General features: G+C 38.5%; 1 protein-coding gene across 5 annotated transcripts; it reads left to right on the forward strand.

Annotated features, from left to right (window-relative positions):
• Positions 1-60354: 60354 nt before the first annotated feature.
• Positions 60355-98009, forward strand: MAP9 (microtubule associated protein 9). 5 transcript variants are annotated; one of them, XM_043566862.1, is made up of 14 exons: positions 60355-60573; positions 61442-61597; positions 62346-62430; positions 63571-63891; positions 70029-70258; positions 78422-78515; positions 80294-80538; positions 82395-82465; positions 83484-83652; positions 84709-84798; positions 86679-86840; positions 86971-87116; positions 87296-87428; positions 93909-98009. In XM_043566862.1, exons 2-14 carry the CDS (start codon positions 61523-61525, stop codon positions 94029-94031), a joined length of 1944 nt encoding a protein of 647 aa, XP_043422797.1. In that variant the 5' UTR covers positions 60355-60573; positions 61442-61522; the 3' UTR covers positions 94032-98009. The 5 variants fall into 5 exon arrangements, with proteins under 5 accessions (XP_043422797.1, XP_043422813.1, XP_043422788.1 ...); XM_043566878.1 differs by having other exon boundaries at positions 80369-80538; XM_043566853.1 differs by having other exon boundaries at positions 60441-61076.
• Positions 98010-144179: the final 46170 nt, after the last annotated feature.

Genomic DNA, 144179 nt, shown 5'->3' on the forward strand with positions numbered 1-144179 from the left:
AATCGCTCTTACTTTCCTAGTATAATTATGATAAAGGTTTCTCAGTTCAAAACAAAAATTTCATCTCTCTCATGACTCAACATCCCTGTGTAGTCATTGTCTTATCATCTGCTGTTGGAGCAGTGGTATCCTTTTCCATCCAACCATTGCTCAGTCCATTGCCATCAGGCTACTGTCACCACCATTTCTTTCCAACTGCTCTTTGTAAAGTCAACAATGGCATCCTTGATGTGTTATCTAATGAATTCTTTTCAGTCCTTATCTTAATTTTTTTGTGGATGTTTGAACTTTTAAATTCTCTCTTTCTTCAGCCTTGGTGATTCCTCCCGTACTCTTTTGCTTTTCCCCTCCATCTCTCTGGCCACTCTTTCTTCTATTCATCTCCAAATCATATTTCCCATCACTAGCCTGAGGGCCTGTGACATCTCCACACCCAGTTCTTATTGCTTCACACAAAAAGACAATGCAAAGTTGTCAACAGCCCTGACCTCTTGCCTGAATTCCAAATCGACTTATCTTGTAGATACGTCTTCCTCAGTTCCCCAGAGGTTTACAGCCTAATCAAAGTCAACGTGCTTAATATTGAACTTATTGACTGTTCCTCTTAATTACATTCCTTCTCTAAGTTCCCCACACAGCATCTAACCACTTACTTAAGCCACGTACTTGTGGGTCATTCTAGAGTTCTTTGTGTTGTTCATCCCTCTCACCTAATCAATCACCAGCTCTTACAAATTTACCTTCTAAAGGTCTTGGGTTTGTGAATTTCCCATTTATCTTAACTGCCATTGCTTTTTTATTTGACATATATATATCACCATACCTCCCAGATTTAAAAAGACGAGAAAGAAGAAAGGACAGAAGGGGGTAAGGGAGGGAGGAAGAAAGACACTTTCCTTTACCAATTACAATCATCTATGTTCCTTAGTCCAGATCCTTATCAAATGTTATTACATCCTTATTGCTGCCAAAGATAGTTATATAAAATATAAACATGATTATAATACAACCCAGATTAAAATATTTCAGTGTATTCCCATTTGATTAGGGTTGCCCAAACTACTTTAACAACTAGGCCAAGTGGTAATGACCCAAACACTGGAAATGTACTAGTTTAGATTGAGTGGTAACCTGGCAGTGACCAGGTTGATCGAGCCTCTGGCACCTTCAGCATGTGGCATCCAAGGTTATCCAGAATCTCATCATCCCAGTGGGCTGGAAAGAGAAAAGAGAATGGGGGCATCCATAGGGGAAGCACCTATGGCTGCTCACTTTTTACTCACTGCAGCTTGGTCATATTGGTTACACCCTGTTCTGAGAGAGGCTGAAATATAGTCAAGCTATGACTCAGGAAGAAAAAAGAGATTTGGGTTGAGAACTATGTCTTTGCCTTATTTTCCCATGGATCCAAAATAAATTCAAATTCCTTTGCTTACCATACTGAATCTCTCTACTTTCTATGTCACCTGGCACTAACTTCTTCTCTACGTTGATCCATCAATCTATGCTTTTGCCATAACCAACTTACTTTCCTCAAACTTTTGCTCAACTAGACCTTCATGGAATCCATGGTGATGTTTCCCTCTGTCTCCGTCACCAGTTTCTCCACGCCTCCTTTTCCTTTAGCTAAACTCTCATCTTTATTACCGTTTCAGACCACTTTTCATGACACTAATTGGATGTGTGTAACCTCTGGCCGTGTTCCCATAGCACCCTGTACAGAGCACTGAACGAAATGATATAAGGGGCAACTGGGTGGCTCTGTCGGTTAAGCGTTCGACTTAGGCTCAGGTCATGATCTCGCAGTTCGTGAATTCAAGCCCCATGTCAGGCTCTGTGCTGACAGCTCAGCGCCTGGAGCCTGCTTCAGATTCCGCATCACTCTCTTTGCCCCTCTCCCACTTGCACTCTCTCTCTCTGAAAAATGAACATTAAAAAATAATTTTTAAAAAATGATATAAGACTTAGTTCACTTGTCCGTTTTCCCCACTGACTATAAACCCTGATGGCGCCTATTCATGGCAATGATTATTTAAGATAATGTTTCTTTTAATACATTCAAAATTATCCCTCTGCTTCTTCTAAAACTAACTAAATTAGACTCATTTTTTATTCCAAAATATTTCAATATTAAAAACAAATTTGATATTACAAAATTTTTAGATTTTTGCATCTGTCAGTTAAGTGTTTCAGAAATTATCCTCTGGCAGTGTCTGTGAAAATGCATTTCTTGAGCTCACTTATAACCAGTTTTATAAAAATTAACAACTCAGAGCCCGTGTGCTATTGTCTAAGTAAGTATATCATAGGAATCAGAAATATCCACATATATGCACACAACCACACCTGCAGGTGTGTATATACTTGAGTAGGAGTATTTTATATTCACACCTGCATAAACAAGACAAATCACAGATTGTTTTGGAGAATCTGCTATTTGATAGACCTCATACGTTATTGTGCAAAGAAAACTTTGATTAGAATGCAAATAAAACCGATTTTAAAACAGTTTTTCCTTGATTCTATGTAAGTCAAGAAATAGGTAAATTTTTTAACACCTGTCTATATTAAGAGATGATAATATTTTAATTGGAAAGTAATTTACTAAGTGTATGAAAATTTACTCAAATACAATTTTATTGTAATCATAATAAAGTATTGGATTGAGAAGAGCTGAATTACATGTCTGTTCTATTAACTAGTTTATGGACTATATGATATTGGGCAATTAGCAACCATAATTTTTGATATTCTCATCTGTTAGTTGGATATTTACCGCACTTACAGAGTTAAGCGATCAACCCTAGAGAGAGACTCTGTGAAAAAAGAAAGTATTATTTTCAAAAAGTTATCTTTTCAAAAGCTTACCCAATGACATAATAATCAGAATTTGTGGCCAACTAGCCTTGAGTCCTAGACCAGGTTATACTTGAACTTCAGAAGACCATTTTACCAATTTACGAATGAATAAACTTCTCAAAGGAAGATCTCCATGTATGTGGAGTTTGTATGTGAGTGTGTGTGTAACTTTTTGTGTACATACACATACATATGCATACTGTGGTGTGGGGAAGTCAGTGGAGGGACGGGTTCTCTCTGGTAGGAAAGAACATGAACATTACTGATAATGTTTATAATTGCCAGCACAGAGTGATAAATGCCAGTGTGACTTTTATTGATGTTATTAGTTTTAATTCTGTAATGACAACATGTCCCTAAATAGCCTGCATCCGGGGTGAACAGATCTCACTGCGCCCACTATTTGTTACACATAATACATGTGTATTTATTCACCAATAAGCAGTATCATCGACAGACAGCGTTCTCACATCAGAACACTGCTATCAAAGAGATACCTATGCCATTAACTTTCAGTGAGGCAGGGCAACTGTTTATGTCAAGCTATCTAAAACTCTGAAATATATATCTAATATGCCTTCTACTGCGGATTAAAGAAAGCTGTCTGCTGGATAAGGGCTCATATCTTATCCCCAATAAGCTATTTTTTTAAAGCTACAAAAAATTCACAAACTACTGCATTCCCGCGTCCTCCTTCCCTACAAATAGATGCCTGTTTGCCTTAACATCATTCTTCCTCTCCATAATAATTGTAGAAACAGCTACATGAGAAATGCCTGGTGACTTCTCATTCCTTTTAGGAACTATGTTTGCTATCTGAATGGCAACAAATGCCCGTTCTGTTTTCATCCCTTGCTGTTCTGTTCCGTGACGGGAGTGGAGTGCGCCCATCATCACAAACAGGATTTCTCCAGGCTCTGCTCATCCAACTTTCACTGTAAGAAGCTAAGTGTTAAGGCTTGGCTTTTTTTTTTTTTTTTTTTTTTTTTTTTGCCTGTTTGCACATATGCTTCTCTCTCTCTCCTGTGGAGAGGTTAAGCCCCTTGATCTCTATCCTTCCTCAGCAGGATCACTTTTTATCTGCTCTGCTCCCCCATGAGGATAGTGGCTGCCTTTTCTGTTATTGATAAATTAATTAGCAACCTTGGAAGCCTAGACGGTTTGGATGGATTCTAAAATCCTCTCTCTTGATGACTTTCACTAAGTAGAATATGTTTATCCATTTCACAGGACCTATATTTTTAGATCAATGACCTTTGGGTGTGTGATTCATTCTGATTTCATTTTTTCCCAGCGGGTGCAGTTTCACATATGTCTATTTAAAAATAATAAAGCAAGCAATGTTTTAAATGGAATATAATCTATTCTACACCTGTTTCCTTAGACTATTTTGATAGAAGTGAATGGTTTCTATGATAAATTGTACGTTTATAAACAATATACAGCTAAAAGATTTATATATTTCTCATTAAAGTATCATATGAATATTTTAATTTTAAAACCAGTTAATTGAATACAATCTTTTGCAAAACAGCCATATACTCAAAACAAGGTATTTTTAGTTGAAATGACAGAAATATTTTCTAAGTATAATTTATTTGGGCAAGGATTATTTTGTAGAGCTTTATCTAGTTTTCTTGTTTCTTATGTAATGAGAAATACACCCAGATAGAAATAACTCTTTCACATAAAAATTGTGCAACACAATCTGCTTACATGATTTTGTCCATTTTGGTCACCAGAATCTTGGTTGTATATAGATCTTGATATCTCTATGTAACAATAAAAAAAAAGGTAACATTTACCTGGAGACAAGGTCAAAACTATAAAAGACAATCTCTTGGACATGACTCATTTAGAACCCAGAAATATACTTATAAAATTTACTATAAATATTTTCATACAGTATACAGTGAACACATTTCCTCTTTGTTCTCAATTTCCTATTAGATTGACTTTGCATAGAAGAAGCAAGCCACTTCCCCTTTGTACCTGAAAGATCCACTTGTTCTTCCCATCTGTAGATGAAATTTCCAACCAAGGTACCTAATACTTTTGGGTCACTATTAGATTGGGATACTATATAAGTTATCATTCAAACCATGTCACTGATGAAAGAGAAAAGGATGGTTATTATCTACATAAAAGCATAAGGTAAAAATCAGGGCTGTCCTATGCAAATCAGGATGTAGAGTCACATGACTTTTTCCATTCACCATTATAGAAAATCTCAATTTTTGCCCAATTACTTTTCTCCCCTCCACCAACTCAAACCTGCTTCAGGAAATCTACAGAGGAAAGAGCGTGGGTTCTTTTTTTTTTTTTTTTTTTTTTTCCTTTTCTACCTTATCCCCTACTTATGCAATGCTGTTTTGGTACATTCTAAGATGAGGTATAGAAAAAAGACAGGAAAGATAAGGGGGAAAATGTCTTACCTGATTAGTACGGTTGTGATATGGTGTTGATACTCTTTAGATAAAGCAGAGGCCCAAAGCAGACTTTGTTGATTTCATACTGGGGACTTAAGACTGTAGTTCTAGAGTGGCAGGTCTAAAGTGTTTCCTCCATCATGGCATTTTTGACTCTCCACCCAGCACTTGAGCTTCTGGTATTTCTTCCCTTTGTGGGATCCATCATACCTTTAGATGGTCCTCTTAGGCAGGGTAACTTCCAAACAGTCCCAGCCTACAAAGACCACAGTTGATCCATAGCAAAGATATATTTTCACATTGTGATGGATAGAATTTAGCCTGCTCTTCATACAATATCTTTTTGTACTTCCAGCTCTGGAAAGCCTCTTATGTTGAATTTCTTTTAGCAAAAACAGCCCAGCCTGCATCTCTCTGGCCTCAAGGAATGCATCCCCAAACCTCTAAAAGGTAGTCTTGAAACTTCTTTCTGTCATTTGGCACATGTGAGAGTGAAGCATTCTACCATTTTTCTCTATCGGGAGTCATGGTGGTGGGCAGGGCAAGTCCATAGCACATCAGCAACTCTCTCCAAAATAATCTTCGCTGACATCACTGGCCTCTTTATCTCTGTTATATAGGCTGGGGGTGAGGATTAGCTGATATCAGCAGGGTTGGTTTCACTATTTCATAGTCCGTCTGGTATAAGTGATCCAGCCCTTTGCTTTGGGTTGTGGAAGTGTGTGCCATTAACTGTTTACTTGTTGTTCTCAGCTTTTAGGTTCACCCAGTCTATAATATTTTGATAGAGCAGCTTGAGCAGACCAATATAGCATTACTATATCTTACGGCCTGAGTCCCAGAAACACATATCAACGACCTACAGAAAACACTCAAATAGCAAGAAACTTACAGGACATATTTTTACTTATGAAAATGACATGTCTTAAATTTATGTACATATAGTGTCTAGTTCATTAACTGCCATATAGTAGGTGCCCAGCAAATGATAAAAGCCAGGAATGCAATGTAATTGCAATGTGATTGATCTGATCATCTCTCATCTAACTTTCTAGGACTGAAATGGCCCTATTCTCATCCCCATTGCTTATATGTAATTACTTCCTGCTTAGGAGTTCTTCCTGTGAGCTTTAAGAAGTTGTATATGTTTTGTACAAAGGGCAGCTTCGGCGCAATTTTTCTTAATGCAAACATGTCTGTCTAAATCATATTCCGAAGGTATCTGCTTGGGTGATATTGTAACACTCTTGGTCTATACTAAATCTTTTGTTTTATATCTGTGTTCTTCATTAACAGTGTTTTATCAGCAACAGCGGTTTTCAACATTTTGGAGTCAGAGGATCCCACGAGACGTTAATTAAAGCTGTAAACTTATTCAATAGAAGATGCGCATTTACACAACACAGTATTTTGGCTATCGTTTCAAAAAGTTCTGACGCCCAATAGTTGGAGATCCCAGGTTACAAACTCCCCAGGTCCCTAAGAACAGGGTTTCTGCATGGGGTAGAATATGAGGATGGGGGTGTTTAGGATTATTTCACAGTCCTTCAGAGGGATGAGAAATTTTTTGCTTGGAATTTAAACGAAAAACGGATTCCCCCTGGGAAAAACGTGTGCTCTTCGTGAAACTTTTCTTTTTTATTTTTTTTTAATTTTTTTTCAACGTTTATTTATTTTTGGGACAGAGAGAGACAGAGCATGAACGGGGGAGGGGCAGAGAGAGAGGGAGACACAGAATCAGAAACAGGCTCCAGGCTCCGAGCCATCAGCCCAGAGCCCGACGCGGGGCTCGAACTCACGGACCGTGAGATCGTGACCTGGCTGAAGTCGGACGCTTAACCGAATGCGCCACCCAGGCGCCCCAAAACTTTTCTTTTTTAAACATTGCCTGATCCCTCCTCTTTCCCATTGTCTTAGCCCCCCGCCCCCCCCCCCCCCCCACCATTATTATCCTCTTCATTTTAAACAAGCACTAGAAGCTCAATAAGGGTCTTGGTGTTTATTTGCTTTTTGACAAGATTGCAGCATATGTACATGCTGAATTTCCCCTCAGAAATCTACTGTTCACTTTGCGATCATCAATGTCTACCCGAACAGAGGTATTACCACATCCACAGCCCTTTGCCCTTTTCTGATCAGAAAGAGCTGTAAACACTAACATGGAGAGCTTCAGAGTAGCTCATGTTACCTAAACGACTGCATTAAAAATGGCTGAGAGCCACAGGGGAAGGGAAGTGCACCCGAGGGCTCGTGGCAGGACTATCTTCTGTGAATAGTATTCACACATCTCTGCTTAGTAATCTCTGCCAAGTACTTGAGACCTTGCTCCCCTACTTTTGGGGCCTGTTTGGGACTAATGAAACAGCTTTCAAACACTCAACAGAATGTCAAGCATCAGAGAACTTCCAACTTTCTTCAGAGCAGTTAACATTATTCTCATGTCAAAGACCTTTAATAGGTGTGTTGTTTTGCTTTCCTGAAGGGAGTGGTTTTGGCCCTGGAATTATATCCTCTCATAATTGTGTCCTAAGCAGTGTATATATTTATGACAACCATTAAAAAAAAAAAGATATTTCTATTCTCTGGCTTTTGGTTTCTTCTGACCAGCTTTAGGCCAAAGATGACGGAGAACATTTTCTAGAACATTCTAGGTCTTGGTAAAATTGAAAGGTAAACGTACTCTATTTAGTCCTCATTACTCTTCTTTCAAGCTACTTCTTCTAATTATGCCATGGCACATTCCAAACATGATTCCCAGTAACATAAACCTAGAAGCTGTCTGACAAGCTGATTCTCTAGCCATTGTGGTCTCTGGATTTCATTAGACTGTAAGCCTCTTGAGGGAAGACACCATATCTTTTTTTAAGTCTATATTTGATCTCCATTGTCTAAAGAGTAATTATCCCAAAGTAAGTGGGCAGTAAATATTTAAATGAATGAATAAAAGAAGATAAACATTTTACAGTTCATTTTAATGTTTTTCTTCAAGTTCATTAAAATACTTGAGAATTCTGTAAACCCTAAACAATACTATTATTGACTGGAATAACAGTCTTGAACATAGCATCATCATATTCCCATTCTTGCAGAAATTAACACACCTTCACTAATATTAATTATAGACATGCATAATTATTGGCAATACTGTTGAGGTATTCAGGTAACTAAACTTGAAAAGAACCTGTAGTCAGAGTAGGTTTTTCTATTTATCATCTTCGTCCTTGACAACAAAGCAAGTGTGTTCACCAAGATCCTCATAGCTTTAAAATTCCGATTTTAAAAGGCAGAAATAAACACGTTAATAACTTGCACTCAAAGCCTCTCTATAACTCTGTCTTTAGCAAGAACTCTGTAGGAGGAAATTGTCTCATAAAAAGTCTTATTTGTCATTTGGATAATTGATCCCTCCACAATGGGGTCCAAATACACTGACTTTATTGAACTCCACTTTGGGGAAAAAGTGTTACTGCTCTATTCCAATGTATGAAGAGTCCGTCAGAGATCACGGAGCTCTGAAGATAGAATTCTTGTAGGGAACAGAATGAGCCTGCCGGTCACTAAAAATAGCCAAGAATATTTATTAAAAAATAAATAAATAAGTGTTGGCCATGTAAGTAATACAAATAATCTTAGACAAAATGTGTTGGTTTTTATCCTACGATAATATTGAGTTTCTATGGGTATTTGTGTGTTGGCAAGGGAAGGTAGGAGGAGCAGAACTACAGTTATTTTTATATAGTTATGCCCACAATAGTTCCAAGTGATTTATCAGATGCAATATAAGAGGATCATTTAACTATCTGAAGGTTCCAGAATTCTTTTTTCAGCCTTTCAAAACAACTGAGTTTTGAGGACATATGATAAAGTGCTGGTGAATTTTTAGGATACACACCACATATACCACCTCCCCTCACCATCGTGCACAGACACACACACACACACACACACACACACCCCATACAGGATTTTTAATTTTCAAAGTAAATCTATTCTTTTTTTTAAATTTTTTGATGTTTATTTATTTTTGAGAGAGAGACAGTGTGTGAGCAGGGGAGGGGCAGAGAGAGAGAGAGGGAGACAGAATCCGAAGCAGGCGCCAGGCTCTGAGCTGTCAGCACAGAGCCCCATGAAGGGCTTGTACTCACGAGCCTTGAGATCATGATCTGAGCCGAAGTCGGATGCTTAACCGACTGAGTCACCCGGGCGCCCCAAAGTAAATCTGTACTCTGAATTAAATTATTGTATAGCCAACATTAATAAAATTTAAAAAATGATTGCCAAAGATACACATTGTGCCACGTTACCCACTCATTTCCCTGATGGTCACGTTCAGTGGCGTGTGTGGAAGAGTCGCTGCATGGCCGCAGAAATACCGGGAGAGCCATTTCTGAAGTTTATTTTCCCATTTGTGGCATTACAGGTATTCCATTGTGTTCACTCTTTCCTATGATCAATTACATGCCTCTGAGAATTCCTTCTAGGGTAAGCATCCAATATATGACCAGAAGACAGCAAAAATAAGAGCGATTCATATAGAAAGGAAACTTAAACTGTAGAGATTGGCCTTATTTTCATGAAATGAGCTTCTTTCCTAGCACACTAAATATTCTTAGTGATAAAGACTGCATAACTTTGAATTAGTAAGATGCTTTACGTGACACACATAGGTTCTGCGGAGAACATACACCTTAGTCTCAACCATGTCATGGAAAGAAAATATGGAAAGAAATGAAAAAGTTAAGAGTCAGACCAAAAGCTGCATGAGTTAGCCATTGATGGGAACTCACAGTGACTTTCCACAGCCGGTGAAGTTCACCGGTGGCAACAGACCTACACACACGTAGATATGCATCAATCCATTGAGCGATTTGTCACTCTTCACAATCGAGGGGGCCTCTTCTGTTTCTATATTTGATCAGCAAAGGTCATCCTGCACTTACTCATCCTTTCAAGTTAACAATAGCTCTGGAACTTACGCTGTGCTACCAGTAATTGTGTATAATTCTACCCACAAGAAATCGTGTGAAAGATGAAGTCATTAAACGGAGATGAGATGAGATGAAGGTCAACCCCATCATAATGTTAAACAGCAAAATGACGATTTTAAAACAGAAGTTCTGTTCAAGCTATACAGAACAATAGGAATAAACAAGGGTCAGGGAAATTGAGTTCTAGCTTGAGATGTGCCAACTTGTCACAGGACTTTAAAGGAGTCACACAGCATTTCCGGGTCTTAGTTTCCTTACTGACATAGCCAGTGAGTGGGATTGCGTATCCTAATCTCTTTCCATATGTAGCATTCCTTTTTTGTAAATATAAGTCCAGTTCTAGCTTTTATGTCATCTCGTTCTGGAAGCTACAAAGAAGGACAGGTAAATCCTGCTAGTCCTGTACCCACCTGAGGCTTACCTCAGGGAGGTGGAGTTTTCTGCTGCAAAGAATCATTTTATGCTTCTGGAGAAAAGAGATGTTTCAGAGAGGCATTAAAATGTTCCTTAATGGAAACAACTTCCCTCATGTTCCCAGTGATAATATTGGAAAGACCACTAAAATTCTCTCCTCTGGGTTAAAAAAGTGAGGAAGGCAGTAAAGTGCAAATATTATGTGGGAGAATAAATATGTTAGAGCAAATTCTTTTTATGATTTTTTATCTCAGCGTTGTTATACTCTAAAATATGTTTGAGGACCGCAAAGATTAAAAAAAAAATTTTTTTACTGTTTATTTTTGAGAGAGAGAAAGAGAGAGAGAGAGAGAGAGAGTGAGAGCGTGAGCAGGGGAGGGGAAGGAAGAGAGGGAGACACAGAATCCAAAGCAGGCTCCAGGCTCTGAGTTGTCAGCACAGAGCCTGATGCGGGGTTCAAACCCACGAACAGTGAAATCATGACCTGAGCCGAAGTCAGATGCTCAACCGACTGAGCCACCCAGGTCCCTCAAGACATTTTTAAGCGCAGGATATAAACATAGAGCATTAGAAATGAAAACAGAGAAAATGTAAACATATTTATTAATGTGTTTTAAAATGATAACAAACCTGTTAGATATTAACACGAGTTGCATATTTTATGAAAAGGTAACTGTATTTTTCCAAATAAAAATTTTGTGAGAAAGGTGTCACTTTACATTTTGTAACTGTCTCGTGTCTGCTGAATAGATTGCAGCTGTTTTCGCTGATTTACTGTTTACTTTTGATCTGTTTTAATGTGTTGTTTTGATGGAAGTATTTGAGGAAAACTGAACTCTCAGGTAGAGTTGGAAAAGGGAGGAGTATTTTAGTAGTCCTTTCAAATAATTGCGGATATGCTTTTTGATATGACACCAAAACTTCACAACTTGTTGGTTTTTTTTTTTTAATTTTTATTTTAGAGAGAGAGAAAGCATGAGTGGGGGCAGAGGGAGGGATAGAGAGAATCTTAAGCAGACCCCACGCTCAGTGATGAGTCCAATGTGGGGGCTCGATCCCACCACCCTGGGATCATGACCTGAGACGAAATCAAGAGTCGGATGCACAACCAACTGAGCCACCCAGGCGTCCCAACAACTTTTTTTTTTTTGATGATTAGCTGCAACACAGAATCTGAAGCCATACTAATCACGTTTTGCATTGTGATACATTGCAATCCATTGTTCTATCTTGCATTTTGAACAGGTCTTCTCCCATGTTTTATTTTGTAACACCATATACTGATCATTTGACAAATACTGGTTTGCTAAGTTGTAAAAATCTTCCAAATTGAATACACAAGACCAGAACACCATATTTGCTAATATCACCGTCAGTCTCATCAGGAAAGTCTTAAGTATTAGGAAGCCAGCAGGCTTGCAGTGCTGAGACAAGTTTTCACAAACTCCAATCTTTGCTTGACAGCTTGAATTTTATCATTTACAACAATAACTATTTGGCTCACTCTGTTCATTTTCACAAAAATATTCCAAGTGTGAATCACCATAGTTTGTCAGATATTTGTTCAAGCAAAAATGTGGTTCTAATAAAAAATCAACTCGTTGAGCTCACAGCTTAATCACACAAGAGCTTGCACTAAAGACAACCATTCTTTGGAATGCAGCCGCAGTTCTCTATGCAAACGTCTCATTTTGTCTCACAGGATGTTAAAAGAGTTGCCCTCAAGGATTGAAATTTAATGAAATAAATACTTATTGCTTCATCAAAGGCATTCTTAGGTGAAAGTGACTTTAAGAAAAACAGCCAGTTTGTGGCAGTGAAATGTACAGAGACCTAGTAGTTTTCATGTCACTGCTTTGATTTAGACAAAGATGTCAACAGCTTTGCCTATCATGGCTTTTACATCATTACTGCAGATGAAACAATGAAAGGTAAAACAATAAAATGAAATAAAATGAAATGGAATAAAGCAAAATAAAATAAAATAAAATAATAAGATAAAACGAGTTTTAACCTTACAGATCTCTTAAAATGATCTCACAGACCTATGATCCTAGATTTCTGTGGTCAAAGTTTGAGAACTACTCCACAAGATTAATACTCTCAGATTACCCTGAGCACAAGAGGTCCTTCCTGGTTGGACCTCCTGGAGCCCTTAGCAGAAAATATTTGACAGATGGAGGCCAAGAAATTAGCAAAAGGGAGAAGCTGTTGCAGAAAAGGGCAGTGGACAGTCTTAAAAGAAAAGCGTTTCATATTTAACGTCTTCCATAGCTGAGTTTGGGCATGTCCCACTCTCCAGATCTTAAAGATTATGCTTAAAGTAAATTTTGTCATTTGACATATCGATGCTTCATACATACCTCCTGTTGCTTAAAAGAACGTGTTTATGGTAAAATCATTCCAACGATCCGTTCTGTTTCTGTTACTGCTCCAGTAATTGAGCTAAATATGGTTTGTGTTTTAATCAATATTTCCATTCTGCTGGTCTTTGAGTTCTACAGAGAAGGAAACCTCAACCGAGGGAAGATTGAGCTCTTTTTGGTAAAGGACAGTAGTGTCTTGGATAATCAGTCAACTATCGACTGTTGACTGTCACTAATCAGTCAACTATTCTTATGAAATAAAATGATATCAATGGAATAGATATTTCAATACTTATGATGAGTTGGTTTTCCAACGAATGGCTGATAACTTGATTTTTGTCTCCTATTTGGCCTTCTTCCTTCAGGTTCTTACTTCCAATCCATTCTGATGTTGCAACTTCTTGAAAACCAGAAAAACCACCTAATTAGCTCCGCATTTATTTCAATTAAAATTTTAATTTCGAGGTAATTTTAGATTCACATGCAATTTTAAGAAATAATACACTCCTGTTCTTCTTCTTTTTTTCTCCCCTGCAGCCACTTCCAACAAAAGCTGGCGAATCTTCTCACCCACAAAGCATTGAAACCTCACTCCGTAGCCACGATGTCATGAAATTGACAGCAATGGGATTTGAATCCACGTGTGCAGGGCATGACAGATTAAGCGATCCATCAGCTTAACCATGCCGCCACCTCATCACCTATAAGAAATAACACAGAGAGATCCTGTGTATTCTGTATCCAATGTCCGCCAATGAGAAAACTATGACAATGCAAAAATATAACACAATGCAATATCACGAACAGCATACTGGTATTGATAATCAAGATACTGAAGGGTTTCATCACCACAAGCATGTCTCATGTTGCATTTAATAGCCACATACACTTTTTTTTTTAAGGATTTTATTTTCAAGTAATGGGTACACCCCATGTGGGGCTCAAACAACCCCGAGATCAAGAGTTGCATGCTCTACCGACTGAGCCAGCCAGGCACCCCACCACATACACTTCCCTTTACTCCCACCCTCTCCTTAACACTTGGTAACTGCTTGGTAACAGACGTACCAGTTTGTTTAACCATTCACCAGTTGAAGGACATCCGGATTGTTTCTCGTGATTAGTGACTTCAAATAAAGCTACTAGTCTGTGTAAAGATTTTTTGGTAAATATAAGTTTTCATTTCTCTGGAATAAATGCTCAAGAATCCAGGTTTCTCACTCAGTTCCTGTTGACTCCCAAGTTTGGAGAGGGGGTGGGAGTTGGTCCTTAACTGCTGGTTAGGGGTGGGAGTTCCGGTTCCCCACTGGGATTCCACTGGTAATTCTCTGCCTGGGACTGATAAGAAAGCCTTGTTAACGTTCCCTGTGCAGCCTCTACTACTAACTATGCTAACACCACTAACTACCAACGCTACTAACATTATGTAGACTCATTACCACTCAGTAGGATGAAAGCCCAAGGTCTCTACTTACCCTACAAGGGAGATTGGGTGCGTTGTCACAATCTGGCGAGGGTGGAAGTCTAGGCTCCCCACCTGGCCATTGCTGGCATGGATGGGGTTAGAGCCACAGTTTTTTCCTGTGTGATTGGTTGAAGTAGTTATTTGTTATTGTCTAAAGGTTTTCTGTCTTGCTTAGCTTATCCTCTTGTGGTCGGTCCTTTGGCTAGAGAGAGAGCAGGTTATCGTCAGAGGTGTTTGGTTTGGTTTTCTTCTGTGCCTCTTAGAGTTTCTGGATTGCTGGCTTCTTAAGTCTGGGATATATGAGGCAAAAATAAAACTGAAGTAACTCATCACCATGTTGGTCCTTTGATCCTTAGGTTTCTAGCTGGTCTGCCTTCCTCTCTCCACCTTTCAGCGTCTTCTTACATTTCCTGTATATGTACATGTACACATTTTGCTTAATGGGAAAAATCAAAAATAAAAATATGTCTACTCCATTTTTCTGGGAGCAGAAGACCACCTCCATTATTTCAAGGGATACAGCTCACCGCACACCTCCCCCCCACCCCGTCACCATTCTGTCTGGCATTTAAGCATGGCTCAAGTACACCTATTCATCTTCTCATTGTTCTGCTGGAGAATTTTGCATTATTCATAGAAATAATTAATAATTCTGAGGTGCCTGGGTGGCTCAGTGGGTTAAGTGTCCAACTCCTGGTTTCGGCTCAAGTCATGATCTCATGATTCATGAGTTCGAGCACCCCATCGGGCTCCGTGCTGATACTGAGGAGCCTGCTTGGGATTCTCCGTCTCCCTCTCTCTGCCCTTCCCCCACTTGCACTGTCTCTGACTCTCTCGAAATTAATTAATTAATTAAAAGGAAAATAATTCCTATTTTGATTTTTTCTTTGCTTTTTTGAGCCTCATATGTGAAATCCTTTTGCTGCTCCTTATGTCTGTATTGAAGCACACTTTCTCAGCATGTACTTCACCTCCTTTAAGAAGTCACCCCAGCTATACCACCCCACCTTGACTTCCCACTATTCTTATAATAGTTGTTATCTGGGAGTGCCTGCGTGGCTCAGTCGGTTAAGTCGGTACTGACAGCTCAGAGCCTGGAGCCTGCTTCGGATTCTGTGTCTCCCTCTCTCTCTGTGCATCCCAAACTTGTGCTCTACGTCTCTCTCTCTCAAAAATAAATAAACATTTAAAAAGTAATAAAAAATATAGTTGTTATCTGTACTATTAATTTTGTTCCTTATTACTTATCTTGTTATCCAGTGGCCTTGTGCTATTTGGTGACTTCTGTTATTTAATTACTTTCCCCCCACCTTCTTGACCTCAAATATAGAGATTCTGTTTTAAGGTCTTTTGGGTTATTTTTTTACTGAAAATACTCTTAAAACTTCCTGTTTGCTTTCAAATGGTGTAGTAGTTTCTGAACTACTGTAAATATTCTTTTGCATATAAAAAAGCTTCTTAAAAATAAACCTGAAATTTTCAGGACAGGATTAGCATAGGGCACAGAACTTCCCAATACATTTGAACACACACAAAAAATCTAGTAATCACTGTCTTTTAGTTAATGCTTGCATTGGATAGATGAGAATCAGAAGCTTTGGACAGAATCAACTAGAAAGGAAAAGGATTAGGCATTATCACGAGCTATAAGTTACAGTCCCCATATGTTATACCTTAACCAAACCAATAACTAGTGATTGAAATGTATAATCAAGGCTCTTATTGGAGCATATTATTAGCTTCTCTCTATATAAAATTCCTGGCAACGGCTTTGCAATTATTAAGCTGCTTCTTATATTTGCTGCTTATATTTACTGATGATTTATTATTTATTATTTAAAACTTCATGTTCTTGCCCATCTTTTATAATTTTCAACATTCTTCCAGGTTGTAGTAATAAGACCATGTAAGGATTACTTACTTTTATCTAGCAGAAAATTTGCACCAATGAAGACGGAAACCAGACTGATTTATAAAGCTGAATCTCCAACTTTGATGAGAATTTTTGAAGGGGAAAGAAAAAAATGGCTTGAGGAACAAAAAGTATTTTGCATCTCAAGAGCAAATACAGCTTTCAGGCTCAATTTGCTCTACTCTTAAGTATTAGCTGCCTTTCCGGAAAGTCATGTGCAAAGCAAATATATATCAAAACATATTTTCCACTGAAGAATTATAAGTTTTAGAGTTTTAATACTGAAAAAAAATCTGAAGTTATAAAACTGTTTTCAAACAAATATAGTTTTGGACATCTACTACATACTGTTTAGGTTGGGAGGAGATCCTAATGAAAATTTTAGAATAGTCCTCAAAAACAGCAATTAAGAATCCTTTGCATTTCTGTAGTGCTTTATAATTAATAAGGATCATCTATATACATTACTTCATCAATGTGATTCTCCAAAAAATTCTATATATTGAGCAACGCAGTTCTCATTTTAGGGGCCTCTGCCTTTACTTTGCAAATCACTTTCTTTGCTAACCAGTGGATTTTCTATGCATTCTAAATCCTCATTCCGTGTGCGGTGACTTCATCATGTGTACCATCGATCCTTGTGATATTTGCACATTCATTTTAAGCAAACACACTAAAAGGTATCACACAATTAATTTCCACCCCATCGGGCATTTTTCCCTAGTTCGACAGTGAGTTGGTGATTGAGAAATGCCCTGCCGCTGTTGTTCCGGGTCCTCACCTGACCTCAATTACCGAATGAAGGCAGGAGGCCTCTAATCTTCTCGTTTTCTGATGCCACGTGGTGAGCAGTCTCTTTAAATTCTAAAGTCTAGAGCATACAACTCCTGCTTAGAAGACTCAGTTACTCGTCTGCGTCGGAATGTAAATAAGCATTAAGTGTATGTGTGTTTCATTAAACAATTGCAGGGTAAATATAGCTCCTGACTGAGATTCTAAATCTCTTTCCATATATTTTTTAGAAGTCCTCTTCATGCTTCAGCGAAATGGTTATATACGAAAAGGTACATCTGTATAATCTGTGTACCTAGATCATCAAAAACATTCAACGGATTTGCTTGTTGCAGACTTAACCCAAATCGGGCTTCTCCTCTCCTTCCTGAGCACCCCGCTGGATGACATTTCCCTGCCTCGCTTCAATGTAGTTATGGAATACGACTGACCGAACAGAATGTGAACAAAAGTGAAAAGCATCACTGCCCAAGCTAGCCCCCAGAATCCTCCCCTGCACCAGTGCCCCCCTCCCCCGCCAACTGTCTGGAATATTGATGACCCCACAATTACCTTAGAAGCCATACCGAGGATGGCAGAATATCCTTTACCCTACATCCCTGAAAGACTATGGAGGAGGGCTCCCCACCAACCTGTTCACCTATTCTGTAGCATTATATGAGCAAAACACATTTGCATTGTGTTTGAATTTTATGCATTTTGCATCCACTTATTACAGTTGGGGGCGAAGCCAGGTTTTGTCAAACTTACGCACACACAATCTGAGAGGTTGTCTTCAAGAAAATAATACAAGTTACAAATACAAAATTCACCCAAGTAAACATTTAAATGAGACTTTTAAAATCCTGATAAATGATAGAAACCTTACAAATTTAGGTCCCTTTTTTTCTGAGACATGCTTAGGCAATTGCCGGGATTTCTTACGCAAAAATGCTTCCCGGTTACAGCTTGGATTATCCTTCATACCTAGAACACCTGAAACTCCCAGAAACCCTCAGCACCCACAGAGGTTTGGGCAAGGGAGGGGCTCCAGAGTTGAAGTTTCATTAGCTCTACAGTGAACCTGCCTTTGGTGACATCAGTTAGCCTCTCCTGATACCAGAATACAAGCCTTCTTCAGGTCCTACAGGGAGGCACAATGACTAGAGAGCACAAAGCCCAGTGGTGATACAAGTAATACCCTCTTGAGAAAGAGGGACAAAATTGTTCCACTGATTTGCTCTAGGCCTCAGAGATGAAGCAATTTTGCAAAGCTTCCTCAAGTTTTTAGTAACTGGTATTTCTTGAAAATACAATTTACTTCGAAGGTATTGTTTCTGCTCCTCTTATCTATTGACAAGATATGGCTATATCACACATACGTTAGTTTGCCTACAAAACCCTTTGACAGTTTGACTTTTTTCAGTAAGTGCCAATATAACCTTTAGTTAAATGAACTGATGGCATGAAAATTGCTATGTTATAGAGTCGTGTTATCTTTAATTGCCCAGACCTTAAGGCTATTCATTTCTAAAAGTTATTTTAAGATCTAAAAGATTTTTTGTAATGTTTATTTTTTGAGAGAGAGAGAAGGAGAGAGAGACTGGGGGAGGTGCAGAGACAGAGGGAGACACAGAATCCGAAGCAGGCTCCAGGCTCCAAGCTGTCAGCACAGAGCCTGACGCGGAGCTTGAACTCACAAACCATGAGATCATGACCTGAGCCGAAATCAGACATTTAACTGACTGAGAACCCAGGTGCCCCTATTTTAAGATTTTAAAAAATAACATAATATCAATGAAAATCACGTGATCTACAATGTCCATATTATAATAATAATCCAACAATGCCTCACAGCATTTACACAGAAAGTATCCTGAGGGGTTAGATGGGTCTTGGCAGTGAACCTAGTCTGGTTCTCCTCTCTATCCTCATCCCTCTACCCCTCTCAGTCCTCTGGCTGAGTCCCTCTTCCTCAGGGTCAGCTCACTAATGCAGCACAGCAAATAGTCACACACCTAAGAATCTTTCTCAGTCATGGAATGCTCTTGACCCATTCTAAAATCTAGGAGAAGGAAGCTAACCATGGCCTCAATCAATATCAGGAAGATTGGGGCGCCTGGGTGGCGCAGTCGGTTAAGCGTCCGACTTCAGCCAGGTCACGATCTCGCGGTCCGTGAGTTCGAGCCCCGCGTCGGGCTCTGGGCTGATGGCTCAGAGCCTGGAGCCTGTTTCCAGTTCTGTGTCTCCCTCTCTCTCTGCCCCTCCCCCGTTCATGCTCTGTCTCTCTCTGTCCCAAAAATAAATAAACGTTGAAAAAAAAAATTAAAAAAAAAAATATCAGGAAGACTCCCAAATCTTCCCCCTCTTGCCTCCACAGTGAGACTTGACAAGAAAATAAATCACCCAGTCAAGGCATTTCCTCCGAATCCAGCACCCTCTCCTCTGCCATTAGTCCTAAATGCTACTCTCCTTCTATTCTCAAACTAACTAGAACTCTGTGTCCTGAGAGCCGTCTTTCTTTCCATTTATCATATGCTAGAAACAGGAGAGGAACAAGGAATGATAAAGTAACACAATCTGCTTTCTCTTCAGTGACTTTTTCCCTAGAAACGGTTCATTAGTCAGAGAAACAACTTACAAATATCATACTGAGGTTTTGCATGCGTAACAATCTCGAGAGCTGCAGCATTGAGCCATATCACCCCCTAGAGATTGTTTGTGGGCACTGAGCACACTCGCTGTGTTACTGAAATAGAAGGTTCTCTGTGTTTCAGACACATTGAAACATTTGCTGAGGCACATCTCTTGAATTGGAAGATCCCATGTCTTGTTTTCAAATCTTGTTGGGATGACAAAAGGGGAAAGAATGGGAATTCCTGCTACTTACTTGTTGGGAGGGTGACAGGTTTCCTCTTAAAATTTGCAAATATGCAAATATGTTTAGATGCAAATGCGTTTAGATTGTGGTAATAAGTTTAGGAAGTATTTCACATAATACCTGGCCACATCGGTGCTTAGAATATATTGAAAGGAAGGAAGGAAAGAAGAAAGAGAGCGAGGGAGGAAGGAGGGGAAGAAGGAAAGGTGAGAGAGAGGACAGAGGGAAGAGGGAGGGAGGGAGGAAAGAAGGAAGAAGAGGGGAAATTACAGTATGAATGGTCAGTCCGAGATGCAAGACATGGATATTGCGGGGGCAGGCAGAGAAGGGGACTTATTCCAGGTACGGAGTTAGACTCCACCTTGCCAACACCCTACTCGGTCTGCTTCCTCGGTAGCCCTGTGTCACTTCAGCATCTCTCCAGGTTTGCAGGTTCTGGGAAAGAGATGACTCTATCATAAAGGAAAGAACTGTGTCTAAGAGCTGGTGGAAGAAGAGCAGGAGTTCCTCTGTAAGACACAGAGAGAGAAACCCCTAGAGGGCTTATCAAAAGGGCAGGCAGTCGGTGGGAGGTGGGGTCAGCCCCACAAGGACGGCTAAGCTGTGGATACCACAGCAGAGGAAGTAAAAAGCTTCAGACAGACTCTCACATTTATATTTATGGGCGGGCGAGTCCTCTCCCCAGTAACTGCAGACAGAATAAGTACTAAGGAATGGAGAAGATTCCAGAAAAAGAGAGACTAGGTTTTCTGCATCCCAAGTACGTAGTGGCTCAGAGTACCTCTAGATCCGGAGTTCCACTATAAATACTACATATTTACTCTCAGTAGCAAGTGAAGCAAGAGGAATTTGAATTCACAAGTAGTGCTTCGTATGTTATTTTCTTTCTAACTTTCTGTGCATTTTAGTATAATAAAAAAAAGTCTTGGGGCGCCTGGGTGGCTTGGGCGGTTAAGTGTCCGTCTTCGGCTCAGGTCATGATCTCACGGTCCGTGGGTTCGAGCCCCGCCTCGGGCTCTGTGCCGACAGCTCAGAGCCTGGAGCCCGTTTCCGATTCTGTGTCTCCCTCTCTCTCTGCCCCTCCCTGCTCATGCTCTGTCACTCTCTGTCTCAAAAATAAATAAACGTTAAAAAAAAAAATTTTTTTTTAAAAGTCTTGCTCTCCTTTAATGCTATTTAAACTTTCAGAAAAATCTCAACACAAAGCAATGATTATAAAAGGAAACTATTGTTTTAATATTAAAGAAATCTTTTCTTTTCACTTCAATCAAGATAACAGCTGAGTCACAAATGTGAGTCCGTTGTTTATTATAATATTTTCAACGTTTTTTTTTTTTTATTTAGTTTTGGGACAGAGAGAGACAGAGCATGAACAGGGGAGGGGCAGAGAGAGAGGGAGACACAGAATCGGAAACAGGCTCCAGGCTCTGAGCCATCAGCCCAGAGCCCGACGCGGGGCTCGAACTCACGGAGCGCGAGATCGTGACCTGGCTGAAGTCGGACGCTTAACCGACTGCGCCACCCAGGCGCCCTATTATAATATTTTCAATTCTAAATAAATTTGAAGATAGGACACACTTTTACCATCTAGCTTGTTGCACTGTTATATTTTCACAGCCAAAAGTGCAGAGAAACAAGATTTACAAACGAGTGTTGGTAACAGTGGGAAAATTTAGTGTGAAACATGCTCACATATTTTAGAAAAAAACTGAGATAGATTTTACTCCAAAATTTTCTAAAATGTTTCCTGAAAATTACGTTGATTATCAAAAATTTTATTAAATTATAAGCACTTCTTTTAAAGGTCTTCCCACAAAAAAAGTGAGTGCTTAAAAAGGAGGTTCATAAGCCTCTAATTGGTATTTTTTATTTATAAAATAGCTTAATTTAAGTTTAATAACCTTAAATAGCTTCAATTCACATGTAATTATTTCCTTAGAAATTATTTTCTTTGTTTTTTTTTTTAATGTTTATTTACTTTTGAGAGAGAGACAGACAGCGAGGAGCCCAATGTGGGGCTTGAACTCAGGAACCATGAACCATGAACTGTGAGATCATGACCTGAGCTGAATCAAAAGTCAGGAGCTTAACTGACTGAGCCACCCAGGTACCCCTGCCACTGATCTTGTTAACTGCATAGCTCTCCCCAAATATTTTCCTACCTTATCAGCTGCATATTTTCACTACCTAAACTGTTGTCAAGATAGTTTTTTTGTAGCTCATAATTTTAAAAATAGGCAGTTCCTTTTTCATTCAGTGTATGAGAATGTAATGTTGCATATGGCTTTTTAAACAACGTATGTTTCCTCTAATGCCAACAATTCTGCCTTTACAATTCTGATGAGGTCTTATAACATGCCTCCTGGGAGATAATCACTAGACTAATAGCCACCAAACGGTGAAGTTACCCAATAGTGTGTCACGTATTAAATCCCCCCAATAACCACACAGATCCGCATTCAAGATAGTTGTCCTTTGCCTTTCTTACTTCCAAGTCTTGGTTAGTCTAGTAAACTATATATTAAAAACTCATTGTGAATCGGATGTAACTTATACCCACATTATCCAAGTTCTTATACAATAAAGTTTCTCTTTGGAAATCCTTGCCAAAATCAGGAAAACTCTCTTCTTTTCACCAGTCTTTAGTAATCAATAGCCTCTTTTCAAAAGCAAAAAAAAATAATCAGAGCTCAAAGAGATCGAAATCAGTCATAGTGTGATTTTTAAAATTTCTACTAAATTCTACAGTTCATGTGGTAATGACGTGTCACCCACACTAACCTCTTGACCAGCTTCTGGTGAGACTTCTTCATTTAATGTATAAATTCTGAGCAAATGAGGTACTCTTATCTTAGAGAAAGTGGAAGAAAAGAAAGGCATGTCTATGGCCAAGTTCCACTGATAGCACGTGGTGACACTTCCTCAAAGTGAAGCAGAAACTTGAGCCCTTGCCCCTCATTATAACCTCCCAGGATGGCATCTGATTATAACCCGTCTTATATTCTTGGGGGCATTTAATGACAATTTTCTTCTATTAAAAATGTTAATAAGTAATTATCATGCATTTTTTTTTACAGGGAAGAAAAGTATTAAAAATTCTCAGTTCATTTCAAACTTCTATGTCCTTCCCTTATAAATTGGACATATTTCCTCAATGGAATATAACCTGAATGCCTTGTATGCCATTCTTGAGAAACAGTAGTAATCCATCCCTCCCAGATGGGACAAGTGTTGTCACATGGCAAACATTCAACAGTCTGATTCTGTAAAACATATTTATTCAAAGAGCTCCTGGATCAGTGAGCTAAATCTCTCCCAAATCCACCCACATTCATACCTTTAGTATTTCACAATTTCTACCAAATGGTCATTCTCTCCTCCTATCAAACTTAAGCTTAGTTGGAAAATCTTACAGAATGGCTTTACTTCCCACGTTAAAACATTCCTATGTCTAAGATAGGCTTTATCTTCATCATTTTTATATGCAGCAAAGGAAAATGAAATTCCATACAACTTTAATTCACATAAAATAGAATCTTGCTCGATGATGTGATATAGACTTTAAGAGTTGCCTTTTTTTTTTTTTTTTACTTAATTTGCACTGGCTCTTTTACTCAGGAAAATATTGGATTTGCAAACTTCATCAGACACTCAAAACCAATTTTATATCTGAGTGGAATGGATAAGTATGGTCATAGTCTACACACAGAATCACATTAGCCCTGGGAAGAGAGAGTGACAGAGAAGGAACCCAAAGTTGAGAGAGATATAATGAATCTGATCACTACATTTCCTACCATTTATCCCATTTGCACAAATTCAAAACCTTTACCATATAATTTAATCCCTATGCAACTGAGTAATATGATCTTTGAACCATAATAAGATAATCCAAAAGGAACCAATTTGTATGTCCAAGAACTGAAAACACCTCTTCATATCTTTTTAAAAACAAAAGATATCTGTCTTTCATTTATTCTGTGCATACTTACTCAGAGATTATTATGTCCTAGGTAGTGTTCTAGCCCTTGGGATACATTAAGGAGAATAAAAGAAGAAAAGGATTTCTGTCTTTGTTGGAGGGAGACAGAAACTTAGCAAATATCTAATAAATACATAAATTATATAGTATATACGAAGATGAAATTCTTACGGAAAAAAGGCAGAACACTGTTAGAGGAATGAGATCTGCCAATGGGTAGGTGTCTATCAGCAATTTGAAATGAGATAACCAGGGCAAACTTTGTTGGGTAGATGACAATTGTTTGACAACATGAAAGCAGTGAAGCAAACCACGTGGCTGTGAAGGAGGGTCATTTCAAAGAGAATAAATAGCAAGGGCCAGGACCCCATGGAAGCAAGATGGCTTGACACACTCAGGAAATACAAGGAGGTCAGCATGTCGGAGAAGGGTGAAGGGGAAGGTCAATTAGAAGGCAGATGCAAAGATCCCAGCGAGATATGATGGTTGCTTGGACTGCGGTGGAAGCAGTGGAAAAGGTGAAACATCTCCAGATTCTGAAAGTACGTTGAAAGCGGAGTCGATAGAATTTCTCAACAAAAATCATTTCAGTGTTCACCATCAATATGTCAGTATTTATCATCAACACGTTCAAAGGAAAGGAAAGAGAAAGAGAATGTGCGATTTACTGAATGCCTATGATAAGCCAGGTGCTGTGCTGAGTTCTGTCCCAGATACCCCAGCAGCAAGCTAGAAGAAAAATGTCACCAGCACATGTCTCTGTGAACTAACACTGAGTTTCTGAGTCCTCTCTTGAATATTCTGCTATTTTACATTCCTTTTCTAAATGACTAAAAGGTAAAAGATCCTAAATGGATGAATGCTAAACGGATTATGTTGTTGTTTTGAACAGGCTTCTAAAAGCTTAGTTGTCAGAGAATCCTCAAATCAGTGAAAAAAACCAATCTATACAATAAGAAACACTTATCTGAAACCAAAACAAAACAAAACATTTCCCAAAAGACACTTAGAAGTGAACAAGAGGCCAGGAAGAAAACCTCAAAATAGAAAATTCCTGGGAAGGCAAAGCTGCCCAACAAAATCCTTGTTTGTAACAAAGAAGGGGGAGCAGTGAAATGTTACTTATAATTGCAAGTCAGAGTTACATGGAAAGTCCTCCCATCTCTTATTCACATAACCTGTTAGCCCAGACCTGAAATCATGGTTCTGTGTCCCCTACTGAGCCCAGAAATCTGGAAGCCCTAGAATATTTAGTACTTAGCTTTCCCGAGGGTGGTGAGGTTTATTTAGAACAAATATTTTGCTGATATTAGATAGTGCGTACGCACTATGTACCAGGCAACTGTTAGCTTGTGCAATCATCACAACAAGCATATGAGGTGATTATCTTCAGTCTCCATACTTTATAATGAAGAAACTCAAGTCAGAGGGCTTAGGTCATGTGTCTGATGCTGCGTAGCCAGCAGTGGAGGGCCCTGAGTTCCAACACAGAAGAGAAAGAGGGGTTTGGATCACCTCTCTGAGAAATGATGGTTTTTGTGTAATAGTGAGATCACTGTATGCAAGGCTTCTAAGATAATACTATATTTTAGGCAGAAAACCTATCAGCTGTTCCTTAATATTTTCCTCCATTGCGATGAGGAATTAAGCTCCAAATAATCTGACTACTCCCTAAAGCATTTTCTTTTTGCCGACTGGACTTCCCCCATGCCTACATCTTGCCCATAGGCGTTGACTCCGACCCCAAATGCCATTCCCTCACTCCCTGGCTATTTGAAACTCATACACCTTGTGAGCATTCTGGTTCATACCACCCTTTCCTAAGGAGCTCATCTTTCCACTCCATCTTTCCAGTCCTTTGTTTTCAGACTGCCGATTCTGGGTCAGTCATACTACTTGTATTGCTATTGAGGTATTCATTGTAAGTGTAGCTGGGATAATGGTTACAGGTAAAAATGGGGTATAGAAAGATGCACGGGTAATTCCCTGTAGCTGAATGCTGCACTGTTGATGGTTTTCCATTTGCTCTCAATAGCAAAACAAAACAAAAATCACTTAATCTTGCAAATTTAAAAGCCTGTCAATTCCATGTTTAAAAAAAAAACACTTTTTTTTTTTTCTGTAACTTTTCAGTGGTCAGTGAAGAATTCCTTCCCTTCACTTCCACCCTCTTCCCTTCTGTCTGGGTAACTTCAGCTTTAGTGGGGGCTCAGGTAGCATCACAGAAATCAAGGTGCGGGGGGAGGGGGGGCGGGGTGCCTGGGTGGCTCATTGGTTAAGTGGCTAATTCTTGATCTTGGCTCAGGCTCAGGTCACGATCTCGAGGTTTGTGAGATCGAGCCCCACATCAGGCTCTGTGCTGACAGCACGGAGTCGGCTTGGGATTTTCTCTCTCCCTCTCACTCTGCTCGCGCCCCCCCCCCCCCCCCAGCTCATGTGCATGTTCCCTCTCCTTCTCTCTTTCTCTTCTAAAATAAATAAACATTTTTAAAAAGGTAAAAGAAATCAAGGTAGGGAAGGGATGCAGAAGAGAGGGGCTCTTTAGGTCTGTGACCCTCCTCTGTTCTCCCAGGTTTCTGCAGTGATGTGATGGGTCAGCCAGTTCTTACCATTGGCCTTTCCCAAGACAACATGGGTAGCTGACATCCAGAGACCTTTGTTTTCAGTGGACATATCCAGGTCCTCCTCATTCAAGTGGCAAAGACTTGTTCACTTTTCTGTCACTCTCTCTCTCTCTCTCTCATTTCTAGGCTCTTTTTGAAAACTCTCGCCAAATTCCAAAATTCGCTGGCTTTGGGAGAGTAGGAAGCCTCCTCAGTCTCCTTTTATACCTAATCTCCTCCCTTGCTCCTTTTCTTAACTCCCTTGCTGATCCATACTCTGGCTCCATGCTGAGCTTCTCTGTAAGGGATCCAGCGCCCTTAGACCACAGCCTGAGAAAAAAAGACACAAATCCTCTATGCCCTGGGATCCCCCTTAAAAAATGTCTGCTGCCCTATCATTTCCCTCCAAGGCATGGAATGCAGCCTGAAAAGAAGCAGTGGGAGGAATTCCTCATTAATCTCTAATTACTTTTTCTCCTTCCTCTTAACCAAGCTCCCTTCCTGCCTCCTAGGTCTTTTCTGTTAATGTGTCTAGAATCAAAATGTCTTCCTTTGTCCTCTGTTCTTTTCTACTGTGTAGTTACTGACTAAACCCACTCTCCAAATCCTTCAGACTTTGCTCTTAATAATCAATACTAAGATTTTCAAGTTCAAAATTGTTCTTTTGTTCTTTATACATGAAGTAGCAAACCTACACCTCAAGGCAGTACATACAAAAAGCCATTAATGAAGCCTGAAAGATAAGGGAAGGGGAGGTAGGGAAAGGCACTGAAAACCTCATGATTTAAAATCAAAATTTTACTCCACTACGGTCTTTATTTACTAACTAAATAGAAGTTCCCCATGAGCATTGATTGATGCATCTTACATATTTCCAGAGTCAGGCACTTAATAGTACTGCTGACTTGGTGAATGGAGAAACAAAGCCAAAGTAAGAAAAATAAGTATCCAAAAATATGTAAAACTGTTTTACATACGTTGGACAAAGGAAAATTAATAATGGTGATAAAAATAACAGCTAGGGCTATGAACCAGGCGCTATTCTAGTGCTTTGCATATATTTATTTATTTAATCTTGGAAACTCCTCTATGAGTTAGGTACCATGGTGAGGCACACAAAGGTGAAGCGATTTGCCCAAAGTCAAATAGCAGAAATCAGGGAAGCTGAATCCCAATTCAGGTAACCTGGTTCCATCATCTGAACTGTTAGCAACTCTGCCAGTGCCACCTCTCAGTACGATTCCTTTTATGGATATGCCAGTTGAAGCTTGCAAATTTATGTCAAACCATTCGATGTGTGCTACACAATCTCCTCTCTGCCTTCAACCACTTTGAATATGAAACAATATTCTCATGTTTTCCTTGAAAATCTACCCCTGAAGATATGAGATGTTAAGATACTGTTTCTTCCTGGGGCTCCTGGGTGGCTCAGGCAGTTAAGTGTCCGACTTCGGCTCAGGTCAGGATCCTACCATTAATGGGTTCAAGACCCACATCGGGCTCTGTGCTGACAGCTTAGAGCCTGGAGCCTGCTTCAGATTCTGTGTCTCCCTCTCTCTCTGCCCCTCCCCTGCTTGCCCTCTGTCTCTGTCTCTCTCTGTCTCTCTCTCTCAAATGCATAAATATTTTTTAAAATACTGTTTCTTGGGGCGCCTGGGTGGCACAGTCGGTTAAGCGTCCGACTTCAGCCAGGTCACGATCTCACGGTCCGGGAGTTCGAGCCCCGCGTGGGGCTCAGGGCTGATGGCTCAGAGCCTGGAGCCTGTTTCCGATTCTGTGTCTCCCTCTCTCTCTGCCCCTCCCCCGTTCATGCTCTGTCTCTCTGTCCCCAAAATAAATAAATAAACGTTGAAAAAAAAAATTAAAAAAAAATACTGTTTCTTCCTATTTTTGCATATAGTTTCCTCTTTTAAAGAAAGAAATCCACATAGTGGACTTTCAGTATTTTTTTTTTTAATAAATATGTTGTTTATTCTCATTTCTTAGATGCTGGCTTAGGGAACTTTCTAACTCATACCTTCATGCCAATTATCCTAACTGTGCTTTTTCATTCAGGTTTATTTCCTTCTCTTGGGGCACTTTATGGGATAATTTTCCAGGCTGCCATCAACCATGGCAAAGCCTCCTTTTACTTTACTAATGATCTGTAGAGATGTGTTGCTTGAGTCAAGTTGATGTTATTGTTAGCTGAATGGATTTTTCTCTTTTATGCTTCCAAAATTTCATCTAACTACCCTTACAACATCTGAAATAGCTTAAAAAATTTCTTCTATCTCTGCTAAAACCCTAACTTCCCACGTGTCAAAACTATTGTATGAACATTTCTGTGACAGGCAAGAATATGGCAAAGCTTCACCAACAAACTCAGTATCCCTGCCCCCCACCATATGCTATGTAGTTATTCTGATGCTGTGTAATACATTTCCTTAATGTGGGTCAAAAGCTATCCAATGACAGGAACCAGGACTGCTCAAACTTAAGCCAATATTATAAATTACGTGGATGCTCAGTAAACACTAATTAAAGACAATGATGTTGATAGCACATTGGTTCCAATTGGCTTTAAATTAACTTATAAATGGAAGGTTATTTCCTCCTCTGATTACACTAAATCAAGGAAATCATGGCTGTAAACAAACACAAGAATATATATTCTGTTTTTGATAACACAAAATTTTGAACAGCAGTGTAATTTTTACTAATCCTCATCATTTTCAATTGTGTTTACTTCTCTGATTATTTAGAAAGAAACTCTCAATTGCATATTCATAGTCATAAACATTACTTGCTAATTTTTGATTTATGAAACAAAACATGTTAGTTTTAATATTAAAATCTCGATAAGTTTCCAAATGTGAGTGATAGAGTTATATTACCATATCAATTTTGAGATGAAATTCTTCAACAGAAGTAGTGAGAAAATAATCTCACTTTGCTTTACTTCTTCTAGCTCAAAATGGAGAAAGCAACCAACGAAATTTGTCTACGATACCTATAAATTAGAAATTAAACAAACCTGGAGCGCCTGGGTCACTCAGTCGGTTAAACGTCTGACTTCGGCTCAGATCATCTCATGGTTCACAGATTCGAGCCCTGCGTCTGGCTCTGTGCTGACAACTCAGAGCCTGGATCCTGCTTTGGATTCTGTGTCTCCCTCTCTCTCTGCCCCTCCCTGACTTGTACTCTCTCTCTCTCTCTTTCAAACATAAATTAAAAAAAAACCACAACATTTAAAAATAAACAAATAAACATAAAAAAAGAATTAAATTAAACAAATCTATTGTCTGGTACTTTTAAGTAAAATGTAATTGCAAAAATCTATAGTTATATTAATTGTTTCTCCTACAAATAATTAATAATAAATATACATTGATTTGAAATAAATACACAAATAAGGCACAAGCACACAAACACATAAAAGATTAGCAGCTATCTTTCCAGGTAAATTACTACAGCATTTTATTGTCAGTGGTAGGTTTACCAAATTAAATTGCTTGCAAACTACCTAAAACACTGCAGATAAACTCTAGCAGTCAGCAAGCTCCATCTATGCCCACAGAATTTCCAATTAGCTTTTTAGAGATTTACTTTCTGAATGGAGAAGACCACTATTCTAAACCTTTGGAGAATTATCCAATCTGAAAAAAAATAAATACAAAAACAGAGAAAAGAGGCATGCCTAGGTGACTCCATCAATTAAGCATCCGACTTCGGCTCAGGTCATGATATGGCAGTTCATGAGATTGAGCCCTGTGTAGGGCTCTGTGCTGACAGCTCAGATTCTGTATCTCCCTCTCTCTCTGCCCTTCCCCCATTCTGGCTCTGTCTTTCTCTCTCAAAAATAAATAAACATTAATTTAAAAAAAAATTGAGAAAAGAGCAATAGACCCATAAACAAATTAAAAAGAAACACATAAAATGCTAATTAATGTGATATGAAAAGCTGTATCAGTCAAAAAACAAGGGCAATACAAGTAAGCAGAAATAAACATAAAGATTGACTGGCAGAGAGAGAGATATTAGGCAATCTTTTAAAAATAAGATAGAGGGGCACCTGAGTGGCTCAGTCGGTTAAGCGTCCGACTTCAGCCAGGTCACGATCTCGCGGTCCGTGAGTTCGAGCCCCGCGTCAGGCTCTGGGCTGATGGCTCAGAGCCTGGAGCCTGTTTCTGATTCTGTGTCTCCCTCTCTCTCTGCCCCTCCCCCGTTCATGCTCTGTCTCTCTCTGTCCCAAAAATAAATAAACGTTGAAAAAAAAAAAATTTAAGAATACACAATGGAGAAAGGATAGCCTCTTCAACAAATGGTGGTGGGAAAAGTGGATAGCCACATCCAAAGAACACAACTGAATCTTTATTTATACCATACATAACAATCACCTCTAAATGGATTAAAGACTTAAATATAAGACCTGAAGCTGTAAAACTTCTAGAAGAAAACATAGGAAAAAATCTTTATGACATTAGTCTTGGCAATGATTCCATGGACATGACACCAAAAACTGACAAAATCCAAATCCAAACGTGACAACTTTATATGTGTGGCAGGATGCCAGTGAGGTAAACTGTATCTGTTTTACCAGGAAGTACACAAATAGATGTTTAAAATTATAAATCAAGTACAGTAGTTGAATTATATTTTTTAGAGATGACTTTTATGGGAAATCATTACAAATCAACCCTCAGTTAAACATTGTGGACTTTAGAAAGGCTGAGGGCCAGGAGTGGTAGGTTGGAAGAATGAGGGAATCATTTCATTTTAGTAGAAGCTTTTCAGTACTATTTTATTTTTATAGTATATATTAGTTACTTTGATTTAAAAATTGAGGTCAAAGAAAAGAGTGGGGGCATGGGCTTTTTCTTGGAAAATACTGTCTAAAGGCACACTGTTTCCTACTTTAAATTTTCTATTGTCCTCAGAGGCGCCTGCGTGGCTCAGTCGGTTAAGCGTCCAACTCCAGCTCAGGTCATGATCTCACACTCCGTGAGTTCAAGCCCCACATTGGGCTCCGTGCTGACAGCTCAGAGCGTGGGGGATGCTTCAGATTCTGTGTCTCCCTCTCTCTCTGCCCCTCCCCTGCTCACGCTCTGTCTCTCTGTGTCTCAAAAATAAATAAAACATCTAAAAATAAATAAATAATAAATTTTCTATTGTCCAAGTTATACTTCAAAGAGCAGAAGTTCTGTTGTTTCCAGCTGAAAATTACCAGGACGTTTACAGAGAAGAGTAAATGTCTGAGCAATTATTAAGTAAAATGAAGAGAATGTTTCTGACAATATGAAGAGCTGCCTACAGAAGAACATGAAGAGCTATTCAGGAACCAGATTAATGTCCAAAAAAAGGCATAAGAGTATAAAAAAAATCTCCTAAGAGTACCTCTAATACCCATACTAAAGGCCTGAGTATAATCCAGTATTAAAAGAATAGACACTGTAAGAGTTGCTCCTGTAAGTATGCAGTTTTGGAATAGATGCAAAATCCTGAGAGATGTTTAAATCTTCAGACTCTCACCATCTTCCAGGAAAAAAGAAATGGGTTTAGAATCAAAGGTAAAATCTTCTGAATTAGGTAAATTTTCTGAGTATAGCTAGAAAACATCTAAAAATATATGTCATTTTTAATCTTTAAAGAAGCCAGAGAGAGCAATGGGAAAAATTAAATTGAAAGCATGGGGTTCAAACCTGGAAACGCAAGTTGGGCATACTTGAGTGACTCTAAGTATAACAAGCTAATTTGGTGTTCCTTATATAAATAACTTCAAGCAAATTGCAGAGCTTGAAAAGGAAATCAAGCTTCAGAGCTGCAAAATCTCACATCAAAACCACAAATGTTTTAAGTAGATTTGTCTAAGAGCATGCATGTAGATAAAATAATGTTTATGTATTCATAAGCTGTACACTGTAAGGAACTGCTTAAAGTGAAGTTATAAAATATATATTAATGAATGAAATGCAATTTTTAGAAAATGTTGCCACTTCTACATTCTTCTTATTGTATTTTCTTTTATAGAATAATTAGATGACGTTTTTCAAATCTTTTACCGTATGCCACTACTTTTTGCCTTGGCCTTTTAGCTTGTATCTATTGTGATTACTTTTACATAAAAAATTTCTCTTAGGTAGCACTTTAAAAGACTCCTAGGGTTGCCTAGGTGGTTCAATCAGTTAAGTACCCGACTCTTCATTTTGGCTCAGATCATGATCTCATGGTTCATGAGATGGAGCCCTGCATCGGGCTCTGTGCTGACAGCATGGAGCCTACTTGGGATTCTCTCTCTCTCCCTCTCTCTCTGCCCCTCCCCCATGCTCGCTCGCTCCCTCCCTCTCACATTTCTCAAAATAAATAAATAAACTTAAAAAAAGACTCCTAAATTCAAAAGATACTTAGCATTTAATGAAATAATATTAAAATAATAATAAAAATAATAAAGAGGTTTGGGTGGCTTACTTCCATAGAAGGTATTTTATGACCAAGAGTCATAAAGTTAATAATATGTAAAAGTTGACAAATACGTTACGAGTCTTTTGGTATCTAAATTCTTCCCAACATGATCATGCTAACTTACCGGACCAATCAGGTCAGGGTTGTCTTCATAGAAGTGAAAATTTGGGCCTTGGAGATACACATTAGTAAAAGCAAGAATAAGAGCCAAAAGGTCAGAAAAACCAGCTGGGTCATAATAACATAAGCCATTAGAGTATAGATTGGCCAACTCCATTTAAGAAAGTGTCTTTTGTCACTTTTTCTAGAAGCAGTCTCCAAAACAACTCTGTGTACAAGTCCTTGCGAAGGAATTACTCAGAGTAGAAACTAAGTGAGACATGCAGGAAGCTGGGCAGAAGAAAGGACCAGAAGCAAGAATGTGAACTCAGACAAAGTCCCAAGTAGGCTTGCCCAGGACCAAAGGCAGTTTCTAGACACAGGGTTTTCAGTGCTAACATTGAAAACATCAGCAAACTGGGATGAATTGGTCCCCCTGCCTCAGACTGCTCTTGCAGGGGAACTCAGGAGTATAGATTAGACCTCAGACTCATCTGATGTTAGTCAAGGGAGGTATGGCTCTCCTAATCACAGGCCAGTCGGTCACTTTTTAAGGGATAACTTGAAAGAACGTGTATTTCTGGGGACTTTGGGCTTCTAGCATCTGACCATAGAAGGAGCCAGTTGCTCAAAATAGTCACCTGAGAAATAATTGCAAATTCTGGCTGTTAGATGTGAAAAATCTTCCAGACGAGGTGAAGGTGACACACAAAACAATGGAGTCTAGGTGGATCAATTCCCTAAGAGACAAGCAGAAAATCTACCCCCAGAGTTATTTGACCTAAAAGAGTTTTCTAGTTACAAAAATAGATTCCAGTAATAGATTCAAGTAAGATCTCACTGTTCCTAGATTCCCAAGAGACTGTGTTCCAAACATGCTTCCCTTCTTTATTTTCATATGTATTTTTCTCTTAACACAACAGAAGAAATGGTGAGATCTATCTATCTATCTATCTATCTGTCTAACCTGATGGAATATTATTTAGCCACAACAAAGAACAAAATATTGCCATTTGCAACAACATAAATAGACCTCAAGAGCATTATGTTAAGTGAAATAAGTCAGAGAAAGATAAATACCATATGATCGTTTTTATATGTGGAATCTAAATAAATAAATAAATAATTAATTAATTAAATAAATAAATAACCACGCTTATAGATACAGAGAACAAGTGGGTGGTTGTCAGAGGTGGTGGGTGGGAGAAATGGGTAACTTTTTTGGTTTAAATAAATTCAGTCATATCTCTCTACCTATCTATCTATCTATACATATGATTGAAAGATATGGATATACAATTCACAGAAAGAAAAGCCAAAAGGCTCATATCCTTTCGAAAATATGGTCTGAAGAATGCCCAAAATCACTATTAATCAGAAAGACACACATTAAAATTCAAAAGAGTGTTAAAATTTCAAAAGTTAGATAATAATTATTAGAAAAATTGTGAGGTTTTAAGATTCTCATTCTTTGCCACTGCAAATGTAAACTGGCATGGTCATTTTGGAAAACAATCTGGTAGGATTTAGTTGCCATATATATTCTTACACCCAATGACTTCCAATGTGTGCAATTAAGTTAAGCATACCTCAACACAGAAAGTATGTATTTACACATATGTCAAGTTAAATTATACTGTAGGTGGGATCAGTTGCCCTGATTAGGAATGCAGACTGTAAGTGAGATTCTAATTTTAATTGGTAATGTTAGTGGTCAGTTAGAATTCTAATCAGGAAGCCATGCTCTAGAGTCAGCTACTACAAAAACTTCAAAGATTTTTACCTTCCATTAACACTAGAGGATTTACTAAGATTAATACATGTTGGGAGTGGATTTTCATTAGTAAAATTAATAGTATTCAGGAGGCTTTTAATTCTTGCATAAATAGGATTAAGAGTTTATTTAGTCAAGGAGACTGTATGCTAAGAGTTGGTGCCCTAAAATGTCCTGTATCCTGCCACTGTTCTCAGAGGATTCCTAGTTTCTTTTTACAAGAAGTGTTTTTTTGTTTTTTTGTTTTTTAATGCTTATTTACTTTTAGAAAGAGAGAGAGAGAGAGCATGTACAAGAGAGAGCCAGAGAGGAGCAGAGAGCAAAAGGGAAACAGAATCTGAAGCAGACTTCAGGTTCCAAGCTGGCAGCACAGAGCCTGATGTGGGGCTTGAACTTATGAACTGCAAGATCATGACCTGAACCAAAGTCAGATGCTTAACCACTGAGCCACCCAGGCACCCCAAGGATTTCTAGTTTCTTGAGTTCAATGGATGATAGGCCATATCCTGTCATTGGAATATTGTCTTATTTTTCTGAAGTAAAGTTTTCATACAAGGCATTTTTGAAGCACCAAAGAAATACAGAAAGCTAAGAATTCATTGAGCTTACAGAAAAGATTATATTATTGTTTTGTTCTTGCTTATTGATAAACGTTCATTGGTCACAGAATGTGCTATAAGACTTAATTATAACTTCATGACAAGATTATAGGAAAGTAGGTGACTGTAATCCACATTTAAGTATGGGTGGGTTCTGAGTCCTATTACAAATAAGCTAACAGTCATATGAACCAAGTTGAATTAGGTCAATTTAGTGGTCTTTAAACATTTTGCTCATAATCTCCTAAATGAATACTTATAAATTATGTTTCACAAATACTTTTAAGTTGACATTCAAAAATTTGATTAATTTCAATGAGATACAATTTCCAGATTTTTGTAAATATTGATATCATGAAATTATTAAAGTATCTATCCAATGCATCCAATAGAATCTAAGTATATTACAATTATGCACTTGACAGAATTAGAACAGTATCAAATCAGCATCTGAGAAAAAGGTCTTATCCTAATTACATTATACTCATTTTCTAAAGTTCAAGGACAATTTGTCATAGATAAGATTTTGGTAACATTTTGCCCAAAACCCTTATAGATATTCTGCTTTGGAAGAGTATAATATAATGGTCTTTATTGAAATAAATATCAGAAAAAAGAAATGATATTAGTCTACTGTTAATTTTTAAGGTTACCAAATGTATACTGATAATTTTAGTAAGTGCACTGCTGACAGTAGATTTCCAAATTTGTTTGCATTTTGTAAATCTAAATTAACCATTATATGGTGTTACATCTGTTAACAGCCCCAATGGTCAAAACAAGTTATATCCAAAATTAAGAAAAAAATAAATAAACTCTGGTTTTTTTTTTTAAGTTTATTTACTCATTTTGGCAGGCATCAGGGTGTGTGTGTGGGAGAGACAGACAGAGACAGAGAGAGAGAGAGAGAGAGAGAGAGAGAGTCCCAAGCAGGTTTGGCACTATTGCAGGGCTTGAACTCATGAACCGCAAGATCATGATCTGAGCTGAAGTTGGACACGTAACTGACTGAGTCACCCGGAGGCCCCAAATAAACTTGGCCTTTACTGAAAGAAATAAAGAAGTCATCTAGCAAAGGGCATGAATATAAGGAAGGATGAAGAATTGGGGTCATTTCTGCAGTTACATAAATAATAGGGCAGCAATAGCCATGAAGTTTGCTTTTCTTCGCTCATCTTTCCTGTTCTACCCTACCTCTGTCGTCCAGATCAGCAAAACATACCAGGGACATTAAGTCATTCTGATAGAAGTGAAAGAGGGGCAGTGAAGTAATTGTCATATTTTTTAAACAGACGATTCCAAATAAATGTCTTTTAAAATATATATCTGAGAAAGTGCAATCTAAAAATATTTTTTAATGTTTATTTATTTTTGAGAGAGAGATAGACAAGAGTGTGAGTGGGGGAGGCACAGAGAGAGAAGGAGACACAGAATTTGAAGCAGTCTCCAGGCTCTGAGCCATCAGCACAGAGCCCAACACAGGGCTTCAACTCATGAACCATGAGATCATGACCTGAGCCAAATTTGGATGCTTAACTGACTGAGCCACCTAGGCGCTCCAAAAGTGCAATTAAAAAATATCTATCTATATCTATATCTATATCTATATCTATATCTGTATCTATATCATCTATATCTATATCTGTATCTATATCATCTCTATCTATCTATATATATGTATGTGTGTATCTATCTATCTATATATGTGTGTGTATATAGATATAGATATAGATATAGATATAGATACAGATATATAGATATATAGATATATATCCGGAAATTTGGGTTCTATCTCTGTGTCTATCAGCCAATTGCTCCTGGACAGCCCAAGAGTCTGTCTCTGAACTTTGGTCTACTCTTTCTTAATGCCTTCATTATAAGAGTGTGCAACAGAGGTGCAGGTGGAGTTGGTCAGACTATGGGCTAGAGAGAAAGAGAAGAAAGACAAGGTGATAAGTAGACAAAGAGAAGATGAAAAAGAGAAACCCGTGGCAAGTCTAGAAAGAAACATGCATGTAGGCATTGCTCTTCCATGATTTTATCATTTCAATTCCTAAGATTATTGAATGATACCACCCTGACATTTTTAATGAGAATCCATTATAGCTAGATAAGAAAGAGGGAGTCTATGGAGACAAAGTCGGCCAAATGGAGCCTGACCAATCCATTCATCGTTCACTGCAGTCACTGTTTGACCCCAGCCTTCTAAAAATGAAAGATCCACATAGGCTAGTTAATCCCACTCAAGAAATGAAATCTGTGGGCCAACGGTGTCCGTGTCAACGAGGAGCCTGTTAGAAATTCAGAAGCTCAGATTCCACACCCATACCTGCTGAATCAGAATCTACATTTTAACCAGCGGCTGAAGGGATTTGCAAGTGGAGAGCCTCTGGTCAAATGCACAGGGAACCCCCTTACATATGTACTCCCAGAAGCTAACAGGCTGTGGTGCAGAGATTAAGAGAGTCCTTGCCTCAACTGCAGCTTACTAAGGCTCACTAGGCTCATGTGTATTTGCTTAAGGCCAGCATAGGCCTTTTATAAATCCCACAATGTCCCCTCGCCAAAGCCTAAGGTCTAAAGCTATATATCCTGGTGCCATAAGGCCTCCATGTGTTATTTTGTTTCATAAAATTTACCTAGTTTGTTTCTCAAGGTTCACATTTAACTGAACCACGTGCAGGATTTTCTTTTTCTTTAAATAACATAAAATTAAACATTTTAAGGGGGCCCTGGGTGGCTCAGTCGGTTAAGCCTCCAATTTCAGCTCAGGTCATGATCTCACGGTCCATGAGTTCAAGCCCTGCAGCGGGCTCTGTGCTGACAGCTCGAAGCCTGAAGCCTGTCTCGGATCCTGTGCCTTTCTCTCTCTGCCCCTCCCCTGTTCACACTCTGTCTCTCTCTCTCAAAAATAAATAAACATTAAAACATTTTTTAATTAAATATTTTAAAATGTACAATTCAGTGGCATTTAGTATGTTCACAATTCTGTGCAACCATCACCTCTATCCAATCCCGAAACACTTTCATCGCCACAAGAAGCAACTTCATACATGCTTGAACAGTCGCTCCTCTTTCCCCTTTGTCCAGGCCACGGCAACTGTGATTGGCTTTCTTTCTCTGTTGATTTACATACTCTGGACATTTCGCATGGATGAAATCATACAGTTCATACTCCTTTGTACCTGGTTCCTTTCACTTTGCAGAGTGTTTTTGAGCTTCATCCATATTGTAGCATATATCGATACGAGATTTCATTCTTTTTATGGCTCAGTGACCTTCTGTTGTGTGGATATACCACTTTGTTTATGCATTCATCAGTTGCTGGGCATTTAGGTTGTTTCCAATTTGAGCTATTGTAAATGTTTCTAAGAAATTCATGTATAAGTTTTTGATTAAATACCTATTTCTAGTTCGCTTGGGTATATACCAAGAAGTGGGATTACTTGGTATCTTGTGGTTTCGGTTTGCATTTTCCTAATGACTAATGATGTTGGGCATCTTTTCATGTGCTTATTCCTCACTCGATTGTCTTCTTTGAAAATGTATCTTAACAAATCTTTGGCCCATTTTTGTTAACGGAAATATAACTGACATTAAACGTTATATTAATTGCAAGTGTACAATATAATGATTCAGTATGTGTATATATTACAAAAATGATCATCACAGTAAGTCTAGTTAACATCCATCGCCACGCATAGTTACACATTATATTTTTGTGATGAGAACTTTTAAGATCTCTCTTAGCAACTTTCAAATATATAACACAATATTATTAACTATAGTCACCATGTTGTACATTACACTCCCCCATTTTTTAAATGTTCATTTATTTATTTTACTTTTGCGAGAGAGAGAAAGCGTAAGTGGGGGAGGGGTAGAGAGAGAGAGACAGAGAGAGAGAGAGAGAGACAGAATCCAAAGCAGGTTCCAGGCTCTAAGCTGTCAGGGCAGAACCCCAGGCAGGGCTTAAACCCACAAATCAGGAGATCATGACCTGAGCTGAAGTCTGAAGCTTAACTGACTGAACCACCCAGGCGCCCCTCCCCCATTTTTAAAAACTGGGCATTTTGTCTTTTTGCTGTTGAGTTCATTTGCACACTCATTCCAAATCTGATTTCAGAACCACCTGGGAGATAGATGTTGGAGGAAGTCAGATCTGCCTTATTATTGATGAAGCCGTAACAGAGGCAACAGCTGAAATGGGAGAGTTAAGTAGAGTGATTCTGCCTCCTTCTCCAGTCCAGATCCTGCACTAGCTCACCCAACACAGGATTGTTGCCTCCAGGATTTTATCCAGGATTGCTGCCTCATGTTGTGGTGGTTGTTTTTAAATGTTTATTTACTTTTGAGAGAAAGAGAGCCAGCCAGGAAGTGCAGAGGGGCGGGGGGGGGGGGGGGGCGCGGGGGGGGGGGGGGGGGGAGGGGATCAGAAGCCGCCTTCCCACTGACAGCAGAGAGCCCAATGAGGGGCTCGAACACTTGAGCCGTGAAATCATGACCTCAGCCAAAGTTGGACCCTCAACCTTTGGAGCCACCCAGGCGTCCCTGCCTCACATTGTTTTGAATGGAGTGAGGCGAAAGAGATATCTTACTTTCAGCTTTTAAAATGGTTAGCTCTAACCACATGAAAAATATGGATCAATGGCTGTGATGAAGTAACTCATCCCACTTCCATGGAGATGAGTAAAGCATGGGTTAAGAGGCCACAATTCCTTAATAAGGAAAATTCTTCCTCCTAGGAACCAGAAAGTGGGGAAAAATCATCTCCCTATTTGAACCACCAGAACAAAAGTATTTTAATTTTAAAATCACTTGCTTATTTTAACAATGTAAACTTGACATTTACTAAATATCGAGGTGACTTTTTTCCACAGTCCTTCTCAGTTTGGGTTTTAGATTGCATTCCTAAAATGAGTATGACATCGACTATCGGATTAAATGTTTATAAGAGTATTGTGACAGTTAAGGGACTAAAAATAAAAACAGACCACAATAGAAAATGTTTACATTGCATTTGGTTTTGTGTTCTTGAATTCTTTTTTATTTTTAGTTTTCTTGTTTACTTTGTCAGTCAAAATAAATTATGTGTTTGTTTCTGGAAGCGTACAATAGTCTTGATTACCCCATTAAAGGGAGTCAAGCAGACACATTTCATGGTTGAAGTAATTCCTTTGGAGCATATTATTTGAAGTCCCAGACAGTACGTGGAAAGGAACACTGCCTGCCTGACATGCTTTTGGGAACCTCCAGTGAATCAGCCATTATCAGGCTGTGGGCAGCACAGAGCTTTCGTAGTTGTTCCTGGTGATTCTCACACTACTTGATTTCCTTAACATTTATGGTAGCTTCCCTGCTCTTCTGGAACAAAGGTCTTTCTGTAGTTTTTAACCCCCTAATGGTCTCTATTCCATCCCTTCTGGCTTTAAATACGTGGAACGGTTTCTACTCCTCTTACTGCACTCTGTCTGATGCAATTTTTGCTGCCAGATATCGTTCTGGGCGCATCAGGGAGCTTCCATGACTACCCAAGAATATCTTCTGCCTCCTAGACCCCAGGCCACGATCTGACTAAAGCAAATCTAAATTTTATCCTTCTACTTATAAAGACAGCTCAAACTGAATTATAGTGCTACTTGAATTCATAGTCTGAGCAGGTCTTCTTTATAAAAGTCAGGACATGGTTGAGAAAGTGTGAGTCTTAAAGGCTGGACTTGAGAAATATGGGGAGATTCGGAAAAATCTAGTGATGTTTCTCCTTTAAATTCTACTGGGACTGTTCAGGAGCAAGCGCTTCATTTTCTTAGTCTCAGGGCATTAGATATCCTTTCTTGGAAATCCTTTATTGCCTTTATTTGAGGTATTTTTCTTATTCCTCAAAATGTGTTCTCCATACTTCTTAATAGCTTTAGATCCATAACTAGAGTTGAGTCCTACGTGCTCTATGTGAACAAATAAAAAGTATGGAAAAGGGAAAGGGAGCATGAAGACCAAAATAATCACAATATCTTTCAATGTATTTCAGCACAAACCTGGAGAATATTTATTAAAATAGATTCTATAGGTGTTAAACCAGGGAGGGACTAGACTAATAACACAGATGTAATTTTTTGATTGCATATTTATCAGAGGGTCTTTATTTAATGTGCTGGCTCAAACCCTAGGAGTAGCTTTAATTGTTGGTTGTCTAATGGAAATCTAGACTCGGTGGTATTTTATATTTAATGAACTTGAGATTCCAGAACTTTTTTTGTGTAATCCCAAGAAGAAATCTAAAGAATAAGAAGATAGAAATGTTGGAGTAGCTTTATTATGTGTAGCTGATTCAACCAGTCTCTACCAGATGCCTTGAAGAACCCTGAAGGACACTCCTCTGAAGCATTGACATATGTCAGTGAGGGGACCTCCAGCATCCTTGAAGAGCTCTAATGCAGTTCTTTGTGGGCCAGAGTTAATGGTAGATATTATACCATGAAACATATTCCTTAATTTTACTGGGGAGGAAGTAAGATCTGAGAATGCTAGAGGCCAAGTAACAGCACTTAATTTCTAGTAATGAGGTGGGACTGATTCTGTAATAAGTAGGAATGCTGGAGCAGTAATGAGAATGAAGTAACCTGTAGAGATCTTTAGAGGCAGCTAATTGATGATGCCAATTAGACAGTTGGGCAGCCTACAGAAGTCTCACTTGATCTCTACAATTACAAAAAAAAACGTAAACATGCAGACCTCCAGGTTTTCGAAGATATGTCGTACCACAATATCCCCTAAATCAATTCCCAGACCTGACTCAGTTCACGGATTCAAATTCACTTGAGGGGAAGATGAATATCATTGTGGATCAGGCAAAAGGGTCACAAGTATGAGCTCTAAATTTCCCTTTAATTTTAAGGGATCTATAGCCATTTTATGAGGCACTGGGGGAAGATAAACACAGAACACTGGCTCTGAGGTAAAGTTAAAATCTGGGGATCCAAAATGTCATGGTGTTCCATCAGTAAGAGAGGTTTGCTCTGTGAATATTTGTCAGCCTTTCTTTAGCTACCCCAGTGTATACTCAAAGCGGCATCTACAGCAAGGATGGAGGTTATACATGAGCTCAAAATAAATGAATGTTTTACCCAGGTCATTTTTCCTTTGGTCCATTTGGCTTGAGAATCAACCCTCCGCTAATTTGTGAATTGGCAATTGACATAGGCATTCCCTGCAACTTTTAGAAGCCACCTTGGCTCACTGAAACCAGCTTGTGGGTGATTGTGGTAGGAAGGGTTAAGAGGTAACCCTGGAACAGATCTTCCTTTTCAAATAATAAAGTTTAAAAAAAAGTACCGCCTATCTGAGGTGATTATAAATATCATGGCATCCACCCAAGACTAGAAGGGTACAGGAGTAGTGAGTCCTGTTGAGTCTTCAGTTAACTCACCTATTAAGTCTGTGTGGAAGACAGATTTATCTCAAAATAATAATAATAATAATAACAACAACAACAACAGTGGTCTATTATAGCTATATCAAGTGGTGACTCCAACTGCAGCTTCTGTTTCAGATGTGATCTCATTACAGACAGAAGTCCATAGAGCTCATGAGGCATTGTTTGAAGCTACTGAGTATTAAGAACCTTTTTTTAAAGATTTTTTTTAAATGTTTATTTATTTTTGAGGGAGAGAGAAATGGAGCGCTAGCAAAGGAAGGGGCAGAGAGAAAGAGAGACAAAATATGAAGCAGGCTCCCGGCTCCAGCTGACAGCACAGAGCCTGATGATGCAGGGCTCAAATGCACAAACTGAGAGATCATGACCTGAGCCAAACATGACCAGACCCTTAACCAACTGACCCACCCAGATGCCCCTAGAACCCTTTTTTGTTTTTGAAAGGGAAAGAGAAAAATAAAGTGCATGTGTGAGTGGGGAGGAGAAGGTGGGGGGAGAGAATCCTAAGCAGAATCCATGCTCAGCAGAATCCACCATGGGGCTCTATCCCACGACCCCAGCATCATGACTTGAGCCGAAATCAAGGGTCAGTCTCTCAACCGACTGAGTTACCCATCTGCCCCACATTAAGAACCTTTTTAAAAATACATATTGTTTAGCAAAAACCACTGGGAAACACTAATTTGCACATGGTAGAGAGCACACCATGCCTTCTCTGTTTCAACTTAAGGATATATGATCTATTTCTGTCGTAATCTTGTCCTCAAAATAATTGATAAGCTTCCCTTCTTACAAATTATCCACTATTGTCCACCATATTGGTAAATCCATGCTGTTTGTACCTTGTGAACAGGAAGGGGCAAATATCCTAGATATCTTGGTAAGACTTGTGCATACGAGAGGATAAGTGGTAGGTCTCCAGGAATACCACTCTATCTCCATATATACTAGACATATTGAGATGTTACCTTCAAGCATAAAGATATGTTGCTGGATCCTGTAACCCTTACCACCAAAAAAAAAAAAAAAGGTATTGTTTGGTGGGTCTATGTGTATTTTTGGAAGCAACGTGTGAAACAAGTGAGTTTGCTGCTCCAATCTGAGGCAAATAGATAGGTTATATGGAGCTTCTGGCAAGTCTTGATAAAGAACCCATGGCAAAGACCCCATAACCATGCTTACTTCTGCAAATAATTAATCTCTTTGAGAAAGAGCCCCTGACCTGGCTGCTGATCAAAACTTACCATCTTAGAAAACATGAATTGTTGTCAAAACTGCCAAGCTATGAAGTCGAAGCTACATAACAACACTCAATTATCAAGCGGAAGCAGTTCGTGCAAGATTGGGCCTCACGCAAGCCCTGAAGGCAGAAGTAAATTTACATAAGCTGCATATTTTTGTGGCATCTACTCCAACTGCATTTAACCTCGTCCTCAACCTAAACAAAAACCACTTGGGGAATTCCCTACAACCAGTTACTGAGAGAAAATAACCAGGCAATACGCCGATGTTGGTCAGCAGTAGACCTGCAGTATTACAGTTCCTGAAGGAGAGTGAGAGGAAAAAACCCTCCAGTGGCCAGAACTTGGGCAGTCAATCCGCTTATTCACTTTTGGTGCAATAAAGGGGGGACGGCAATTCCTCTACAAGGAGCTAATGAAATGCCTGATGATTTCTTGGAAATAAAAAAAAATAGAGAATTGATGACAAGAAGGTTTGTGGATAGACCATTGGAGTGGGACCCAATTTTTAGTATATTGTTGTTCTAACAGAATGCTACATATAAAGCCAGGAGGACTATATTAACAACCAGGTGGACAAGAATAGCTGATGTCCTGTGAATGTTAGTCAGCTTTCTTCAGCTATCCCAGGGCTCACTCAAAGTGGCATCCACACAATGATGGAGGTTATACGTGAGCTCATCGAATTAAATTTATCCTCACCCAAGCTGATTTGACTACTGTTAATGTTGAATGCCTAACCTTCCAACAGGTGACACCAACTCAAGCCCCTGCTAGGGCACCATAGGCAGAGAGGACCAACCAGCCATTTTTATACAGTTTGATTCTATTAGACTGTACCTATCATGGAGGAGGTTGAGATCTGTGATCACTAAAATATACATAGTTACTCTGTATTTGGCTTTGTTTTCTCTGTTTAGCTTGCCCTGCCAGAGACACCACCCAGAGGTTTATGGAATGCCGTATTTACCATCATAGTATCCATCAGAGCACTACATATGACTGAAGAACACTTTTTACAGAAGACAGATATGATGTGCTAGGCTGATCCCATGGGACCACTGATTGTATCATGTCCCCCCCCCCCCCCTTACTCAAAAGCGACTGGCCTCATATTATAGTTGAAAGGATTATTGAAGCCTCAGTTATTGTACTGGTCAGAATAGGATACTCTCCCACATGATGCAGTACATGAATTAAACTGATATAGATACTATAACTGGCTCTCCCATAGGTACCCAGTTTCAAGAACCAAGAGAGGAAGTAGAAAAGCCTTGTCTTAGTATTATTCCTAATGAATTACCTGAAGACTCTGTGTTTCTCATCCCTGAAATGGTAGGTTCTTTTCGTTGTGAAGGTGTTGTTTCCCAAAAGATGAATGCTTCCATCAGGAGATAAAACAATGGTCTCATTTAGAAGTTGAGACTGTGGCCTGGTCATTTGTGGCTTCTTTTGCCACCATGCCAACATGAGAGTAATTGATCTTGATTATTAAGGGGCAGTTGGGTTGTGACTATAAAATAGGGACAGGAGGAGTTTATATGGAACATATAGCATGTATTATACAATACTTAATATGTGATGGAATATGTAATATAAAACATGGAAGGTTTATCACATACAAACATATATTCACAGCTCTGTTATTGACTTTTTACCATGTGCTAACATTAGGATAAAAGTATTACATGTTTATCTTTATTAAATATCTTTATTAATCTTCTCAATAGCAGTCAGAGATAGGTATTTCCATTTTTTTTTCTCTGTTTGCAGAGGACACTGAGACTTAGAAACGTTGAGTAATTTACCCAAAGTCACAAAGTTATTAAATGGAAGAGGCAAGATTTTAACACAGAGTTATGATTCCGAAGCCCAAACTTAATTGACACATTAAAACAAGCAAAATGCCACTATGCAAGACACATGAATGTAGTGCCCACTTGCAACATCTACTTTCAACATTTCCACTGAAATTGAAGATGTAAAGGAAAGTAAAAGCATGAAACAAATGTTTAACTAAAAAATCATAAAAAGAGAAAACAAAGAATACAGATTCAAATTTAATAAGCAAATGGAGGAAATTAATGAATAACGACACAAAAATGGCAATAAATCTAAGAGGTACTCATATGAATGACTAAAACGTGATAGGTTTATATCTAGTGTTAACAGGCATGGAGAATATTTATAAGATTGATAAATTGATATACCCATTGATAAATTGACTGCCCATTGATAGACAAGAGTTGAGGAGCACAGTCACAGGTGCAAGTGTGGTTCTGTACAGCATTATTCTTGTTAATTAATCAACATTCTTGCCCCACTGAATTGATTTTCAACCTTGCCTATTACCTTGTTTCCGATCTTTTCCTGTCTAAAATATATTTTGATTCCTTTTTTCAAAGATTTATTTTCCTCTATTTACCTGCCATTTATACATATCCAATAACAAGAATATTCTAAACTTAAAGGAAACATCAGCAATTAACCCCATCCCTGAATCATAAATGTTCAATTTAGTCTTGTAAAACCTCTTGGCCTACTGAAAGAGTAATATTCCACCATAAATCAATAAGAAAAAGCCAGGTATAAGAAATAAGCAGAGGTGAGTTCACAGATTTATTCTAACACACACGTAAGCAATTGTTGAAACAGTCCTCTTTACTGTTTTTGAATATAATTTTTGCATGCACTTTTAATATATTACAAAGTTGTCTACGTTTGCAGTATTTGAGGAGCATATTATGGCAGCTGATTCACGAAACAATATTTTCTTCAGGACAAAATTAGCATCATTACTATCATTACCAGAATCCAAAAGTAGATAAGCTGTTATGTTTATTGCACTCTCCTTTCAAAAGACTGTTAAGCAAATTTCATCCCTCTCCACTAAAAAATACAAAAATGGAAATTCATGCAACCTTTACCTGATGTAATATTTAACTAAAAAAAAACCCTTATAATTATATAAGATCCATATCATATCTACACACACACAGCACACAATATCCCTAACTTTGCATGTCTGTAAGTTACATACAAGAATCATTTTTACTTTATTCTGTAACTGCCCACATATAACAGAGATTAAATGATGGAATCTCTCTATTTTAACATCTGGCCAGCGAGGAATAAAGGTGAATCCACAGGGAGAAATGATCACATTGCATTTGCTTAATTATGAAAGTTTTTGTGGAGGATGTAAATGTGGGAAAGAGTTTTGAATGATGGTACGCGGGAGGATCAGAAGAAAGGACATTTCTATTTAAAAGGTGGTTTCAAAACACAGTGTGTGTGTAACAATAAAACATAGGTTTGCCTGAATAGAGTGAGAAGGCAGGCTTGGAGGCAGGTGTACATTCATGGCATTCTGTATTTCTCCAACTTTTGTTCACATTTTTGTTGCTATTCATTGTATCGACCCCTGCAAGATTATTTAGAGTGCTTAGTCCATTTTAGTCCATTTCCAATTGTAAAGCTGTCATACAAATTGGAGCTGTCTTCCAGTAATGGTGGATAAATTAAGTATTATGGTTTGGGAAACTGGTTTTCAGGTTGCACAAGAACTAGGAGATTCTTATCTTTCTCCTCCCTTCTCTTTCTTAAAATAGAAGTCTATATTCAGCACTTCAGTGGCTGTCAGAAATTTTTGCCACTACCTACTCTAAAAAAGATATTTTATTCTATAATCTCAACATATGTGTGTTTACAATATAAATATATTTATATCTTATGTAATATATTACACATATGTGTGATGTATTTCCCATATATAATTACTCATTATGTATATGGGAACACAGACTTTCTGAAATAGCACATACTTTTTCAGTTTGTAATGTCTGTGTATTTTTGTACCATTCTAGTCTAGTTTATGTCAGGAATTTCTTTGTAATCTTGATCACAGTCAAATTAATGCGATGACTCATTAAGTGGGTCACACTCACAGTTTGGAAAATGCGGCCCCTCCTCGCACACACTCAGGGATATAGCTTGAAGCAGTTCCTGCCCCGGGCACACCACCCACTCCTTCGTCCCGTCCTGTGCAGCGTTCCCTGGTGTTCATGTTCTTTCACTCCACATATATTCCTAGCACCTCCATTTTAGAAATGGACACAAATACGGTATCTGATTTGCAACTCCTTTGTTGAACCGGGGAGCTAAGTATCCGTTCCTGTGTATTGTTCCCTGCGTGGGCTCTCACCGCCCTGCGGGTTCCACCAGTTCTCTGTGAACTTCCGGAGAGCTGTGGCGGCAACAGCCCTGGAGTCCTCCTTGCACGCCCCTCGACTCTATGCACACTGAAGATGGTAACATCATCATCATCATCATCATCATTAAAGCACCACTACAGTCCCTCTTTTTCAAGATTTAACCTTATACTGACATGGATACAGGAAGTAGGATTGAAATTTCATAGAAATAACTAAGATGAGAGTGGTGTGATAGAAATAGGGCAAAATGTCGCTTGGGTAGCTCAGTGGGTTGAGCGTCTGGCGGGGCTCAAGTCATGATCTCATCGGTCTTGAGTTTGAACCCCGAGTTGGGCTGTGTGCTGACAGCTCAGAGCCTGGGAGCCTGCTTGGGATTCTGTGTCTTCCTCTCTCTCTGCCCCTCCCCCTCTCATGCTCTGTCTCTCTCGAAAGAAAGAAAGAAAGAAAGAAAGAAAGAAAGAAAGAAAGAAGAAAGAAAGAGAAGAAAGAAAGAAAGAAAGAGAAAAAGGAAGGAAGGAAGGAAGGAAGAAGGCAAAATCTACCTCCAAAACATAAAAACAATGCCGAAAGTGACAAAAGACCTTATTCAACAATCATTTGAATCCTATTCCAAAACTATGAAAGCCTGAATGTTTTTACGTGTGTATGCAACAAAAGTCTAACCATAAAATCAAGCAGAAATAGTCTCATCAATAATTCAATGTCTGAAATTAAAAATAAAATAAAATAAATGGAAGTATGTCTATTAATGTTTCCTGTAATAGAAATGTAGCTTATCCTAGGATTTTGGGTACTTCATATGTAATACTCAAAAAAAAAAAAATAAAAGAAGAAATTCTTCCATTTTTTAAATTCAGTCAGCCTAGTCTATCAAAGTCTCCTAATTAAGACTATTTCTCTTGTCACTGACTTTATGCTTGAATTCTTTATTTGCTAAAATAAAAAGAAAATTATTAATATCTCTTTTGGGTTTTTTTAATGTTTATTTATTTATTTTGAGAGAGAGAGCACAAGCAGGGGAGGTGCAGAGAGAGGGGGAGAGAGAGAGAATCCCAAGCAGCTCTGGGCTGTCAGTGCAGATCCTAACATGGGGCTGGAACTCAGGACCCACGAGGTCATGACCTGAGCTAAAATGAAAAGTCAAATGCTTAATCACCTGAGCCACTCAGGTGCCCCATAATATCTCTTTTAATATTTCAATACTTGAAGTGTCTGATAATAGTAATTTTTATAGTGTAATTCTGCCCCCAAAACCATCTTAAGTTCAATATAATTTAATTATGCATAATTAAATTAATTAAGTATTGATTATTAATTACTTATATATTTATATAAAATGTATAATTATATAACTATTATTATTTATTAAATATATTAAATATAATAGTGTTGAGGAGGTTTTTTTCCTTCAAGCTTTTATTTATATTCCAGTTAGTTAACATAAGCATAATATTTGTTTCAGGTATACAGTATAGTGATTCAACACTTCCATACAATATCCAGTGCTCATCCCAACAAATGCCCTCCTTAGTTCCAATCAGCCATTTAACCCATGTCCCAGCCTACCTCTCCTCCAGCAACCCTCAGTTTGTTCTCTATAGTTGAGAGTCCGTTTTATGGTTTGCCTTTCTCTCCCTCGTTTTGTTTCCTCCATGTTATCTGTTTTGTTTCTTAAATTCCACATATAAGTGAAATCACATGTGTTTGTCTTTCTCTGACTGACTTATTTTGCTTAGATAATACTCCCTACCTCAATCCATGTCATTGCAAATAGCAAGATTTCATTTCTTTTTTGATGGCTGAGTAATATTCCATTGTATATATGTATATACCACATCTTCTTTATCCATTCATCAGTTGATGGACGTTTGGACTCTTTCCATATTTTGGCTATTGTTTGTAAGACTGCTATAAATATTGGGGTGCATGTGCCCCTTCGAACCAGTACTTTTGTATCCTTTGGGTGGTAATTGCTAGATCTGAGGTTACTTCTATTTTTAACTTTTTGAGGAACCTCCATACTGTTTTCCACAGTGGCTTCACCAGTTTGCATTCCCACCAACAGTGCAAGAGGGACTCCCTTTTTCGGCATCCTTGCCAACAATGGTTTCCTGTGTTGTTAATTTTAGCCATTCTGACAAGTATGAGGTGATATCTCACTTTGGTTTTGATTTGTATTTCCTTGAAGATTAATGATGTTAAGCATCTTTTTCATACGTCTGTTTGCCATCTGTATGTCTTCTTTGGAAAAATATCTATTCATGTCTTCTGCCCCCTTTTGAACTGGATTATTTGGTTTTTTAGTGTTGACTTTGATAAGTTCTTTATAGATTTTGGATACTAACCCTTTATCAGCTATGTCACTGACAAACATCTTCTCCCATTCTGAAGTTTGCCTTTTAGTTTTGTTGATTGTTTCCTTCGCTGTGCAGAAGCTTTGTATCTTGAGAAAGTCCCGATAGTTTATTTTTGCTTTCGTTTCCCTTGTCTCAGGAGACAAAGCAAAAAAGAACATCCAATGGAAAAAAGGCGACCGCCAACAAATAGTGTTGGGAAAACTGGACAGCAACATCCAAAAGAATGAAAGTGAACCACAAATTTGGAATGTATGAAAAATCTAAATGTGAGACAGAAAACCATCAAAATCCTGGAGGACAACACAGGCAGTAACCTCTTTGACATCAGCCATAGCAACTTCTTACTAGATAGTGTTGAGGAGTTTTTAGAAAGGAAAAGCAATTCTCAAGAAATCACGACACAAAGAAATAATAAACTACATGTTATAGTAAATACATGGGGCATTAATTTCTACTGGGGCTTCATTCAGTTAAACATTTATTGGACATTTATGATTTTCTATATAATGTTTTAGGTTTCAATCACATTGCTTGACTACTGAACCTATTAACAGACTATCACATAAATACTATAATGCTACTGAAGGACAAGAGAACCAAACGTAAGAGAGCCCTGATGTTGCTATTGCTGCCTTGGGAATGAGAAAGAAGACTGTGGCTCAGAAGTAGATTCCGTTTCTCTAAACCACTGCCAAATGGGAAACAGCAAAATCAACTTGCATTAGCCCTGATTAAAAAGACATCCATGAATATGGATAAATTAAATGTTCCAATGATATTTTTAATAATGACTTGTATGGACACGTGACATGTACATATCCTTATTAAATTGAAAGATAATACAGAAGTGAAAACTTGTATGCTGGGTGACAAAATAAGATATAGATTGAACGATTGAAAAAATATGCCCCAAACCAGACAATGTTATTTAACACATTAAAATATCAAATCCCACATTTAGGTTCAAAGAATCTTTTGAATCATATGGTATCTAGAAAACCACAGCATCTGGTTGAATACAAGTCTATAACATGTACCAATGTGGAACCCTGGAAAGATGTTAACGTAAGCTCAGACTGTTATGCAATGTTCAGACCTTAAAAAGGAATCATTTCTTTGCATAGGTTAAGCCACATCTATGTTATTCTGTTTATCTTTAGACACAACTCTTTTTTTTTTTTTCAACGTTCATTTATTTTTGGGACAGAGAGAGACAGAGCATGAACGGGGGAGGGGCAGAGAGAGAGGGAGACACAGAATCGGAAGCAGGCTCCAGGCTCCGAGCCATCAGCCCAGAGCCTGATGCGGGGCTCGAACTCACGGACCGCGAGATCGTGACCTGGCTGAAGTCGGACGCTTAACTGACTGCGCCACCCAGGCGCCCCTAGACACAACTGTTTTTTAAAAAAGAATTAATTTTTTAAAATTATTTTTGAGAGAGAGAGAGAGCACACTAGCAGGGGAGTGGCAGACAGAGAGAGAGAGACAGACTCTGAAGCATGCTCCAGGCTCTGAGCTGTTGGCAAAAAGCCCAACGTGGCACTTGAACTCATGAACCATGAGATTATGACCCGAGCCAAAGTCGGACACTTAACCGGCTAAGCCACCCAGGAGCACCTGGACACAAGTCTTAATGGACAAAATTGAATTATATTGCCCAGAAAAGAACAACCAGGATGGTAATGGGTTTTTGCAACTACGGGAAATAGCAGTAAAGGGAAATGGAGAAGGGGGTGGGGGGGAGTAGGCTAAATCTTTCCAACATGGAAGTTTTATCATATGAATGAAGGATTGTATTTATTCTCTGAAACTCTGCAGAATAGGACTAGAATCAATGTAAAGAAAGTGGGGAAGCACATTTTGATTAAGTATGAAGAATAAAATTGTGACAAAGCTGCCCAACAATGGAAAACATGTATCATATGTTGATGTATTTCACCTATGTCATTGGGAGTATTCCAGCAGCTGTTTTCCCTTAATATTGTCAAAGGCATTCATATAGCAAAATTATTTTATTATTTCTATGGCATTCTAGGATTCAAGTTCCATTCTTGCGGGATAGCACAGCTTCATTTAGAGACGAGAGCTCTCTAAGTGAGACATAATGTTCTTGAATTGCTTTGTCTAAAAGAATCTCAAACATACTCAAATATAAACTTTAAAACTGATGTTCATATAACCATATGCAAAATCATGTCTGATTACTTCATTGTCTCACTCCATCTAAAACAGCAAGATTTCCTTTTTAAAAAGGTGAGTCCAAATTTGCCAAAGATTTAGATTTTGCAACATAAGCACTCAAACAAGAAGAAAGAAAGAAAGAAAGAAAGAAAGAAAGAAAGAAAGAAAGAAGAAAAGAAAAAGAAAAAGAACGGGAAAAAAAGAATCCAAAGTCTGTACTATCTGTAACTTTTCAGACATCACAAAATTTTACCAACCCCAAGCACACAACACTTGAAAATGCAAAACAATGGGGTGCCTGGATGGCTCAGTCAGTTAAGCTTCAGGTCATGAGCTCACAGTTTAGGAGTTTGAGCCCTGCATCAGGCTCTGTGCTGACAGCTCAGAGCCTGGAGCCTGCTTTGGATTCTGTGTCTCCCTCTCTCTCTGCCCCTCCCCAACTCATGCTCTGTCTCTCTCTGCCTCTCAAAAATGAATACAAATTTTTAAAAAATGTAAAAACAAACACAATAAAAACAGAAAGAAAAAAAAACAGATTCACTGACAAGCTAATACAGAAAATTTGTCTTATTAACAAGTATAGTACTGGCTTTTCTAAAGGGAAAATTTTGTGGGCCTTAATTATAGAAAGAAAAGCGACATTGTAATATATAATGCAGAAAAAAAAAAAGTCTGGGGGCACCCAGACTTTAAGCACACTTAAAATAAGAAAATGCCCCAGGGGTGCCTGGGTGGCTCATTTGGTTAAGCATCTGACTCTTGGTTTCCACTCAGGTCATGATCTCATGGTTCATGAGATCGAGCCTGGCATCAGGCTCCATGCTGACAGTGTGGAGCCTGCTTGGGATTCTCTCTCTCCCTCTCTCTGTGCCTCCCTTGCTTGCTTGCTCTCTCTGTTATTAAATAAATAAACATTTTATAAAAAAGAAGCCTGCACCGTATTTTTATAGAGTACATTCTTTATTCTTTCTCCATAATAGAAAAAAAAATCAGTTGATTATGGGTTGCATGGACATGCTGTTTAAAACAAAAAGTTGACATCTGGATCCAGCCCAAGGAATAAAAGCATCACCTTATATATTTACTCAGGAGTCACAAAAGTTCATTTTAAGGTTAAGAAACTTGCACAGTAGAAAGTTTTTATGAAAGTTTATTCTAAGTTTGGCTACAGCATATGTATATAAAATGCCTAAAACTGAATCCTTGATTGGGCAAATATAGTGCCTTTGAAGTTACATAAACTATTTAGTAATACCTTAGCATTCATCATTGCCTTTTTTAAACATGAAGAGCTTTAATTTATGTTATTTTTAGTGCCTGTGACCTAATGGATTTCCTGAAGGGCACTATATTAAATAGTGCCTTCCTAATGCTAGGAATAATAGTTATAGAATTAAGGAAATTTGAAATGTTTTACTTTGACTCACATAAGAATATTTTTCCTTTTACATTTTAAAACAATTTCTCCTTTCTTTAACCCTTAATGTTTCTTTTTAAACACTGAAGAAAATATTTTATGTTCATGTTTTTACTTGATATGCAGTTTTTAAGTTTCTGCCAATATCTGAAATTTATTAAAAAAAAAGATACATGGATAAAGAAATTGTGGTTTATATACACAATGGAGTACTACATGGCAATGAGAAAGAACGAAATATGGCCCTTTGTAGCAACATGGATGGAACTGGAGAGTGTTATGCTAGGTGAAATAAGCCATACAGAGAAAGACAGATACCATATGTTTTCACTCTTAGGTGGATCCTGAGAAACTTAACAGAAACCCATGGGGGAGGAGAAGGAAAAAAAAAGAGGTTAGAGTGGGAGAGAGCCAAAGCATAAGAGACTCTTAAAAACTGAGAACAAACTGAGGGTTGATGGGGGGTGGGAGGGAGGGGAGGGTGCATAATGAGTATTGAGGAGGGCACCTTTTGGGATGAGCACTGGGTGTTGTATGGAAACCAATTTGACAATAAATTTCATATATTGAAAAAAAAAAAGATACAATAAAGTTGCACCGAATAAAATGAGAAGCAAAATTTAGCAAGCCAAATCGCATCTTATAAAGGAGCAATAAGGGTACCCAACTAATGAATAAATCTAGGTGAAAACTGTTCTTATGCCTTTATGTTTTTATACATATGCTGTAAAAACTTTTCTGGAAGGCATTTTGGCAATAACTACAAAGCCAGTTAAGGTACAAATACTTTGAACCAGTGATTCCACCCCTAGGAGTTTACCGAAAGTAAATAACTAAGGGGGCGCCTAGGTGACTCAGTTGGCTGAGCGGCCAACTCTCGATTTCAGCTCAGTTCATGCTCCTAAGGTAGGGGGATGGAGCCCTGTGTCAGGCTCTGTGCTGAGTGTGGGGTCTGCTTAAGACTCTTTCTGTCTCTCTCTGCCCCTCTCTCCCGCTCGTGCTCTCGCTCTCTCTCTAACATAAATAAATAAATAAATAAATAAGACCCAATGTTTATTCAAAGTTGCTCATAAAAATTGGGAACAGTCTAAAGGACTATCAGTAATAATTTTAGAATATACATAATTGTATAACTATAAAGTAATGCACAATTCAAATTGTAATTAACATGAAAGGATTTTCAAGTGAAAAGATCAGGTTCTAGAAGCATACATGTAACCTGGACATTTTCATGTGAATAGAAAAAACAGTATGGAAAAGAAGGCTAACTATTAACAATGACCATGGCTGAGTCTGGGAGAGTCAGGAATAGTTTGGGGTATGAGCAGTTATGCAAAGTCTTTTAAAAATATTTATTAAGATTATATTTTCTTGTCACATTAAACCACTACATTTCTAACATTCTAATATAAGGAAAAAGCTGATCATTCAATAAGCTTCATGAAAATTATTTTAAAAATGGTTTATTTTTCAATGTAATTTTTAATCACTCTAAGCAAAATAAAATAGCTCCAAAATATTAACGGTTATGTTCCTGTTGTATTCCCTGGTGCTAAATCCTTTGCTGCCATCTTTTGGAAGTAGGTTTCTAATGCATGCCATGGGATTTCTCTTCCCTTCTGGAAAAGACTTCCCAAAGGAGAAAAACAAAGAAAAATTACATTCTTGCAGGAGTGCAACGCTAAAGCAAAATTAGCTTTTCTGTATAGTGTGAAGTATTTGTCTTACATTATCCCCAGCTGGATTCTGGCCTCTCTTTGAAAATCCTGAAAGGGGTGATCTTTTACAAGGAGACTCTGACTGAGCAATGCCTGGGCTTTCCTCAATGCCGCGTCTTAATTCTACAAAAACTCACAAAATTTTTGTGCAAAACTTTTTTTTGTCTTTTCTACCCCTAAACCAGATTTGTCTTAGAGAGAAGGTGCACAAAGCAGGAAGGTTTTGAGCAGTTCCGAAAACGTAGATGAAAAGGGAGCTACAGTTGGAAGATGACATGTAAAACTACCTTACACCTTGTGGGCTAACAGATCAGGAAAGAAAGAACATACTAGCTCAACTTCAGAAGTAGGAATAATTGAGTTCTGTCTTTGAAACGTTACCAAAACTGAAGATTTCTTAAAACTTCAGGAACATCGTAAGATGTATAAGTAACATCGTAAGCATGTATAATGCTGGTATATTTGACTAAAAATGGCCAGCTTCCCTCACTCATCAGAAGCTGATAAGCACTTTTAATCAATTTTAATCACTTAAAATCACTTTTAATCAGCGTAAAAGTCTTGGCTGGTCATGGTTGTCTTTCATCAAGATTCGAATACTTCCCTTCTGTTAAGTTCTCACCCCACAAGCTGCATTTTGAGAAATGCACTTGTATCTGGGTGCTTCCTCTCATTCCTTTCTGCCCTGCGCACTCAGTGTTTAATGTAAATATAGTCTTTTATCAATTGACATGGAAGGGGATTTGCTTTTTGTAGCGCGCTTCTCAGAATGCCAGACAGGTGCTTCATTTATTCACCCAGGGCCAGCTGTGAGTATACAAGATCCTTTGTCTCTTTCTAACTTGTGCTGCCAGTCCCAAGACAATAAATAATTTGCCTGCTGAGGAGAGGGCAGGGAACTTTTGAAAAAAGAGTCACTCCTCAGATGCTTCTTGATTGAAAATAGATCTCATTCTCTTTGTCACCCAAAAGGGGGCACACTATCACTTTGTTCAAACGCTAGAATCTACAATGAGATAGACTCCATATTCAATGACCATTTCTTCTGCTTAAAATATACTTCTGATCCTTCCTTTTCTCCTAAACTCATTAATCAACTCACGCTTAATTTCTCTTTGAAAACTTTGTGTCTCCAGGAAGAATTCTTTGCTCTTTCCGGACAGCATCTCTCTTGGTACTTCTACAGAGAAATTAGCATGATGTAAAATCACCACTGTTTGCCCAACCTTCCAGCTATCTCTGGTCTGTAAGATCCCTAGGCAGAGCTCTAGTCTGGTTTACATTTGAACTTCCAAAATCTGACCAAGAATGTTATTGACATGGGTGTACCTACTGAATACATGAATGGATGAGTGAAGGCAAGGCTGAGCAATGAAAAGGGCATAAACTCAAAAAATATTTGCAAAGCAAATACGTCTGAGATCAAATGTATTTTGGAAAATGAAAAAAAAAATTGTTACATGAGCTACGGAAGTTTTGTGTGTTGCAGTGTTGTATTTATTTTTTTTTTAATTGAATATATGTGATCTTGTTTTGGAATGCTTCAAAAATTATTTTTCAGTTTAAAATGCTATGTGTTTATTCATGAGTTCATTAAACAATTGTGTATTTATTGCAAACTGTGTTAGATAAAAATAATAGTATTAATTCAGGTGTCATATGTTGTTATTAACATATACTGAAGCTACCTGAAAATATTGATAAAGTACATAATATTCTGCAGCTTAAGGTAATAGAAAAATACTGTGCTTTACGTCTTGTGTACAAAAAGTTCAGGTTAACTGTCTTTGTTTGCTGTAGCTTTGTAAAGGATAGCTTAATATTGTTTATTAATTATTTTGTACTAAGTTGAAAATAAAAATCTAGTGGGTACTGTGGAAAGGACAGGATCTTTTCTTTTTTTAAAAATGTTTTAAACATTTATTTATTTTTTGAGAGACAGAGGAGACAGTGTTAGCGGGTGAGGGGCAGAGAAAGAGGGACTCACAGATTCTGAAACACGTTCCAGGCTCTGAGCTGTCAGCACAGAGCCCGATGCAGGGCTCGAGCTCACGAACTGCAAGATCATGACCCGAGCCAAAGCCAAATGCATAACTGACTGAGCCACCCAGTAGCCCCAATGATCTTTTCTTAAAGGTTATTTTCACTAATATTTTTCATGAATTTTCTTTTCTTTTTCTTTTTTTAAGTTTATTTATTTATTTTTGAGGGGAGGGGAAGGGACAGAGAGAGAGGGAGAGAGAGAATCCCAGGCAGACTCTGTGCACAGAGCCTGATGCAGGGCTCCGATCCCACAAACAGTGAGATCATGATCTGAGCAGAAATCAAGAGTCAGATACTTAACCGACTGAGCCACCCAGGTTCCACATGAATTTTGTTTTCTTAAATTACATCTAAGTGAAAACTACATATTAGCTCAATGCATAAAAAATGAGCAGAGTTTTTTTGAATGAACATAAATATATAACATGAAAAATTAGGACTTCGCATAGTAGGACAGTGTGGACGCTGTCTTCCAACTGTGGGCACGGGTACCATGATGGAATCATATTTGTTTATCCATAACTTCTATGAAATAGAAAGTTAATAGTAACTGGTAAGAATGGATAATATTTCTCTTATGCAAAGACACAAAAATGTTTGAAAACATCAAACTTAAAGAAATATTGATCAAACTGAGTTTTCCACACAAGTAGACTATGAACAGAGCACAATATTTTTAAAGTTGCATTGTAAATATTGTTAAAAGTATAGTTTTTAAACTAAATTTCCTAGTTCTTGTGATGTACATTTAGCTTTCAATACATTAATTTATTAAATACATATCTGGGGGCACCTGGGTGGTTCTGTCGGTTCAGCACCTGACTCTTGATTTCGGCTCACGTCATGGTCCCAAGGTCATGGGATCAACCCCTGCCACCCCTGTCATGGTCTGTACTGAGTGTAGAGCCTGCTTGGGATTTTCTCTCTCTTTCTCCCTCTGCTCTTCTCCCCCACTCTATCTAAAATAAATAAATAAATAAATAAATAAATAAATAAATAAATAAAATCTCAATGTGATTTATTTGTAAATAATTGTTGCATAAGTAAAAAATTAATAAATCTTAGAGATATGGGGAAAAATACCAGGAACGAGTTTAATTTCTAGTCAGGGAATTCACTTGGACAATTTAGCAAGGACTAAGTCTTTTTTAAGTTAAAAATAGTAGAGGGACACCTAGGTCACTCAGTCACTTAAGTGGCTGACTTTGGCTCAGGTCATGATCTCAATGGAAGAGTTGGAGGCCCAAGTCAGGCTCTTTGCTGCTGCTTCAGATTCTGTGTCTCCCTCACTCTCTGTCCCTACCCCCACTCACATTCTGTCTCTCTCAAAAATAAATAAACACTAAAACTTTTTTAAAAAATAAAAAAATAGTAGAAATCATGTTATTTCGAAGTCTTTAAAGAATTGCTTCTGTCTTTCGTTTGTTTAAGGATTCGCTGTACTAAGTAAGTGATGTCTATATTGGTTACTTCAGCAGAATGTGGTCCCCCAGTCTATGAGACTATTTTGTTCATTGCCTGCCTTGATTTTAACCAGATTATCCATCCACTTCGTATACAAAGGAGGGGGGGTGGGGACTTTCCATGAAAGAAACACTTGGAATGGGTTTTCAGCTGTGTGAACAAGGGACTTTGTGACTGTTGCATAAAAAGCGTATCTAATATTGACTGAAGGCCATCTCAGGCCTCTTGCGGGTGTTCCACCTACATTATTTCATTCAATACTCACAGCAACCCTCTAAAGTGGCTTTTTTTTTTTTCAGAAGAGGAAACGGGGTGGGGGGGGGGCGGCAAAATTTGCATGACATCTCACGGGTATAGAGAAGGAGTGCCAGGATTCAATGGGGGCAGTTGGTCTCAGTCTGCAAATGTCTCTCTGTAGCTATTCTGTCCCATCTGTCAGTACACTACTCCGATTCGCAAAACTTCAAATCCTAACTCTGACAAAACGGTGACTGTGCTTTGACTTAAACAGGTGGAGGTAAGGGCTCTCAGTCCTCTAGCAAGCGCAAGGCTTGGTCCCGGGTGGGAACCTGGGGGTCCTGTCTCCTAGGCAACTGCAGTAGCACTGTAGGCTTTAATGCACCCTTTCCCCAGGACCCAAAGGGGTGACGTCATTTCCTCCGTCTGGGCGGTTGCCCCAGCGACGCGTCAGGCGGAAGAGCGGTGTCGGGTACCCGAGAGACCTGGCGGTGAGGAAGTCACTTCCTCCCAGAGACGCTGTTTCCTAGCAACCTCCTCCCATCTCCGCTTTTAGTCCCTCCTCTTTGCTCAGACCTGTGACAGTCTCCTAGAGCCGGCAGGCCCAGGCCGTGGCGAGAGGCTCTTGCCCAAGGCCAGGCGCTCAGTCCCTGATGTAGCGGGGAGCTCACCGCAGGATCGGCTGGGTGGGTACAGAACACGGGTCCCGGGATCTCGGAGGAAGGGGACTGGGACAGCGCTCGGAGTGCACGGGCCGGTCAAGTGCTGGGACCTGGGCTGTCTGTCGGCGCGGTGCAGTGCGGAGCCGGCGGGGACCCGGGTGCCACCTGGCCTGGCAAGAGCGGTCCCCGGCCGCGCGCTGCAGTGGATGGCGGGGTGACGGAGGCCCGAACCTCCACTCCTAGCACGAGAAAGGTTCACGGGCCCACTTGTGCAGTGATTTTAATGCTGCCTATCACGGAGGCTTCGTTTTGTTTTTAGCTCGCCCTATTAGCACTTTTATGGGAAGGAAGAGCGACTGGAAAAAAATATCGCTATTGCAGTTTAGCATTATGATCTTTGTCTTTCACTAGAACTGTACGCAAGGTTTTTTTGTTTTTGTTTTTGTTTTGTTTTGCTTTGCTTTTTTGGTAGCGCTCTTGGGTGTATCTTTTATGCTGCCAGTCTCCTTGGTAGTTTTCTAAATAAGGTATGGCTCTTTCTTGGACAATGTTATACTTTGGGGATGGAAGAGAGGTGAATAAGATATTGTATTTTAATTGGCAACATTTTATCATATTAACCTGTTGCAGTCATTTATTTGATCATCCTTAAAATAATTGCAAAACAATTTTAGGATAACTTCAATTTGACTTTTCTTTGAAAACAAACTGGTGAGAATTTTATATTTCTTTAAAAGAACTCTACATATTTAAGTGATTATTAGCTTAATGTTCATATGAGATGCTTTTCTCAATTGTTTTTTGTTGGCTCTTTTTTTCTCTTTGCACTAAAGGGTAGTAATAGAAATTCTCAAATGTGCAAAAAAGTCTGATTTCTTTTTGTACATTTCAGGCACCACCAGAATTTGAATTATTTCCCTTGCCTATTAGCCATTTTATAAAGATTTAAAAAAGAAAAAAAGAAAGAAACACTATGTCTGATGAAGTTTTTAGCACAACTTTGGCTTATACAAAGAGTCCAAAAGTCACGAAAAGGACTACTTTCCAGGTAAAGTATTTCAAAACATTTTTATTTTGAGTGACTTGACAAGGTTAACTCTGTATTTGTAACGATGGACTCAAAATGATTCTAGGAATGACCCTGTAAAATGCAGGAGTAAATCCTACCTTCCTTTGGAGATTTTGCATTTCCTTTGGAGACCATATGTGGGCTCCAGTGTTACCAACTCTTCTGTGTGGCTTTCAGACTAGTACCCTAGCTTTCGAAATTTTAAATCAGCTTTTAAAAGTTAAGTTATATAGCAACTTTAAATTTGCATGTAATGTTTTTTTTCTGTTGTGACATAATACCATTTCAGTTTTCTCTGTCTAGTCACTACAATTTTGAACTCAGCTTCTAAGTTTGCCGTATGGATTACCTGTATTACCACAATATGCTAAAACAAAAGATCACAAAAAGGACCAGTTTCTTCCAAAATGCCAGTGTGTAATAAATCCTGTATAAGTTGAGTCCTGCCTTGTTTATTATTCTCCCACCCTGATTACAGCCTGTAATTCATTTATTTGATATTGCCTGTTTCCTCCAATTTAACTGTAAGCTCCATGAGGAGAGGGATCTTGTCGGTGGTTTTACAATGGAGTCTGAGGGTTTGGGTGCATGGCATAAGGATTATGTGTTATATGAGTGAAACCTGGGTTTGAAAGCAGTTAATCAAGCATTATTTGTTTAAAGAACTAATTCTAAATATGAGACCTCTCTGTTTGGGTGGAAATTAATCTTAATTGTCTCATTTCAGGATGAGCTAATAAAAGCAATTACAGCCCGCTCAGCCAGGCAAAGAAGTTCTGAATACTCTGATGACTTTGACAGCGATGAGATTGGTATGTGTGAATATGGAAAAGTAAACCACTTGTCCTTTTTTTTCTTCTTTAGGTGCATTTAGCCCATCCCTACAAAAACAATCACTTACGTTAAAATAATACCTACAAATACACTGGTTTTAAATTTCCAACTTTTTAATGAGTGAAAAGCCATTCATAACTTTTAAGAAGTTGTATGATTGTCTTTGTTTATTTCTGAGCGTGTATACTGAAAATGTAAATTAATTGATAGGTTTGCAGTGAAAGGATGTCTGTCAGTTGTAAACCATGTTGGACACAGGTGTCGACCCTATGAGACCCTCCAGCGAATTGAAAACTAGGGCCTGTGGAACTAAACTTTGGTGCACATCAGAATCACTTTTGTAATGCTTTTTATAAGTCAGATTTTTTGGCTATAATAGGGGCTCCGTTTTAAAAGCCTAGCATATCGGCACTGGTATTTTAATTTGGTTCTTTGATCATATAAAAATATTAGCATTTTAGGTTTCAAGTGTAAAGACACATAATTCCAACCTCGCAAGTCAGTGTATTATACTTTAATATTCGGTGAATAGCTCTTGATATTGTCTTTAAAAATAATCAGAACAATAGTTAAATCATTGCTATATAGTTAAGTTAGCATTCTTTATCAACCTTCTCATAGTAAAAGCTAATACTCTGGTATGCATGAAATTATAGTTCTGAAATTTTTATGGAAAAAAAAATATATAATTAGCAAATAACCAGTAAAATTCTTCCACTTATCAATGTTCTCGATTTTATATAATGAAGTCATTTGCAGATAAAAGCTTTACAGTTCAAAACCCAGCTTAAATATCCCATGTCATTGTTATTTTGCGGGACCTTTGGATGATTCTCAGAGCAAGTGTAGGGCTTGGCACACTCTTCATACTCAGTAAGTATGTTTTGAATAAATTAATGAAATGGAAATTTTTATTTCATAAATACCGACAAAAACTCCCTAAGTTAGCTGTGTCTTAGAACTGCAGAGCTGTTGGTAAAACAGACTTGCATCCATTCTAGTTGTAAGTTCATTTTACAACCTTAAAGATCAGTTTTTAAGGTTGTCTTTTTGATTAATGTAAACTTCACAACTTTAAAAAAGACTGTGGAAAACATTTTTTCTCTCCCATTTTTCAGTTTCCTTGGGTGATTTTTCTGACACCTCAGTAGATGAAAATTCAGATAAGAAAAAAATGAATGATTTCCATTTATCAGATGATGAAGAAAAGAATTCCCCAAAACTATCTTTTTTGAAAACCAAGAAATCAAACATTGACATGACAAAAGATGAGCCAGCTTTCTCTGCCAAAAATGATGAGGACATGGCACCTGATGGTTGTGGAGACGTGGTTGGAGCTCCCTTATCTGAATCTCAAAGTGAAGACCAGGAAATCGAAAAAGACAAAATTAAAATGAAACCTAAACCCAGGATTCTCCCAGTCAAAAGCACATCTTCAGGTAATTTGTTAGGTTGGTGTAATCGCAGTTCTTATAAACTTATTTTCAGATAATCACAAAATATTTTTATATGGTAGCTAGTAAATATTTAAGAAATAGACTTACCTTTGTAATTTCAATTTTTTTTTTAACTTTCATTCAGTCTTGAGAGACAGAGAGACAGAGTATGAGCGGGGGAGGGACAGAGAGAGAGGGAGACACAGAATCCAAAACAGGCTCCAGGCTCTGAGCTGTCAGCGAGGAGCCCAACGCAGGCCTGGAACTCACGAACGGTGGGATCATGACCTGAGCCGAAGTCAGTTGCATAACTGGCTGAGCCACCCAGGCTCTCCTGTAATTTTAGACTTATAAATCAAAGTAATGGATTTATAAAACACATAGTTCTGGCATCCAGTTGTATGTCAGTCTTGCATCTATGCTGGTGCCTTTTAGAAGGTCAGACAGAGTACCTTGTCATTCACAACTGTGGCTCCCAAAGCTTCTCGAGCCTTGCGAGGCCTTTGGGCTTCAGTTTTGTTTTCAGGGGTGGACTGCAATGCGGTCCTTTCTAATCCATTTTACACTCCAGAAATTAGTGTTACAGCAGCATTAGAACTAATCCTTCGAACAATCATTTCCATGCCATCATTTACCAGAAGATTTTCTGACATTTGAGTATTTGAAGGGAGAGGGTTTTGTTGTTGGTGTTGTTATTTAAGCCTCCAAGTTTCCTTCAGAAAAAAGAATCTCTATTTAGTTTCTCTGTTCCCTGGGAAAATCCACTGAAACTCAGTTTCTTGAAGGGAAGTTCCTGGTGCCATTGGGAATATAGTAGTTTCTCCACAATTCTACTGAGCTCTAGGCACAGTGAAGTGAAGATGATGTGAAGCAAGAGCCAGACTCTCTGAGGCCCCCTGAGCCACCACACAAAAATATGGGCGTAGAAGATTAAGGGTTTGGTGTCTGTTATTTAGCCCTTTTTTCCTGTTTTATAGAAAAAAATATTCGTTGATACTTAGCTTCATAAAAGTCTATTTCCTTTATATCATTAAATACTGTACTGGTAAATATTTCCTACTTCACCTGTTAGGTATCACTGGTAACATCAGGCAGAACTTTATTTCAGACATATCCCATTAACCTTCAAATAAGAAGATATGAACAGAGCAGGAAAAAAGCCACCGTGTGTTAATTACAGGTGACCTTGGCAAATAGGGTAAGCCTTATTGTCTTTATGAGGAGGAGGATGAAACCTGTTCTTCTTGTTCTACAGAATCATTTTGAGACTCTATGGAAGTGTGTCTGAGAAACTATATAAGTCTACAAAAATATAAGCACAAGGCCTAATGAAACAGAATTAAAGTGCTGAAATGTACCTTCCCAGTGTACTGAAAAGCATCAAAAATGAAGAGAAAGGGAACATAAGGGAACTTGGCAAATATCCAGTAGTTCACCATTTCCCAAAACACAGTCTACAGTTTGTTCATTTGTATCATTGGAAAAACACAGAAATATGGAAGTTTTAAAGTAATTTCTTTATGAGAGAACTTGTTGGAGCCATTCAGAAAGAAATATGCATGAGAGATCTTTAAGAAGGATAGAGTAGACAGTGTTTCCTAGTCCTAGTGAATTTGGAAGTCTATTTTTATGGATTATATTTATCCTATTTGTCTTGATTCTGCAAAGCTTTTCATTAGGTAAATAAGAAAGTATAAACACGCAGAAGCTAAAATTTGGTCTGATGTAGATAGAAGCATATAATTGGAACTTTATGGTAGATAATCATCAATAATCCACCTATTTAATACCTTTTTTTAAAAAACCTGTGACAAGCTAAAATGAATAAAGAAATACTTCTCTTAAACCACAAGATGGCACCAGGATTCTAAACACTATACACAAATGTGCAATACCTTGTTTTTAAAGTCAGCCATTTGCAATTCACTATATGTAATGTAAAACTAGTTACCAAAAACAGGTAATCATTTACATTTAATTATAAAAGAAAGCATTTTGAAAACGTATAGAAGTATTTTTTTCTTTCTGAATTGACAATACTTCTAGAAGTGGAATTGTGGTATAAAGTATATTAAAGTCATTATTCCTAGCCTCTTCAGATTGAAGAAAAAAATTGAGGCTAGTGGTCAGTGCCTGGCATATACAATTCAGTGAATATTTTAATGTATAAATGAATAAATGAATGACTCATTCCTGAAAGAAAGAATGTGGTCCACGGGTTAAGCTTTATCCCTCTCTAAATTTTTAGACTCTTTTTCTTACAAATTTGGAACTTAATATTTAAAAAAATTTTTTTTAACATTTCATTTTTGAGAAACAGAAAGAGACAGAGTGTGAGTGGGGGAGGGACAGAGAGAGAGAGGGAGACACAGAATCCAGAGGAGGCTCCAGGCTCTGAGCTGTCAGCACAGAGCCCGATTCGGGGCTTGAACTCACGGACCACGAGATCATGACCTGAGCTGAAGTTGGACACTTAACCGACTGAGCCACCCAAGCACCCCTAGAGCTTAATATTTTTAATGTGGTGAGACATTGCTAAGTAGCAATTAATGCTTTATAAAAATATTAGAATCTGAAAGCTTCCTTTGCTCTTGCTTGGCTTTTGGAAAAAGTAGACTCTCATTTCTTCAAGCAAATGTCACATGGGCAGTGATTGTAGAAAGTAGTTTTTACAGGGTATGTTGTTTTTATTTTAACATGAAAATGACTACAGGCATGAACTTCAGAGTCAGGGTGCTCTTGCTTTAATCCCACAAGCTAGAGTTTATGATCATGGGTGTACAACCTCTTTGTTCCTCATTTATTTGTCTGTGAATTGGGCAGAATAGTTGAACCTGTGCTAGAGGTTGGAGACAATTAAGTGGGTTTATATATTTGAAGTGTTTAGAACAATCTGGTGGAAATTCAGCACTTTTCTAAGTGCTTTTATTATTTATTTTATTATTTAGCATTTGCTCTTAAGCAGATCAATTTATTTCTCCACACATATTTATTGTGAATATAGTTTTATTTCCATAATGTTACAAGTGCTGTGATGATAACTGAGAATACGACATTATAAAGACCTAATACCAATCCTCCAAGACTGTCATAGTCCGTTTGGACCACTGTATCAAAGCACCATAGACAGGATGGGTTTTAAACGACAGAAACCTATTTCTCACAGTTCTGGAAGCTAGCAGTCTGAGATCACAGTACCAGCATGGTCAGATGAGACAGAGCCCTCTTCTGGGTCTCAGACTTCTGATTGTATCTCTGTGTGGTAGAAGGGGTGAGGGAGCTCTCTGGAGCCTCTTTTATAAGGGCACTAATCCCATTCATGAAAGTTCCACTCTCATGGTCTGATCACCTCCCAAAGGCCCCACCTCCTAATGCCATCAACTCTGTGGTTAGGATTTCAACCTAAGAATTTGAGGGGAGGATGGAGACACAAACATTTAAGCCATAGCAAAGACTTTACAATTCAATGGCAAAGTATATAAAAGGTACCTAAGGAAAGTAAGCACCTAAGTTTACCTGAGGGCATCAGGGAAGTCTTCTTGGAAATGGCAATAATAGTAATAACTGACAAATAATAGTACCCATAGTCAGAAGTCTTGGTTGCAAATGACTCAGTTCAGACTTCAGTGGAAAGAGGAATTTATCACTTAATTGAGCATGGATGTCAGAAGACCTCTCTTTAGGTGTGATTAACTTTAGAGAGAGTCCTTTTATGTCATCTGGATTCTCTCCACTTCTGTCTTTCCTCCCTAACTCTGAGACCTTCTCACTCTCTCCTCCCACCCCTGTCACTGGCCCAGTTACTCCATCCCTTGGTCCAGTTGTTTTTTGTTTGTCTGTTTGTTTGTTTTTTAATCATTTGGTCTCTTTGTCTCAGCCATCCCTTCACTTGGCAGGAAAGAATGCCACTAGCAGTCTCCAAATCGTATCCTCACAGATGCATGTGATCTTAAAGGTATATTCTCCAACTCTAAATAGAAAAGTACTGACCTCCTGACCGCCTGCTGTGGACGGGGGAGATGAAGTTTCTGTGATATGCTGGGAGGGTGGGGTGCATTGCGGACCCCCCCCCTCACTGAGGTACAGAGGAGGTATTTGTTAATCCACTAGAATCACAAGGATGGAGGAGAGACTACCCCAAAGAAAACAGGAGTGATGGACACACCAAAACCAAAACCAAAAAAACAAACAAAGAAAGAAAAAGGAAGGGAATAGTTTACCAGAGTTATCAATGTTCACTGAGTACCATACACTTTATATGTATTTTCTTACTCAGGTCCCACAGGTGCCTTAGGAATTCTTAACTCATGTTACCGACGGGAAAACTGAGGTATGTGGAGGTTATATGATTGTGTAAGAGTATGGTGCCGATGACTGTCAGAGCCAAGGTTCAAACATGAAATATCTTGAATAGACAAACTCATCCAGAGAGCAGGTAGAATGGTGGTGGCCACAGCCTTTGGGGAGAGGAAAAGGGCATTTGCTATTCAACAGGTGTAAAGTTTCCCTCAGGCAAGATGAAACGTTCTAGAGGGCTGCTGTACGACACGGATCCTTTAGTTGACAATACTGTATTAGGCACTTAAAATTTGCTAAGAGGGTAAGATCCCTTGTTAAGTGTTCTTATCACAGTAAAAAAAAACTGACTCAGCCCCTTCTTTCAGGCATTATACAATATTCCGCTTACACTGAGGCTCGAATGGCATGCAAGCGTTTGTCAGGAGAAGAAGCAGCAGGCGGACATTCTAGGCAGAGGGATCAGCTTGGGTAAAGGTATGGTAGCAGGAGGGTCTGTGGCGCAGCCCCAAGAGAGCAGTGAGCCGAGTATTTCAGGAACACAGACTACAAAGTGGGTGTACCAGGAGACAAGGCAGCGCTGGTAGCCAGGCAGAAGACCATGAGACCTTTTATACCGTTCAGAGGCAATGAAGCTTTTATTCGGTAGGATTGGATGCTGGGGAGCCATTGGGGAATTTTGTGGGGAAGAGTGATGTGATCTGATTTGCATTTTGTAAATATCTCTGAGGCGGTAATCTAGGAGAGAGCAAATGAGTTGCTGATGGCGGGGATGTGGAAAGTGGGGTAAAAGAGAGATTTAGCAAGAAGACTCAACAGGGGGTCCTGATGCTTCGGACATAAGGGGAACATGAGGAGGAATCCAGGATGGCTTGAACATTTGGCCCGAGTTGAGAACATAGCTAAAATTGGCAATAAAACATTTATAGTGGTGCCAGCTTGGTATGGTGACGGAATCTTCTAGCAGCATTCATAAGCCCATTTATAGCTAACGAGGAGGAAGGTGTTGATTACTTCAGTTTTGAAGTTTGTCAGAAGAAAGCCCTGGTAGAACAATGGAGAAACGAATATGTATAACAGGTAACATTTAAGCAAGAAGTTTACGTAAAACGCTTTCTTACCTTTGAGGGCTGGAAGTATATCAGCATTACATTGTTGTTTTAAACTTGGAAGTAAAGGAAATAGTAACTCAGACGCTTTAATAACTGTGGAGAAGTTTTATGGACTCAAGAACACAGTTTACAAATGTAGTTCTTCGTTCCTCTCTGCAATGAGAGTAGCGCTCCTGTCCCCGGTACCCACATCATCTTCACGCTTGTGACGCAACTTACCTTGCTCTTACAATTTCTTTTGTTTAGAATCATCTCCCCTCCAAATGTGTAAATCCTTGGACAGGGTCATTGTCACTGTCTTGATTATGAAGTCCAGCAATGTGAGTAATGTGTTCAGGGCCTGACAGCAGACATACAATCAAGGTTTATTCATGAACCCCCTCATGTTATAGAGGCAGAAACTGAGGCACCGTTGGTGTTTTGTTTTTTAGTTGTTATTTTTTTGACTATGAGAGTTCATAAACTTGAAGAGTCAACTTCTCACAAAACTAAACTAGTTCCTTCCAGGATGGTAGCTACTTTGAAAAAAAAAAAAAATCGACCTTGAACTATGGCTCATTTGTGCTTCCTGGAGCTCTGTGTAGAGAAGGATTGTGGGCTTCTGAACTGTCCAGGGAAGAGAGCCAAGGTGCATGGACACAGGAGGGAAGTATGGCGGCACCTTAGGGTGTAATTGAAGTCATGGTCATTTTTTTGGTATGCTCACCTTAAAACACTTTATTTTTTTGGCAGAAAACAACAGCAGCCTTGAAGCAGACAACCACTTCAGGCCTTCACCTCGGCCACGGAGCATGTTGAAAACACACAGCCACAAGGAGGAGAAAGATGGGCCAGGAGAAGATAAAACAACTGCTCTCCGTGAAGAATTAGAGCCACATTCTGCACCTTCCCCCCTCCCAGCGCTAAATGACGGACAACTAGAAGCTGAGAAAAAAGCATTCTCGGAAAACCTAGATCCTGAGGTTAGTGCTACTGTGCAACTGCTGAATTTGTTCTTGAACTCAGGTCTTTGCATCTGATGATGAAGAAGAGAATGTGTGTGTGTGTGTGTGTGTGTGTGTGTGTGTGTGTGTGTTACATGTTCTTTTCAGCACTTGATAGAGAAATTACTTATTTTGATTTATTTTGACAAGGAAATAATTTAAAGATGTTTTTAATATACAGTATTCCATTGAATCTAAAGCTCCAACTGTAAGATATAACACAGATGTGTGTAACATTATTTTATGTACTACGAAGAAAGAAGAAAACTCTGACAATGAATCTGTAATCCACCAGTAATTATAAGATGCATCATCCAATTTCAGGGAAAGTAAATGTGAAAAAAAGAAGTTGCCCTTTTGAGTCTATGCAATAATGTCTGTCTTTAATTGTTCAGAATTTATAGTTTTAGGGGTGCCTGGGGTGGCTCAGTCGGTTAAGTGTCCGACTTCAACTCAGGTCATGCTCTCATGGTTTCTGGGCTCGAGCCCCATGTTGGGCTTATGCTGACAGCTCAGAGCCTGGAGCCTGCTTCAGATTCTGTCTCCCTCTGTCTCTGTCTCTCCCCTGCTTGCACTCTGTCTCTCTCTTGCAAAAATAAGTAAACATTAATTTTTTTTTTAATTTATAGTTTTAGTCACATATCTTTGAATTTTATAACTTATGGCTAAGAAGAGTATAGCCAGTGTCATTTTATTCATTTGGTTTTATTCACTCAACAAATATGTGTGTGTGTGTGTATTTTAAATGTTTATTTGTTTATTTTGAGAGAGAAAGAATGTGGTGGAGAGGCAGAGGGAGAGAGAGAGTGAATCAGAAGCAGGCTGTGCACTGACAATGCCCCCAATGCAAAGCTTGATCTCACGAACTGTGAGAATACTACCTGAGCCGAGATCAAGAGTCAGGCACTTAACCGACTGTGCCACCCAGGCACCCCTCAGCAAGTGTATATTGAATGATCATGGCAATGTCCCATATTTGGGGGGGATACAGTAAATGTGATCCTTCAGGATTTCATCAGAGAGTACACTAGGTATTGTTATTAGGGGAGAACACTTGGGCCCCTCTCTTCACCTTTCACTATGGTTAGTGAACTTACACAAAACAGTTCAGAAGGAGTAAGTATGGGAAGAATGTTTGCTCTCCATAATCTGCTTTAGCAGATCAGGGAAAAGAACTAAATGGTACCTGGTTGAGCTTCTTTCTTTTTCTCCTCACTCCTCTGTGGTGGTGTGCGTGTAAGGATCCGGTCCCTTCGAGGCGGCACAAAGGGAGCTGGAGCACCTCCTTCATGTTAGGACTAAACAGATGGATCCTTCCAATTCGGAGGAGAAGTGTGAGCACAATAAGCTACTGATTCAAATCTGGCTTTGTAGCTTAGCTTTACCAGTAAAGCCGACGATTTGATATAAATCTATCTGAGCTCAAGGTGCTATTTCCTAATTTGTTCTGAAATCAGGAGAAGACAAGAGGGTGTAATCGAACTGTTATTTTTTTATATTTAGTAAAACTAATTGCCCACGTGGGTTTTGCGTCAGTTTACCGTAGCTATTGTAACAAATTGCCATGAACTGGATGACTTAAAACAACAGAAATTTACAGTCTCCATTCTGGAGGTCAGAAGTCCAAAATCAAGTTATGGGCAGGGCCGTGTTCCCTCCAGAGGCTCCGGGGAAGAATCCTTCCTTGTTTCTTCCAGCGTCTGTCGGTTGCCAGCAGTCTTTGGCGCTCCGTGGCTTAGAGCTGCCTCACTTCCATCCCTGCCGTCATCATCATGTGGCCTTCTCTTCTTCCCTGTGTCTCAGTGTTTCCCTCTCTTTTCTCTTAAAAGGACACCAGTCATTGGACTTAGGGCCCACCTAATCCACTATGTTCTCATCTTCACTAATTCCTTCTGCAGACACCTTGTTTTCAAGTAAGATCACATTCTGAGGTTCTGGATGAAATTTTGAGGGAACACTCTTCAAAGTGGTACTGACACCTAACTTTAGATGCTCCCTGCTAGCATTTCTGCATCCCTTGCTTAAAAAAAAAAAAAAAAAAAAAAAAAAAAGAAGGTATTCCTAAAGTTTTTAAACTAACATCATATTATGACAAGATTTAATCAAATGAAATATCAACCCATAATCGCACCATTTAATAACAACTACATTCATCATTCTTATTCCCCTCTAGGCTACTTTCCTATACCTGTTTTAGCAGACTTGTCATAACGTAATTTGTGTCCTACTTTTTCTTTGTCTCTTAGCATTGGGTCATAAAGTATTTCCACATTGCTGGGTGATCTTGAGAAGACTACATTCACCTTACTGATTATAACGTAGCCCATAACATAAAACTCTTATGTTATTTCTGGGTACGTTGGATACTTCTGTTTTTAATAATCCGAATATTCCCTATTTCTCATTATAAAGATCTTGCGGACTATGCTCTGAATCTTCTTTAAGCCTCAGGGATTTCTCATCTATTTTTTGTTCAGCTCTTCTCTCTTCTATGTCTATAACCTTTGGCTCTTCACTGGAAGTCAAAGACTGGAGGGGTGTGTGTCTATCTGCATTCTACTATGCTCAAGTCTCTTTAATTGTGTATACACTCTCGCTTGATACCACACCTCTTCCCCCCCCCCTTACCTTCCTGCAAATGTCTCAGCTAGATTTTGAAAGGTGACATTTACTTTCTTACCATCCTCACCTCCTACCTTTCGTGTGTGTGTGTGTGTGTGTGTGTGTGTGTGTGAGAGAGAGAGAAAGAGAAAGGTAGAGATGATACGTATGTATGTATATATGTCAAACTTAGGATTCCTGGGATAAGATTTGGTTGATCACAGTAGAATATTGCATTGTGGGACTTGATTTGTTAATATTTTGTTAAGATTTCCACATCCATACTTATAGAGGCTATCTGTGTATATTTTTTTCCTTATAATGTTATTATCAGGCTTGGGTATCCTATGAGTTGGGGAGTATCTCTTCCTCTTTTATTTTCTAAAAGTTTGGTACCATTTTTTTTCTTTAATTAAGAGAATTCACTAGTGAAATTATCTGGGATTTTCTTTGTGGAGAGGTATTTGATAGTAAAGTGTATTTTTTTAAATTTTTTTTTAACGTTTATTTATTTTTGAGACAGAGAGAGACAGAGCATGAATGGGGGAGGGTCAGAGGGAGGGAGACACAGAATCTGAAACAGGCTCCAGGCTCTGAGCTGTCAGCACAGAGCCTGACGCGGGGCTTGAACTCACGAACCGTGAGATCATGACCTGAGCCGAAGTCGGACGCTTAACCGACTCAGTCACCCAGGCGCCCCTAAAGTGTATTTTTTGATAGATATTTTGGTATTCAGGTTTTCTATTTCATCAATTTGGTAATTTAGGTCTATTAAGAAATTTGTCCATTTCATCTGAGATGTTGAATCTATAAACATGAGGTTGTGATAATTCCTTTGTTCTTTTGATGACAGTGAGATTATCATAACATTCCATCTTTTATTTCTAATATATAGATTATGTTTTCTGTCTTTCTTGTAATATCTTGATAAGCATCATCCAGTTTTATTAACTTTTCTAAGAACCAACTTTGGCTTTGTCAGTTTTCTCTGTTGTTTGTTTCCAATTTCACTGATTTTCACTCTTCATTTTTTTTCTTCCTTTTTTTTTCTTTTACTTTGTTTTGGTTTAATTTGCGTACCCGTAAGTTGGAAAATGAATTCATTGATTTTAAGCCTTTCATCCTTTCTATTAAAACCTTTGAATGCTATAAATTTCCCTCTCTGCACTGCTTTAGCAGCACCCAAATTTTAATACCTTTTATTTTCATTATCATTTCTTTTAAATATATTTTCTAATTTCCTTTGTGATTTCATTTTTGGCTGATTGGTTAATTTCTGGTGAGTGATTTTACTTTCAAATATCTGGATTTTTTTCTATACATAATTTTGTATTGATTTGTAATTTAGTTTTGTTATGATCAGAGACTATATCTTACATAATTTCACATTTTACAGATTTTTTTAGATTTTTTTTTATGGATCAGCATAAGTGTATCTTGTGAAAATTCCATTTGCATTTACAGAAGATGTAAGTTTTGCAGCTGTTGGATATACTGTTCTATAATTTCTGTTTGGTCACGGTGGCTGGTGGTGTCACTGAGATCTTCTCTATCCTCACTGATTTTTTTGTCTGGCTGGTTTACCAAGTACCAACAGTGTTAAAATCTCCAGTTATGTTTGTGAATTTGTCTGTTCTTCCCTTTAGTTCTATCAGTATTTTATGACTCTATTAGGCACATACACATTTATCATTATTATGTCTTGACCCTATTTACATTATGAAATGTTTCTTCCTCTGGTAATTCTCCTTATCTTGCAGTTTGATTTGTCTAATATTTCCGCTTTCTTACTACTGGTGTTTGCATAGTTCATCTTCTTGTATCATTCTCTGCAAACTATTTGTGACTTTTTCTTTTTTATATAATTTTTATAATAATTCTTTTATAATAACTGTTAGGTTATAAAAAACTGTCACTTTTTTTTTTTTTAATCAAACCTGACAGTCTTCTTCTTAATTATTGTCCATTTGGGAGTGCTTAGTCCATTTACTTTTAATTTAGGACCAATTTGTTGCTGTGTGTTTTCTATTTATCTGTTTTGTTTTGTTTTTTAAGTTAGTGCTGTCATTGTCGTTCCTCTGTAACATTTTCCCTGACTTTTTTTTCTTTTTTTTCCTTGAGAGTGAATCACATAGGTTTTAGTTTCCAATTTTGATTCCTCTATTGCCTTTTTAACTGTACCTATTTGTGTTATATTTTTAGTAGTTGCTCTGTGGATTACAAGATGCAGATACAAATTCTCACAATCTACCTAGTGTCAATACTGTACTATTTCATATTTAATATAGAAATCTTGTCATAGTGTAGTTCCATGTATTCCCTCATCCATCCTGTTATTGTTGTCATAAACACTGCATTTGCATATCATATAATTCCCACAATACAGTGTTACAATTTTCCTTTAAAAAAACTTTTTTGTCTTTGACTTTTAAGGAATTAAAAGAAAAAAAAGAATAAATATTTACAGTTTTCTTAAATATGTCTACCATTTCTAAGGATCTTTAGTCCTTCCTATAGATCCAGATTACTTTCTGGTATTATTTCCCTTCAATTTTAAGAACTTATTTTTATATTTCTTGTAATGCAGGTTTGCTAGTGATGGGTTCTCTCGATCCTACTTATCTAAAAAATATTTGTTTCATCTTCATTTAAAAACAATTTTAATGTTTATTTATTTTTGAGAGAGAGAGAGCATGAGCAGGGGAGGGCAGAGAAAGAGGGAGCCACAGAATCCAAAGCAGGCTCCAGGTTTAGCTGTCAGCACAGAGCCCAAAGTGGGGCTCAAACCCAGGAACTGTGAGTCAGCTTAGCTGAGTATATACATCTAGGCTGATGACAGTTTCTTTCTCATCAACCCCATTCCCCCAGCTCTTTATTAGTTTCCATTGTTCCTGGCCGGTATTATTTCCGGTGTGAAATCAGCAATAATTCATTTTGTTGTCTTCCCATGTATGTTTTCTTTTTTCAGGCAAAATGTTTTCAAGATTTTTTTTTAAAAAGTTTTTTATTACAGTAGTTTGACTGCAAGGTAACTAGATATGTGTTGTTGTTTTTTTTTTAATTTTTATCCATTTATTTACTTTGAGAGAGAGAGAGAGAGAGAGAGAGACAGCACAAGTGAGGGAGGGGCAGAGAGAGAAAGGGAGAGAGAGAATTCCAAGCAGGCTCTGCACTGCCAGCACAGAGCCCGATGTGGGGCTCAATCCCACGAAATTGTGAGATCATGACTTGAGCTGAAACCAAGAGTCGGACGCTTAACCGACTGAGCCACCAAGGTGCCCGATGTGTGTTTTGTTTTTTAATATTTATTCTGTTTGGGTTTCACTGAGCTTTCAGGATCTATAAACTGATACTTTCTTTGAAAATGGGAAGTTTTTATGTATTGTTTTTCCTGCCCTAGTTTTCTTTTCTTCCTTTTAGTATTGAAATCTTTGATATGTCTCATTCAGTCTCTAAAATTCTGTTCATGTTTCTTCAGTCTTTCTTCCCTTTGTTATTCAGATTGAACAATGTATTGGTCTGTCGTTGAGTACACTGCCCATTTTTGCCATCCCTGATCTGCTGTTGTCTACCCAGCAGATGTTTTATTTTAGTATTGTAGTTTCCAACTCTATAGTGTCCATTGGTATTTTTTTTTATTTTTCATATATTTAATAAGATCCCCATCTAGTCAACTTCCATGCATGCATTTCCTCTAAGTGCTTGAAAATATTTTTAATGCCTATTTAAAGTCCTCATTTGTTAATTGCAACATCTGGGTCATCTCTAGCTTGGCTCCTAAGGACTGTTTTGTTTGTTTGTTTGTTTTTAATGTGTTTTTTTGGGGTTTTTTTTTTGTTTTTTTTGTTTTTTTTTTAAAGACAGAGAGAGACAGAGTGTGAGCAGGGGAGGGACAGAGAGAGGGAGACACAGAATCTGAAGCAGGTTCCAGGCTCTGAGCTGTCAGCACTGAACCCCATGCGTGGCTCTAACTCATGAACCATGAGATCATGACCTGAGCTGAAGTCGGACACTTAACCAAATGAGATACCCACGTGCCCCCCCAAGCGCTGTTTTTATTATTTTTGTTTTTGTTTTCATAAATATGAGTCACCGTTTTCCATTTCTTCACCTATCTAGAAACTTTTTGACTGAATACGGTATATTATGAACAATATGTTATAGAGATTCTAGAGTCTGTTATGTTCCTCTGAACATGTGTTTTAGTGTACAGATATTGTGGCTGGACTCAAATTGCCAAGTCTGGGGGCGCCTGGGTGGCTCAGTCGGTTAGGCAGGCGGCCGACTTCGGCTCAGGTCATGATCTCGCGGTCCGTGAGTTCGAGCCCCGCATCGGGCTCTGTGCTGACAGCTCAGAGCCTGGAGCCTGTTTCAGATTCTGTGTCTCCCTCTCTCTGACCCTCCCCCGTTCATGCTCTGTCTCTCTCTGTCTCAAAAATAAATAAACGTCAAATTGCCAAGTCTGTCTCCCTTGCCATGGATATCAACAGAAATCTCTGCTTAGTCTTTTGGTTTCTAATTGCTCTGATTTTACAGGATCTTCCGATGTCTTCCCTGTGCCATGCATAGATGAACCAAGGGTTTGGGATGAATTTTATAAACAAATGTTGGGGTTCGTGCCACTGCAGCTCTTCCTCAAATTTACTGGCTGACTTTATAGTCCCAAACTCCATGCCCTGGCCCTTTAAGCCAGCCTGGTGAGGCTGCAACCTTCTACCACTTGGGCTGCAAGGATGGGTGAATGAACTCAGGCAAAAAATCTACTAACTTTCCAGTCTCCTCTGGCAGAGGTTTGTCTCTCAAAGTAGATTGCTGTGTGTCAGCCCTTCTGCCATTTTCTCAGATAGTTTCTACTTCTTGCTTTTGGTAAATAATTGTCTTTGTTCCCATAAAATATCGTGGGAAAGAAGAATAGAATTTGTTACTTATGCAGTAAAGTCAAACTCTTACATTATGATGCCATCAACTTTAGGCTAGATTATTATTCTGTAAAGAGCTGTTTGGCGCAGACATACAAATATTAATTATTTCACTTCAGATATAATTTTCAGAATTGTGAGGAAAACTCAAGTGCGTAGAGTCTATGTACTTTTTCTATCTAAATATTTGGTAGTTGTTGTCTACTTGGTTTTATAAATGGCTTTTATTTGGACATTTGACACCAAGAGTTTTTGTTCTACGCTCTTCCTACCTTCTTAGAAATAAGAATTAGAGAAAAAGATATCAAATCTTTGTCTCAAATACTTATGAGATCTGATTTGAGAGCAAGAGTTTTGAAAATTGCTAAAAACAAATATCGAGATGCCCATGAAAGAGCTAGAAAAACTCTTTAGTGACCCCTGTTAATGATCAAGACATCAATGTTTGAAAGTAAAGCATGTTAGCCTCCACAGGCTTAATGCTTTTGGTGTTTCATCTGCAAACTCCTCATAAGGCCGATTTCAGAGTTATGAAATAGTCTTAATAATGCTATTGTCCCACACAAATCTTAAGAACTAAACTTACATAGTAAATACTCTTTTTCTTTTCTTTTCTGAACAGGATCCATGGTTAACAAGTCTATCATCGTCATCTCTTAAAGAAAGTCTTGGAGATTCCTTATCACCAGGATCTGGGGAAAAAGCATCCATACAAGGTAGTTATATAAAATTGTTACATCGTATTTTATGTTTGAACTCCATATTGCTAAGAATCTTGTTTGCAAAAGACATACTTTTCAGAATGATACATGTTTGTATTTGCCTTAGTTTTAACCACCCCCCCCCCCCACCCCGTGTGCTATTTACTAACCATGTGATTTTAGATGCAGAACTAGACAAGGTTACGAGAGCAAAGTTACCTAATCTCTCTGGCCCTGTTTACTGATCTTGCAAAGGGGGATCTAAGAGCAAGCTACCTCATCTCTCATGGCTGTGAGAATTAAATGAGCAAATAATACCTGTAAAGCCCTTAGAACAATGCCACGGTAAGCACGTAAGTAAGTGTGAGGTGTGACTTACTAATGCATTTCTTTCCTTAGTCCTGTGACATATAGCTTGATGGGAGCTAAAAGGCATAGCTATTTCTAGGAGCAGGATGTGTGCATTTATTAAGTGCTTGTCATGTAGTATAATTTTTGTCATTTTACAGATGAGAAAAACTGAAGTGCAAAGATATTGGGAAACATACCCAAAAGTCAGTGCTAAAACCATAATTTGAATCTTTGGCTCCAAAGTCCTTGTTCTTTTTACTGAATACATTAATTAGCAGTTCTAAAGAATTCATTAATGATACTTGGAGTCGTGAGTGCTCCCCAAATGAAAATGTATAACTATAATTGCAAAATTATTTTAAATCCAGCTTAGTTCAAAACCAGTTTCAAAAAATGGCTGTAATAATGAAAGCAGCAGAATTAAGACTTTGACACTAAAAATACAAAGTTGGCCAGTAGGTGGATCCTAGTAGAACTGAAAATTGGTGATCACGGACTTCTTTCTGTTGAACATTCCAAAGTGGGGCAGGCAGAATAATAGGAGAAGTTCTGTAATAATGAAACAGAATCTTGTCATGCCACTGCTTGAGGCTGTCCCTTAGAGCATGGAGATGAGTAATAGGCCAGTTTTTAGTGCCCTGTTGGTATCATAGACAACATTTCTGCATCTTGGCAGAAATAAAACTGTCTAGATGGGGGCACCTGGGTGGCTCAGTCAGTGAAGCTTCCGACTTCAGCTCAGGTCATGATCTCGCGGTTCATGAGTTCGAGCCCTGCATCGGGCTCTGTGCTGACAGCTCAGACAGAACCTGGAGCCTGCTTCGGATTCTGTGTCTCCTACTCTCTCTGCCCCTCCCCTGCTCACACTCTGTCTCTCAAAAATAAATAATAAACATTAAAATAAAATTAAAAAAAAAAACCTGTCTAGAAGAAGGCTTTATTCTCTGTGTGGTGGACTCTTCTAAAATTTCATGAATTCTTGGTTCTCCTGCAGCTCTGCAATTTTGCTCCCGTACCTCTTGTACCTATAGTAGCATAGAGATGTGTACCTCCTGCCCGCACAGCTTCTTGTTCCAGCTAAGAAACACAGGCTTTCAAATAGAATAGATACTGCCCTCTCACTTACTTGGTTTATCATCAACAGGAGCTTTTGGTGTGCCTTTGGTTTAGGGTAGTTATTCCATTCTACTTACTAATATGATTTTTTTTTCCTAAGTATTAGGGAAGTCAAATGCTTTAGTACATTAAGTAGCCACTTTCTCTTTTGTACATCACTTTGGAGAAAAGTTTATTCAAGTTGAATACAATAGCTCTCTTCACATTTTATTTTGCATGACAAAGCCATCCTAGGCGATCCTCGTTTAGTAGAAAGCCAATGAATCCGTTATCTACCTTATTAGTTCAGAAGAGAGTTCTAGTTTTGTGACTCTGTCTCAAAATAGATCAGAATGAAGAACTTACTGAAAACCACAATTCCTTGAAATCAAATGAAAATGAAGAGAATTCATTTTTGATAGACTTTGTTACTACTCCACATGAGAAATCCAAGGAAAGTCAAGTGATTGCTGATGACCTTGAAGAAGAAAAGGAGAAAGCTGAACTGATCATGAATGAGTTGACAGCTGATCCACCGCTATTGAAATCTCAGAGTATCGTAATATCCACTGATGCAACTGTGTCTTCAAAGGTATTTATATAAAATTATACCTTTTATACTACAGCAAAACTCAAAATAGATCTGTTAAATATTTTACCTGCCGTATTATGTACTCTTGAATTATCTGTAGAAAACTCATCTTTTTATACTGGTATATTATCAAGTGGTTCTTATTTAATTCAATACTGTTTTACTTCAGGGAAGATTTGCAGTGAATATAATAAAATTCAATATTTCATTAAAAATTATCAAAGGTATATGATCATAATATACTTTTAAATATCTAGAATCATAAACCCATAAGTGGGTAGGTTTCTATAGGTCTTCGTGTTATAAAAATGCATCTATCTGAAACAATTTCTAAGGTTTTGAATTAGTGAATTTTTAAACATTTTGGATATCATTTTTAAACATTTTATACATTTTAAAGGAAATCTTTAAGAAATGTTTACCAACATCTTTCTTGTTTAAATGGATGGACAGTATCATTATTAGAAACATTATTATTATTATAACCTTGAGAACCAGATTTATGGTGTGTAGGATTATTTGAAACTATGCCAGAGTAGTATACTTTTAAAATTTATGGTATAGCATTTTTAATCTTTATTTCTCTTGAAGCTAGTCTTTATTTCTTATAGCTATAGTCAGCTGGTGACTATGTGTATTTACTATTGGGGAAGGTAACAGTGCTAATTGAAGACTTGTGGTTGGATAGGACTTTTATAATACAGAATACTAATGCTTTGTATTAAAATTTACAGAGAAGGCTCATTAAACCATGCTCCAGGTATATTGTTTGTAACCACTTTCCTTAGGAAAAATCACTCATGCCAAGTAAGCCATGTAGGTTTCTATCTGTGTTCTCACTTGAATGCTAGCAGCCTTCTGTGTAAAGGAGAGAAGTTACTCCTTAAAAAGAAGAAGGGTATTTGGAATTTATAGATGGGATCCTAGAAATGTCAAACAGAGGCAGTTCTAAATTATGACAGGCAATTTATATATAATAAGTAAGAACATGACATTTCTTTTGACTGAATCCTTGGCTTTATCCTTACTCCCCTTAAAGGACCTTCCTTAAGTCTGAATCACATCATTTCCCTGCTGAGGTCTCTTTGTTGGATTGTCATCATAAGAATAAAATGCAGAGGGGCACCTGGGTAGCTCAGTTGGTTAAGTGTCTGACTCTTGATTTCTGCTCAGGTCATGATCTCACCGTTCATAAGTTTGAGCCCCAGGTCTGGCTCTGTGCTAACAGCACGGAACCTGCTTTGGATTCTCTCTCTCTCTCTCTCTCTCTCTCTCTCTCTCTCTCTCTCTCTCCCTCCCTCCCTCGAAATAAATAAATCAACTTAAAAAAAAATAAAATAAAATGCAAACATTTTACCACTTCCTAAGGACCTCACACATTCTTCTCTGACCATCTGTTCCTCCACTCTCCGTGTCATTCACTGTGCTTCAGTATCATTCACCTTTTTCTGTTTCTCAACATTATCAAGTTCTTTCCCTTCTAGAGTTCTTTGCCCTTACTACGTCTTTCTTTCCGTAGACCTTCCTTCATGTGGCCCCTTTCTTCTCGTCATTTATCTTAGCACTGATGTCAAGACCTCAGGGAGGCCTTTCCTGATCACTGTCGTTAACATAATCCCTCACTCTAGTCACTGTCACAGGGCCCTAGCTTATCCCCTTCTTGACTCACATTTGTTTTTGTGTTTCATGTCCATCAGCCCTCCCTAAAGTGTAGTATCCTTATTAGTTCCCAGGGACTGCTGTACTTGACACATAGTAGATGCTTCAAAAACATTGATTTCCTTGCAGCTTGGCCCCTAAGTCTAACTGTGATAGTTATGGGGAGTAATCCATCTATGGTATTTTCTATTTAATAGAAAACAATTGAAGACAGAAATATGAAGAATAAAAAATCAACAAATAATAGAGCATCCAGTGCATCTGGCAGGTAATAAAGTTATTATCATCCCAAATTTATGAGTTTATTTCCAACAGAGCTAATTTTAGCTTAACTTCTGTAAAGTGAATTTCATTTGGTGTTACTTGATTTTCTTTAAATTCCCATCTCATGAAATGAATGAAGTAGTTATTTCATGATAAGACTCCTCAGTTGATCATGTTCTTTTATGATGAGGAATTTATTAGGGATTCTCTATACTCTACATTATTCCTGGGTTAGAGTTTCCTTGCTGTATGGTAATAAAGCTAAAGTCCAGCATTAGACTTCTCTATTAAGTGTCTTTGTCTAACACATGACAATTATACTTAAAACCTTGAGGTTCTGTGGACTAAGGTGGTTTATTAAAATGACAAGATTCTATATTGCTTCATTCACGCTGATGATAATGAATGTCTAACTCATAAATGCTAATCAAAAGCTTCTGTCTTTTAAATTACCATTAATCAAATAAAGCAAGGGTCAGCAAACCTCAACTGTAAAATGCCAGTTAGTACATGGATTAGGATTTATGGGCCATACTCTGTTGTAACTACTCAGTTCTGCTGTTACAGCAGGGAAACAGCCTTAGGCAACATGTAAATGAATGATCTTAGCTGTGGTTCAGTAAACTTACAAAATAAGTAAACTGTACAAAACTGGGTAGTGGGCCATATTTTCCTGCCAACCCCTGAAGTAGAAAATGCTATTCTAACTATTTAGAATGTTTTTTTTGTAACAAAATGGCACAAGAGACTTAAAATCTACTTTATTTATATTATTTTCTCCATGTAACTTGAGACGTAATCCATGTTTCTTAAAAATGTCCTAATTACAATTTTCTAGAAAGAGCAAGCCCTTTGAAGCTCTTAGTAAGAAAAGACTATCATCGTCTTTTTTTACATTTTCAAAGTACTTATAACTTACTAATTTATAATGTAATTTCAAATATAGTAGCTGTAAATTCTAATGTATTTTTCTTCTACCAAGTGCAATTGTAGTAACTGTTGATTTCTTTGGATCTTTTCAGATTAATGACCTCTGACTTTTTAAAGAAATCGAGTTCTATAAGGAGACCACCATCAGCATCTACCTCTTCTCACTATTTAGGGACTTTGAAAGTCTTGGACCAAAAGCCCTCACAGAAACAGAACCTAGAACCTGAACGAGCAGATAACATAAGGGCAGCTGTTTATCAGGTAAAAAGGAAAACATTTTTTAAAAATGAAGAGTCACCTAATAAGGTTACCCGTTTATCAAGGAATAAAATGACCCTGTCAGAAATGGTGGTTTAATACTTAATTTATTGGGAAAAATGTTCCTTTATAATACCTGAGCAACCCAAAGTTGTTTTTTTTTTACTAAATTATTTCTTTCTAAGCTTTGCTTAACCAATCATAGCTGTTTTTTTTTAATTTTTATTTTGTAAGTTTCTTTTCTTTTTTTTTTTTTTACAACCATTTATTTTTGAGAAACAGAGTGAGACAAAGCATGAGCGGGGGAGGGGCAGAGAGAGAAGGAGACGCAGAATCCGAAGCAGCCTCCAGGCTCTAAGCGAGCGGTCAGCACAGAGCCTGTTGTGGGGCTCGAACCCACAAACTGTGAGATCACGACCTGAGCCTAAGTCGGACGCTCAACCGATTGAGCCACCCAGGCGCCCCCATAGCTGTTTTTAAAGAAATAGAATATGCCATGAAAATGTATAAAATTCCAGCCAAAGCAAAAATATGGTTAAGGTCTATATACGTTTTTATGCTTTTTCTTCTTAAAATGTATGAACAAATGAACAAATGTATGAACAAATTTATGAACAAAAAGTTTTAATTTTTTTCTTTCCTAAGAATTTGTATTTGAAGTAAGCTTGCATAGCAAAAGACTTTCCTGATTTTTCCTCATTTCCAAAAAGGTCCTTTTTTTTTTTTTCTTTCTTGTCTTGTTTATTACACTACATAGTACACTTTAGAAAATTGTACTTGAGAAATTTGGAGAAAAATGTGAACTTTCCTGTAGCCATTATATTCAATCTTTGAATTCTGTTGTTAAATCTAAGAAAGATGACAGACATATTTTTTATTCATACTTATCTTTAAATATTACAATATTATTAGAAAAAAAATGATACTAGTGTATGTAGAATTTCTAAATTTTGTGTTTTGCCTTTTTAAAATTTTAATCAAATATTTCAGAAATGGATAAGAATTCTAATTCATTTGGGAAACTTTGAATATCATATAGTTTCTTTCTTATTCTCACAGGAGTGGTTAGAAAAGAAAAATGTATATTTACATGAAATGCACAGAATTAAAAGGATTGAAAGTGAAAACCTAAGGATCCAAAACGAACAGGTATTCTGAAATATAGAAGTGGAAAATACTGTGGATTTTTAAGTCAGTAAAATATCTCTAAATATTTAACATTGCTAAATCTACTGTTGTTTAAATGGCAAAAGAACATGCATAAGAGAATTGATTTCTGATTTTATTTCTCTGGTACTTTATACATTTTTAGTTTGATATGAATATAACCGTTTTACATGAAAACAGATACACAGAGATTTCTGTTTTTCGTACTCATTTGACCTTACTCATCGTGAACTTATTGTTGCTTGTGGACACCTGCTCACTCTTACTTCACTTTTCCCTGTGAAAAATTGACTTCAATCTTACAACTTAGCCAAGAATGTAAAGGGTCATCAGACATTGACCTCTAGTTTTCCTCTTTTCCACCTTGAATTTTTTTTTAAATTTTTTTTAATGTTTATTTATTTTTGTGAGAGAGAGAGACAAAGCATGAACGGGGGAGGGTCAGAGAGAGGGAGACACAGAATCTGAAACAGGCTCCAGGCTCTGAGCTGTCAGCACAGAGCCCGACGCGGGGCTCGAACTCACGGACCGTGAGATCATGACCGAGCGGAAGTCGGCCGCTTAACCGACTGAGCCACCCAGGCGCCCCTCCACCTTGAATTTTATATGTATCTTCAAGACCAACCCCTACGTGAACTCTTGAGCCATATCCTTCCCGCTGTCCAGAGGTAGGCTCTTATTTCAGGACTTGAGTCTCTACCTCTAACTCCTGCCTGGTCGTCTCCGACATGCTTAGTTCCTTCGCATCTTCTAAACTAAAAGCCCTCTACTGTGCTGTGCAATACTTCAATGGGTTCAGAGAGGAACCTATTTCCCAAGTGCAGGGTACTGCATGGAGCAGCCCTGCAGGGGTGTGCCACATCCCCGTCACCACTTTTGCAGCGTTTCTCTGCTGTGCTCAGTGCCAGACACCTTCTCGTGTGATCTGCGCAACTCGGGGAGGTGCGTCGTGCCTTCCCTTCTGAATCATGTTTTCTCTAAGGCTTTCTGTCGTTTAATGGTAAGCAATATTTTAGAGCAAGCCAAGAATATGGGACTAGATGGAGGTAAATAAAGTCATAACATAACCACCATACACTCACCTACGTATTTCCCTGTCTGCACATAGTTTCAACATGTGGGCTCTGTTGTTTAGTAACAATTTTATGCTTTGATGTCAGTCAGAACTCCGGTTCAAAGCAAAAATCTGTGTGACTTGGCCAATCTACCTCACTCTGACTTCCTTTATAAGCCTGTAACTTTCCTGATATCTTTCTTTTAATGGAATGCGGGTTTTTTTGAAGTTTATTTATTTATTTTGAGAGAGAGAGAGAGAGCAGGGAAAGGGCAGAGAGAGAGGGAAGGAGGGAATCCCAAGCAGGCTGTCAGCACAGAGCCCAACGGCGGGGCTGTATCTCATGACCCTGAGATCGTGACCTGAGCCGAAATCAAGAGTAGGTTGCTTAACCGACTGAGCCACCCTGGTGCCCCCTTAATAGAATGTTTTATTATTAGTATTTTGCAGTAGTACTTGGCCTATTAGTTTGTTTTGACAACATTTGTTCAGTACACTTCCAAAAAACAGTTCTTTCCCATGAATAGCAGATCAATATCAGATAAATGGTTTAAGAAAAGGACATTTTAAAATGCAATGAGTAAAAATAAAATTAAAATGCAATGAAAAAATCAGATGACTTTTTTTTTTTGTAAATCAACTTGTCTAAACTATCCTAAATAAATTAGCTTCTTTGAAAAACGATTTCTAGAAACGATGACTATGTAGGGAATGAAATACAATCTGTATGTGTATATCGGCATCTCCCGATACTTGGCCATCTCTTTACCCGCACGCATCTGACTGTCTCTTATTATTTCTGAAATAGAAAAGAGCTGCTAAGAGAGAAGAAGCATTAGCATCATTTGAGGCCTGGAAGGCTATGAAAGAAAAGGAAGCAAGGAAAATCGCCGCCAAAAAAAGGCTTGAGGAAAAAAACAAGAAAAAAACCGAGGAAGAAAATGCTGTGAGAAAAGGAGAGGCACTACAGGTGCGCAGGGGCTTCGGGCATCTGCCTTCCTTATCCTCCCTCGCTCAGCACCTGTGGTGCTGATTGACTGGGCTTCTCCTTACCTGGTCACATCCACGGTCAGTAAGAAACTCGTTGTGAACTCTTTCAGGCGTTTGAACGATGGAAAGAGAAAAAGATGGAGTATCTTAGAGAGAAAAATAAAAAGGAGAAAGAATACGAAAGAGCGAAGAAGCAGAAAGAGGAGGAAACTATTGCTGAGAAGAGGAAAGATAACTTAACAGCCGTAGAGAAATGGTAATCCCAAATGAGAACTGTTTTGCTCCATTTCAAATGAATAACGCTCTAGGCTTTTAAAACATCGTTTGCTTGAAATTTACTAATGGGTCGGCATCTCATTACCACAAAGATGTATTAGGAAATCTTTATTATAGCCTCTCCTTTAACCACCCAGTGTTTTGTACTGTCCTACATAGGAATGAAAAGAAGGACGCCTTTTTCAAAGAAAAGGAGAAAGAGAGAATAAATGAGAAAAGAAGAGAAGAACTGAAAAAAGCAGAGAAGAAAGATAAAGACAAGCAAGCTATTGATGAATATGAAAAATGGCTGGTAGGTATTGTTTGTTAATGCACCTGTGTCTTATTAATGTACTTTATTCATGACTTTTCTGTGCCTAATTCCAGTTCTTTTTGCCCCTGCCTGCTGGCCATTTCTACTCAAAGCTGCCTTGTTGAATCTGTTCTCTCCCTATGTCTATCATATTGTCTTTGATTTACTCATTTCTGTTAACGCTTCTACTATTCCTTCAAGCACTCAGGCTTAAGCCTTCAGGCACGATACTCTTCCTTACCCGCATTCCCAGGGTTAGTCACTTACCAGTCGTGCCTAGTCTTCCTTGGCAGTGACTCTTAGGTGTAAAATCACGGAAAGCTGACAAGTGCACTGCTGAAGGACTTGTCAGCCTTTAGGTGGGACTTGTCATGACACATAGTAATACTGAATTGAACGGTGAGAAAGTTATTCCACTTTTTAAATTCTCTTTTGCTCTTTCCAATGACCTCAAGGAGAAAGTCTCATTTTGGTGCTTTTTAACGAAAGAAAGCAAATAAGAAGTTCGGGAGGAAAATGTCTAGCTGGACTTAACATGCTTCTGTTTTTTAAATATTTTTCTTCTGTTTTAGTCTACTTATGTTTATAGTTCCTTTTCATTGATGTTAAGCAAAATACTGTGTTCTGTTTCAAAATATCATCATATATATACGTGTTTATCAATTTTTGACTAAGTAACGTGTTCATATGAAAAGCACTTCACATCGGTAGGTGGCACATTCACGCGGGTAGTTAGCACCCCCATAGGTGGCACATTCATGTGGGTAGTTAGCACTCCGCCTGGGGCAGCAATCGCAAAGTGTAAAAGTTGCTCCACAGGGGCATAGCATCCGGTAGGGCTCTCTCCAGTAAGATTTCTTATAAACTTTTTGAATTCATGTCACTGTGCTAGTTAAAAATACTGTTCAGGGTATTTTGTGGTTGTATTTCTCTGGTTAGGACTGACTTTTAGCATCTTTTCATTTGTGGAAGGGTCACTTGTCATTTTTTTTGTAAACTGTTAATCCATAGGCTTTGCACATTTTTCTGTTGGTCTTTTTCATATCAATTTTCAGAAGCTTTTTTATACACTAGGGAAATAAGCCTATTTCTGGTAGGAATTACAACCATTTTTTCCCATGGTTTTGTTGATCTCTCAACTTTGCATATAGTATTTTATGCGATGGACAATTTTGTTTTATCTTCTGGTGTCAAATTTATCAGTCTTTTGAGTTCTATTTTCAGGCATAGTTGAAAAGACTTTCTTCATAACTTGAAGTTAAATAAAGTGCTCTCATTTTTCTTCTAGTAACTTCATGATTTTAATATCTTGACATTTTAACATTTGACCAGCTTATAATTTATCTTACTCGTGATGGGATATATGATTCCAACTTTATTTTTTCCAAACACATCTCCTACAAAAAAGCCTTTTACCCAATGATTTGAGGTACTGCCTTTGTTATCTGATACATTCCCAGAATTTAGGATCTGTTTCTTCTCTTTTTTTTTTTTAATGTTTATTTATTTCTGAGGGAGGGAGAGAGAGAGAGAGAGAGAGAGAGAGAGAGAGAGAGAGAGAGAAAGAAACAGAATATAAGTGGGGGAGGGACAGAGAGAGAAGGAGACACAGAATCCGAAGCAGGCTCCAGGCTCTGAGCTGTCAGCACAGAGCCCTATGCAGGGCTCAAACCTACGAACTGTGAGACCACGACCTGAGCCAAAGTTGGACGTTTAACTGACTGAGCCACCCAGGCGCCCCTTCCTTAAACTCTTAAATAGTGCTTGGTTCTAAGAAAAATGAAAACTCTTCGTAGATCAAGGAGACATATACTGTGTGCTAGTATCACTTATAGCAACTAAATGTACGTGTTTAAGTTTTCAGTTTTATTTTCACTTATTCTTGAAAATGGAATAGAATCTCCTTAATGACTAAGCCACAGTTAGGTACATTGTGTTTTATTACAGTACTTAGTCACTTTCTCATCCTGATCAGTCCTCTAGAGAACAAAAACTCATCAATCAAAGATCTACGATGAAAATGACTTGTTTTGATGTCAGTATAACCTCAACAAATATAATGCTACTTATAAAAACATCCATATACAATATGTTACAGAACTACTCCTCCATTTTACCAATCTCTTATTAAAATTTATTTGCAGATAGTTTGGAAAAATACCCCTATTTAGAAGTCTAAGGACTTTCATTTTAATGTAAAGTTACATGTCAAAATTTTGTTATAAAATCTAATTTGAGTAGTGAGCATTGGATGAGTTATTCTTTTAGGGGAAAGTTATAGCCAAAGATCAGTAAGACTCTCTTCTTTACGCTGGTTCCCAGATTAATTAATAGTTGCCTTTAGTAAGAAAATGAATAAAAAGTTCAGTCTCCAACAGACAACAGTCAGCAGGACTTTATAACAAGGTTCTTTTAATTTTTAATTATTGCTTGAGTAATATTACCAATAATTAATTATTACTCAAGATAACATTGTAGATCATCTGAATTGATATTAAGGTTGATAGTTGCTTATTTCCTATTCTGACCTTTTTAGTATCTACCAGTAAGAACAAACTTGTTTCATGTTTCCCTCTCTCTCCCCATGTTAAATGGAACAGACAAAAAGAGGTTTGTTTGGTCAGTTTCTGTGGACACAGCCGAGTCTTTGCTTTTCTGCTACCTAGCAAGAGGGTCTGCCTCCCTCTGAGATACTAAAATGATTGACTGTGACTCAATTATAGTTTTTTTTGTTTTCTCAATTAAGATTCTGAAAGGAGATTCCCTCTTTGCTTTCGTAGGACTAGCAGACATGCAAACATTTTCATGATCTGGAGCAAGGTGTTAAAATAATTTCATACCTCTCTATTCCTTTCGTTTTATGTGAATAATTGTATGTCGATGGAAGCCTTGCGTTATCGTATTCTCCTTGTGACATCTATCAGTTCCACACAGGTACGGGTAAAAGAAACGTAGACACCTAATAATTTACCAAAAATGCTGTCCCTCCCAAGCCGCCCAGTCTGCAGAGGCAGTGTCGTTTAAGGGTTCCTGGGTACTGCTGCTCTTTGAGAAAATCACCAAGGTGAGGAAACCACCCAACTTGCAGGTGTTAGCAGAGACTTGGAGAAATGGAAAGACAATCTGAGCTGCAGGGTGAAAGGACCGAGAGCTGTTAACATTTCAGGTAGTCCTAGATTAATGTCTAGATTTCACGGTACTTCCCACATACTCAGTCATCTCTTTGACGGGAATGTGTACGGGGAAACAGAATGGTTCGAAAATTCATCTGCTTTCATGAAAATGTGAGGTTCTGGAAGATAATATTTTCAAATAAGATGAAGGTCAGAACTGTTCCCATCAAGCAGTAAAATAAAAACTTACCATTCCATTCACCCAGAAGCCAGCGTTCTCGCCTGGATTATTCCCACCACTTTCCAGGATATGTAGCCCTTAATTCCTCATTTGCCCCCAAAGGTGGTCCGACATTTCACTGCTTCTTCTACAGCTAAACTTCTACAGGTTTATTTACACTTCTTAGTTCTCCATACCCTTTTCACCCTCCACACACTCCGAGCTTGTCTCTTTTGCCATTGGGTTGCAGAAACTACGCTTTGACAGTTAGTTTTGTCAGACCATGTAGCCATCCAATGTGTTGTTTTCTGCCACATTCCCCGGACCTCTCAAACATTCTAGATAGTCGCATCCTCCTTCTTGCAACCATCTTCTCCCCTGGGTGCCCTGTTCCCCTGGTTTCTCTCACTTTCCGGCCTCCCTTCCCAGCGTCAATTGTTGACTTCTCTTCTCTTACATATGTGCCAGTTGTTACTGTGGCCTGCGGGCCCCACCGCACCTCACTCCCCTGTCTTTTTATTCTCACCTGGCACCCCCTTCCCATCTTCCTAGTTTGAGTCATGCTGGCTCTCTTGTTTCTCCTCACATCCCAAGGTTCTCTGACTTGTCAGAGCCCTGACATATACTGCTCCCTCTGCTTGAAATGCTCTCTCCCCATCGCGTATCACAAGTGGCTTCTCTTACCCATCTTGTCTCACTCACAGTGACATTCCTGAGTCCACTTTTCTTTGCAAGGAAGTACTCTCTTTTGCTCTTTAACAATCACAACGATTTTTTCATGATGTTCCATAGAAATTCTCACAACTCGAAATGATCTGTGGTTTATTTGATTGTTTATTAACTGCCTGTTTTGAAAATCCCCTGAGGGACAGGGACCAAATCGGTGTGTTTGGATTTTAGAATCACTTTATGCATGGCCCTCACTATGCTACTTGACCCAGAGTAGGATCTCAGTGCTTAAGAGGTGAATGAATAAACACAAATCAAAGCAATATAGTACCAGTAAAATATTAGACCCCCCCAGGGCCCCTCAGAACCTGTTACAAGTAAGGATATGCTATATAATAAAGTAACGCAAATTAATACATGCAGGGAAATTATAATTTGGTTATTTGTGTGTCATTTGGACATAAAATCCCTTCAGAAAATTACCCTACAACAATAGAAACTCCAAAAGAACTAAAGCAATGAATATAAAATGCCAAACAATAGAAGAACCAAAAGAAAATAAAACAGTATCAAGTCTCACAAGATAAGATGCTTTTCTAAACCTAGAAGTGCTGTGGAAATAACAAAGGAAAACATGAACAGATATGAAATTTAAAATCATTAATGCATTAACATAAAGTGTCAGTGTAGGTGCTGCTTGGTGAATTCCTACAGCAGCTTTGAAAAATAAGTTATTTCCCAGTAAAGTTGAACATAGTCAAACCCTATGAACCAATTTTACTCCAAGCATATACATGGAGAGAAAATCTTGACTTACAAGTACAAGGAATCAAACAAGGATGTCTATAACATGGTCGTTGCGTGGAAAAAAAAAAAAAAAAAGGAACGTCATTCTTTCACAACAACAACAACAAAAATTGATTAGTTGTGATAAGTTGCTATGCTGGAATTCTATGAGTATTCTATGGAATATTAAGGAGCTAGAGTTATACCTCATATAGCTGGATCTTAGAAATATTAAGATGAATAAAAGGATGTTGCAAAAAATATATGGTGTGTTCCCTCTTATTATAAATTGTAAAAACATGCAAAAAAAGTTACTTATTGGGGGATTAATATATATATGATAAAAGTATTACATATTATAATAAAATATTACAATAAAATTAAGAGATACACTGGAATGATAAGCATTGAATTCAGAGCAATGGATACCTCAGTGGGATGGAGAGGAAGGACTGTGATAAGGGAATGAACACCGAGAGCTTCAAAAGTATTGGTCATGTTTTCTTTTAGAAGGCAGATAGCGGGTTCACAGGTTTTGGCTGTATTACTCTTTAAACAGTTGTCACGGCTGAAATATTTCTTATTTTTTATTTTATTTATTTATTTTGGTAAAAAGGACTAAAAGTAACATGGATAAAATGTTTGCTGCAAAGATAATATTTACTGTATGAAACTCTGCAGGGGCGCCTGAATGACTCAGTCGGTTAAGTGTCTAACTCTTGATTTCAGCTCAGGTCATGATTTCATCATTCACGGGTTCAAGCCCCACATTGGGCTCTGTGCTGGCAGCACGGAGCCTGATTCTCTGTCTCCCTCTCTCTCTGCCCCTCCCCGACTCATGCTCTATGTCTCTCAAGATAAATAAATAAATAAATTCTTAAAAAGGTGTTTAAGAAAAATACACAAATTGCTAAAAATTAAAAGCACTGATATCCATATCGATGAGCCAAATAATTGAGAACAAAATTCACTTAAAAGTGCTAAAGAAATCAAAATGTGCTCAAACTCAATAATAAGCAAAGAAACATGAGACTTAGCTTTCAACTATTTATGAAAATTTTGAAGTATCCCTGCTGCTATGGCAGATTCAACCTCTGCACCCAGTAAATTTAGTTCTGAGAATCTGTTCTCAGAAAGTCATCCACCGACCTCTAATAATTATTCTCTTAGAGTTATGGAATTTTAGGGTTTTTTTCCCATTTTTCACAATTTTATTTAAATATTATCACTTTTAATATTAAAAAATAAGTGATTAAGGGGCGCCTGGGTGGCGCAGTCGGTTAAGCGTCCGACTTCAGCCGGGTCACGATCTCGCTGTCCGTGAGTTCGAGCCCCGCGTCAGGCTCTGGGCTGATGGCTCAGAGCCTGGAACCTGTTTCCGATTCTGTGTCTCCCTCTCTCTCTGCCCCTCCCCCGTTCATGCTCTGTCTCTCTCTGTCCCAAAAAATAAATAAATGTTGAAAAAAAAAAAATTAAAAAAAAAAAAATAAGTGATTAAGTGGTGTATTAGTTCCTGTTGGTAGTATTCTTTATAAGCAATGTTCTCTAGCTACTATTCCTTTATAAACAATTAAATCGGAAATGACATTTAAATCTCCTGTAATGGATTATTTTGTTCTTCAATGAGCAACTTGATTTGAAAATAATGTTCATATATATATGTAAATTTACAGTTTTCTGTTTTCTCTTTAGGAAAAGAAAGAAAGGCAGGAAAGAATTGAACGAAAACAGAAGAAACGTCATTCCTTTCTTGAAAATGAGGCACTTCCTCCCTGGAGCCCTCCAAGTCGAACTGTGTTCTCAAAAGTGTTTTGATAATTCTCATTCTTACGTGAGATGTAGTTATTTATCAATTCACCAATTTTAGCCGTGAGTTTAAAACTATTTATTCAGTTAGTTATAGTTAGAAGAGTTCTATGTTATTAAACGCCAGCCATTTCCACTGACTGTGGATAAGATGCTTTGGAGTTTAATCAATGAAGTAATTGAAGGCATTTTTTTTGGACCGTAGATAAGCTGCCTCAAATGAGAAGCTAATAATCAGATCACTCTTACCGTTAAAAGAACCCTTTATCATGTCTTTGCAATTGTTACAATCAGGTGACCCATGACCACTTTCAGCCGTGCCCGGTATTGAAGTGTGTGTATTCCCCAGAATAAAGGAAACCATTTAGGTATGACAATCATAGAAATAATTGAATCATTCTGTGAATGATTGTCCACCTAGATTCATGTTTTAAAAGGAATCATTGCTGGCAGTACGCATGTATTATTTTTTTCCAAAACTTATCTTTAACTTGAGCAGTTGCACTGTACAAGTTACAGTTTTGGTCAGGTGAGGCAGTAGTTCAGTAGAACTCTAATCCTCCAGGCATTCTATTTAAGGAGTATGCCTTATGTTTTAATATGAGTGTATCTGTCCCAGATTTCCATGACAATCATAGACATAGGCATTTGAGTAGACCTCTCAAATTTGTCCTCTAAATTCTATCTCACTTTATTATTTCGGTGATATCAAAAGATATCCGTTTCTTGGCAGTGAAATACTCACACAATTGAGATGGAAATTCCACAAGAGTTCAAGGTCATTATCACTATTATTAATTTCCAGATTTAAGCCATATAGGTGATAAAGGCAATTTTTGACCTCTTAACCTATTCTAGAGTCTTATAGCTTATATTTAGAAGACAGCTGTATAGGAAGGTAACTTGTAGAAAATGCCCAAAGAATCTTTATTTATTTATTTGATCTGTGCATATCTTTATATTAATTGGACTCATACTTGAACTGGTCAGCTAATTTATCACAGACCAAATGTATGCTCTCAGAGTTGTAATACTACTTTAGCCAATGATGGGATGCAATGATGGGTGAGAATATAATTACTATTTATTAAGCACCTCTTGTATGGTCTCTTCTGGGTCTTTACAAATGTTAACTCTTTGCAACAAGTATTCAACGCAGGTATTATTTTTCAGATTAAAAATACTGAGACTCAGAGAAGTAACTTGCCATACATTTAGCATGTGACATTTGAGATTAGAATTGAGTAAGTCTTCCTCCCCCCAGAATCAATAGGCTCATTTTTATGCTCTGTATTATATCAACTTTATAAACACATTTTACCTCTCAGATCCTAAAATCGTGCATTGTTACTTAGAGCTTGTATTTCCTTTTAAGAAATATCTGTTTGTTATTAGAGATGGTGAACTTTATTAGATCTATAAAATGAAAGAAGATTTCATAATATGTAAAGAATTAGTCAAATGCCTTGTATGCAGTATTAGAATGTCAGGAAACCCAGCAGGTAGTGGAACATAGGCTTTTGAGATAGTCACTCAGAGGGTCTCACTCTGAGGATTAGGCTGGCTGCAATGCGTTCAAGATAAGAGACATCACGGATCACTAGATCACATCAGTGCTACAGGTAGTTGTGTTTTTTTTTGTTTTTTTGGTTTTTTTTAAATTATAAACAAAACTAGAAGCCTTTTTATACTGCCAGGAACCAGGAGAATACTTAATGAAATTGAAACTATTATCACCAATGTGTATTATCAATATGGGATTTAGCTCCTCTGTTTTTCACCAAATAGATATATATAGTGCCTACCAGGAGGAATCGTTGTTTATGGTATCTAACTAGCTATTCAGAGCTAAGAAGGTATTTGCAAATTCCAGGAAAGTTAAAGGAAAAAAGGTCAGGGATATGAGATCATAAATGCATATGTCATAAATTTCACATTAAATATTTACACTTCCCAATTATTTTCTTCTTCATTATCATTTAGTGGCTTGCTATCATCGCTTCTTAGTTGCAGGAGCACTGAATGAAGTTAGTAATTAATGTAAAGCATATGGCACATAATAAGGACTTAATAAATGTTCATTTTCACTTACTTACTTCCATAAGCCCTGCATTTCCCCACTTCATGTATGTGAGGAGAAGGTCAACACAGATGGGATTGATAATGGTTATTTGACTTACACGTTCTTAACATGCAAGAAGAAATCTCCACTTTCCTGGCCAGTCTGGCCATCTAAAGAGAATATGGAGGTGAGTTGGATTAGAGACCTCCTAAAAAGAAATCTAAAGAAATCTAAATCTTAGCACTGCTTGTGAAGTAGAATGAAATGGGAAATTGAGGTGTTTGCGAAGACCCAGCAATTCATCTCCCTCAGTGGGGAATTTTGTCTTGACTATGATAAATAATAAATTACTTCCTGTTTACAGTAACACCTGCTGATCAGTTATCTAGTTGAATGAAATCCTCTCTTCTTCCCGTAGCAAAAATAAAGCTGAGTTTTAAGAGCTGGATGAAAGTAAAGTACTGTTGACTTTCTGAGATCCAAAGGAGAGAATCCAACCTGGTAATATTCTCTTGAATGCATTTATCTATTTAAGGGGTATGATTTTCCCATATATCCTTTAAAGTATCAAATATCAATACATTTGCTCATCAAGTTTTCATTAATTTATAATAGGGAATTCAAATTCAAATTAAAGACACTAAAAGCGTATAGGTTTTCAGACTAAAATTCTACTTTTGTAAACTGTATTGATCACTTGAATGCTAACACTTCAAAGTACAGAAAATAAGAATTTAATGAATATTTTGCAATATGACTGAAAACAATTTCCCTAGAAATTGTCAGATTAATACAAAAATAAAATTGTATACAGAATGTATTTTCCCCGTAACAAGCAAGAAAACAGTAGTGCGTTCTATAAATAGAGAAAAACTATATGGCATTTTAGATCAGTAGGAAGTGGCAGTTTTCTTAAAGAAAATAAGAACCATTCAGGGATAACAATTTTCCAGTGGTTTGTATTGCATCCTGTTTTGAAAATGTTAGTAGTTCATTTATTGTTCTAAATAGTATTGAAACTGATATTTCACCGTTGCCAAAGCGGTAGCTGAAAATAGTTAAGTGTTCTCAGTTGTATATACCTTGGAGTGATAAAACTATGGATCTGGAAGGGTTTTAATAATTTAATAAAGTTGGCCCAAACACTATTTCTAAGTTGAATGACTACTTTGACTTGCCCAAGCTCAGATCACTAACCATAAGAATCCAAAGTTAGAAATCAGGTGTCCAGTTTTCCGGTTGTAATCAGCCCACCATTCCCCAATTTTGAGATCTGATAAAACTTTCACACTAACTTTTGTAGCCATGGTCATTACCAACTTAGTTCGTTTCGATTCTCTCCAATGGTCCCTTATTCTTCCAGTGCCTTCTCCATAACTCCACCAGATCAAAGCTCTTTGGGCACCTCCACCACTATTTCATGGGTGGGGGGAGTCCTGAAGTTTCTTAAGCTCTGGGTCACAGGCTACAGTAAAATGGAAAAAAGAAATGTCTCAAAATGGGAGAAATTGCATGTTAGCCAAAGTAGGTCCCGAGAATAAACTAGTACAGAAAACAAATTTTCCTGATGTAATCTGGGCTCTAATTTCATTAGTGCTGTATTAAAAGGTATTTAAACCCATATGCTTCCATTCTGCACAAAGCAAAGATATTACCAATTGTCCTGCTTCCTAGGTACATTGGCTGACAGAATAACGAATGCTATGTAAATGCTTAACTAGAGACTTCCCTGAATTCTTTTCATTTTAAAATTTCTTGTGATTTGATTATTTTGGAACATGTTACATGTAATTGTATAATGTTAAGTAAATTATTGGCACTAAATTTAGGATGTTTAAGAATTACTTGAGGAGATGTATTTAATGTCTGCTTTTTAGTAGCATACTTCATGTTCTGCTTAATTAAAGTTAATCATTAAAGATTTATTTTATTGGGTCCTCTTATTTTTTGATTGTGCCAAATTTCATTTCATAACGTTGGAAAATGTGGTGTGAGTTTTATTTGTGGGCTAAAGGTGAAATGATCATTGTCATTTGCAGCAACATGGATGGATCTAGAGAGTATAATACTAAGCGTAATAAGCGAGAGACAGACAAATAGCATACGATTTCACTCATATGTGGAATTTCAGAAAGAAAATGAATTGAACAAAGAAAAGAAAAAAAAAAAAAAAGACAAACCAAAAAACCAGACTCTTAACTATAGAGATCAGATAGTTACCAGAAGGGAGGTGGGGGGCAGGGGCAAGGATGGGGGAAATTGGTGAGGGGGATTAAGAGTGCACTTACGAGGAGCACTGAGTAATGTATAGAATGGTTGAATCACTATATTGTACACCTAAAATTAATATAACACTATGTTAACCACACAAAAGTTATTTTTAAAGATGAAATAATTATATTATGCTGATATACCTTTTATTAGAAATGACTGAAATTTTGAAAAAAAAAAGAAAATTTGGATATAAACTTTTTTTTTACTTGAAATACTACACAAATTACAAAGGTAATGTAATTATAAAATTATGAAATAATTAGAAAGTGCAGCATCACCTGGGTGGCTTAGTCGGTTGAGCATCTAACTCTTGATTTCAGCTCAGGTTATCATCCTAGGGTGGTAGGATTGAGCCCCACATCGGGCTCTGCCCTGAGCGTGGAGTGGAGCCTGTATGGGATTCTCTCTCTTTTTCCCTCTGCCCCCTGACTTGTGCACTCTCTGTCTCTCTCTTAATAATAAGCATAAGTGCAAATAGCAAAAATAACCCACATTCCCATCTCCCCGAAACATTCATAGATAACATACTCTGTACTCTCCCAGCTTTTAATTTCCGGTGCATTTTTTCTTGTAGTTGAAATTAAGCTGAGAATGAAGAAGGCAGAGATATAGTTCCCTCTATCTCTGTTTTCCTCCGGGTCTCTCTATCTCTGTCTCTGTCTCTCCCATGCTACCTATATGTGTTGTATTTCTATATTTTCTCTCTCTACATATAGAAATAGAACACATACACATAACATGCATATATACAAACTTTTTTTTTTCCTTAAAATAGATAGAGATCAAACTGTGTATTTGGTTACCAGAATTTACCGCTCAACAATATATAATGAACATATGAACATATTTCCATAAGACATATGTCCATATGACATCTCAAGATGTCACGGATCACTTAGATCCCATCAAATTACCAATAAATAAAGGAAATTTCATAAATAAAACTAGAAACCTTTTTTATATTGCCAGAACGACAAGACATGGAACAAAGTTACTTAATGGGTATGGAAATTCAGTTTTGCAAGATGAAAGGACTTCTGGAAATTGGCTTCATGACAATTCGAGTGTGCTTAATGCTACTGAACTGTGCATTTAAAAATGGTTAAGATGGTAAGTCTTGTGTCCATTTTACTACAATTTTTAAAATACAGGGGCGCCTGGGTGGCGCAGTCGGTTAAGCGTCCGACTTCAGCCAGGTCACGATCTCGCGGTCCGGGAGTTCGAGCCCCGCGTCAGGCTCTGGGCTGATGGCTCGGAGCCTGGAGCCTGTTTCCGATTCTGTGTCTCCCTCTCTCTCTGCCCCTCCCCCATTCATGCTCTGTCTCTCTCTGTCCCAAAAATAAATAAACGTTGAAAAAAAAAAATTAAAAAAAAAAAAAATAAAATAAAATACTGCACAGCAAAACAAAACAGTGACTCATTCATCTATATGAATATAGATATAGAGACATATAGAGAAAACCTCTCATTACAGATATGTCTTTTCTTTTGGTCTGATCAGATCGACTTACTCATCCCAGATGACTCATCCTTGATTCAATTACAGTTTTGAGGACTGTCCTAGCTGCTAGGCTTAAACCGAGATTGAACACTGAGTAGAAAAGCAACATTTCCACCACACCTTCTAAGAACTCCTTTCAGATATTTTGTCTTGGATATTCTTCTTGCCCACTTCATTTTTGAGATAAGCTTTAGGGTTCTTTCTAAGCTTTTAAAACAAAATTATTATCGGTAGAATTGCGATAAGCACGCACGAGTAAGAAAATCTTTCGGTTTGAAAAAAAAATAGAATGAAACCAATCCCTTTCTGAGACTGATTAATGTTCACGCACATTTTTGTATGTGTAGCCATTTAACTCTTAAAATTAATGAACTCTATGGTGCTCATGGATTCCCTTTAGGGAAAATCCACTGTGATCCTACACACACCCAGAGTAACTCAGTTACTTTCTTTTCTACACTGTTTCCCTGCCTTAAATAACTCTTATTGAAGGTCTCACCTTTGTACTTATATATGTATATGTAATTCCCCAACTTAAATGAGAGCTTTAGGAGGATGGAACTATATTTTACACATCTTGGTATTTCTACTTTCTCAGTGGTGTCTGGATGACTATTTCTTGGCTGATTAAAGGGCAAGTTAAAAACAGAATATAAAAGGGGCGCCTGGGTGGCTCAGTCTATTAAACATCCAAGTCTTGATTTCAGCTTAGGTCATGATCTCACAGTGGTGAGATCAAGCCCTGCATAGGGCTCTGTGCTTGGCATGGAGCTTTCTTAGGATTATCTTTCCATCCGTCTCTGCCCTCACCACCACCCCCCACATAAAAACAGAATATAAAACATTGCATGTTTTTCGTAATGTATATATATATATGTGCATATATGTATATAGTACATATACGAGCTAGGACCCTATTATTTGATGCAATTATATAAATTATTTTATATATAATTAAAATGGCTGAACATCTGGATGGCTCAGTCAGTGGAGCATCTGACTTCGGCTCAGGTCATGATGTCATGGTTTGTGAGTTCAAGCCCCGTGTTGGGCTCTGTGCTGACAGCTCAGAGCCTGAAGCCTGCTTTGGATCCTGTGTCTCCCTCTCTTTTCTGTCCCTCCCCTGCTCATGCTCTGACTCTCTCTCTCTCTCTCTCTCAAAAATAAACAATAAACATTATTTTTTTTATTAGAATGGCATTAAAAATGAGAGTTATAATGACTATTGCAAATAGTTTAAAATTGTATTTTAGATATGACATAATTTTTTCAGCCCCAAACAAAACAAAAATTTTTTAAAATGGAAGCTCTGTGTGTGCATATATGTGTATGTGACTGCATTAAGTTGGAAAAGTTCATATATATTCTAATATTTACAATTAAATAGGCTGAGCCCTATCAAGAGAACTCTTCTTTCCTTCTTGCTATCCTTCCTATGGTAATATTAAGCAACAACAATGAAAAGGAAGGAAGGAAGGAAGGAAGGAAGGAAGGAAGGAAGGGGAGAGAGAAGGAAAGAAGGAAGGGAAGGAAGGAAGGGAGGAAAGAAGGAAGGGAGGGAGGAAAGAAGGAGGGAGGGAGGAGAGAGGGAAGGAAGGAAGCAAGCAAGAAGGAAGGAAGGAAGGAAGGAAGGAAGGAAAGGAGGGAGGAAGGAAGGAAGGAAGGAAGGGAGGGAGGAAGGAAAGATAGCAAGCAAGCCCCGGGCTCACTAGCTCATTCAGGCTGAAGGATGAATCTTGGTAGAATAATCTCTTAACTAAAGCTTAAATTCAGATATGCCAAGTGTGGGTGCTGAACCACACTCTGCAGAGAGGTCTCAGTCCTGGTGAGTGGAGTGCATGGTCACTCTCTGGCTACACTGAGTGTCATTACTAGATTTAGAACTCAGAGCTACACCTTTAAAGCTTGTGAGTATGATCACAAGGCTACCAGATGTTGATTGCTGCATATCAAAGCTGCTGGTTTATCAAGCAGTGAACAAGCTGCCAGTGTGTGAGACTCTTCTATGAACCTTAGGGATTTGGCAGTAATAGCCCCTGCTTTCAAGTAATTTACAGTGAGGTCAGGAGGAGGCGAACAGAAATCACATGAACAAATATACAAACGAAATAATTCCAGTCTCTGATAAACTCTATGAAGAAGGTAAAATAGTTTAATGTGATAGAGCGTGACCGAGAGGTGGAAGGTTGCTTTTCAGCAGGAAGGTTAGAGGAGGCATCTCTGAAGAAAAAGATATTTGAGTCATAACCTGAAATGAGAAGAAAGCAACTCTGGGATGACTTGGAAAAACAACCCAAGCAGCAGGTGCATTGAGTGTAGAGGCTTTGAGGAGGGTAAATGCCAACATGGTGGGTGGTGAACAAGAAGCAGAGAGGAAGGAAATGAGGCCAGAGAGGAAGGAAGGTTCTAGATTAGGTAGAGAGTCTGAGGCCATTTTAAGAAGTCTGTATTCTATTCTAAGTGCAATGGAAGAGTGTTAGTTGGGGGCTGAAGAGATGTGACATTGTTCTAAGTGTAATAGACGCACTCTCAGTTTCGTGGAGGAAAACTATTAATTATAAGGGAAAGGGAATATAAAGAAACAATTATAGTCAACATAAAGGGAGAGAAGTATAGAGAAAAACAAAGAAGGCTTAAAACATCAACTGGGGCACTTACAACCTCCAACCTTCTGTATGAGGAAGCCCCACAGTGAAGAGCCTGGTTGGAGTCCCAACTGAGGGTCCTGGGTGGAGCATCCTGTCCTCAGGTGAGGCTTCCAGCTAGCTATTCCTGCCAGGGATATATATATATACTACCCGTGTGTGATTTATGGTTAGTCATTATGTGTGCCTAAGTGCAGTCCCAAATGAGCTGGTTTTGCTGTTTCTGAAATCTTAGGAGCCTGGGCGTCCTCCCTGATTTATTCCAGGGGGCGGGCCTCATCTGGCTCAAGGAGGTGAAGCACATTAATCCTTCTTGGCATCAGGAACAAAGAGCCAGTTCTGATCCCAAGGCCAGATACGGAGTATAAGCCAACACGCACCCCCCCAATCCCCCCCGCCCTCCCCGCCATGATAGTGTATGTGCAGCTCTGGGCAGAAATACACGACAAGTCACACAAACAGCTTCTATACAGAACAGACATACACTTACAAAAGTTCTTGGGCCTCCTGGGTGGCTCAGTTGGTTGGGTGTCTGACTTTAGCTCAGGTCATGATCTCACAGTTTGTGGGTTCAAGCCCCATGTCGGGCTCTGTGCTGACAGCTCAGAGCCTGGCGCTTGCTTTGGATTCTCTCTCTCTCTCTCTCTCTCTCTCTCAAAAATAAACAAACATTGAAAAAAAATTCTCTTAGGCTACTATGAGGGGTAACGCACTGGGAGGTTTCCTTACTAGCCCAGATAAGGATTAATGGAGACTTGGTCTGGTGTCGTAGCAGTGGAGGTAATAAAAAGTGGTTGGACAAATTTGGGGATGCAGGATATGGGAAGTGGCTCATAGATTTGTAAGGATTGATGCCAGAAGTCTCTGAGCCTAGTGAAGAGATTAGGGAATGGAGAGCTGATTGATCCCAGTTTGTGTCTGGCCCTAGATGCTCTTTAATTAGCACGTACCATACAGAACCCCATGGCACACTCAAAGTTCCAGAAGGTTTCTGTAGTTCAAGTGGGCTGATTTACTTCAAGCATGGGCCGTGATCTGTACCAGGAAGCAACCATATCCCAAGACAACCCATGCCTGGTGTTGACCCCGGACACAAGGCCAATCACCACTTCTCTTGCTATTTGGAAAGCCTTTTTTGCCTTCTCCTACCAGGCTGAGCAGGAGCCACTTCAGTACATCGTGACAAGGCGTAATTAAAAAGAAGTATCTCTGTGTCTGTACTTCAGGAAGTTGTTTGGCTCTTTGCCACTTTCCTCGCCTTTTTTCGACAACTTTCCAATTTTGCATACTAATAAATATTTATGAAGGTCATTGTTTGTCAAGCAAAACACAAACACAAACTTAATAGTGTATTCCAGAGCGAATAGCTGATAGATTCACAAAGTACTAAACTCACAAGTGTGGTGTTGTGGTAATGAGAAATAAATATTTGGTATTCATTTCTGGCACAGAGCTCCTAAAACTCTTGGAATTACTTAAGAGAGCAACATAGGTGTCTTTTGTTATGCTAATGAGGTGACTGTACTTTAGAATGCGGGCTGGTTGCTAGGAGACCCAACCTCGTGATTAGAGGGTTGGAACTTTCAGGTGTACTCCAGGGAGGGGAGAGGGGCTGGAGGTTGAATCAGCTAACTGCCAGCAACTGAAGATTTAATCAGTCATGTCTTAGGTAATGAAGCGTCCATAAAACCCCAAATGAATGGGGCTTGGAGAGGTTCCAGGTTGGTGAACGCATGGAGATTTGGAGAGGGTAGTACGCTGGGATAGGACATGGAAACTCGGCGCTCCTTCCCCATACCTTACCCTATGGATCTCTTTCTGAATCCTCAGGCGGTTCCTGAATTACAGCTGTTTATAATACACCAGTAATCTAGTAAGCAAAATGTTTTTCTGAGTTCTGTGAGCCACTCTGGCAAATTAATCAAACCCAAGGAGGGGGTCATGGGAACCTCCAATCAGAAGCACAGATGATAAATAACCCGGGTTTGCAACTGCCTTCTGAAGTGATGGTATGGTGGTTGGGGGAGGGTGGGGAGAGTCATGTGGGACTGAGCTCTTCACCTGTGGAACCTGATGCTCAATGGGTACATGATGTCAGAGTTAAATCGTAGAACACTCAGGTGGTGTTACAGAATTGCTTACTGATGGTGTGGAAAAACCTCCACACAATGGAATTAAGGTACCGAATCCATTTAACAAGGTATAAAAGAGTATACAGTCAAAAATGTCTCCCTTTGGGGAGGTTAGGTGGTTCAGTCGGTTGAGCGTCTGACTTTGGCTCAGGTCATGATTTTACAACTTGGGAGTTCAGGTCTTGTGTCAGGGTTGCTGCCATCAGCATAGATCCTGCTTTGGATTCTCTCTCTCTCTCTCTCTCTCTCTCTCTGCTCCTCCCCACCTCACGTGTGCACTTTCTCTGTCTCTCAAAAATAAAATAAACATTAAAAAACAATGTCTCCCTGGGTGCCTTGGTGGCTCAGTCGGTTAAGCATCCGGTTTTGGCTCAGGTTATGATCTTGTGGTTTGTGAGTTCAAGCCCTGCCGTTGGGCTCTGTGCTGACAGCTTGGAGCCTGGAGCCTGCGTTGGGATTCTGTGTCTCCTTCTCTTCCTTCTCTCTGCCTCCACCGCCCCTACCCCACCTGGCACTCACTCTCTTGCTCTCTCTCTCTCTCTCTCTCTCTCTCAAATAAATAAACAGTTAAAAAAAATGTCTCCCTTTGCTGTTCTTCACCACCAAGGTCCCTTTCCAAAAGGCAACTGTTATTACCAGTTTTTGTTTGTCCTCCTAAAGATATTGTATATATTAAAAGCATAGAATTATTTGTTCTTTTTAGCAGCTTCAAATAATATTTTACTACATGTAGTTTGCTGCACGGTGCTTATATCTTGGAAAACTTTCCAGGTTATTGCACATAGAAATATTTTGCTCTTATTTATAGTTATATGCTATTACAAAGTATGGATATTTGATGAGTTACTTGGATAGTTCCCTTTTAAAAGACTAGTTCCAATCCTTTAGCGGTATTACAGTGTCGATAATAAATCATAGTTACATTAAGATTAACATGCTATTTTACTTGTATACAAGGGAAGCCAGTCAATAAATTTATTTTGTCATTTAAAAAAGCCAACAGGATTTATATAAGAGGAAAAGAAGAAAAAAGGAAGAAGGAGAAAAACACCAACTACATGGAAATGTGACCTGTTTTCATGTCCTTGGGTAAATTGGTGATTGGCCGGCAACTCTCTGGAACTGGTTGGGGTCTTCTGCCTTGGACAGCTGGATAGATCATTGGAGAAGACAATTTCAGTTATGATGGAGTCTTTGAAAAACCTCAAGATTTTTTAACCATAAAATATACCTGCCAGGCTATTCCTCAAAATTCTCTCTGTCTTTGTTTAACACTTTGTCTTCATCAGGTCAAGTCTGCGCCATTTCCTTCACCTACCTTTCACTCAGATGATATGTGGTAGAGAAGAATCTTGTCCGCATCATTTTACATGAGGTTAAGTACCATCATAGCAACAAGGCTGACGGCTGGAATTGCTGGATGAAAAGATACATGCATTTTAACTACGAAGGATATTGCCATATTGCCCTGCACAGAGGGCAGGAATGGAATTTCTAGTTTTTCAATACACACAGACTTGGTTTAGAACACATAGGGGTAATTTCACTTCCACCAAGAAATGTGACTGCTTCTGTTTTTCTTAAAACATAAAGCCATCTCTGTCTTCAGATTTCCCATTTTAACAGATGTGATTAAAAGAAACATTTGGAAGCATCTGGGTGGCTCACTCAGTTAAGTATCTGACTCTTGGTTTTGGCTCAGGTCATGATCTCCTAGGTTCATGAGTTCGAGCCCTGCATTGGGCTCCACCGTGACAGTGGAGAGCCTGCCTGGGATTCTCTTTCTCCCTCTCTCTCTGCCCTTCCCCTGCTTTGTCTCTCTCTCTCAAAATAAATCAATAAACTTAAAACAAATAAAAGAAACATTGGCTTTCTTTCTAACTCTACAAGAAAGCTGATGAGTGCAATTGTCACATGATCTCTTATTGAACAGACCAAAAAAAAAAAAAAAAAAAAGAAAAGAAAAGAAAAACAAAAAAGGAGGGATAAGGATAATGATAAACTAGGGATACAGAGCCTAGCTCTTTCTCAGCAACAAAATTCGTATTTTTACATATTTAATAAATTTCTGTATGACCAACTACATCAACTAAACAAACAAGACTCTTAGCATTGACACTGTGAGGTCCAAATGAAACAGCTCCACAAGTCTTCCTAGTTATATTTTCTTCCCCGTAAACTCCAAACTGTCATGTCAAGGCACAAGAAAGAACGAAAGCACGCTGATGTGGTATGGATGCTACAATTATGTGTCTCTTTGTCAGGGCGGTCAGAAGAGGCTTGGCGCAGGGCCCCGGTCAAGGCAATCACCACCAGTTACGAACTGCTTGATATGTGTTTCTAGAAGGGTGCTACAAGGAGCCCTTGCAGGTAAACCGCGCTGAATTTGCAGATTGCTACACAGTGAGGAACAGTGCAAGCCACTGCTCTACGTTGACTTTAAAGATCCTTAACTGTATGCAATTTCTTTCAGTGGCTAACTGTAGGGTAGACCACAGGGGTCCAGGGGCTGCTGGGGGAGTTTGTTTCTTGGGTCCCCAAGAATCACAACTATGGTGGGCAGCCCAGGTAGAACCAATGGAAGTTGGAGAGCTCCTGGAGGTCAGATGGAGTCACCCAGAGGACACAGTTCTGTCTTCAACCATATGCTGACTTCATAGTTTGTGTGAGATTTTAGTAACACCCATGGCTAGCTGCAGGGTCACTGCTCTCACCATCCTAACCATGCGGTGCCATTTGTCAACCCAGAGTTCCATGATTATCTTGATATACTGTATTTAACATGAAAATAGTCAACATGATTGGAAGTTAATTTGCTTTGCCACAAGAAATTTTGACTTTATAATCATTAATGAAAGAAAAAAAGTCTGTTTAGTTCTTTAAATATAATTGCAGTTGTAACATTTTGACTTATACCCATCAAATAGGCATAAATTACAATTACCAATATGTAAGGTAGGAAATATCTTTTCAAAACTTTTATCATCAGGACACCTGGGTGGTTCGGTCAGTTGAGTGTCTGACTTCTACTCAGGTCATGATCTTATAGTTTGAGTTCAAGCCCCGTGTTGGGCTCTGTGCTGACAGCTCAGAGCATGGAGCCTGCTTTGGATTCTGTGTCTCCCTCTCTCTCTGCTCCTCCCCTGCTCCCACTCTGTCTCTCTCTCAAAAATAAATAAACATAAACAATTTTTTAAAAATTTATCATCTATTGATGCTAATAATGTGTCTTGTCTACAGGGATTTGGGGAAGTTTGATGAGATTATCTTTAAATATCCTGATCAGGATTACATATGGCATCTCATATATAAACCCTGACTTGAAAAAGTCATGTCTGTAAGAAAAATTCAAATTCGTCTTTTTAAATTTTAAAATACTTGATTTTGAAATGTTATACAAGTTCACTATTTAATTTGTTCTCTATGAATTTATGTTTTTAAATATATTTGGAAAATACAATTAATTTTATCAAGCCAAACTGAGATAGGCACCTTTAAACAACAGAGTTGTCAGTAATAACGTTGTTTTCCTGATGTTAGATGAAACATCTTGGGAAGCACAGCTCTACCTTTCCCCAAGAATGGATGTCTCATGTCTCAGATACACATAACCAAAGTTGTGACTCTTTCAGAACAAAATTTGTCCAGGTCAACTCATTTTCTCTATGCTAGTTAGAGAGGTAGGTGACAAATTTTTCAGTGCTGTCTCCTTTTGTTAAAAGAAGACAGAAAATATGTGTAATATTAATTTCAGTGGACTAGCTTAATAAAAAACCAAAGTGGGGGTGGGGAAGCAATGTTGTGAGATAGAGGAATGACTTTGGCAATATAATGATTCTATATAATATGGAAGCCCAGTAAGGAAATTGGCTCTGCCAAGTGTGATTCTAGGTATAGAGAATATCTGAGTGGATAAAGCAAAGTTCCTGCCCTCATGTAGTTTATATTCCAGTGGGAATGAGAAACACTGAACAAACAAGCACATATTTAATGTAATATCCATAAGTTCTTAGTATAATAACCTCTAAGCAAGGTAAGGAGATAGAGTAATAGAAACTGCTATGAAGATATATCAGAGGTCTATCTAAAGAGAATAATTCTAAGAAAAAGTCTAAAAGGAGTGTGGAGGTTCCTCAAAAAATTAAAAATAGATCTATCCCATGACCCAGCAATAGCACTGCTAGGAATTGACCCAAGGGATACAGGAGTGCTGATGCATAGGGGCACATGTACCCCAATGTTTATAGCAGCACTTTCAACAATAGCCAAATTATGGAAAGAGCCTAAATGTCCATCAACTGATGAATGGATAAAGAAGATGTGGTATATATATACAATGGAATACTACCTGGCAATGAGAAAGAATGAAATTTGACCATTTTCAGCAACGTGGATGAAACTGGAGGATATTATGCTAAGTGAAATAAGTCAGTCAGAGAAAGACAGATATTATATGTTTTCACTCCTATGTGGATCTTGAGAAACTTAACAGAAGGCCATGAGGAGGGGAAGGGGGAAAAAAAGTTACAGAGAGGGAGGGAGACAAGCCATAGAGGCTCTTGGATACTAAGAACAAACTGAGGGTTGATGGGGGTAGGGGAGAGGGGAAAGTGGGTGATGGGCATTGAGGAGGCCACTTGTTGGGATGAGCACTGGGTGTTGTATGGAAACCAATTTGACAATAAATTATATTTTAAAAAGAAGGAGTGCATAAGAAACCATGTTAGTACCTATAGAACAGCATTTGGACCTGTAGGATCTCATGGGGCATGATATAGACTTTGTTTTCATGCCGAGTGTCATAGTATGAAATTGGAGAATCAAGACCAGTGACCTCACACGACCTTATGATATAGAAAATGTTCTTCGATGGTGGGGTGGACAATACACTCTAGGGAGCAAGAGTACAGAACTGGGAAGCTATTGCAATTGTACAGGAGAAACATGGATAGTGGTTGAAGGAGGTGCTGAACCATCAAATTCCTGATGTGTTTGGAGGGAAAAGCTGCACAATTTCCTCATGGGCTAGATGAGGGTGGGTAGAAAAACAGAAGAGTAATAAATGGGCTGAACCACTGGTTAAATGCCATTTATCAAGCTTGATGTCATTTATCAAATGGTGGTGCCATTTATCAAACTGGGGACACTAGGAAATCAAGTTTGGAGGGAAGCAAAGAAGTTTTTTTTGTTTGTTTTATTTTGTTTTTTTCCCCTGTAAATATTAATTCCAAAAGGAGACATCATGGAGTTTGAATATTCAAATCAAAGGAGAGAAGCTACACAAATATAAATTTGGGCATTATTAGCATACAGACTGCATGGCATACAATCATGGGATTATATAAGATCACCTAGAGAATGAGTATAAAATGAAGAAGAAGGGGCGCCTGGGTGGCTCAGTTGGTTAAGCCTCCAACTTCGGCTCAGGTCACGATCTCGCAGTACATGAGTTCGAGCCCCATGTCGGGCTCTGTGCTGACAGCTCAGAGCCTGGAGCCTGCTTCACATTCTGTGTCTTCCTCTCTCTCTGCCCCTCCCCTGCTCACGGTCTGTCTCTGTCTCTCAATAATAAATAAACGTTAAAAAAAATTTTTTGGGGGGCGCCTGGGTGGCGCAGTCGGTTGAGCGTCCGACTTCAGCCAGGTCAGGATCTCGCGGTCCGTGAGTTCGAGCCCCGCGTCGGGCTCTGGGCTGATGGCTCAGAGCCTGGAGCCTGTTTCCGATTCTGTGTCTCCCTCTCTCTCTGCCCCTCCCCCGTTCATGCTCTGTCTCTCTCTGTCCCAAAAATAAATAAACGTTGAAAAAAAAAAATTAATAAAAAAAAAATTTTTTTTAATGAAGAAGAAAAGGGGATCCCAGACTAAACCCTAGGGTGACCCAACATTTGAAGGTCAGAAGGACGAGAGAACATGGCCTATAAGACTGAGAAAGATGGGTCAGTGTGGTAGGAGCAAATCCAAGAGAGGTGGGTTCCCTTGATATCAACAGAATAAAGTATTTCAAGAAGGGAAATGATGTAGAATGTCAAATCTTTCTGATAGATCAGGTGATCAGGAGACTGATTAGTGACCTGTTTGGTAAAATGGAAGTCTGCGTAACCTGAAAATAAGATTTCAAGAGAGTGATGGGATGAAGACCTGGTTAGGAGGAAGAAGGAAGAAAGGGAATAAAATTATAAGTATAAACCATGCTGTCAATACACTTTGCTGTAATCAGCATTAGAGAAATGGGAATGGGTATCATTGCTAAAGGGAACTGGGGTCAAGGCTGGGTTTATTTGTTTTTAAGATGGGGAATTTATAGCCTATTTGCAATAATTATTTAACAAAAATGAGAAAGAATTATGCCTCGTGTGCTTTTATAGGCAGTGCAGGAATCAACTAATCTAGATGAGAATTGGCTATGCCATTCACACAATGTTAGTACTCCCCCCCCCTCAGCGAGCACCATCTAATAAGGAAAAACTATCCTGAGTAATAAAATTCAGTGCCTACATATCATAAAGATTTGATACCCATCAAGGTTTTCAGGTCAATGTTACACATTTCTGCCCTTGCTTTAAAAAAAAAAAAGAGACAGAGAGAGAGAAAATGTATTAACCAGTCGTAAAAGTCGGCAATGATGAATGAATGTTCATTTGGAATATCTGCAGACAAAAAAAGCATGCTTTTGGCTAAAATTCCCAATACATCTACTCTGAAATTCATTTAAATAATTATAATTCATGTAACTACATGTAACTACAGAAAAAATACATATAACTACAGAAAATATATTAAGTAAATATATCCACACAGAATTATTTTTTTTATGTTGAAGGAAAACATTTGCAAGGAAAATTAACAGAATACTTAAGTACTGTGGATTCATGTACAGTACATCGAAATCTTCATTAGTTGCTGGATGTCTCAGCTTAGCCACCCCCACATCAAAAAAAGGAAGGAAATGTCAATATTCAAATACATGATAATTATTATCATCCATGAGTCATGACAGCAAGTGAAATCTGTCATAAATATATAAATGTGGCTTCCAGATGTTTTTGACTGAGTGAAAGTTTTACTTCTGAGTCACATAGGAAAGTTGCTTAATTAGAAAGTCTGACACGATAAATTTAAAAAAAAGCTAATATATTCCATACTGCCATCATACACTCAAACTAAACAAGGAAATTGTTATCTGATTAATTAAAAGTTAAAACTAAGTTAAATTGAAATGCAAAAGGTTGATTGAATAAACCAGTATATATATGGGTGACTTTGAGGGTTTAACTCAGAAAACTTGTTTTGTTTTGTTTTTAGTTTATTTTTTTAATGCTTTTTTAAAAAAAAAAATTTTTAACACTTATTTATTTTTGAGACAGAGAGAGACAGAGCATGAACGGGGGAGGATCAGAGAGAGAGAGGGGACACAGAACCTGAATCAGGCTCCAGGCTCTGAGCTGTCAGCACAAAGCCCGATGCAGGGCTTGAACTCACGAACCACGAGATCATGACCTGAGCCGAAGTCAGACGCTTAACCAACTGAGCCACCCAGGCGCCCCTTTAGTTTATTTTTTGAAAGAGAGAGAGAGAGAGAGAGAAAGCAGGGGAGGGGAAAAGAGAGCGGGAGAGAGAGAATCCCAAGCAGACTCCACACTACCAGCACAGAGTAGTGTAGGGTTCGAACTCACAAACTGTGAGATCATGACCTGAGCCAAAATCAAGAGCCAGACTCTCAACCAACCAGGCACCCCTAACCCAGAAAACTTTTATCAGTACTCTCTCCTTTCTTTTCCCACATCATTTAAAAAGTATTTGTACACATATATGTTTTTCTTTCTTTCTTACTGTATCATGCATGGACAGGAACCAACCACTTGAACAGAGCTGGATTTTCACGTGGCAAGCAGTCTTCCACCTGGAAGCAGAAGTTATAAACCCATGATCATAGACAGTCTGTTCATAGATATGGTTATTTCTCTTAACTTTTGGCATTTGGTACAAACAGACTACTTCCTGGCTTTTTCTTGGTCTTCCATCCCCTGTATGGACAAATATCTAGGCCCCAAACTTTTTTTTTTTTAATGTTTTTATTTATTTTTGAAGGAGAGACAGACAGAGCATGAGCGGGGGAGGAGCAGAGAGAGAGGGAGACACAGAATTTGAAGAAGGCTGCAGGCTCTGAGCTGTTCAGCACAGAGCCCGATGTGGGGGGCTCGAACCCACGAACCGTGAGATCACGACCTGAGCTAAAGTCGGACGCTTCACCGACTGAGCCACCCAGGCACCCCAGGCCCCAAACTTTTAACAGGAGTTCATTATTACCCCTACAAATTATAGACATGGTCACTTATTTAATGAATATTTATTCTCCAGTTCTTCTTTGATAACAGAACCATAATTATGTCTGGGGAAACCAGGTATATGGTTAAATAGAAACTCTCCACCCTTCGTGTGGCTTGTGGGGACATATGACACGCTGGCAGAAGCCTGTGAAGTTTGAACTGATGTCTGCTGAGAAGTGTGGATAAGCTTTGACTTCTCTGATAGGAGGAGACAGATGTGGTGAGCTTTTCTACTTTCTTCTCGTCTTGAGCATAGCGTGTGAGCTGTAGCAGTCATGCTGCGATCACGAGGAAACAGACTCTCAGACACATTGGCTGCAGAAATAAGGCAATAATTTCTACTTCTGGACCTATGGGGTCGTTTGTTTGTTTATCGGACCTATGCTATTATAAGAAAAATAAACCCCTAGGTGTTTAAAGCTGCTGGCCACAGGCTTTTCACAACTTGGAACCAAGCAAAATTGTGACCGACATACTTGCACTATTCATGCACACAACAAAAGTGTCAAGCCAATGTTCCATAAGTTATATAGTGTTTGCATTTAATATTTACTAGTGTACTGGTGTATCAGTCAAAGTAGTGCTAGTTACTCCACTAGATGGAGCCCTGAATTTCAGTGGCCTTAACATAATAGAAGTTTATTCTTTATGCACTTAAAACTCTGAGAAACAGGGGCAGGGAGGTGGAGACGGTGATGGTGGTTGCTCTCAGTCCCCAAAGTCAGAGACCCAGGTTTTTCCATCCTTTAGCGAGAGACCTCCATCGCGCAGCTGGCAGAGGGGAAAAGAGCATGTAGGGAAGTTCCCAGAAGGGTTTCTATGCCAGGCCTGGAAGCGGTGACACACATCCCTGCTACCCACTCGGGACCTGGCGTCACATTGCTTCAGGAGAGGTTGGCGCAGCCGGGGAGGAAACGGGAACGTTTGATAAATCCTCAGCCAGTCTCTGCCATGAGTAACAAGTAAAGTTTGATGTCTATCTGTCAGATTTGTATCTCCTTTTGCTAGTATTTATAATTATATGTGCATGCCTGTATATGCGTCTATATTACACTTTAGCACCTACTAGACACTTACTTTCATCTAAGCTCTATGCTAAATATTTTTCATGCATTTTGGCCTTAATCCCCTTAAACGTCCTGTGAGGTAGGCACCGCCACTATCCATATTTTACTGATGGAGATACTGAGGCTCAGTGAGTTTAAGTAACTTGCCCAGGAAAACAGAGTCAACAATGTTGGAACAAGGCATTTTTCTTTGTTGTGGGGCATACCTTAGTTTCCAAGATTACTTTTGAAAGTGTACTGTATCAATAATGAATTGCATCACATCCAGTGACAGGTTTGACACTATGTGTTGATGTAAATAGACTAAATGTCAGGTCCTCCCTCCTAAGTGTTCTTTTATTTCTATACCTGCCAACTATATGTGGCCTTTTAGAAACTGGAATGATTTTCAGGATTGTTTTAGGTGAAAATGTCTTTATTTCTAAATATTTGGTTGCATAAGCAGCCATCTCCAGATGCTTTATTTGAATGTAATTCATAAGGGGTTGAGCACTACCTTGATGTGACCTATGGTTTACATCACACCAAATCCTTTTTACCTAAAGTTTCTCTATATTCTTCCATGGCCTGATAAGCATTGTTGCTATTAGGGACAGTCCCATCCTTTAGTTCTATATGAAATGGTATTTGGCTAAATATTCTTACAATTCCACTAGCTTCCAGATGCCCATCTACTGCCTGCTCAGTGAAGCACTTTCCCCGCTTTCCCAGCTATCTAATTCCATAAATTGGTCTCCCATTTATAATGACCAAGATACTATGATAGTTACACAAAACTTTGTCTCCAGGAAGGTTCTTTGATTACCAGATCTCTAGTATGCAAAGTAATAATGACCTGTCCCCACTTTTACCTATCTCTTAATATAATCTTACTGTTTTAAGATGAAGTGAAAATAAATCATGGCAACAACTGTAGAAAATAATGATGGCTTTTCATGTTACATGTCAAGTTAAACTACGTAGCACATAAGGAATAATTTGCTTTTATTTTATAAAAATAGCGGATTACTTATAATTTGCTAAGTATTTTAGAGATCTTCAATTACTTTGTTCTCCAGATTCCTCAATGAGTTTGGCTAATATCAGTATCTCAGCTTTATCTACGTGTGACCTAAATGAAACAGATATTGAATGACTTGATTTCAAACTTATAAAATCAAATTTTGATCCCTTTGATGTTTTCAATTCATGGATGGTTATCACCCACACATGTATTTTCAAAACCAACTGATAAACAACGTCAAGTAAAATTTACAGGGGTAATTTTTAGTGAGCCTAAAATAATTATTTCCTTCTGAAGTATAATGTACATAGAATAAAATGCTCTTATCTTTTTTTGTTTTAACATTTTTTTCATTTTATTTTAGACAGAGAAAGAACAAGTGGGGAAGAGGGAGAGAGAGAGAGAGAGAGAGAGAGAGAGAAAGAATCTTAAGCAGATTCCACACACTCAGTGTGGAGCCCTATGTAAGGCTTGATCCCATGACCCTGGGATCATGACCTGAGCCAAAATCAAAGCGTGACGCTCAACCGACTGAGCCACTCAGACACCCCGTAAAATGCTAATATCTTAAGAATATCATTCAGTCAGTTTGAATACCTTCCTGACACCCACACAAATAATCCTGGAGAGTTCTTTCATGTCCTTTCTCAACCAATACCTTCCCTCTGCCTCGCAAGCAATGACTAGTCTCATTTCTATCACCATGGTTAGTTTGTGCTGTTTCAGAATTACATATAAATGGAGATATATAGTATGTACTATTTCGTTTCTTGCTTCTTTCACTCAACATAACATTTTTGAGATTCATCTATGTTGCTATATGTATCATCAGTTTGGTGCTTTTTATTGTTAAGGAAAATACTACTCAGTATTCTGATAACAATTGGTTATCCACTGGACTGTTGATTGGATGCCCATTGGACAACTGCTAGTTTCCAGTTTTCAATGATCATAAAGCTGCTATAAACATTTTTGTTCAAGGCTTTTTGTGGGCATACGTTTTTATTTCTTTTGTGAAAATACCTATGAGTGCAGGAAAGAATTCTGGGAAGGTGGCAGAACAAAAAGTACCAAGAATCTCCCTCTCTTTCTAGACAACAGCTGTACTAGCAGAATCTCTCGGATGTAATTACTTTGTAAATCTAGGATCTGTTGAAGGCTTGTGACTTCTAGGGGAGGAGTTGGACAGTACATTGTGGTTAATTTTGGTCAATTTGCTTCTCCCTTTTGACTGGAAATTTCCCTCCATCTCATCTCCTTTTACCCATCTTTTATATATATATATATATATTTATATATATATAAAGGTCTTACTCATCCTTTATAGACCGCCTTGGAGGATTCTTCCTCAAACAGCCTTCCCTGGCAATGCCAGTTGGGATTGCCTGTATCTCTTTGTGCTTCCATCTCAACCTTGAAGCACCCCTATATCCCATATCTGATGCATCATATCTCGTTTAGTTTTTCTGAATGCTCTATTCTACTAAACATGTCTACTGGAAGAAGACATGGAAGTCTTTTTTTTCTTTTTCCTAATTATGTTCTTTGTTCACAGCACCATCCCCAGCTCCTAGTACATGCTCAATACATATTTGTTGAATGAGAGACTTACTAAAGAGAACAAATCATATGAAGACTCCAGGATTTAATGCTACATCAAATGAGTTGCCCCTGAACTCAAACCAGAGAAAAGACACTATGGAGTATTTTTCAGGAGAAGCCAACCCCCGATGAGAGGCAGGAGCGACTTTACAGTCCTATCAAATCTGGGTGAAGGTTTGAGCCAAATAACATTTTTATTGTAACTAGAGCTTTAGATTTCCCCTCTAACTGCAGGAATTTGGAATCACTGATTATATACGCCCTCACATCTTTTTTTTTTTTTTTTCAACGTTTATTTATTTTGGGGACAGAGAGAGACAGAGCATGAACGGGGGAGGGGCAGAGAGAGAGGGAGACACAGAATCGGAAACAGGCTCCAGGCTCTGAGCTGTCAGCACAGAGCCCGACGCGGGGCTCGAACTCACGGACCGCGAGATCGTGACCTGGCTGAAGTCGGACGCTTAACCGACTGCGCCACCCAGGCGCCCCCGCCCTCACATCTTTTAAAGAAAACTAGACTTGGAGTCTCTAGGCTTGAATTTGAATCCTCACTGACCTACCCTGCATGTTAAGATCATGGAAACAAGTTTAATAAGTTCATTAAGCACTAGCTTCCTCAAAGTGTATGTAAAAGTGCATTAAATACTAAAAATTGCTAAAACATGTAAGATACTATTAGCTTAAACGAATAAGAGCTTTAAGTCATTATTAACTTTGGGTGGACCAAGCAGTAATTAGATTGTCTGAATACAGTGGTCTCTCTCAAGCTATCTGTACATTTACATGGCGCCTATTACTTCAGTACTTGGATGCTAGAACAGACACATTGGACTAAATTAATTACCCAGGAGTTTGGAGAAAACCATCCTTTTTCATTTCATTTATACTAAAATTATGAGGGAAAACAGTTCTTTCACTTTTCAGACACATTCTGTCATGAATTGGGAGGGGTGAGGCAGTGGTGACCCTAGGAGCACATCTTCATTACCTCCTAAAGACTGATATCTGCCTCAAGTCTGAATGATGAAGGTACCTTTTACAACAGAAGTTGTCCTCTACAATGACCCCTGTTTCCTGCCCTTTTGTCTCTCCCCAGGGACACAGACACAGAACGTCTGCAAGAGGCAAAATCAAATCAGGTTGCAACCCATCCATTTCGGAGAAAACAGAATAGGTTTTTAATCTGTAAAAGAGTTAGAGTCTGGCTAGGTTTCACCCAGACTATGATGACAAAAATGATCATTCAAGAATTACTTGTCATTTTTTAATTCCATGGTTTTAGAGGTGCATCACACCATTTAACCACCTAGTCATATCCTTTTTGAATTTCAGAGCTAACTAAGAAATATTTAGGAAGTGTGTTAGCAACTCCAAGAAACATCATGTCATTGGGATATGACACAGGAACCAACAATCTAAAACAGTGCCTAACAATCATCCCTGAGTGATTCTTATGTAATTCTGAAACATGACAATGAGTATTCTATGTGGTCTTTTATGCCCCCTTCTCCATGCGAGATTGTGTAATTCTACAACCCACAGGTCACCTTTTCAAATATACAGATCTGATGCCTGTGTTTAAATAGTTCTTTTTTTTTTTTTAACTTTTTTTTTTTCAACGTTTATTTATTTTTGGTACAGAAGGAGACAGAGCATGAACGGGGGAGGGGCAGAGAGAGAGGGAGACACAGAATCGGAAACAGGCTCCAGGCTCTGAGCCATCAGCCCAGAGCCTGACGCGGGGCTCGAACTCCCGGACCGCGAGATCGTGACCTGGCTGAAGTCGGACGCTTAACCGACTGCGCCACCCAGGAGCCCCTAAATAGTTCTTAAGATAGGGAGTGCCACACTTTCCCTCTAACTGGCGCTGTGGTTGAGAATCCTTCTAGTATGTGGCGGTGCTACAGTAAGGGCACCATAAGCTTTCATGTTTCCCTCCTCCCATCTGAGCAAGAATGAGCCAGTGAAAAAGAGAAGGGTTCTGGGCCTCAGGACGCTCACAGCAACAATAGGACAGAGCACCATCAGAGAGATGGCTGTCATAGCCCCATCTCCATGAGTGCACCTTGGCACCTGGTGTCTTGGTTTTTCATCCTTCAAACCCACTTTTCTGTAGAAGATGTAGTCTGAGTTTTCTGAGATATCCAGGCTAAGTTCCAGGTGGAGAAGTTGGAGGACGGAAAGTCAGGGCTTAGTTTTTCAAAGGGATGCACCAACTATTATTCCCTAAGCCAAGATTAGAATCAGTGTTATGGGAAGTACATACAAGACAAAAGAGATAAATTGTGAAATAGTGAGGAAGGAAAATCTACTCCTGCATTTTAAATTATAATTCTTTATAATTTAAAGAATTATAATCCCTTATAAATACTAAATACTAAAATCCCTTTAGCAGAAAAAAAATCCCTTAAGCAACAACCAAAACAAGGTGAAATAGTTCGTAGTTTACAAATTAACTGGAATTTGCCCCTGTGGTACTCTCTTCTGCAATATTCTTATCTCCAAAGAGAATGAAACTGATTGAGCTTAGTAAGATAGCTCCTCTTAATGTTGAAATAAATATGAATAATCCATACCACTTAGCCCTTTCCCTAATGATCTGTTCCTGCAAAGAATGTTTCAATGGAAAACTCTGTGATAATTATTGAACTTCATGAGAGACTCTACAATAGGCTAGAATAATATTTCTTATATATGTTTCATTCTGACATCACTATAGATACCTACATTTTCCATGGGGGAAAAAGCTATAGAAGTTAGGGCTTTTTTCCCCCTATCTCCAAGAATAAAAGTTGATTAGCAGTAGCTTATACCAGTAGAAATAAAAATTTCTTTGGAATTAGAATGACCTACATTTATATCTCAGCTCTTTTGCTTAACAGTCATGTAGCTTGAACAAGAATCTATAAGCCTCAGTTTTCTTATCTATAAAATATCAAGGCTTTGTCACATTTTTATAAGAATATAAAAATACTAGAGGTTGTATAATGGAGTAGAGGTGTCCTGCTGTAGATTAAATCTGTTGTCTTTTATTTTTTAACCACTTACTTTTCCTGACTCAGCTAGTGAGCTGCAGAAAAGTCTCCCTGGTTATCCAAAGGGGGTAATTATTTCTGAGGTGCTGAGGTGCTTAGAGATTGCATGAATGCCCTTGGACATTGCATGAATGATGCTATTGGCCAGAAAAAAAGAGTGTTTGAACACTTCATGTTTAGAATGATTGGGCAGATATGCCAGATTTAGAAGAGGTGAATGGGAGCAGGCTACATTCAGTGAGGATGTGTTCCCTCAGGAAAATGAGGATGGTCACATTATCCAGCACATGGTTACAATCAGGCCTTTGGGTTAGAGGGTCTAAAAACTTGGGGTTGGAAAAGATAACAGCCTATTTGCTGAGGCCAAATTATGTCCCTGGAATTAATGACCTACATTAGGAATAATGGCTAGAAAAGTCCTTAAATCAAGAACTAGATCAGAAGACCCTACCGGACTCCATGTTTTCTAGTAAATACCAGGCCAATTGTGACATTTCTGTCATTGGGAGATATTTTTCCTCAATGCCAAATAGTTCCTATTAAGTTAGGAACTGGGGCTTAAGACCTTTATTCTAGGAATGAACTGGGAGAAAGTCATATAAATCACGTAAAATAGCATCCCCACCCCAGGACTCTTATTTTGCTTGATATTACACTTACCAAATATTTTCTATTTCTCTTGATCAAGATGAACTCAATGTTCCTCTCAGCTTGACTAAACTTTAGAGTGGTTTCTTCTCAGTAATAGGCTCTGACTTCTCTTTCCTTAGAGCATTTACTTTAGAAAAGTTATTATTGTAAACTCTTTCTCTGCCCTTTGATATAAATTTTCTCCCAGCCTCCTGCATTTTACAACCCTGAAAAATCTTTCTCAAGGAACTGTGAGCCATCACTTTGGCGTATAATTGTCCAAAAAGGCTACACCCTTTCCCAGTCTGTGGGAGAGTAGGAGCCTCATTTTGACAAGTATCAATTAAAATCAAAGTGGCTTTGGGGATACCTAGCTGGTTCAGTCAGTAGAGCCTGCAGCCTTTGATCTCGGGGTCATGAGTTTGAGCCCCACATTAGCCGCAGAGTTTACTTTAAAAAAATGACTTAATCATATAGACCCCATATTGTCCTTCAGTACGTTCCCACTATATCATTCCAGTGCTTAAAATCTCTCCCACCTTATGTTGCAGAGGAGTTGAGTTCAGTCTTTCTCTCTTCTGTTGTAACAGTCTTCCTCCTGGTAGACTTGGAATAGCTGCGGACATTTAAGAAGTCCCTACTCTTATTAATGCAAAAATAGCTAGTAAAGTCCAAGAAAACGAAAAAGGACAGAAAAGCTGAAAACAGAAATAAAAAAGGAGAGGGAGCATGTTTTAGGAAACAAACTAGAGTGTGCGATGGGAGGGACTATGCGGAATTCTACAGCCCTACAGCATACACTTCCCAGGTACAGGGGGAGCGTGTGCCTCCCCGCAAACTGCCGCCATGTGTTCGAGCTGGAGCTCATTGAGCAGTGGGGCAACATTCCCAGCAGCATGACTTCCTTAGGTTGTGCCTTTTGCGTGATTCAGTCATGCCTTCTACAAGAGCAACTGTCTGCCCGGACCCATCCCAATTCCCAAAAATGAGTAGCGCCTCCCATTCCCCCCCCCCCCCCCCCATGTCACTTGGTTCCCCTGGCTAGAGAGGCAATAGTGTCCTACACTAAAGAGAGGAGACAGGATTAAAGGCATGTGTAAGAAGTAAACAGCATGCTGCAGCCACAGGCAATGTTTAATGGTAATATAAGGAAGAATCTTTTTATCAGTGAAGTATGCAACTAGGAAGCCAATTTAAATTTTTTTTTTTTTAACATTTATTTATTTTTGAGACAGAGAGAGACAGAGCATGAACGGGGGAGGGGCAGAGAGAGAGGGAGACGCAGAATCGGAAACAGGCTCCAGGCTCTGAGCCATCAGGCCAGAGCCTGACGCGGGGCTCGAACTCACGGACCGCGAGATCGTGACCTGAGCTGAAGTCGGACGCTCAACCGACTGAGCCACCTAGGTGCCCCAAGGAAGCCAATTTTAGATCAGACTTACTCTGGAAATATTTTCCCATAAATAGAAGAATGATAAAATACTTCTCTCTGTGAAAGCACAGCAGAGAGCGGACTGTCGCAAAAACAAAACAAAACAAAAAAAAAAAAAAAAAGAAAAGAAAAAAAAAATAAAGACAGAGGCAACTGGGCCACTCTGCAAAGAAAAGGGGGTTTCCCCGGGGAAATAAACAGGCACAAGAGGGCTAGTGAAGGGGCAAATTCTTTTTTTTTTTTTAAATTTTTTTTTTCAACATTTTTTAATTTATTTTTGGGACAGAGAGAGACAGAGCATGAACGGGGGAGGGGAAGAGAGAGAGGGAGACACAGAATCGGAAACAGGCTCCAGGCTCTGAGCCATCAGCCCAGAGCCCGACGCGGGGCTCGAACTCCCGGACCGCGAGATCGTGACCTGGCTGAAGTCGGACGCCTAACCGACTGCGCCACCCAGGTGCCCCAGAAGGGGCAAATTCTTGAAGGACCAAATGATGTAGATCTGTGGAGTGCAAGGTTTCTAGAAAGATACGAGGAGAGCTGCCTGAAATATACACCTTGAATGGAAATAATGAGAAAATTTTCCCAGTGGTTCTATGTTAAGAATGTGACATGTAATACATCGAGATTCAGTAGAACAGGATTTGTAAACCAGATAGTGGAAGTCTAATAATATCTAAGAAGATACAAACTTAAAAAAATAAAATCAAATCAAAACATGGGGGCGAGGGGGCGCCTGGGTGGCTCAGTTAAATGGCTGACTTGAGCTCGGTCATGGTCTGGTGCTTCATGAGTTTGAGCCCCGTGTCGGGCTCTGTGCTGACAGCTCAGAGCCTGGAGCCTTCTTCAGATTCTGTGTCTCCCTCTTTCTCTGCCGCTCCCCTGCTCACACATTCTCTCTCTCTCTCAAAAATAAATAAACATTAATTTTTTTTAAAAATATGAAAAGATACAAACTCGATCAGGATAGATATGTCCCATAGCCAAATTTAGTTGAAAATGTGTCACTCATTTCTATGTGATCCTCTATGTGTACGTGTTAGGGGATGAAGGGGTAAAGAGAGAAGATGGAGTGTTGAGGATTACTAACAAATACACTGCACAGAAATTAGGGGTTTTGTGTGTATTTTATACTTAAGTCTACAGTAAATTATATGTGATTTCTTCAGCTGTGTACTGTCACTCAGTTTCAATTTATTGTTTTATTTCCTTTATCCACGTAAATGAAGCTCCCTGGAGATTTGTATATATTAATATCCAGACCAAGTAGATGCCAGATGTCCATTGTACCAGAATGATGAGGCCCAGAGAAGAAGACTTTACAATTTTTTTTCTTTGACAAAGTTTATTTCTCCCTTACCTAGAATACCAGACTCTCCTTAAACCTTATTATGGAAGAAAGTAAAATTCATGGAAATGTGGATGTTTCCTAGGGTTGTATCTTCAGTTCTTTATCCACTTCATTAAGTACACTATTCTTTGGGATATCACCTGAGCCAAAGACTTTATCACCTATTATGTGCTGGTGCCCTACACATATATGCACATCTCTTTTAATCTTGTTGGGGAGGGAAATTTTTTCTCCTACCTGTTGAGGTTCTTTTGGCTGGCCTAAAAATTAAATTGACGTGAGACCAATTAAAATGATAAAATCAAATTTAAGTGTGTATATGTGGGGCCTCCATAAGAATATGAGGCCCATGGACATCCAGGCAATTGAGGCCTATATGCCATTCTGAGCTAAGGAGAACATGTAAGGGTCTGAGACTTCAAAGGAAAGGAAGACAATCCACAGAAAGAGGAAAATGAGTGAATGTTTGGTAATCAAATATGTGCGGGGCCATAAAGAAATAATGGAACATAAAGAGGAATTTTAACAAACATTTTGCTAAGTTCCTCCTTATCTACCACCCTCCCCTCGTTTACAGGATACTGTAGTTATCTATGGTAGCGGCTCACTTCCCAGAGCAAGTCCTCTGTCTAAATCCTTTTAGGCAGTTACGGGAAAGGTCAAAGGTTCTTTCTGAGCCTTCTGTTTCTTAAAAACAATCAGCCTAAAATAATCCACATGCCAACGAGACATATTTTGGGATGGGCAATTTTGCTCCCCTCTAATCTCAAGGCTCATATAAACCCCCCTGGCTTACAAGATGAGCACTACTTGCTTCCCTTCTTCCCCCTCTCTCCTCAGACCCATTTTTTCCACACCTACCCTCACAATACATACCCAGACATCCTTCTCTTTCTGAATCACTATCTCAGTGAATAACTTGGCACAATGGTCATCTGGTTCCACAAGCCAGATACTTCAAATTCCTCATTGACTGATCCCTCTCCATCATACTTTGTACATCTCCAAGTCATATTGATTCTACTATCTTTCTAGCCTTCGGTGTGTCTACTTCTCCTTCTCTCTTTCCATGGCTACGATGTTTCTTTGAACTCTTATCATATATGTTTCCAGTCTCCCTCTTCAACTTATCCTCCTCACTTGCCCCAGAGAAAACATCTCTTAAATGTTAAGTCTGGTCATGTTGTCTCACAGTTAAATTTATTCAGTGCCTATTTTTTTAGAATAAATCTTAAATTCTGTGGCAGGTTACACAAGGTCATGCACAATTTGAATTATTCATCTCTCTTTACTTTCCTGCTTCTCCCTGCACTACAGCCATACTGAATCATTTCCATACTCTAAGAATGTCACGTCCCTTATTCCTCTGAACATTTACTTGTGCTGGGTTTTTTTTCCCCCTACTTGGAAGATCCTTTCCTTCATTTTTTATTGTATAATGAATGTCTAATTGTCATTAAGATTTGGCTTAGATTTTAATAACTGGATAAGGTGTCCATACTATCTCCCATATAGCATGAGGTGTTTAGATCCATCACAGTATTTATCACACTGTGTTATATTTGTTTCTCTGCTTATCTGTTTCCCCCATTACGCATTGAGTTCTTTACAGTCAGAGACTATGTACTTTTTTCTCTTAAACTCCTAGCCTTAAGTAGATTGTCTGCCACACTGTAGGTATTCAATCAATTTTAGTATTGTGTGTTAATGATCAAGCAGTGTAGATTACATTATTTTTGTAATTTTCTTCAAAAAAATTTTTTAATGTTTATTTATTTTTGAGAGACAGAGAGAGACAGAGCACAAGTGGGGAAGGAATGGAGAGAGAGGGAGACACAGAATCGGAAACAGGCTCCAGGCTCTGAGCTGTCAGCACAGAGCCTGACGTGAGGCTCAAACTCATGAACCCCGAGATCATGGCCTGAGCTGAAGTTGGCGCTTAACTGACTGAGCCACCCAGGCACCCCAATTTTATTTGAATTCAAATATACTTAAAATATAGCGTTAAATTCATTTCAGGCATACAATATAGTAGTTCATCATACATTACATTCTTGACCAATATATGAGAGTTTCAGGAAGCATTCCGTGATGCCATTAAATACAGGGACTAATGAAGCCCAATTTAACTGACAGGTGTATTGCATGCATACTCAGTGTCTCACAGAATTTAAAAGACAAACAACATAAAGCTATTATTTTCATTGCAGTTTCAATTAAAAAAATAAATAATGGATGTCTACTATGTAAAAATATTCTAGAAGATGTACTGATACATAAAACAGGAACTCATCATCTAATTGCCTAAGGGAATTAAGACAGTCATGGTGACCAGCACTGATGTCATAAAAGGGAAAGATGCACTGGGTCATGAGTCATCCAAATGACAGTATCAAGAGGACAACTTGGAAATTAGGCCAACACTGGGAGTGATATTCAGATAGATGATAGGTAAGGACATACATCCTTGAAAGCAAGGACCTGTGGAGGTGTGCACACTAGAATCGGATTAGAAGTCAAGAGATGCTTGACTTAGTCAATAGTTTGGGGTCACAGCTAAGTATTGATCCATGTAGTAAGGAAGTGATGCTAAGCTGAAAGTCCAAGCAGAACAGACAAACATAAAAATAGGAGCCTGGGCAGAAGTTTGGGGTCGGGGCAGATTAACAGTGCAGATGTTACTAAAATAGGAACATCATGAGCGGTGCAGTAAAGCTTGCATTAAATAAAAATAAGAGAACTAGCAAAAATTACCTCACATTCCTTATCAATACATACACATACACACATGCTTACATTAACGTTTATGTGAGAAACTTACTTGAATGAGCAATCAGTTAACTTTAGGTGATGAAGAATACACTTGATAGTGTGGTGTGTATCATTCAATCAGTTGAAGATCTTAAGAGCAAAACTATCCCTATCTATCTATCATCTATCTATCTATCCACCCACCTATCATCTATCTAAATCTCCTATTGAATCTTCCATTTCTCTGGAGAACCCTAAAGGATATGAATGGGATTTATTTCTGTAACAGCTAAATAAATGCTTGGATAGTTGAATAAAAATCTTTACATAAATGGCTCCTCTAATGTTGTGAGAACCAGTTGCAAGTAAGCTGTGTTAAAAAAACAAGTACAAAATGTAAAACAAAAGGAGAGAATGTTTTCCAAACCATTGAAAATGCACTTATAAATAAATAGAAACTACATATGGAACATATTTACCTACATTTAACAAATATAAGCACACACACACAGAGAGAGAGAGAGAGAGAGAGAGAGAGAGAGAGAGAGTTCTGCCAATACTATTACTACAAGGAACCCACCTAGATTGTACCAGTTTGGAAGGGTGTTCTTCCCTTAGGGCACCTCCTGGGCACATGTGGTTATAGAAAATAGTCAGAATACCAATGTTCAAATCCCAGATCTTTGATTTAGTAAGTATGACCCTCGGCAAGTGATTGAACCTTTCAAAATGTCAAGTACCTAATCTAAATAATGGGTATTATAATAGCACCTAACTTATAGACTTACTATAAACATTATATGATGTAATCTATGTAAAGTATAACGTGTTTAGCAGTATGTAAGTAGTTAATTAATGCTAGTTCTTATTATTGCTGCTATTATTATTGAACAATAATTTTATTCTCTTTCAAAGATACAACAATAATATTCTTCATATCAATTAAAAGAATGTAATTGCCTTGGTAGGTTAAAATCAAAACTGTTGAAATGCAGTTTGCATAGAGATAAGGTAGACTGTCTTCTTTTTGTTTGCAGTATAAAGGGTAACAGTAAAAATGAAAATAGAATAAAGGCAATAAATGGAAATGTTGGGAAATAATACTTAAATTGCATGACAGCCTTTTTATTGTTGTCTGATAAAGAAAAGAGAGCTCCGGGAATAAGTCACAGATGTGTCAGTAAAATGAAGCGAAAATTCTACTTTGGGGAGGGACTGGAAAATACCCTTCATGGTGATCTACAATTCACATTATAGGTGAGAGGAGGTTTATATCTTTAAAAAAATCCCTAACTATTGTTTCCCTCTAACATATTTTGAAGTGCGATGGGTTTTTAAAAAATCCATCAAACAGAATATAAAAGCAATCAGAACAAAATTTTTGTAAACTCCCTTTTCCACATCCATCACGCATGCCAGCACTTTGTGCCCATATATTTTGCTTTCCTTCCTGTTACTGAGATGAAATGACTGTCTTCCCACCTGTTATAGATATGAAATGCCCCCATCAACTGGCCAATTCTTACCCTGTGCACTAGACCCTGTATTTTCTCTCATTTTATTGACTCAGGGATATCACTGCACTGCCCTAGCAGTTCTCTCCTGTCTCTCTCTCCAATGTAATCAATACACCCCTCTCCCCAGTATCATCCTGTCAGTGTAACCGGGCTTTTATGTCTCCTCCCTAACAAATAAACAAACAAAACCCAGAAAACCTGTTGACTTTATTTTTTCATCTATCTACTGACACATTCTTCTGTTCAATTTTACACCAAAACTCCTTCTTAGAGTCACTTTTTCCGAGCCCCTTGTCTGGTCTTCCACGTAGTCCAATCCAGCTTGTGTTCTCAGCATTCGACCTAAATGGTGCTAGTCAATGACCTCCTGGCTGGTGAATCCTGTGACCCATTCTCAGATCATCTCTACCGTTCTTAACAGCATCTGACAGAGATGGTCATTTACTTCTTCTGGAAACTCTTTCTCCTCTTGGCTTGCTGGGCCACTCTTTCTTAGATTTTTCCCTGATCTCGGGCCACACTTTCTCGGTCAGTGTGTCAATTCTCTTTTCAACCACCAACTGAAGTATTGGCTCAGGGTTCAATCTTTAGTCTTCTCCTCTCTATCCCCACTCTCTTATATCCAGTAATTGGCTTGTTACGTCTTCTGTATTTTGAAAACACCCCCCCCCCCCCACAATTGTATCTTCAACTCTGACATCCATTCTGAACTCCAGATTCATATATTCAAACATCCAACTGCTCATTAAACAGTCTAACAGACATCTCAAATTCCACATATCCCAAACCAATCTTCCCTCAAGCCCATAGACCCTAACCATAGTGTTCTCCATCTCAGTCAATGGCAGCTTAATTCTTCCACTTGTGCATTGACTCTTTTGACATCCCTCCTAACCCTTCTCTTTTTCTTATATACCACATTTAATTTCATCAGAAAATTCTCTATAGATAATACAGTTTTATGACACTATGTTTTGCAGTAATGTGTTATGAAGCAATAGCTAGTGGTGGAGTTCTACCTGTTTAAGGCTATTTCTTCCCTTCCTCTTCCTTATTGCCAGGGCCCACCGCCCACGTATTTGCTTACTCAGCAATCCTTACCACTAAGGCATATGACCAGGGCTGGTCCATGGGGCTTGAGGAGAAGGCTTTTGGAAACCTCTTCCTTCTTCCATGCTTTGAACTTTTCTGGGAGGATATGAAGCTTGAGGCTGCTAAAACCACTCTGTCATCATTAATATCCACAGGGAGGTAGAATTAATTGCCAATGGCCTATGATTGAATCAAGTGTACCAATGTAATGAAGCCTGCCTAAAAATCCAGAAGGATGGGGTTCAGAGAACTTCTGTGTTGATGAATAGATGGAGATTCCGGGATAGTGGCACACTCAGAGAGGGGAAGAAAGCTCCAAGCCCTTTCCCCATACTTTGGCCTATGCAACTCTTTCATCAGGCTGTTTCTGAATTGTATCCTTTTATAATAGACTGGTAATCTAGTAAGTAAAATGTGTCTCTAAGTTCTGTGAGCCATTATAATAAACTAATCAAGGTTATGGGTGGGTGGGGGGGTGGTTGGAACCTCCAATCTATAGTCAGTCTGGTGAGAAGCACCAGTGGTAGCCTGGGCTTGCGACTAGCCTACAAAGTAGGGGGATGGGGGTGGGGACAGAGCCCTTACGTGTGGAATCTGATGCCATCTCCAGGTAACAGTGGCAGAATTAAGTTGAATTATAGCACATCCAGCTGGTGTTGGATAATTGCTTAATAGTGTAGGGAAACATCCCTCTTAATCAGAATTGGGTACAGAACACTTATTACTTAAAATATAATTTTCTTGTTCTGATCATTATTTACGGCTTCTTTTTTTAAAAGTTTATTTATTTATTTTAGAGAGAGAGAGAGAGAGCATGAGTGCGCAAGCAAGAGGGGAGGGGCAGAGAGCTAGGGAGAAAGAATCCTGAGCAGGCTCTTCACTATCAGAGCAGAGCCCAATGTGGGGCTCGAACCCACAAACTGGGAGATTGTGACCTGAGCTGAAATCGAGAGCCAGATGCTTAACTAACTAAGCCACCCAGGTGCCCCATGTGGTTTCTCTTCCCTGACAACAAAGCATGAGCTTCATTTTTAATGCAACATTGTTTAACATTTCAACGTTATATCTAATTTTGTCATTGTTAATGTAAATGAACAAAATTATTGCAATGATTGGAATAACAAACAAAACTAGAAAAAACACTAAATTAGTAACCGGAAGACATGGATGGGTTTTGTTTTGTTTTGTTTTTGTTTTTGGCTCTTCTACCCAAAAGAAGTGTGGCCTTGATAAATTTTTGAGATCCTTGCTCCTCCATTTATGAATTTGTAAATTGAGGAGATTAAGTAGATTATTTCTACGACATTTTTCAAATATGAGAGTTTATGAATTTATAAATTCATTGCAACATTACTTACCATAGCCAAGATATGGAAGCAGCACAGATGCCCATTGAGAGATGAGTGGACACAAAAAAGAGATATATCTATATAATGGAATATGACTCAGCCATAAAAAGGATGAGATCTTGCCATTCGCAGCAACATAGATGGATTTAGACAGCATAATGCTAAGTGAAATAAATCAGTCAGAGCAAGAAAAATACCGTAGGATCTCGCTTATATGTGGAATCTAAATCAATGAATAAACCAATAAAAAGCAAAAACAGACACATACATACAGAAAACAAAGTGGTGGTTGCCGGAGGGTGGGTGGGGGGGAGATAGGCAAGTGGGTGAAGGGGAGTAGAAGGTACAGGCTTCCAGTTATGGAATGAGTAAGTCATGGAGATAAAAGGTACAGTATAGAGAATATAGTCAGTGGTATTGTAATAGCATTGTATGGTGGCAGATGGTAGTTACACCTGTGGTGAGCATAGTATAATATATAGACTTGTTGTACATCTGAAACTAATGTAACATTGTCTGTCAACTATGCCTCCATTAAAAAAAAGCTGTCAAGTGAATCCTAATAAAACCATGCACTGTTTTATATTGATTGCATGTAACATGCTGATCCTTAACTGTTTTTGTAGATATCCTCGTCTTCATTATTGTAGAACACTTGGAACAATTGTTCCTAGCACCGAGGGCTTTTCGTTGGAATTGAGCACTCAGGGAAAAGTGCAAGTTCAGACCAGCATTCTTCATTCCATTACTTCTTTACTCACTCCCAGAAGGGACAGATTTAGGCCCTGGCAAGGACAACACCCATAAAAGGTCACTTAGCTGAACATTTTGTGTGAGTTATTTGTCCATTCCAGAAAGAGAAATAAAGCATTAACATTTAGAGAAAGTACAAGTTTATTGCAGGGACTTACAAAAAGGTCTATCTAAAACGGCTTTGTGATTTTGCTTTCCATTACGTAAATGGATACCATTGAAATTGTCAATACTCTTATAGAGTAATGGTTGTTCTTTAAATTTCCATCATGGTCTTGTACATTTTATATAGTATGCAATAATTTATTTACATTTGTTGTATAATATATATGTTTAATCCATACATGTGAGTATGACATTCTTTCTTGTCTTAGAAAAAGGTCCTTTTTAAGCTATTATACATACAAAATATCTACATAGGCTGGAGAGAAGCTTCAGTGAGCCTACTGTCGCTCTTTATATCAGCCTGCAGTGTGAAAGAACTTATACTTGCAGGTCCCACAGCTAGGTCATTTTATGGCTCATCTAACTGCATTGTTTACAGATTTGGGACATCCATATACTTCTAGGCCCTTCCCCAGTCCCCAAGGAGGAGAACAGATTTGCCTGAGCTAATCCAGACAATTCCACCATTTGCCAATGATTCCTTTAGCCACAGGTATCTTGACCAGAGGAATTTAAAGGGAAATGTGGTGGGGCTTTCTGGGACAGTGTTTCTATCCCTGCCTTAGAGCATTGTCATGTGAAGCCGCGATGCTAGAGGCGGCCGCCTCCATCTTAAGAGTATGAAGGAAAAGCCAAGAGGAGCACAACATTCTGAGCTAGAATTCTAATTCTTTTGAGTGACTGAACCATGTACTTGCAGATCTTTTGTTACATGAAGCAATGTGTGTTCCTAGTGATTAAACCACTTTGAGTGAACATTTCAGTAATTTGCAGCTGAAAGTATCCATAGAATTCCTATGACCTCTTCCCATTGTTTGTAGGCAATCAGGACGTGGGAAGAACTCTCAGTACAAGTCCGACCTTCCTCCAAAATAGGCCTGAGATTATATGAATCAACTACCGTGTTGGAGTTTGACATTAGTTATTACAAACAAAATGCTATCGCAGGCATTTCTTTGTCATTATTTAACAAAGAAAACACCATGGAAAATGCATATACAGCAACTTTGTTTTATATACATAAATCTAAATACGTTTTCAGATTCTCCAGAAAATTCTGTAGTTTGCAGAATTCATATTACAGAAAATTCTGTAGTTTAAACAATTTGCTTTTAATCACTTCCTCTTTATTCTTCAGAATCTCTTCTGGTTTCCTAAGCAGTTACTATCATTAATATTACAAGATCCCATAATTTTTCTGGAAACTGTATATAATACTTTTATGTATATCTCATTGGTCAGAATTTGGTCACATGACCAGTTGTTACAAGGCCAACTGGGAAATGAGGTATTTATTCGGAACTTTAATGCCCAGCTAAAAATAAAAGGCTTTATTACTAAGAAAGAGAAATATAACAGATCCTGGGCACCCGTGGCAGTCATGATCATACAGCCTTAGTCTCATGTGAGACAGTTTTACTTTTGCTTACAATACATCTTTCTTCTCACTATAACATTAAATTGAAAATACTAAACTTCACATTTTCAGAAAACTTGAAAAATTTAGAAAAATGCAAATGTGAAAGTAACTATTGTAATCCAACAAAAGGTAACTATCAATAGCATTCTGAGATATGCTGTTCCAGACATTTTCCTGTTTACCAACATATTTTTCTACACAATGGCACCATACTTCATTGTTGGTAGTTATCTTTTGTCTCTGAGCAATGTTTTACAAGTATCTTCCCCTGTAAATGGGTATTTTCTGCAGTATTGTTTTTATGGATTTGATCGTCGAAATGAACTATTGTTAAGTTAAATTGTTCCCTATTGTAAGTGACTGCTTCCAGTCTATGGCTATTATGAATGTCTTAACGCGAACACTGTTGTATTTAATCCATCTTTATATAAATATATTTTTAATTTTTTCTTTCGAGTTTTATTTATTTATTTTGAGAGAGAGAGAAAGCGCATAAGCCGGGGGGGAGCAGAGAGAGGGAGAGAGAGAAAATCCCAAGCAGGCTTTGCATTGTCAGTGCAGACCCTGATGCAGGGCTCAAACTCACAAACTGTGAGAGCATGACCAACTGAGCCACCCAGGCACCCCAACATAGATACTTCTGCACTGCCTGCTTATCTCAATTAATTATTTACATGATTAGAAATAGAACTCATGTCATTTTCCCTTTTTTTAGTGCCTAAAACCATGTCTAACAAAGAGTAGGCACTAAATAATCATTTCTTGAAATAGATAATGAGTAAAGAAATAATAACTAGGGGCACCTGGGTGGCGCAGTCGGTTAAGCGTCTGACTTCAGCCAGGTCACGATCTCGCGCTCCGTGAGCTCGAGCCCCGCGTCGGGCTCTGGGCTGATGGCTCGGAGCCTGGAGCCTGTTTCCAATTCTGTCTCCCTCTCTCTCTGCCCCTCGCCCGTTCATGCTCTGTCTCTCTCTGTCCCAAAAGTAAATAAACGTTGAAAAAAAAAATGTTTAAAAAAAAAAAAGAAAGAATAACTAGCATTGATGTTATGGTGGATGGAATCTTAATCTTTGTGCACACTGTATGAGCAGATTTGTTCCCGTGTGTTTTCAACATTTTGTATTCTTTTATCAGGGTATCAGTAGTTCTAGAAATATTTTCTCCTTTTTGTTTCAGTTTTAACAGGAAAATTTGAGATTTTTGCCCCATGTTTTAGAGTTTTTGCAATTTGATTTTACACATGAATTAAATTGTGTAGCAGCATGTGTAACACTAAACACTAACTGAAAATAATATACTTAAAGTGACAAAGTTAATGTGTTTAAAACAAATCCATCAATACTCATTTGAGACTTTGTTTTCATCTAAGAAATGTCTGTATATTAAAAGCATTATGAAAAAAAATAAAAATAAAAAATAAAAGCATTATGATACTCAAATTTGCGGTGAGTTATTATATCTGGCTTCCTAAAGCCTGACTTACATGACCAAATATGAGCAAATGCCAAGGAATATACCTTATTTCATCAGCCCCAAGACAGAGAAGGACTGGGCAAGAAATAGACTCATTAAGGAGAACAGTCAGTCTCCAGTAGATTCCCTCCAAAGCTTTTGTGATTGGAAATGTGATGATCAGTCCTTTACCAGTAAGCTGGTTGTTATGTGAAGTAACTGGGTTCTGAAACTGAAACTATTACTCCTTATGGGTCATGAATGAATTTATTTTATTCTGGTTTTAGCTGGGTTATAAATACCATAATCTTCTCTTAACACCTGGTAGTAGGATCTTGTATTTCTGTTCAACTATTCATCAGCTGAAGTTCAAAGCCCGGGATGCACATCCAAATTCATCCTTTGGGCAACTCTCTATCCAGATAGGCAAAGCAGAGAATGTTGGCCTAAATTATTAGCCACTAGGGAATACTTTTCTGACTTCACATTTTGCACATTTGGTTTATAATAAGTAGTTTGCAGATCACAACAGGCTTCCCAACGTGAATCTCAATTCTAAGCCTCCTCATTGCAAGATTAAGACACATCTGGGCATGTCCAGTGGGTAAATAAGTTAGGCTCTTAAGGGGACTCTTGGTGCAACGGTTTGTGGCCTACTAAGAGGAGAAATGAGGGGCATCTGCCTGGCTCAGTTGGTAGAGCATGTGACTCTTGATCTCAGGTTCTTGTGAGTTCAAGCCCCACATTGGGCATGGGGCTACTTACAAAAAAGAGGAGAAATAGGATGTATAAACTTTGTCTAAGAGCAATTCCCTAGCATCAGAGAAGAAGGGTGATTTGGAGAAATCCGTAGATGAGTGTTGCGGGCTGAATTGTGCCCCCAAATTCATCTGCTGAAGTCCTAATTCCAAGCCCTTCAGAATGTGACTGTATTTGGAGGCAGGGCCTTTAAAAGGTAATTAAGGCCTTTGGGAGGAAAGATGTTCCTTCTGCCAACTTAGGTTCAGTGTTCAGTGGCTGGGGACCTGGGAATTAACTGGCAACAGGCAGATTAATAGGAGAAAAGATAAAGTTTTTTCACACCATGTGCTCCCTGAAGAGAGAGGTGAAGGTTTACCAACTTAACAAAAGGTGGGGAGGGGGGTTAACAGCTTCAGTGGGAAAGTATGAGAGGTTCAACTGGGCATTTTGGTGCTAATGGGGATGAGCAGTTTCCTTCTGGGATGAAAGCTCCCAGAGAGGGTGTGGTTTATGGCAACTGAATTGGTATTACAGTTGTCACACTCAGTCTCTTCCCCAGCAGGAAACTCTCTCTGTGGGAGTCAATGGAACCTGTATTTTCAAGAGGTTCTGCTAAAATTTAGCTAATGTTTCTTTCCCTGCTCACTTTGGTGGGCAATTAATCCCTTCAAGGTTACACGAAGTCATTTCGGTGGACCCTAATTCAATATGAATGCTGTCCTTACAGAAAGAGGACACGCGGACTCACAGAGAAAGAATACCCTGTGAATATGAGGACAGACTATCTCCAAGCCAAGGAGAGAGGCTTCAGAAGAAACCAACCCTGCTGACATTTTGATTTTGGATTTCAGGCCTCCAGAGTGATTAGAAAATAAATTTCTGTTGTTTTAGCTACACAGTCTGTGGTGCTTTGTTATGGTAGCCCCAGAAAACTAACACACCCAGGGGTGTTTTGTTTTGTTTTGCTTTTGTTTGTTTTTATTTTTATTATTTATTTATTTATTTATTTATTTAGAGAGTGGGGGAGAGGGGCAGAAGGACAGATAGAATCTTTTTTTTTTTTAAAGATTTATTTATTTTGGGGAGAGCACAGAGGGAGGGGCAGAGAGAGGGGTCAGAGGATCCGAAGTGGGCACGAGGCTGACAGCAGTGATCCCAGTGTGGGGCTCAAACTCACGAACTGTGAGCTCATGACCTGAGCCGAAGTCAGTGGGATGCTCAACAGCCTGAGCCACCCAGGTGCCCCTGGAGAGAGAGAATCTTACACAAGCTCCATGCATCGCAAGGGGCCTGATGCAGGACTCTCATTTCATGATCCTAGGATCATGACCTGAGTCAAAATCAAACTCAGATGCTCAACTGCTTTAGCCACTCAAGTGCCCCTATTTTTATTTCTGATTCTTATAAATCCTGTCAAAAGAAACAAAGTCTTTGTGAGAGTAAGAGAGATGGTTCATTTTCAGAAATAGCAAATAAAAGCTATGCTGTCTGGTTAACGATAGGTTTACAACTTATTGGAAATATGTATGAAGCACCTCCCTTCCACACACACACACACACACACACAATGGAGTCCCAAATCCTTAAACACTTCACTTCCTGGTTCTTCTTCCCCCCTCTCCATTTCACGGGCTTATTTTTTGTGGCCTTTGCAATAAGCATGCATCAAAAACTGAAGTCTCTGTGTCACCTCGAGGAATGTACATTTGTTCCAATCAGACTATGTTTTGGCCTTACATGGGCATAGGTGACCTCCAGATAAGGCTGTAACCTCTGTAGTACTCAGCCAACGAGGAATCAGGGAAGGACTTCAGGCTAGGAGATAAAATCTGCTGTAACCGCCCAGAATGTCCCTGTCCATGAGACATCCACTCTGGCAAGAACATTGATTAAAGCATCTCTTCACTGTGCTCCAAGTCTCTGTGTCCCTCCTTTGATTGGGTCAGGGGCCTTATTTCTCACAGTCTTCATGGCAAGGATAAAAAATATATGTATTTACAAAGTTTCTGCCAAATGTTGGGTATTCAGAAAGGCCTCTTTCTGAATTTTCAGAAACATGTTTCAGAATTTTCTGAAACACCCAATTTCTAAGGTCAAGTGGAAATTTGGCGAGAAAGAATTTACTCACTTTACCCCAGGGCCGTCAGTTCTGAAAGGCACTGCTAAAGTACCACTTGACAGAAGGGATTATTAATAGCAGGAGCCAGAAACCCAACCCTCAGGGCACACAGCTCCCCTTCTCTCTCTCTCAAGCTCACCTGCTCTCAAATCTCTAGAGTCTGCTTCTTGCTTTAATGAACTTTCTCACTTGTGTTGCTCGTCTGCTGTGCTGCATGCCTGTCTTTGAATTAATTCTCACGAAAAGACCAAGAACCCTCAGCAATTCTTTTAAGTCTAGCTGGGTCGAGGCCCCAGGGCCCAAAGTCTCCCCAGTTTACCCACCAACACCATTTACAGCAGACATGAGGTCCAGCTTCCAGAGGCCATGGCTTTAGAAAATGCATGAGTCCTCACAAAGCACAGCCCTGCAGGTGTTGTAGGACTCAGTAGACAGTGGATGCTCTAGTTTTCATTACAGCACCTATTCCACCTGAATTTAAAAATACGGGTTTACATTTCCTTATCCAAAACCTTCGAGAACAAATGTGCCTCCAAAAAAATACAACTGCAATTTCCTCATCTGTAAAAATAAAGAATATAAATAAAAGCACTGAAAATATGGGCAGCAATGGGGAAAAGATTCTGAAGTTGTCAGGACCCTCAATCCTTTTCTAAGTAGAGGAAGAATTCTAATTATACTCTTCTAAATTTTAAGTGATTTCTTCATTCCTTTTTGTTCATAATCAACCAATACCAGTCTACTGGTAAACAGGAGGGACTAGGAAATTGTCCTGTTTGCATTGAAGGTATAATCTATGTTATATTACTCGAGGAAGAAATATTAGGAATTTTACATTCTTTATGTGTTGCAAAATTCTTACATGCTGATAATCAAGGCAGTATGGTATTAGATACATGGATCAGTGAAACAGAATAGAGAACCCACAAATAGACTCTCACAAATATTCCCAACTCACTTTTGACAAAGGTACAGAACAATTCAATGAAGTAAGGATAGTCTTTTCAACAAATGTTGCTGGAGCAGTTGGACATCCATAGGCAAAAATATGAATATGTATGCTTAGGAACTCTCTTTTTTAGTATGAACCAGTAATAAATAAGGATATATTTTCTTTGAATATATATCATTTTGTATCATTTTGGTTGTCTGGAATATTTCCATTACTAGTGATAAGTAATTCATATAACATAGCAGGCAATTAGAATTCATTAATTAGAAAATTAATATTATGAACATGAATCAGCTTGAAATGGAAACATTTACCTTTTGTGGTTAGAAAATTTATCTTTCTACTTCATCCAGGAATTGGCTGTAAAATGCATGAGTTCATTACCAAATAAAAGTCAAAATTTCTGGAATCTTGGCATACTAGATTATAATTTCACAGAAATGTTCTTAAATTGTAGAAACCTTGGAAATTGGAAAACAGCTTTGCTTTTGATTTTCCTATGAAGCCAATAGGCAATGATAATTGTGACAACTAATGAGTGAAATTCCTATGTAATAAAAGATAGACATGCCTGTCATAGGTCAATGTGATTTTTAATAAGCATTTTGTGTTACAAGGCACCTTGGTGGCTCAGTTGTTTGTATCTGATTCTTGATCTCGGCTCAGGTCATTATCTCACAGTTTGTGAGTTTGAGCCCCGTGTTGGGCTCTACACTGACAACACGGAGCCTGCTTGAAGTTCTTCTCTCTCCTTCTGTGTCTTCCCCCACCCCACATGTGCACACTTTCTCTCTTTCTCAAAATAAATGAACAAACTTAAAAAAAATCCATTTTATGTTAGAATACACAGATTTATTGAAAACTTGCAAAGATAGTACAGAAAGTTCCCACATACCCCACACCCAATTTCTACTATCATTAACATCTTACATGATTATGAAACATTTATCACAATTAATGAACCAGCATTATTATGATTAACTAAAATCTATACTTTATTGATATTTCCTTAGTTTTTACTTCATGCCCGCTTTCTGTCCCAGCATTCTATCCAGAACACCACATTACATTTAGTCGTCATGGCTCCTTAGGCTCCTCTTGCCTGTGACAGCTTTTCAGATTTTTCTTGGTTTTATTGACCTTGTTTTGACTGGTTTGGAGGCTACTAGCAGATATTTTGCAGAATTCCCCCTACTGGGTATTTGTCTGATTTTCTTTCCCACGCTGAGACTGGCATAATGGGTTTGGGCAAGGAAGACCAGAGATAAAATGGGATTCTCATCACAGCATATCAAGGGTATCAATATGATTCGACAACTGAAATTTTAACGTGAGGGAATCCAACAGCTCTGGAGAGGTGATGCAGAGGCATGTGCTCTGGTCTATGCTCTAAGAGAAGTAGCTGGATGACTGTGACCCATGCGTTGGCCTTCTTTATGTGCTTGTTTATTCATCTGAAGACTAAATTTTCTTCCATTCCTAAAATTCTGGAACACCAGCCAAAGGCATCGAGGCTGTTCTGTTGGAATAGATCTCATGCCTTTCCTTGGAACGCAGGCCATCTTCTTTGAACAGACATTTGTGCGATACGTGAAACGCTGGCAAGAAGGCTCACAGGCCTGAATCCTAAGTCAAGCTGCATTGTACTATAGTGCCAAGTACCTACTCTTTGCCTCATGGGGAATTTTGTCACCACCCAAACTGGAGTTTAGTTCAAATAATGAAATGGATTTTTCCTCCATTCTTCCTCTGATTTTCCTCCCTTCCTGTTTCCCTATCACAACAATCACAAACCCATGTCTGAGTTAAAGCCAACCTCTGGTTACCGCAGGTTGAAGAAAAATATTCTATTTAACTAGATTGAAATGGCTGTACTACTTAGTTGATACATAGGCATTTGTTTCCATTTACATACAGAAGTTAAAATCAGATTTTCTGAGAAGCACCAGAGCTGAAAACTTGAAGTACTTCGATTTCTTTCTTTTTTTCTTCTTTTTTAAATCACTCTTCTCACCATCTGGTTGTTTCCAAAAAGCACTGAAAAGGTAGTAGGGCAAGGGAAATCAAAAGAAAAGGACTTGGGAGGTCCACAGATTGGGTCATCTGTCTTTGACAAAGGGGAATTTCACTGTGCTAAGCTATGTCATACCCACATCCCTCAACCTTGCAGAATTTAAGAGGCTTTGTCCTTCCCACGTGGTCATTGATAGCAAAGCACCAGGAGGAATCTAAGCAAGGCACACAGCCCAAATTCCTGCATTGTTCAGAAAGTTTCACAAATACAGATGGTGTCTTCTAAGAGGTAAATATGTCGGTTTTCCTCTAATGGGAAACAGCTATGCTAAAGCAGATAGAAAATTCTCCCTGACATTTGGAAAATATCAGTGTCCACAGATGGGAGGAACAGTCTATTGGCAGTGGAGTTAAACTTCTGTATTTTAAATAGGGAAACAACCAATTCCAGGGTGTGTACTATGCATGTATGCATTGTTTGCTAATCATTCTTCTGAAATGAAATATTTTGTCTCTTTCCATTAAAATCTTTATTTTTCTTAGCTTTTTCTATAACACAATCTTTTTTTTTTTTTTTTTTAAATTATCCAGAACTAACCTTTGATCTTTGGGAGAGACTTTAATGCTTGGCAGAAAGAAAGCGGAGTCATGTCAGGAAAACTTCTGCTTTGATAGCTTAGGCCTTTTTCCCCCCATTTGTAAAAAAAAAAAAAAAACTCTCTCTCTCTCTCTCTCTCTCTCTCTCTCTTTTTTAATTTTTTTTAACGTTTATTTATTTTTGGGACAGAGAGAGACAGAGCATGAACGGGGGAGGGGCAGAGAGAGAGGGAAACACAGAATCGGAAGCAGGCTCCAGGCTCTGAGCCGTCAGCCCAGAGTCCGACGCGGGGCTCGAACTCACCGACCGCGAGATCGTGACCTGAGCTGAAGTCGGGCGCTCAACCCACTGAGCCACCCAGTGGCTCCCCTCTCTCTCTCTTTAAGGTGTATTTTACAAAGAAAATTGTACATATTTAGGTGGACAACATGATGATTTGATATATACATACGTTGTGAAACGTTTACCACAACCAAGTTAATTAACACATCCATCACCTCACATAGTTATCTTTCGTGTGTGTGGTGAGAATATCCAAGATTTTCTCTTTTAGCAAATTCAAGTATACAATACAGTGTTGTTAACGATAGCCACCATGTTGTGCATTAGACCTACAACTTATTTGTCTTATAACTGGAAGTCTGTACTCTTTGACCAACGTCTCCCCATTTCCCCTACCCACCACACCCTGGCAACCACCATTCTACGGTTTCTGAATTCAACTTTTATTTTTGTTTTGATTGCTTTCATGTCAAACTTGTCCTCCTCCTCTCACCAAGCAAACATTGCTACTGCTCAAGTTGTGAAAAACATCATGCTAGACATCATCAACGGAGGGATATTTATTGGTGTCTTTGCTGGCTCCTCTCCTACTTAAATGAATAATGTTGGAGAGTTAAAAGGCTCGGTCCTAGACCTTCCATCATTTTCTGGCCTTAATTTTCTCACTAGGGAACTTATTTGATCCCAGGGCTTTAAATACACTCTATAGATATTCTATGTTTCTTTTCTTTCCTTCAAGGCTGACATCCAAAGCATAAACAAGTTCTTTTGGCTCTCCTTTCAAAATATATTCCAAATCCATTTCTTCATTTTGTTTACTCTGTGGCTTCCCTAATGCACTCCACCATTATCTCTCCTTTTTAACTTTTTTAAATGTTTATTATTTTTGAGAGAGAGGGAAGGAGTGCATGTGTGCATGTATGAGTGGGGGGAAGGGCAGAGAGAAAGGGAGAGAGAGAAAGCCAAGCAGGCTCAGTGTTGTCAACCCAGGACCCTACGTGGGCTGAGACTCACAAACCATGAAATCATGGTCTGAGCCAAAAGCAAGAGTGGGGCACTTAACTGAGCCAAAAGAGGGGCCCCTAGTTTTAAATTTTTAATTAAAATATAGTTGACATATAACATTATGTTAGTTTCAAGTATACTACATAGTGATCCCACCATTATCTCTTTTGGAGGCTGCTGCAGATACCTCCTAGCTGGCCTCTCTGCCTCTATTCTTTCCCTAACAACATTTATTCTCTTCATAGCAAGAAGTATTTAAAAAAAAAAACAACAACAACAAATCATAAGCTAGATTATATTATCCTCCTTAAATGCCACCAATGGCTTCTCGTTACATTCTCAATAAAATCCAAATTTCCTATACTGACCTACAAAACTCTCTTTGACCTGGCCTCTGCCTACTTTGCTGATCTTGTTTCTTACCACTTTCTTCTTTGATCCCTAACTTCAGTCATAGTGGCTTTCTTTTTTTTTCCTTGAGGAAAAAAAAAAAAAAAAAGCATGGCTCTTGTCTACCTTCACTAGTTTCTCTACCAGAAATTCTCTGACTCTAGACACAGAAAACTTCTTCTAATCAGTGTAAAATCACTCACCCCCCTTTATCTCCACTCACTGTACAGTATGACAGCTGGTTTTCTTTTCCTTATGACATTCTCTGAGTTGTTCTGTCAACACACTCTAGGAAGCAAGTATTAGAAGTTCTGGCACCTTTCAGGTTTCATTCATTCATCTACCCACAGAATCCGTAACAGGGCCTGGCATTAGGTAGGCACTCGAAGTTAATTCCAATTAATTAGTGAAATGTATGTCTGTTAAGTCCTATTGGTCCTGGATCCTCACCTTCTCCAATGTTTATAAAAGACCGAGAAGCCATTTTATTGCTCTTTATATTTCTAATTATATAACTTTGATGTGTGTGCAGCTTAGGTGTCATGAATTGTGGTTTCTTATCAGGAGTCTCCATTTTTTCAGTTCGGCATTGAAGGAGAGGTGTTTGGATGTTTCACCATTGCCCTCATAAGACTCCAGGCTCTAAGTATCATGGGGCATTGCGGCAGAGTTGCAAATGTCAACAGTCTGCAGGTGAAGTGCTCTTACTAATGGACCCATGTTCTCTTGAGTCAGAAGGGAAGATTGAGTGCAAGCAATGGAAATGTCCTCCCTCTCTTCTGAAGTCTGGAAGTAGGTTCATAAAGAATTCTATGTGTCTTCGGAAACTCAAACAATCTCTTTCGTCCTATTTCCTCACTAGCTTAAGACATCTAACGCTTCCTATATAATCTTAGGTCAGCTTACCCGGCATGAGCTCCTAGACATCCAGAGACCCTCCACTTCCTTGGAAATGCCTGACCTCACCCTAGTAATCTCTTGAGTTCTCACACCCGCTCTCACTTTATTTCTACGCTCAGGAAAAAAAAAATTTATTATTTTATTTTTATTTCAAGTTTTTACTTCAAGTCCAGCTGGTTAACATATAATTTAATACTGGTGTCAGTGGTAGAATTTTGTGATTCATCACTTACATACAACATAAAAAACTAATTCACTTATTATCACAATGCTCACATGCCCTGGAAAGTCCACGTATACATCCATTGGTTACTGAAGTCTACACTTTCTCTCTGAAGCCAAATGAAAACCTAAGTGTTCCGCTGAAATTTCAGTGCACATATACACTGGTCACCCCTAAACTCTCCAGTTTTCTACAGTTCACAAAAGATGACTCAATAATGCAGAATTTGTCTAAAATGCAAACTCACATCCAAGTATCTGCATTCTAGAGCTTTACTTCTGAATTCCTCCTCCTCAGCCAAAATTCAGCATCAAGAAAATTGAGGAAAATTATGAATATTTGCTCATAACTAAACATATGCTCAACCTTCCTTAGTATCTCCATTAGTCCCTAAAAATCTGCACTAGGAAAGACTATTAACAACCTTTTCATAGTAAAATTAAAATTATAACAATTATGGCACATTTGTATTCTGAGCGCTGCCTACATGTGGAGAAAAAACTTTCTGCATACAATTTCTTCCTCCTATTTTTCCTCTTCTTGTCCAACAATAAAATTTTCTTGTTTTCAAGACCAGGAAATACTTTCAAGTTAAAAAGAATAGGGAAGAAGTTGGAAGAGATGACCAGTAGCTACTTAGGAAAATGTATAGGAGGCGGATAAAAATCTAAGCATGTATTTAAGAAGTACTAACTTTTCCATGTTAAAAGCCTTTTTAAATCGGCACTTCTGACATAAAATGTGTGGTGTTTCCACCCAAGAAATTCTCTAACTCTCCGTAGACACCAACTGAATGCCTTATGAGTTGTTATACTTACACTATAATTCTTACACTACCCAGAGTTAAAGCAGACCCTACAGGTTAAGAACTCAGTCCCCAAAAGACTACCCTCCACTTCAGATGCCAATCCTAAGTCCCAAGTTGTCACTCGTACTTCTGACCAATCAGCTATAAATAAGAGGTTCTAATAACAACCTCCTCGGGTTTGATAATTTGTTGTAACAGCACACCAAACTCTGTAAAACACTTTATTTATATTTATAACTTTATTATGAAGAATATTATAAAGAATGCAAATAAACAGTCAGATGAAGAGTTACATAGGCCAAGGTCCAGAAGGAGCTTCTGTCCTTGTGGAGTTGAATATGCTAGCCTCCTGACACGTGGTGGGTTTACCAATCTGGAAGCTCTCTAATCCCATGTTTTAGGGGGTTTTGTGGAGGTTTCTTTATGATTGATTAAATCATGGTCATTGGTAATTAACTAAAAGATTCAACCATCTAATTATGCCTTGGTTTTTCTGACAACCAGCTCCCTTCCTGAAGCAATCTAGGGGCCCCTGCCATCAGTCATCTCATTAGATAATAAAACGAC

This window comes from Prionailurus bengalensis, chromosome B1, assembly GCF_016509475.1.
Source record: "Prionailurus bengalensis isolate Pbe53 chromosome B1, Fcat_Pben_1.1_paternal_pri, whole genome shotgun sequence".
Lineage (NCBI taxonomy): Eukaryota > Metazoa > Chordata > Mammalia > Carnivora > Felidae > Prionailurus > Prionailurus bengalensis.

What these genes read in the sequence shown, in the direction of transcription:
- MAP9 (XM_043566862.1), top strand. Translation starts at nt 61,523, where the DNA reads ATGTCTGATGAAGTTTTTAGCACAACTTTGGCTTATACAAAGAGTCCA. An exon ending in CGGAAAACCTAGATCCTGAG is followed by an intron (nt 70,259 to 78,421) that starts GTTAGTGCTACT and finishes TTTTCTGAACAG; the next exon opens with GATCCATGGTTAACAAGTCT. An exon ending in GAAAAGGAGAGGCACTACAG is followed by an intron (nt 86,841 to 86,970) that starts GTGCGCAGGGGC and finishes GAACTCTTTCAG; the next exon opens with GCGTTTGAACGATGGAAAGA.